Here is a 144,179-nt window from a genome sequence, read left to right as displayed (position 1 = left end):
CTCTTGCCAGTCTCAGTGCTTCAGTAACCGAGAGCAGGGCAGAGTCTCAGTTGAGTGGCCGCTTTTGAAGCCAGATTGGTTGTTGTCCAGGAGGTTGTTCTGTGCGAGAAACATGGAGAGTTGGTTAAACACAACTCGCTCAAGTAGGGTGACCATACGTCCTCTTTTTCCCGGACATGTCCTCTTTTTGGACCTAAAAAAATGCGTCCGGCCAGGATTTCTAGATCGCCCAAAAATTAGGCTTTTGCTTTCTACTGTCACCATTCATTATGTTTACATGCACACCTTTTGTTTCAATCGGATTGAATTCATTCAGATTGATGAATCTGAATGTACTGTTTACATGAACGATAAACAAGTGTTCGGGTTGATGTGCGTTATTGCATTGCTTTAGGTCCAGCCTTCTCGCACGGCACCATTGGTCAGTCGGTCAAAAGTTGAATGGAAAGGATATATTACTTTACGTATTAAAGTTCAATAACATAGTTGCAAGGTTGTGAATGCATTTGTCAAGCATTTGTTGATGCATTCAACCCCACCCCATGATGGGGTGGTGTGGTGAATTGGCCGCTTATGGTTGTTGTTTTGTTTATGAAGAATGTTGCAAAGTCATCAGCTGTAAGAGTAGATGAAGAAGGGGTGGGAGGAGGACAAAGAAGCAAATAGAAGGTTTTGAAAAGTGTGCGAGAGTCAGAACAATTGCTAATTTTGTTGTGGTAGAATGTCATTTTAGCAGTGTGTTAACCATGTAACCTTGGTAACCTTGCTTTGTAACTATGGTTAATGCTGCATGGTTTGATCAACCAGCATGGGTTTTCTTGAGAAGCTGGTTGTCCAAAATAGTTCTACCAGAAAGACTCGGGAGGCAAAATGACTTAACAAGCATTAATTTATTAACAGCCCAGCAAGCAAGTATTGTGTTATCTTTGGCGTAAGCCCCGTCTGTAGCTCGCAATCCGAGGGTAACGGAATCTGCATTTCCTGCCTGAACACGAAGGCAGGGGCGCAGCCGACCTGGGAGGTATGGGCAGGGACCATCCTGGTGGTGGTGGAGAGGATGGAGGTGAATGTTGGCGTCAGCATCTGCGAACTCAGACATGTTTAAGTACCGATCTTTTATATACAAGTATTAGAACACAATTGGTTAGATGTGAAGGTAAGTGACGTAACAATTGAGTCTTCCTGGCAGAACTTACGCTAAACCTTTCATTTTTTGGGGTTAAAGATGCTGTTTGTTTGTTTTTTTGCTCTAATCTGTGGCAGAAGAATGAAGGATGGCCTTTGTGTTGCTGTTTGTAAATATCACATTTGAAATACTTGCACCAGATAGGGACTGTGATGGATCTTTCTGCAGTGGCATCAACTCGACAGATCACTGCTCTTTATTCTGTGTCACTTATAGTAGATGGGAGAGCATGAGGAGAATTATTGCCATTGAACCCCACACTTTGGACCACCACACTCATTCCCAGACAGCATGGTAACAATGATTCAATGTTGAGTTTTGATCCAAACCATCATTTTGGTTGACATCAAAATTTCAATGTTTAAAGTGTGTTGGATCAGCATTGAAATGTTGATGAAAGGGAACAGCACACATGGGTGAAGACAGTGACATTGAACTAACAGTGAGTCTTAGTTTATGAGCACAAGATCTTGCAGGCATGTATCTGTGCAAAACACTACTGGGTGTTTCCCAATCAGTGGGGCATTTCAGTTCATGATGGGCACTTTCAATGGTGTTACCTCATTTGCTCTAATACACTGGGGGTTTGGTTTAGGGGTGAGCAAGTCTTTTGAAAAATGGTTGAAAAACACCAATTGTAGTTTGAAAATTGGCACTAATTGGTATACGCCCATTTTGGTTATGCATGTGGGCTTCTCAGTAGTTAATTGATGCCTCCTTATTAGAGAGAAAACACAAGGTGCGTCCTATACGGAAGTCTTTTGTGTTTGACATGCATGAACTCTCTGAGTTTCAAACAATGGTGCATATTATGTATTTCTGTTTTTAGCATGCTTTTTACTTGCATTTTTTTTTATTGTTACTAAATCTGCTAACATACATTAATTTTCAAAGTAAGTAAAGTGTTGAAATAAATCGCACAGATAGCATGGGGACATTGATACAATGTTGAGTTTTGATCAAACCATAATTTTGGTTGAGATTGACATTTCAGTGTTTAAAGTGTGTTGGATCAGCATTGAAATTTTGATGAAAGCCAACAGCACACATGGGTGGAGACAGTGACATTGAACTAACAGTGATTTGTAGTTTATGAGCACAAGATCATTCAGGCATGTATCTCTGCAGAACACTAGTGGGTGTTTCTCTATCAGTGGGGTGTTTTCAAACCACAATGGGCATTTTCAACCACTTTACCTGATTTGCTCTAATCCACTGGGGGCTTGGTTTAGCAAGTCTGTTGAAAAATGGTTGAAAAACATTAGGCTTGTTCGACTTCAAGCAGCTCTGCGCAGACCGATCGGTGGCTGACTTGAAGCAGTGCATGCCGGTTAGAAATTTTGTCCGACTTGATACAGCGCCGACGCCACGTGACTGTGACTTATGCCATCAAAGTACCGCGAGAGCGATTTGAGAGTAGCCGGAGAACTCAGCCAGCGCAGCTTCTCAAGAGCGGCTGCACTGGGCTGCACGAGGGCTGATGACGACACAGCTGTTTCACGATTGGCCGGATTCACCGCATGACAACGATCACGTGTGTTTCGTGTTTATTCCATAGACAGTATATAAACTGGACACAGCGACCCCATTGGATTCAACGGAGACAAGTGAAGTCAATTAGAAGCTCTTACTTCCTGGGGGTCGAGCGTACTGCACAGACTCAAACTGAGCTTGACGACGTAGATGTGACGTGAGCAACCCGTCTGTCTTCTAGTAGCTGTGCCAAGAGAAATCTAAATTATTCCCTTCCGAAACTTGCAGAGATGGAGAATGTGAGTAGGAGGTGTCCATGAGCTAGGAGCAGGAGAAACTTTTGCTATGTATTCTGATTAATTATTTTGTCACTTTGCCTCCATGTCCCCCCGATTGCCCGCTAGCTTCTCCTCCTGTCCATACGGTAATTTCTCTACTGTGCGACAGAGAGTTGCGTGGTTATGACGCAATCGTTAGCCTATTTTTACAAAAATTGCTTCTACGGGGCCACAAGGTAATGGAGCCTTTTATACATTTTCATGTTTCTTTAGAAAGAAATAATGGACAAATAGAGTCTTTAAACGCCTCAGATGTAAAGTTATTTGCTGTCAAAGTGATGCCCAAATGAATGGGAGTCAATGGGATGCTAACAGCAGGTGGGGGTCCGCTAGCCAATGGCAGCGCCCGGGGAAACTTCAAAATAATATGAAACCCTGCCCCCCTGGTTTATTCGAACCAAGCGTGCCGCACAAGCCATGAAAAGTGAAACCAAAAAGTCTCGATCGCCCCCCGGTGACTGGTCCTAGTATAGGTCATAAACCCCGCCTCCCCGTGTTATTCAACGGGACTTGAGACCAACTAAACAATTTAATTACACTTCAAATATCTTTTTTCCAAAGGTGGTTTCTGTCATTTTACTGTAGTTTTTATCACGCTGATGTAAATTCAAGTGTTTGTTTTTTAAATAAGTTTGTTTTTAGTTAGTTATTTGATGCTATAAAAACGGTGGTGTGACGTCATGATTGACAGCTGTGATTGACAGGTTCTCTGAGCGAAGTAGTCACTGAAGCACCAACAGACTTTTTTTCGGGATCTTCTGAGGACTGAGGAGATTGGAGCTTTAAATTTAATATTTAAATTTCTATAATTAATTATTTCACACCAAGAGTGAGGGCGGGGCCTTGATTTTGCGGCTTTACTTCCTGCTACTGCGCAGGTCTGGTCCCGAAATCGCTACACCCCAAGATGTCAGCGCCATATCGGGTGACTGGCGGCTTCAGTTCTCACCAATGGAAGAGAGCGAAGGGGCATCGTCCATATTTTTTTACAGTCTATGATTCGAACACCTTTAGTTCCTCTAAAGCTCACAAATCATTTTTTTATAACAGTAAACACTCTTTTCATGTCGTTGCGATGTTATATTGTGTCATGTTTATCAAATTAAACCTGATTAAAAAACGTAGACTCCACTTCATTGATATAGCTTATGTTGAACTTTATTCTTGTTCAAACAGACGCTGTATGAAGTAGTACATAAAGTATTGAATGAAAATATCTCTGAAACATCTGTGTATTATTTGGCAAATATTGCATTTATTTCACTTCAGCTGTGGTAAAGTATGCAAACACCACGTGAGCGGTCACTACGGGAACCAGAAAGTGTCCGACTTCACGTCTCCGTTTGCAGCTCCTCCCCACCTGCACGCGGCTACATCTATACAGAAGTCTTGTTTGTTGAAGCACCTGACATACTTACATGACTTCTCTAGCACAGTTTCAAACAATGGTGCATCTACATTCTTAAAAAATGCACATTTCTTTAGTAAAGTTTATTACGAATTTCCTGAATAAAGTTCTAACGTCATTTAAAGGGTTAGTTCACCCAAAAATGAAAAATTCTGTCAGTAATTACTCACCCTCATGTTGTTCCAACCCCGTAAGACCTTCGTTCATCTTCGGAACACAAATTAAGATATTTTTGATTAAATCTGAGAGCTGGATCACTCTTCCATAGGCTTCTAAGGGACTGAAACTTGCTGGCCCAGAAAATGTATTAAAGACATTGTTAATATAGTCCAAGTGACTCCAGTGGCTCAATCTTAAGTTTATAAAGCGACGAGAATACTTTTTGTGCGCAAAAACAAACAAAAATAATGACTTCATTCCACTTTTCATTTCCTTCTCTCTGGGCCTCGAGTCTTTTCACGTAGTGTTTAAGCGTAGCGCTTCTGTGTTGCACGTCACCACGTATCACACACATGACCAGCGTCGGCCAATAGTGAGCCTACGTGGTGACGTGCAACACAGAAGCGCTACGCTTAAACACTATGTGAAAAGACTCAAGGCCTGGAAGTTTTCATTGATCCTAATGACCTTGATTAGCTGCCTCAGGTGTGTTTAATTAGGGCTGGAGATAAAATTGGACACCCCTGCCATAGTGCTTTCTTTTGATATTGAAGCATTAATAGATTTTAGAAAAATAAATTAAATAAACAGAATGTAACGATAATTTAATCGTAGTTATAATATTTTGTGTTCAGCAATTTTTTTAAAAGTGAATCATATTGTGTTTAGTATATTAACATTCTTGAATTTCTTGAATGTGGCAACTGAACTGACTTGTTCTTGAGTAACATCATGCTTTCTTTTTCAGATTTCAGAGAACCCAAAGGAAAAGAGGCAGTAGTCTGATGTAAGACAGATTTTTAAAAACCTGAACCGTTGGACCACCTGTAGTTATGACATCAGACTTGTAGCGTCTGGACCAATCGGACACACAAATTATTCATTTATTTAATGAATAATCCAGCAAACTCACTGTGAAACTTTCCCCCAAAAAACTATCATCCCAAATGAAGCTAACACACTGGCAGGACGCGGTGTCTTGTTACAGAACACACAGAGAGTTTTACGATCCAAAGGAATGTGGCCACATGCACGAGAGAGACAATGGGAAGACAGAAACGATCTTACATGCAGACTTTGCTGCATTAATCAGAGACGAACTGATCTAGAAATGAACGTGCATCCCAGAAACTGTTTGAATGATTGTGATGTTTTGTGTCCTATTATGTATACACCATGGTATGTATTTTATTATACAACCAACGGTCAATGTAACCTTACCTGTATCATGTCTCCAATCTAATTAATCCTCATTTAATGACTCACGCTTTGATGTACATCACCTTCTCTTAGAATGCAGTGCGGATTTGTTATATCTATCTGAGTATTAATGAACAGAAAAGAGGTAAGGTAGATTTGAGATAGCGTCATAAATCTTCCCCACAGAGGAAACTCCCGCCAGACAGTCCACCCTTCTCATTGGTCCAGCAAACCCAGAGAGGGGTGGCCATTCTCAGGCTTTATTAGAGACAGACCACAGTGACCGCCCTCTCTCTCTTAGCTCGTCTCATCCGGCTACAGCACTGCGTCTGCTGATACTGGGGGGGGACCCCTCCCCCACTGGGGCCCAGGGCCCTGGGCCCAGCAGGCCTGAGCACCACCTGCCATGCTCTTCTTCAATCCAGAAAAACTGCAACTTTACCATCACTGAATGGGCAACGATCAACTCCTGGTCTTCTCGGCACTTCAGGATGCCCGGCTGTCCAGCGTGCCCTCAGCAGGCCAGGGCAGCAGGTTTCGACTCACAACAGCCATGTGCTCGAAGCCACCATGCAAGCTCCGACCCACAACAGCGTCGAAACCACCATGCCAGTCATCATCATCTTCTCCATCAAGCAGAGAAGAAAACGATGGCAACTTACACCATGACTTTTGACACTCACGGACTCATCAACGAACTCAATTTTCAACCAATTGTCCACGATTGCAACTGACCATGAAAGTATCAATTTAATGAGGTGCTCTGAAATAAGCTGATGGTTCTTTTCATACTTAAATAGATCTTTTCCATAGTTTTATTACCTGCTTCTGGTTCCATAACAGTCACCACTTTACCCATGTATGTATGGATGTATGTTTGTTTGTTTGTTTGTTTAGTTTAGTTATGTTTGTGATTTAGTTAATAAAACTTGTGCACAATTATGCATTTGGTTTCTGATTCTCTGCTTGCATACAAAGTCCCTTTTACGATCTTGATCTTGTTACATGCTCTAAGCACTGTACATGCTAAGGAATAATTATTTTTCAGTGACCATGAAAGATACCCTTTTCTTAGAATAAATGAATAATCAAAGAGTTTGTTGGAACTGATTAGTTGATTGTAATATTAATTTGGCTTACCTCAAAGTTAATCTAATTAACTGACCCAACTATTAATAATTAATCATAATTGGTAATTATGGATTATTATTATTAATATTTCCCCTTTGAGCTAATATTGTTACAGACTTCTGAAGCCAATTTTATTTTTAATGGTTGAAATGCTTTTGTCCTATTTCTCCCCCTTTCTTTTTTTAAAGAATGATCTTTTAATATATTTTTGTCATGGATTGATTGAATAAAATAAATTGACTCAAATGCTGGAAAGGTGTCATTTATATTTTAAAAGGTTTTTGCCAAATTTTTAAATGGTCAGGAATTTGTTGATCCAGCATTGAAGTGTAGTTGAAATATTAATGTTGTTTCAACATTAACTTGGTACATCAGATGGCAACATTGTTTGACATTCCTTTTCAGTGTATTTTCAGTGTTTCAACAAAATGTATTTAGAATCATCACATTGTAACATTGATCAAACCATATTACCAAAGATTATTTCTGTTAATTTCAGAGTTGATTCAACAGCAGTGATGTAGATTCAACATCATAGTGTAACGTTGATTCAACAATATTACCATTGATTTATTTTAGTTAATTTCAGAGTTGATTCAACAGCCGTGATGTAGATTCAACATCATAGTGTAACGTTGATTCAACAATATTACTATTGATTATTGTAGTTAATTTCAGTGTTGATTCAACAGCAGTGATGTAGATTGAACATCTTAGTGTAACGTTGATTCAATATTACCATTGATTATTTTTGTTAATTTCAGTATTGATTCAGCATCAGTGATGTAGAATCAATCATAGTGTAATGTTGATTCAGTAGCATTTCTATTGATTTTTTGTTCAACAGTTTCAACATTAACTGAGGGTGCAAAAGTGATGTTGATAAAATATCACTTTGTAATGTTTAATCAATAATATTACTGTTGATTTTTGGTTGAAATCTCAACATAGCTTCACCATTAACTGAGGGTGCAAGAGTGCTGCAAAAACAACATCACTTTGTAATGTTGAAGCAATATTAACACTATTGATTTGTGGTTGAAATCTGAACATTATTTCAATATTAACCGAGGGTGCAAGAGTGATGCTAAAGCAACATCACTTTCTAATGTCATTTCAATGTAATCAGCGTTGACGCATCAACACTGACTCAACATTGTTTCAATGGTTACATGCTATCTGGGTCTGGAGATATTACAACAACTTCATCAGGCTGTCATGCTGGAGGGTTATCTCTGTGTTGGTTATGAAAAGTAATATTGCATACAAAAAGTGAATACACAAGAAAGTTAGATTAATAACAGATGTTCATTTTCACAGTTCTTATGATATTTCTGTTGTCATGTGTTTACAAATATGTTTATGATTTTATTTATTACTTTAGGACTGTAGGATGTAAAGAGAGGGAACGCAAACAACAGCCTAAATTAATCTTTTCCTTCACTGAAAAGCTAATGTCCGTGGTTGTTTGTGATCGCAATGCATGCTTGCCAGAGTTTTTGTGATTGCTTTGCAAAATTTGTTGTGGGTGGATTCATGACATTCTATCTCCAGGGCAACGTACATTAAGTCAGCTACATGTGACAGAACCCTAACAGAACAGAAGAAATCCATTATTACAGTACAAAAGGCAATGTTTTTGTTAGTTTGTCTCTTATTTGTATTTGCCACAGATTTAGTAAAATGCATTCATCATAGTCATGATTGAATGAAAAAGTGTACCTTGGATATGGTAGATTCAATATAGATTTGAAATAAAAAATTGTATCATTCATAATGATAATGTCAGACTTTTGCAAATAATCTCTATAATAAAACTCCATCCCCCTGATATAGTACCTACATTATTAATGTTATTATTTTTTCACGTTGAACGCAACATATGCCTGGCCCAGCCATTAATGCACACCTTAAATAACTTTTTGTATGTGTGTTTACATATCAGTTAAAGGTTTTGCTCATCTCTTTTTCCATAAAAAGTGCTCTTTTGTACTGTTCAGTATGATGTCAAGTTTCAAGACACAATAGAGAGAGAGAGACAGAGAAAATGGATGAATTATAGGAGTGACTCCTTTTTCCTTAGCATCTTATAGGCTAGCTCAATAACATTTAAATTATTTAATGCAAGTAAGATAAGTTATTATTATGTTCAATATGTAGGGTTTCTGTTTATAAAGGATTAGTTTGTCTACAGATTCAAATTAATTAAACCTTTTCTTTGAGAGCAACTTTTGCAGAAATATTCTATGCTCAGTCTTTTCATTAGACCCTAAAAGGATTACAACATCAAGCAACATCTCATTCAACGTTTGTAGAGTAAGATATATTGCAGTCATTAGTAATCTGAGTTAGCCTCAGTCTGTCATGGGCAAGTGAATAAAATGGTTAACCTCGCTGTGTACTGGCTCAAGCAAAGGTCCTGGATATAAGTTTTGCTCAATAGTGATGACAGTAAATGCTGTTTACCACTCATCTCAAAAAGTCTCATCTAAAAAAAGTCTTATTTCTTCTTTCTTTTCAGAGTGAAATGATTCAACAGTTCTATGAAACTCTGTAAAACTGTGGAGAAAATGCCAGAAACACATTGATGATTCACCTTTATGCAGACATAAGAGCACAAAAATCTTCTCTGTGGATAGTGGCATTTTATATCCCTCATAAATATCACAACACATCTCCAGTCTAGCCAGTCCTAGACTTCTCGGGGCCCTCAGCAAAACTTGGTCAGGGGGCCGCGGTCAGTGCGTTCATAAAAACCTAAAGTGACCCCCAACCCCACAATCTGTTCTTTTAGAGCAGTTTCACTGTCAACAACCTTTTAAACAAGTTGAAACATTCGATATACAAAAAAATTAACCATTTCGCCTATAATATAGCCTACTATAAATTGAAGTAATCAAATGTAAAAAAATAAATAAAAAAAGGAAGCTTTGCATAGTCTTCATTGTCTGAATTAAATATACATTGATTCTTATTAAAGTTACTAATGCAGTAAATGATTCTCTCATTTTCTTTTGTTCTTCACATGTACCTGGCCATGTGCCAGCATTTTGCTAACACAGGGCCAGGCCACAGTACATATTGGTATTATAATATCATAGGAGAGTATGTGAATAGCAATTAAAGAGACCAATTAAAAAGACCACTCACCATTTCCCCAGTGTAACAATTCCCACGCTGAGTCCAGAACTGTCACGGTGTGTTGCAGACAAACACACGAAGATGACGAAGAGTTCAAACACTGAGTTTAATAATAATTCACAATTCCAAAGTAAAAGTAGATAGCTTGCTCACAATGTAAACTTGACTGATGACATCCGTGGGACGACCGACGGAGATGGAACCGATGTCAGGGGATCCCAGGGAGCAGACGAACAGCCGATGGACTTGAGCGACACCGCTGGCACAGGGGATCGAGGCACAGACACAGCGAAAAATGTCCAAGGTGAAGCCAGTGTGCCTGAGGCAGAGCCGGAGCGACCGACAACCCTGGTGAAGCCGAAGGGAGGGCGGATCCCGCTGGAGCCGAAGGGGTGGAGAGATGGAGCACAGCGGGTGGCTCATAAGTCTGCGGTGAAGGTAAGGTGATGGCTATCCGAAGTCGAGCCAGACAGACGAGGGAGTCTAGTGGAGCTGCAAGGCCGAGGGTCTCTGGTGGATCCGAGGGTGGGAGGAAGAAGCTTTGGCGAAGCTGGTGATTGCACGATCTTAGGCTTCACAACAGCACAAGGCGTCACAGGGGAAGACCAAGGGCTGCAGGCATCCAGCTGAGGTGGGGCTGGAGGACTGGCTGAGCTCTGTGGTGAGAGGGAGAGATAGGGATATTGGACGGGATGAATGACAGTAATTCAAAGTCCATACAGTTTGACATCTTAAAGCTGGACTGTACCAGTGGTGATGATGAAGAAACAGAAGATTGAGGGTGGGATAGAGTGGGAGGCAGTGTCCCATTCTATCAGCCAGTCCTCTTTGTCCAAGTCCACCAATATTTCCTCTGCCACAAATGTCGCTGATTCACACCCTGGTCAGACTCACTCTGGGGCGATGGTTGGCGCTGTCCTCACTCGGTTGGCTCACTCATCGCAGCGGGCAGATGCTCTCCATCTGCGGGGGGTCATGCGAATTATCCGCGGTGCTGGGTGATGTTTGGCTGGGCTCTGTAGTCTGGATCAGGGGTAGATGCTCTCTGAACACCTGATGATGGCCTCCCTCCATTCAAGTCCGTGGGTGTCTTGGAGGTCTACTGGATGTAATTTACCCTGATCCAATACAACGACTTGATTGTCTCATCGTCAAAAAGAAGCTCTGACGGCGAGACGGCAAAATTCCACTTTAAAGTCCATTAAATCAAGGCCTCTCTAACAGTAAACCTTGCTGCATAATCCATATCTAGTCTGGTCTCCTGTCACTGTGTGTTGCAGACAAACATACAAAGATGAAGAAGAATTCAAACACTGTTTAATAATAATTCCAAATTCCGAAGTAATAGAAGAAAGCTTGCTAACACACTCTAACTCAGACGAGACCGGACACTGAACAAAGGAAACGGAGGAACTTACAGTAAGTAGTAGTACAAACAATGTTAATTAAAGGAGAACTCCGGTCAATTTTAACACTGAGCTCATTTTTTTGTAAATTTGGAGTGCTGTCAGTACAGAGAACAACGACAAAAATCGGTGTTGCCTACACTGTGTTATCCTCTTTTTAAAATTTGCACCCTGTTGACTTCAATGCGGCAAGTTTTAAACCTGCTTTTAGGCTCTTAACATCCTTGATGTGTCATTACAAGTGCCCAGCCATGTTGAGTGATTCCTTCAGAGTGAACACGGTGAATCTGACTGCAGTAGATGTGAAAGATATTAATAAAAGTGATGTTAATTCAGCCAGCGCACATACCTGTATTTACTTCCTGTTTTCGGTCGAAGTCCACAGTAGTCGATTGTCGAGTTCACGCGCATAGGTTTAGTTACCTATGATCACGCGCGTGAACTCGACAATCGACTACTGTGGACATGGTGCGGGGAGAGAGTATAGAGATGGGAAGTTAGGAGTGCCGTCGCTACTGTGCTGAATGCTGATGCTATTGAACTGCAAAAGCCCGGCTGGACTTTGCCCTTTTGGAACTGACCTATGGTGGGATTTCCCCTTTTGTGACTGAGACTGTCAGAAGTCAACGTGAGTGCTGAAGTGATGACACACCGTGACGACACTGCTCACATTTCCCTTCACGGAACGGTGTGGAATCTCTATATCTCTCTTTAATCTCCTACATGATTGAAAAGACAGGCATTTAAATTCTGCATTGAAAAGGCTTTAGTGTGGTTGGCTAATTAGAATGTTAATCCTTGGGATAAATTAGCTGGTGTGAACATTACAATGTACAATCTAATTGAAATGTCTTATACAGTATATTGTACCTTAGCCTATGCAGCGTTTAGCATGGCAAGGTTTTCCATTTATAACTCTGAAAGGATTGTGCCTAGTGGACGGACCTCTAGCCTCCATTATGGTATTTAGGACTGCTTCTGGGAGGTCCTGGGGTACCCGTTGAGGGGCCATGCATGGAGGGCCCACAAGTCGGGACGGGGGTGCCAGATTGTCCTGTTCGCCTGCGTGAGGAGGTCGGTCCTCAGAGGGATCGGCCACGGAGCTGTGGTAGACAGCTGCATCAGCTCTGGGAACCAAATCTGGGTTCGCCAGAGGGGGGCTACAAGGAGGACTGCGCACTTGGTGCTCCTGATCCGTTCGATGACCTGAGGGAACATTGAGACTGGAGGGAAGGCGTAAATGGGAAGGCTGGGCCATTCGTGAGCTAGAAAAACCGCTCTCATCTCGAGGCAGCTGATATGTAGGCGTTTCTCTGAGCTCGACCAGAGGCCGGAGGCAGGCCTGCCCTCGTACAGGGCTCCCCAACCTAGGTTGGAAGCGTCTGTTGAGATAACCCTCCTCTCCGAAACCAAACCCATGCTCACACCCTGCTGGTACCAGCTGGTGTCCTTCCAGGGGGCCAGAGCTTTGGTACAGCGCTGGTTTACCCTGATGCGTAAGAGGCCCGAGCGCCACGCATGGGCTGGAACCTGAGGCTTTAGCCCCAGCTGAAGGGGGCGCATACGCAGTAGGCTTAGTCGGAGTACTGACAATGCCGAAGCCATAAGGCCTAGAACCCTTTGAAATGCTCTGAGGGGCATACGGGAGCCCACCTTGAACGACGCGGCGAGCCCATAGACTGTAAAAAAATATGGACGTAGTATCCGTGACGTCACCCGTAAGTTTCTGAAGACCGTTTTTGAAGCCTAAAGTGGGCGGAGCCGGCCGTCGCCATCTTGGCCTCGCGTCACCTCGCGTCACTCCCAGATAACAGAAAATGGGCAAAGAGGCGGGGCGTGAGTGGAGCTCAGGAGCCTGTCTATCTGAAATCACCACCTAGCTCGACGTGATCGAGTTAGCTCATAAACTGTCTATGGTTAGCTCAGGCTGGGGAGGTAATGCTATAACGTTATGCTGCTTACAGTACCAAGTCGCGACTGCACAGGGCCTCGCGCTAAAGTGACAGTTGATGATGTAAAGCCAATTAAAAGTTCCTATTTTTGCCCTTCGAAATATTATAGTAGTTAAAAGACATGGCTACAAGTGAGACTGTGTATCGTGATTCTGTACTGCTAGTTGAAAATGTATTATGCAGTAACTTAAGTTAATATTACTCTTGAGTGTGTGTGACAGTGATTTGTGCATACATGTCAGTCACTTTTTTTATAGTCTATGGTCCGTCAGCGCGGCGTCGCTCGTCAAGTTCGTAGAGAGCTTATTCAGTACATTTTAAATTCTGATTTTGGCCGCCTCTCAAATGGGTTAAACCATAGATATATTATTGCCTATGAAGATCAAGTAAATGCGCTAGAAAATCCGCGCTCATTCAAGGATGTGCATTTATTGCATGGACGGAGAAAGCGCCGACGCCTGCATGATTTCATCTGACGGTACATAAGCATATTATAATCTATCTGTTCCGGGAGAGCAGAACGAACGAGCCTTTATTGACGTTTTTAAATATGAAAACTCCAAAAACCAACGAAATTGTCAGACATCCATTAGTGCATGTTCACAGGGGAAAACAGAAATACAGCGCTGGTTGTTCTCTCGAACGATACTCGACGACAACGACGGAATCCTAAACCGTGGGCGAAGTAACTTAATGGGTGTATTAAATTGTATGAAATAATCCCGAAAAGAAGCACAAACACTGCAGAGATGGCAAGTTCAGCAGCTAACATTTGCTGAGGTGAAGTGACGGCTGACAGCAGACAAACGGCTAGCATTGACATCAGCGGCAATCCACCTGTCACTCAAGTGGCCACGCCACACCCTTAATTATGCAGAACTTTAAATATTAATCAACTAAACAGATGAGTTATAAAAAAATTCACCCCCCTCACAGTTGTCATGAAGGGCAAACTTAGCTGTATAGACCAAAGCCACATACAGACACCAGGCTGTAAATACGTTTTTTTCTGCTGTAAAATTTGGCATTTTAACATGGGGGAGATACAGATTTGACTCCCTTTTGACAACAGCCTCAAGCGGCTAGTCAATGAATTGCAGTTTAACTCACTTCCGTGTTGGTTTCAAGAGAGAGACGGGGAGGTTGCCGCTTGGGCGAGCCGCTGGATTGATAGAGCTCGGTCCGGCGTGGGCCATGCTCTCATATGAACGGAGTCGAGAACTGTTCCCAGGAACGTGATTCGTTGGCTGGGGGATAGCATACTCTTGGAAAAGTTTACCCTGAGCCCAAGGCGTTCTAGATGGCCGAGGAGCCAGGCTTTGTGAGTCTGTCTCAGGGGGGAGAGAGCCGCATCCATGCACTTCATGAATGTACAAGGCGCTAGAGACAGTCCGAATGGTAGGACTGTGTATTGATATGTTTGCCCCTCGAAGGCGAATCTCAAGAATGGCCTGTGACGGGGGTTCACTTGGATGTGAAAGTAAGCATCTTTTAGATCTACTGAGAAGAACCAGTCTCCTGGGCGAATCTGTGCCAGGATGTGCCTAGTCGTGAGCATCCTGAATGGCCATACCATGAGGGCCCTGTTCAGGTGTCTGAGATCTAAAATGGGTCTCAGGCTGCCGTCTTTCTTCGGAACGGGAAAATAACGGCTGTAGAAGCCCGTCTTGCTTTGTGATGCAGGAACTATCTCGATAGCCCCTTTTGCTAGCAGACTCGACACTTCGGAGTGGAGGACATGAGCTATAGTGCTCCTTACCGAGGTGTAAATTATAGCGCGAAAGCGTGGAGGTCTGCGGGCGAACTGAAGAGAGTAACCCTGCATTACAATATATTTTAAACGATGATGCCCATCCTTTGCATAGTGAATTTCAACTTCTTCCATCCAGACGAAGGTATAGAGTTCCAAAGAGCAGAACTAAGCGGTATAAAAATACCTTTGTTCCAGCAGCCATTAATCAGAGGAACAAAATACATAGATGACACAGAAGCTATGCTAGTTATTCTTTATAACTATTTATATATTTTTCATTTTATGTTTCATTTTTTGTATCGTCAAATGTTTATTGTTTGTGTTTTGTTTAAATGTATGGATGACACTCTGACACTGCAAACCAAATCTACCTACGGGAACCTGAACCTGAACCTAGGCTCGTGATCCAGCGTGAGCTTCGGCCAAGGGCCCTGGCATTTGGGGAGCGGGTACCGTTTCGCTGGCTTGAAGCGTTGACTGGTCTCAGCCACTGGGCGGGGCTGATAGACCTGAGGCACTGGTTTCTCTGGCTGCGGCGTGCTCTTGGTGCGCCGTGAAGCAGAACTGGAGTGCTTAGGAAGGAAGTGCTTCATCGCACTGGATGCCTTCTGAGCTTCGGTGAAACGTTCCGCAAACCCATTAACGGAGGGGCCGAAGAGACCTGTAGTGGAGACCGGCGAGTCGAGGAAGGCAGTCCTGTCCGCTTCCCTGATCTCAGTCAGGTTAAGCCACAAGTGGTGCTCCAATACCACCAAGCTGGCCATGTTGCGGCCAATAGCCTGAGCAGTGGTTTTAGTGGCCCGCAGTGCCAGGTCCGTGGCGATGCGGAGGTCTCTGAAGGCGTCCAGATCAGGTCCCGACTCATCCATAGCGTGGAGGAGCTTAGCTTGGAACACCTGAAGGATCGCCATGGTGTGCAGTGCAGAGGCGGCTTGACCAGCGGCGGCGTAAGTAGTTCTGCACGGTTTGGATGGGTGCACTGCTTTTGTTCTCCAACTGCCTGCAGTGGGAGGGCACAAATGAGCGGCGACCGCTTCCTCTAGTGGTGGGAGCTTCACATAACCCTTCTCCTCGGCGCCGTCAACTGATGAGAGCGAGGCAGTAGAGCGTGTTCGCGCTGAAAAGGGCGCGCGCCAGGATTTAGTGAGCTCGTCGTGGACCTCAGGGAAAAATGTAGCGGCACGCTGGCGAGGGGCCTGTTGGCGGCCCGGCAGGAACCACTCATCGAGGCGGCTTCTAGCGGGCTCTTCTGGAGAAAGCCAGTCGAGACCCAGCTCGTCGACAGTGTGAGTAATGACACGGAGAAGCTCGGCGTCAATATTCGCTCTGGTGTCGATTCGTTCAGACTGAGAGGGAGGAGCGGGGTCCGCGGAGCCCGACCAATCCTCACACTCAGATGCCGCCACAGAAACTGCGTCATCCAGCTCCTCTGCAGATCCGCCGAAAGAGACGAGTCCAGCCGCTTCGAGAGAGGGGCATTGATCGTTCTTGACAAGAAGCACAGGAGAAGTGTCAGATCCTGGTGTGGGCGAGGCACGCGGGGACGGACCCGGTGTGCACTCGCTTGAATCACTGCGCTCGTGGATCATCTGAAGGTGGACGGGCTCGCTTTTTACGTAGCGTGAGCGAGCCTGGATCGGAGCGCTGAGACAGGCATACTGTCGCAGGAACGACAGCCGCATTTAGTGAGCGCTGCCTCGGCGTGCTCAGGGCCGAGGCAGACAGCACACTGGGTGTGTCTGTCAGACACATGCAGGGGAATCCCGCAGGTCTCACAGACAGGGAGCGGCATTTGCAACAACGCGCTCTGCTCTTTTAGAAAGAAGCGATAAAGGATATGCTCGTCGGATGCCACAGGGAAACGCGATCAGCTGGGGCGAAGAAAATGCCAGGCGCTGAAGCAGTTCCGCTGAAGAGGCTGATTCGACGACGAGATGGCTTTCTATCCGGAGAAGGTCAGCGACGAGGTGAGTCTCTGAGCTGAAGGAGATTAAATCTGTCCTATGACGAATTTCCTCTGAATTTATACCCTTCAGCCACGCCCATTTTGGCGCGCTCAAGGCTGGCAAGGCGGCAAGCGCTCCGATTGGGCCGCGCGCCTTTGCTGATTTGCCATAGGTTCCAATCAGTACGCTTCATTCAGCTATGATGTGCTCGCTGTGCAGCTGCACTGCGTTTTAAAATAAAGGCTTCAATATTTTCGAGAAAAGGAGTTTTCTCATAGCGTTTGCAACACTATATTAAAACAGCTCCAGACTATATTAAAATGTTATTTACACTAAAATATAGTTTTTTTAAGAACCCTGAAAGGTTCATTCTGGAACCCAAAATGGTTCTTCTATAATGGTATTGCTGTGAAACCCCCTGTTTGGAACACTTATTTTAAAGAGCGCACATATTTTTGTAATATTGTAATATTGTATTGTACTCTCTTTCTTTGTTTTTATATGTGCATGTTAGAGTTTCTTTGTTAGCACGTGTCCAAACAATTGCAAATATGTATTATACCCACTCTGGTCTATCTAATGACCCCCCCCCCCCTCTCTCTCTCTCTCTCTCTCTCTCCCTCTCCCTCGCTCCCTCTTCCAGTTTGTACTGTGTTGCTCTCATTCCCTTAATTAACTCCTAATTCTTTGTCTTTATGAAATAAACTAGGAAAGGGCTTTTAAATACATTGGTTACCATGACATTATCTCTGTTCTTTCTCTCTCTTTCCTAATATCTTTAGTAAAGGGTTGTACTCTTCATAATAAATCTGTTTACTTTTCTTGGCTCTTAAATGGTTCAATAGATCCTGTGTTGAGCATGGGGTCAGAGCTATTTTTCTATCACTGAATGATTTTTACAGGAAAGAGTCTGAACAAATCAAATTGTACATCATACTGATTTTTTGTGAGTGAGTGCCTTGTGGAGTTAAACCACAAGGGGCTGATGGGGAATTCATATCTTTATGCAGTTTATTGGTGTAATTGAATGTCTGGATAAAGTTTAAGCTCCTTAAAATGACAAATCTCTGGGTTTAAAAGAAAAAGCCTAATACTTTCTTTCACAATGTACTATAACTTAATGCAATGAAAGCCACAAATCATTGAAAAAAAAATAGGACCTTGTTCACTCTAAATAAAGATGGTTCTTTAAAAGTTGTTTAAACGTAGTAACAGTTCTATTTAGAACCATACCAGTCTAAAGAACCCAATTTTTTTTCAAATCTTTTAACTGTCAAAGCCCACCTCCTCATTGATTTTCTGAAGCTCAACCATCCTGGTTTCCTACCAGTCATGTCAGCACACATATTTAGAGAACAACTTTAGCTTTAAATCTACAAATAAATGTACATAAATTAACTTAGACAACACTTTTTTTTGTTCAAAAATTAACAAAGATTAAATAATGATGTTTTTGTCTTACCCTGATTCACTGTAGTAAGCCTATTGCAGGTATTTAGATTTAAGAGGGGGTAGGACAGTTTTGGCGAGAAATTGTGTACATACGTCACTAACCCGTGTGTGTCTCATCATATCTGTAAATAGATGGTATCCATTGTCACTCTCCCGCCGAAACACGCCCCTTTACTCTTTGCCTGTAAAAGCTTTATATAAATACAATATAGTTAGGTCTAAATCCGGGTGATCACTTATATCAATGTTATAATTATATATCATCATATCGTCCAGCCCTAAAACTTGTAGTTTTTTGTCAGTGTTTATTTAAAAACATCCAGTTATGCAAAATATATGATGGTATTTAAATGACAAGTTGTCAATACAATATATAACAATACAATATAGGGTATGATTTTACCCCAAAATTCAGCATATTGACACATAATGATAACTGCAAATCCACGTTTTGCTGCCTGGAGTCCAGTTGTTTCTGTGAATTACAGCAATCCATTTGCTTCTCTGTTCTGTAGCTTTCGGCAGTGTGTAAAAATATACCTCAGATTTCTTGTCAAAGCTATTTATACAATCAGTCTCAAAGCTCTTTCCCGGTTTTAAATGTGTTTTGTATGTTTTTCGCGGCATTCATGCTGCTCAGTCTTTCTGCCACTCAGTTGGCGTAACTGCAGTCACTCGGCCGATGGTGTCGTCACGCGCATAACCTCTATAGAGAAAAAGTTGCTACAGTGTCATGAATGATCTCCACCCAGGATCGAGTCTACATCAGGACCCAGAGTGATCCCATTGGTTCAAAGAACTTTTAATGAGTACTATTTTTAGCCTGATTACAATTCCTGCAAAATCATGTAATGATTTGTGTCATTTGAAATGCGTTAAAATTACCATTAATGTCTTTTAAATTAAATGTTTCAAATACTAGTATATAGGCTAACCAAAGCTATGTGTAGGTTGGAAAATCAAGCATTTCTCATTCATACTGTTTTAGCTTATGTACTAGCACTATTAACTGAAAGTAATCAAATGTGCAGACATAACCAACCTGTCTGCATGGGTTGCTTTGGGAATGATGTAGGCTTACCTATGTGTGTGAGGAGGCTGAAGGGTGGATTCTGGAATCCACTGCTGCTTCAGTGTATTATATAATGAGGGATTATAATCAAGGTATTAATCAATATTTTTCCTTCTAAACATCACATGAGTTGAATGACTTCTCTAGGCTTATGAGATTTTACTTTGTTATAGAAGTGTTGTGTTATGTGTAATGCAGAAACAGTGCTTGCTCATTTAGCCCGGCTTCCAGAAATGAATTATGGAATTCTTTAACATGTGTCAATACATCCATCTGCTTTTCGGTACTCTGACAGCTATGGTCACAGGGGTCATTGAAGTCTATAGTTTAAGGGACCCTTTCTTTGTTAAAGCCTTACTTTCCAGTTAGACTAAAGTGTCCTCGCCTTTAGAGAAAGAACGTATTATCTTGATGATTTGAGAAGACTTCCCTGTTAGTTAGAACCTGGCCAAATCCAACCTTGAAAAAGCTGTGTGTCGGTGTGTGTGTTAGTCTTCTCAGTTGCAGGTTAAGGAACCAGTGGCATTATCGGAGATGGACTTGTTTTCTTTGACATGCTGGCGCCTAGACACACAGGACCCTATTTTAACGATCTGAAACACAAGTATCAAATGCGAAACGCAAGTAACTTTGTGGGCGGATCTCGGATCTCCGACGCAAATCTAAAATGGGTTGGTCTGAAGTAGCTACATTACTCATAGGTGTGGTTTGAGCGTAACGTGCAATAAACCAATCAGAGCGTCATCTCACATTCCCTTTAAAAGCAGGCGCGCTTGTTCCATGGCGGATTGCTATTATAACAGTGGATTTGCCAGGCGCACGCCAGGAGCGGTTCACAGCCGAGGAGACCGACGTTCTCGTCAGGGCCGTAAATGACAGAGAAGTGACATTGTATGGGGATGGGAGAAACCCACACAAATTAGCTTCGGCTAAACAGGCGTATAATAATTTGGGTAAATGTGTAAGCTAGATTTATGCCTATTTTTTCACATCTTCATGGACACCACAATGATTTCCCTCGTGTGGAATATTTTTCCTTGTAATTATGTATGGTTTGCAAAAATGGCAACTGCTGCGTCTGTGTAGATGAGATAAGCAAAGTGTATGCACACGCCACATTATGGCCAAGTATGCACCCTTAAAATAGCATCTGAATAGGTGCTTTAGACTAGGTTTTTCCTGGTGGAATTGTTTTCTGGAACTGCAAAATAGCACCAGGGAACGGTTGCGCTGGAACACGCCTCCTCTTTTCGCTGAACCGCCCCCGGGAGTGCAAGTTCATTCCCTAATTTACCGACGTGCGTCTGTGGAGGGAAAAGTCCGCTGTGTGTCGGGTGCAAAATAGGAATGAACTTGTGTCGATGTACAAAGTCAATTGCGCTGGGTGCAAGATAGGGCCCAGCACAGTCTTGTTACCTTGGAGGACCACTGGTACCTAATTCAGTGTCCTGGTGGAAGCCGTACAGATTATGGAGAGATGCTTCAGTCTATCTGTTTATATGTGGAAAATTACTATGTTTATCTATTTCCTAGCCAATCAGAAGCATTCAACCTGAAGCAAGGACATAGCTTAGACCTTGGTGTAGGGTATAATTGCTGTGATCTTTGTAACTGTAAGCGGGGCAGCCAACAAACTCCTTGTGAGTCTTGAAGCTGACTTCTGCTGATGAAACTGCAAACTATCTTCAGAAAAACTGTTCTTCAATTTATTATAATCATGTATTCATTCATCATATCTGGTTCTGGGTCTTTGACTGTAAATTCCCTTACAAGGCTTTCAAAACTGATGCAGGAAAAATGGAGGTGCATCATCTTGCTGTCCAAAGACATGCCCTGTCAAGTTGTGGTGCAAAACTCCTCCTTCGCACAGAAAAATGCCATTATTGACATTTTGACATTATTGTTGTGTGTCATGTTAAGAGTGAAGCAAAAGACAGTTTGAAATCTGATTTGTGCAGCCAGAGTGTCGAAACTGAAATGCATCTGTAAAAATCTGTTTGGAATCACATTTCAAGCCACCTCCATATGTGGTTTGAATCAGATCTGTCCAATTTAATGTGTTTTTTTGCTGTCCAGACTTTCAAGAACCCATTTGGGTCAAATCTGAATGCAAAATAAAGCAATAAGCCCCACAAAGCCGTGATTTACATTGAATTTAGAACAGCTAAGGGGGCGTTGTTAGGCATGACGTGGAGCGGAAAATTAAATTATTCATTTTAATATTTATTTATAAAATAAACACCAACAACAAAAAATATAACGTTATAGCACATTTATTCCTCCGCCAAGCAATGTAGTTCCAAAGAGGTTGCCAAGCAACACATGCAGCAACAAGGAATCACAAACGGCAGGTGCGCAGTAATACTAATGTAATGCGGTCTCAGGTGTATGTTTGTTGAGTAATTTACAATGGCTTCGAATGCGGCTCAACCAATCAGAATCAAGGACCGGAACTATCCGTTTTATAAAATCTGATTTTTAGAGGGAGTGGCATTGGTTAGTTTTCACAATGAGATGACATGTAGCAGATAAGTCTCAAACCTCCGGGGAACAAACTCTGAACAGAGGAGTGTCTGCTGGCAAAAAGAAAATGTGACAGAGCTCGTAATAAAATGAGAATTAACATTGCATTGGCTTTTCAGAGGTAGCGAGAACTGAGGAATTTGAAATACTGTAAAAACGACAGAGATATGGCGACATTACGACATTTATAACAACATTTTTATTATTGAGGAAGGTATTTTATTGATCAGATTAATTGCCATATGTACCTCTCTAACAGAATTCATTGTAAAGCATTATGTGAAAGGTAATTTTATTATGGTTGTTGTGCTGGAATTTATAGATCATTTCAGATCCTTTCCATCTAAACTGGTTATATCTCTTAAGCCTAGTAATGAATGTTTTATGAGCAGTGGAATCTCTCAAATTTTTAGCAGCCACTGGAGTGAAACTCGCCTCTCTACGTTAATTTCATTGACTTTGAGAAGGTGTCTGACAGTGTGGATAGACAGGCCCTCTGAAAGCTACAGAGACACCATGGAGTGGCAGAAAAGATCAGAAAACATCATCAAAAAGAAGGGATGACCTGTAGGATAGTTCATGGCAGACAACTCACAACGCCTTTCTAGTATGAAATGGAGTGAGGCAAGGCTGTTTAATTGGCCTTGTTCCTTCTGGCAATAGAATGAGTTATGAAGATATTTACAGTCCAGAAGCGAAAAGGCATCCAGTGGACATTATGGACACAATTGGATGGCGCTTCTCTCTCACACCCAACAACAGATGCAGGAAAGTATCATTACGGATACCTCAGCAAGTCTGGGCATCAACAGAAAGAAGAGCAAGGTACTAAAGATCAAAACAGCCAGTGCAACGCCCATCATGCTTGGAGAGTAGGCGCTAGAGGAAATGAACAGCTTCCCTTACCTTGGCAGCATAATTGACAAGCATGGGGGGACAGATGCAGATGTGAGAACAAGAATCAGCATAGCGAGAGCAGCTTTCCTCTTAACTGAAGAACGCCTGGCGATCCTCTGAGATCGATATGAACACCAAGACCAGGGTCTTCAACACCATTGTGAAGCCTGTCTTGTTGTATGGAGCTAAGACCTGGAGAAAAACCACCACCACTACCATGAAGAGAATCCAGGTTTTCATCATTGGCCAGACAAGATCAACAATGAAGAACTATGTCAACAAACGAAATAGCAACCCGTGGAAGATGACATCCTCCAAAGACGCTGGAGGTGGATTTGACATACTGTCCAAAGGCCTGACAGTATCACAAAGCAAGCCCTCACCTGGGACACCCAAGGGAGGAGGAAGAGAGGCGGACCAAGAAACACCTGGCACCGTGATCTGGAGGCAGACCTGAGGATAATGGGCCACACGTGGGGGCAGCTGGAACGATTGGCCCAGGCCCGAGACGTCTGGAGAAAGCTTGTTGGTGGCTTATGCCCCTGACGGGGCCACAGGCTGAAACAGAAACAAACCAGTGGTTTATTAACCTCAAGGTTATGAAGCGACGCAAGTGCTTTGTTTGCACACAAAAAATATTATTCATTTATATATACATATACTTTATTTACAAAATATGAATCTCCAACACGTGTTCACGTAACAACATCCACTGACATGTCAACACAACGCATGTGGCGTGGTGCTCTCGTGAACATATGTTGGAGATTACTATTTTGTAAATAAAGTGGTAAACTGTGGGGTTTTTTTTCTCTATTGGTCAATGTCGATAAAGCATTAATTGTTGGAGATTTTAACACACAAGTAGATAACACAAATGATGCGTTAGGGGCTGCGTTTACAGATTTATTAAACTCTTTTGGGGTCAAGCAAAATGTCACTGGTCCCACTCATCGTCTTAATCATACACTAGATTTAATTATATCACATGGAACCAATCCAACCGATATAGATATTATACCGCAAAGTGATGATGTCACTGACCATTACATGGTAACTTGCATACTACGTACTGCTGAAATTTGTCATGTTGCGTCACGTTATCGACCAGGCAGAACAATCCTTCCAACCAGATAGATTCTCAAATAGCTTACCTGATCTATCTCAGCTGCTCAGTGAATCCAAACAAACAGATGAACTAGAGGAAATGACTAGCACTATGAGCACCATTTTCTCTAGTACATTTGAAATTGTTGCACCAATTAGATTAAAGAAGGTTAGAGAGAAAACTAAAGCACCATGGTACAACACTGCTACGCATGTTATCAAGAGAGAAACCCATAATTTAGAGCGTAAATGGAAACAAACTAATTTAGAGGTCTTTAGACTTGCGTGGAAAGACAGTATGTCACGTTATAAAAAGGCCCTAAAAGCAGCCAGGGCTGAGCATCTCCGCAAATAACCAAAATAATCCAAGGTTTTTATTTAATACCGTGGTTAGACTAACAAATAAACAGACATCACCTGAGCAAAATATTCCGTTACAGTTTAGTAGTAATGATTTTATGCATTTCTTCACTGAGAAAATAGAAAGCATCAGAAACACAATTGTAAATGTACAATCTTTAATGGTGTCTTATGATTCAGCCTCAATTATCGCCTCTCAAGAACAACTACAGCGCTTTACAACTATAGGACAGGAAAAGCTAAATAAACTTATCATTGCATCTAAACCAACAACATGTTTATTAGATCCAATACCCACTAAACTACTGAAAGAAGTGTTACCTGTAGTGGAAGAGCCTCTTCTCAATATTATTAACTCGTCTTTATCTTTAGGTAATGTTCCAAGAATATTCAAGTTGGCAGTTATAAAACCTCTCATTAAGAAACCACAATTAGATCATAATAACCTAGCAAATTACAGACCGATTTCAAATCTTCCATTTATGTCTAAAATACTAGAAAAAGTTGTGTCCACTCAACTGTGCTCTTTCTTGCAAGAAAATGATATCTATGAAAAATTTCAGTCAGGATTCAGGCCGCATCATAGCACAGAAACTGTGCTCGTTAAAATTACAAATGATTTACTTCTACATAGCTTCTGACCAAGGCTGTATCTCAATACTAGTTTTACTCGATCTTAGCGCTGTGTTCGACACTATAGATCATAAAATACTCCTAGATCGACTACAAAACTACACTGGTGTTCATGGACAGGCATTAAACTGGTTTAGATCGTACTTATCAGACCGTTAACATTTTGTCTGTTTAAATGGGGAAAAATCGAAGATAACGTCAGTAAACTATGGAGTGCCGCAAGGATCTGTGTTAGGCCCTCTGCTATTCTCAATATATATGCTGCCACTTGGTAATATTATAACAAAACATGGAATTAGTTTCCACTGTTATGCTGATGACACTCAATTATATATTTCATCACGACCAGATGAAAACGCTAAATTATCTAAATTGACAGAGTGTGTTAAAGATATAAAATACTGGATGACGTGTAATTTTCTGCTATTAAATTCAGATAAAACGGAGGTATTACTTATTGGTCCAAAAAACTGCCCACAAAACCTCTTACAATACAACTTTAATTTAGAAGGATGTCCTGTTACTTTATCCGCTACAGTAAAAGACCTGGGTGTTATACTAGACCGCAACTTGTCTTTCGAAAATCATATTTCATATGTTACAAGAACAGCCTTTTTCCACCTCAGAAACAATGCTAAGCTACGTAACATGCTATCTGTTTCTGATGCAGAAAAGTTAGTTCATGCATTCATGACCTCGAGACTAGATTACTGTAATGCTTTATTAGCAGGTTGTCCTGCATCCTCAATAAACAAGCTACAGTTAGTCCAAAATGCAGCTGCTAGAGTTCTTACTAGGTCAAGAAAATATGATCATATAACACCAATTCTATCATCTCTACACTGGCTACCTATTAAGTTCCGTATCAATTACAAAGTATTACTGACCTATAAAGCCCTAAATGGTTTAGCTCCAGTGTATTTAACGGATCTTCTATCGCCCTACAATCCATCGCGCTCTTTAAGATCACTAAATTCGAGGCTTCTGGTCATACCTAGGATATCTAAGTCCAGTAAAGGAGGGAGGGCTTTTTCACATTTAGCTCCTAAACTCTGGAATGGCCTTCCTGATATTGTTCGAGGCTCAGTCCCAGTTTAAAACTAGATTAAAGACACATCTCTTTAGCCAAGCATTCACATAATGATTACCTTTTATACTACAGATACATCGGATCAAATGCATTAATATTATGAACAGCAGCTATGCTAATTATTTCCCATCTGCTTTTCTGTTGTTACCTCGGGACGCTAGAATTTTTTGCGGAAATAAAGCACTCGCGTCACTTCATAGACCTAAGGTTAAACCATTGGAAACACATGGATTACTTTAATGATGTCTTTACTGCCTTTGTGGGGCTTGAAAGTAGTTGCGTAGGCTGTCAATGGAGGGACAGAAAGCTCACAGATTTCATTAAAAAGATTTTGTGTTCCGAAGATGAACGAAAGTCTTACGGGGAACGACATGAAGGTGAGTAATTAATGACAAAATTTTCATTTTTGGGTGAACTAACCCTTTAAGTTGAAATATTTAATCGGTGTAACCCATAAACCATGCAAAATTTGCACATAAATATATTTCAGAATATGCAAAAAAAGGCCAAAGAATTGCTAATATAGATTTTAAAATATATTTACATTAATATATATTTTCTTTTTATATTTATATTCTTTTCTAACTTTTTGTTTTCACCACTTTAAGTAAATTGTATAATATATTTAGGCATTTAAAGGTTTAAATTAAATATTTTTTTCAAATTCGAAAATGTCCTTTATCTGTACTATTTGCAACATATATTTATCATATACTTTATTCAACTGTTATCTGCCCTGTTTATTGTCCCCTTTTGCCTCAGGAAAAAAGAACAAAAAACATTCTGATTCTGGTGAGAGCTCTGTTCCTGCTTTTATTAAACCTGATAAGCAGAACTGGCTATCATTTACTACTGCTTGTGAAGACAGGGGTCAGATGAAGCAAACAGTCTCTGCAAACCTGTTACACAGAGACTACAGAGCATGGGTAAGTGTGTGTGTGTGTGTGTGTGTGTGTGTGTGTGTGTGTGTGTGTGTGTGTGTGTGTGTGTGTGTGTGTGTGTGTGTGTGTGTGTGTGTGTGTGTGTGTGTGTGTGTGTGTGTGTGTGTGTTGGGGGATTTGTATTGATCCTCTGACATCACTCCCAAATGTTGCATCGATCAGCCATCTGATTGAAGTTCTCTCCATGCAGTGCAGCACATAATGACCGAGTCACGTTGCTCACCAACACACATTTAAACAAAGAACCAGATGCAATGAGGGAGTGCATTGTTCTATTCTTTTAGATTATTTTGGATTTGACAGAATCCACACTTTTTCTTACATCGTAGTGTTCTCTGGTCAATCTCACAGATGTTTTTTTTTTTTTTTTTGGTACTCACACATATAAGGATTGAATTCGATCAATAAATCAAAACATTTGCTACTGTAAAATTCACTTGTCTAAATGATCCCCATTTTAATTCCCTGACAAAAATGAATTCAGTAATATCAAAACACTGCAAACATTTCAAGAGCAACTGACATGGACAAAGAACTAAAACATCAGTTTCTGCCTATATAAACCTAATGCATACAAAACTTTCTACTCTCACACAAATCCGGTTCAAAACTAGTTTTCTTTTCAAGGATTGGTGTTTTGGTAATGTGTTTTCTGCTTGTCATGTGCAAATAAGCATTGTTTCAAAATCACTGGAAAAACAAAAGCATGCATTAGGTTTGAAGTCCCAAATAAGATTTATTAAATAAGTTTTGATTTGTTTAATTTCTTTGCACATTAGTTTTTATTCTCCAATGGAAAATATAATTTAATATATAATTTAATAAGCTTTATTTCCAAATAGCATATATTTTAAGTATAAAAGTAGGCCTATATTTCAATACCAAAGAGTTTATATTTTCTGAACATACTATTTAGCTTAGTTCTTATTTTCATCCCAGATGGACACATTTTGTTGAATCTGATTTAGAGAGCAAACTATCTGACTAAAATAAAAATAAAACATAAAAAAACTGTAATATCTCGAAACCATTAGCCTAATAATCAGTCTATTTGGACACATGAATTATGGTAACAGTTGCAACGGCTGTTTATTTAAATCACTGGGGCACATTTTTTACTTATCTACCATAGTAACGGTTGAATAGTCTTTTATAAGTGTCAGCTGTGTATTATAAAGAGTAAAAGCATTCTGTTGTAGTGTAGCCTATACTGAATGGCAGTGACTGGTGACTTTTTTTTTCTTGACTCATTAACCCCCCCTGTTGGCAAATATCCATACACCTGAAAGGACGCTTTATTACGTACAACTGAAAGGAGGACGCTTTAACTAGTATTATGACATTTATTTGTATTATTAATTCAAAGCTTATTTTAAACTGAAGTTTTTCCATTAAGATATATTAATTTGAACATCACATAGGACAATATTAATACATTTGGTAGGTGTTTTGAATGTGTAGTGTAATATAATTTCATTTGTAATTGCATTTACAATCTTAGAAGATTCCTGGAAGTGCACAAACATTAACCAGGTCACTAAGATAAGAATCGTGCTGTAGGCCTTCCGAGTAAATGGTAGAAAAATAATACAAGAAACCTTTAGCATTTGTGAATCCATTGTTGATATGGTTGAACTGCTTGATTAGAGCACTAGTTTAGTTCCTAAAAATTGTGGAAAAACCCAACACAGATCGTTAATATTGGCCTATGGGTGAACAACACATGCTGTGTAATATAGTCAAACCATCATGTAATATTCGAAATACCTGACTTATTAGGCCTATTCATTTAAATATTCCAGAGAGCACAGTGTGTTTATGATTCACATTTTAGCCATATTTCTTTTTTATACAGAATAGTCCAACAGAGGGCAGCATGCATCAGTTGAAGATAGTGTTTCAAGATCAAAGGCTTTGTTCAGGACACTGTATTTCATTAACTTTGTACTGTACTTATTTGAAGTCTACTTTAAAAGAAATGGTTTCGAGAGATTACAGTTTTTTTATTGTATTTTTTTTATTTTGGTCAGATAGTTTGCTCTCTAAATCAGATTCAACAAAATGTGTCCATCTGGGATGAAAATAAGAGCTAAATAGTATGTTCAGAAAATATAAACTCTTTGGTATTGAAATATAGGCCTACTTTTATACTTTAAATATATGCTATTTGGAAATAAAGCTTATTAAATTATATATTAAATTATATTTTCCAATGGAGAATAAAAACTAATGTGCAAAGAAATTAAACAAATCAAAACTTATTTAATAAATCTTATTTGGGACTTCAAACCTAATGCATGCTTTTGTTTTTCCAGTGATTTTGAAACGATGCTTATTTGCACATGACAAGCAGAAAACACATTACCAAAACACCAATCCTTGAAAAGAAAACTAGTTTTGAACCGGATTTGTGTGAGAGTAGAAAGTTTTCTTTCTTCTTAACTGTCTTTACGAGAACACAGTATCAAAAACCACATCGTCCCCCTCCTACACAATCCACGGATACCGTGTTCTCTATCTTCCTCCCACAAAGGTCATCAGAGACGAAGAAAAACACAGGTATTCTGAATAGTAAACAATGAGTTTGGCAGGATCATTTCAACAGTGTGAGTATGTGTTCAGGCCAATGCCCTTATATACAATGTCTGTGTTCATCTCTGAAATTTTATTTAACAATGAAATAAATGAAAGTCAGATGAATCATGATATGCAGCGTTATTCATTCTCATTGAGGCTTCTTTGAATATAAAACAACTATCCAGGACTGGGTCCCTTTATTGTTATTTTTCAATAACATAACATTTAACATTTAATAACATTTATTATTATTCTCATTCAAATTTTCAGAATTGTGCAGTTTGCAAAAATGTGAGTAGGTTTGTACAGTTTTTGCAAAAGAAAATCGATATTCTGGTTGATTTAGTTTAGCTTGAAGTTCATAATTACATTAAAAGATAAAAAGTCTAGTAAACGCTATGTATTTACCACCTGAGACCAGGTTAAGAGCAAAGTGGCTCTGCAACTGATTCTGCAACTGCCGCCTGTTAATAACAGCCTAACTGATCAAACATATACTAACTGATCGAGTATTCAATGAAAGTTCTGCATTTAATTTGTAGATTAGTTGACATCAAGTAAATAAAGACCACAGGAAATGTGAAATGTGAACATGGCTGTTGATATGGTTTATACGCCCACATGCGTCAAAGAAAACATTCTTGTTTGGCGGTGTGAATTCCCTGTCACTGATATAAAACTGCTTTGTCCACACTTTTATGTTTTGTACTTTTTTCCTTTTCTCGAAATTGTCTGATATTGTGTTTTTCTCTTAGCCGTAACACAGCACCCTGCTGACTACAGTGCAAAATACAACTCAAGTTATGAGAGGAAAACAAATGATCAACAAATGATGATGTTTATCATTTTGTTTGTGTGTGTGTGTGTATATATATATATATTTATATATATATATATATATATTTATCCTTAATTTTCCTGTTAGATATAGTTTGTGTAAATATATATATATATATATCAAATATAAAAAAAATCTCTCGTATGAGACAGTGCTCCTCCTGAATGTACTTCAACATTAAACTTCATGCCACTTTAGAAGACTTCAGTGACTCAAACAAAAAAGTCATCATAGGATAATGAGGTAAACAAACACTCCACGACGTCGAGTAATCTGGTTAAGTATTTTTGCTGATGACTTGTGTCATAACACTTTTCCTGTGTTGCATTAAATTAGGTAGCTATTGAGGACTGAAGTTTGCACTGTGCATTATTGTTTGTGTGAGTGTGATGACAGATTAAAGTTAGTTTTGTGTGTGTGTGTGTGTGTGTGTGTGTGTGTGTGTGTGTGTGTGTGTGTGTGTGTGTGTGTGTGTGTGTGTGTGTGTGTGTGTTAAGGCATATTTTATTTACATAAATTATAATGTCATCACTACTGTCATCATAATTTAAAGATTAGGAAAATAATAAGCTATCTCTATCTGTGGTAACCAAACAGTGTACATGAGTATTGAAATTAAATTCTTTAACAAAACACAAATCTTAAAGAATATATGCTGGCATATAGTTGGGTATAAATGTCTGACACCACATTGATAATCTGGGGTTTAAAATAAATTTAAATGTGGAAATAAACTGATTTCTAATTATTTTGAGAATATTAAAACAATGAACTTTATGATGTAAATATGAAATATTTCATTTCTGCAATATTTAGATGACAAATGTGTGACATTGGACATGTTAACTCCTCTAAATAAATAGCCAAATGTTCTGGCTTTCAGTGATGCACAACTTTGGTCCAGCTCACATGATCATCACGTTTTTCATAAACTTGTGCAGTTCATGCAGCTTGAGTTCTGCTGTCATTAAAGCAAGGGAGAACAAATATTGAAAAATTCTCTGAAATTCAACTTTTGACTCAATTTGTAATGCTGATATTATAATTTGTAATGTTTTTTTTTAATTATTATTATTAAATTAGAAAATGCTATCCAGAGTTATTTATAAACCAGACTGAAGAGCAAAGATATATGGTTTATATAAAGGGGACCTATGCCCCTTTTTACAAGACGTAATATAAGTCCCAGGTGTCCCCACAATGTGTCTGTGAAGTTTCAGATTAAAATACCCCACAGATCATTTTTGAGTGGAAGGAAAAACATGCTGTTTTCGTGCATGTATCTTTAAAGTCAACATTAAATCAAAATTGGCCCTATTTACTTTGTTAGCGCATGTTACTAGTCTTGTGGTGAACAATTAATCCGTGCAAGTAAATACACAGAAAAAAAATTGTTTGCCGTCGTAATCTTTAATCAAAATCTGAAAAGTTACTTCCGCTCTGGAATGGCGTTCCTTCTCTGATGATGTAGGTTTGACGGCTTGGGTTGGGAAACACTTAACCACTCCCCTCAAACCGTTAGTCTGCTATGAGTGAGAGATGGTGAGGAGGAGCGCTAGAGTAAAACCCTCAAAACCCTGCACTCTGTTCAATATTCCTTTTCACTGGGAAATACGTCACAACACTGCAGAAAAGTCGTTTGCAACTTCCGGTTCACGGGGACTTTAAATGCAAATGAGCTGCTGGTCACCACCCAGTTTTCCAGAAGAGGGCGGAGCCTGTACCTCTTTGTGCCTGGCATACTCTGCCAAAAACTAAAACATCCATTTGATTTTGATTATTTTTTTATCATAATGAAAGTTTTTATTATCTGCATACGTTTTTAAGCCATATAAGTCTAAACTTCTGATATATGGTTTTCTGAGCGCACACATCCGAAGCACGTGCACAGAACGCTGACTGTCAGATAGCGCGTCCCGTGAGTATTAAACTAAGTGCATGTGTATATTATATTTGTATTAAAGTGAAAGCAGCGTAATATACAGTACCTACTGCTATATATGCTTTTAATATGAATCAAACCACGAAAAAAAAAAAAAAAAAAACACAGAAAATCATTCACTGCTCTTGCTAACTTTTGTTGCTTTAATAAGATTTATATTTCTTACTTGAATGCTGCTGTTAATTGTTCTGGCGAGGAGATAAACATGGCTAACTGTGTACAGCTCACTCAGGTGAGGAGCAAAGCTGGCAGAGTCCATCAGCAGTCATGGGCAGGGCCTGTGCAATGTGAGGTCACACTGCTAGAATCTGCAAACAGCTTGTTCTAAGACACTGCTTATGATTTATGGCGATTAAAAAAAAGGAGTGGTTGTGTACACACACTGCCGGCACACATTTATATTCAAAATGAATAGAATACATAGAGTGGAATACAACAATCTGAGACCATGAAAATTTGGAATTCAAAATCTAATATAAACCTGGCAAAAACAAAGTTATAAAATGTATAAATTATGTAAATGATGAAACTTTATGGTATAAAATAAGTAAGCAATAAGGTACGAGATGCTTTGCTGTATTGTGAAAAAGGCACGGATGAAGGGCACGACGCAAAGCAGAATTAATTATAAATATTATAATATAATTTATATGAATTATTAAATATAACAATGTTACATTTTATTCCGTTATATTCAATATTAGAGTTTATATTAATGTCATGTGTATAGTTTATTGCTTTTACAATAAAATGCACTGAAACACGTGGTCTTTGAAAGAGGACGGGTGATTCAACTGCAGCCGTCACAGAAACTACAAGACCCATAAGCCCACTAAGTTTATGTATGTGCGTGAGTGAGAGATCGAGTGCTTGTATGTGCGCGTGTGCGCGCGCTTGTGTTGTCTGCCGACTCGCCTGACGTCACCACTGGAACTGCCCTGTCACGCGCTGTTAGTAAAAGTTGGGATAGGAGCTCGAGCCTCGAAACGGAGAGCAGAAGCGAATTTACGGACGAACTCGACCAACGGTCGCGCTGACGCACAACGCTCACCCCCCTTCACGCCACGGGCAAAAAGTTGAAGCCGCTGCGAGTTCGCTGAATCTCCGCAGAAGGTCGAGCTGTTTGGATTATTCTGAGGGAGAAGCAATGACATTTTCTGCACGGACTTAGAGAAATACAGCACGGAGGAAAAGTTACAAAGTTTTGCCTTCAATATTTGTCAATGTAGTGAGTTTATTAAAGAGTCGGCGTACATAGACGGGGTGAGCCCGAGCTGTCAAACCCGATGACTACTGCAAACTGCCCCGGGAATGAAGAGCTGGACTTCAGACTGATCTTCGGGGAGGACGGGCAGCAGCCGCCGTTAGGCCCCGCAGGTCAGTACCTTTTCTTCGGGATACTCTCTCACACTCCTTTAGTATAGATTAGCTCATGAATCATGCATCAAAAAAGTGAGGAGGTCGATTGCACATTGAAAACACGCTATCAAAAGCAGCGGAGCCGCGCCGTTAGAACGACAGCACTCGCCGGCTTTTCGCTTTACACCAGCAGCTGCAGTTTTGTTTAGTTTTTTGTGTGGTTGTAAATTCAGCCAATGAAAACGAGAAGCGGCAAGTTTAGGCGGGTGAATGAACTAAAATATAACCAACAAGCACCTGTATACTCTTTCCTGAAGACTTTAAGCCGGTCAAAAAAAACAAAAACAAAAAACAAAAAAAACTAGTTAGCCGACTAAGTTACCTAGACAGCCTTTTTGGGACAACATAGGCGCGTTGAGGTGATTTGAGACAGAGCCACCACGAATCTGACAGCTGCTGCACAGTGAAATGCTATAAAAGTTTCTGTTATCACTTGCTCCTGCCTTCGGTTAGAGCACATGGAAAAAGTTTCAACCCATAAGTTTCCACTAATACTGAACTTACACTGTTCCATCTCGCCATACTTACATCAATACAAACAGTATCTAGTTTTGTCACCGACTTTGCAGGTGATACAAATTTATTAAAATTAATGATTATATAAATGAATCCCCATCACAGTTCAGTTCAGGGAGGTGTATCTGTTTTTCCTTTTTCCAGAATAGGAACATATTTTGTGTGTAGTCCATCTGATGTCAATTATTGTGTTCATCCCTAAAGTCATAAAACTGCTCAGTTTGATATTGACTACTCTTTGTTGAAGTATCCTTGCTTTTGTCATTAACATAATCTACATAGCTATTCAAATATTTCATTAAGCAATATTACATGCCAATCACATTATAAGATTAGAACTAAGTGTTGCTGTAATAAATGTGAATATTTTCCTGGAAGGATAGTTATCATGCTTTTGCATTATCAAAGTTTTAAGAGTTGTTAAATATCTCAGCAAGTGTTTTCACTTAGCAGCTAATGTGGAAATTTAATTGATATCGGGGTTTTGATTATTTGATAATCACTTTTTTTGTTCCTGCCCTCATTATTTTGTATAATAATAATGTATAATCAGCAGCAATGCAGATTGTCTCTAGTTTGCTACCACCAGACATGACATATATGTGTGTCTGTTTGTGTAATTGCCTAATGAAAAAAAGTGTGTGAGAAGCAGCAACCCTATCAGCCTCTGTCAGTGTGCTCGAGTGTGTCGTGAAGGAAAAAGATTTGGGTATAGTGAAAGCAGAATGCCTGTGTGTGGGTGGACCCCTGTGTCTGTTGTTTTTTTTATTTTTTTTAAGTATTGCATGATGATATATTTTATATTTCATATATATATATATTTCATACATTGCCAAGGCAAAAGAGGACGGAGCATTTTATCGTATTTTAAAAGAGCAATCACCATGTTTTGTTATTAGGTAAAATACTGCATTATTGTGGTGTGAACAGTAACTTTGCTACTTCAAAAACTACAGGAATCAGTGGAAACATCACTGTTGCTTTTGTTAATGCACAGAGATTTTACCTCACACACGACTGCCTGATGGTCTGTATGGAAATTGACAGAAGAAAAGAGAAAACCTTTAATTTGAGACAGAAGTTGGGAGGATGTATTTGGACTAAATGTTGGAAATAAGGGGGTTTAAGTTAGTTGCTCTGTATAATTTGGCCTGTATGTAGGATTTGTAAATTAGAATTGGTAGCAAACTGTGTTTTATTTTTTTCAGCTACCGTATAGTCCCACTTTATCCCTAAGAAGTATGGAGGATTAAGAAGAATTTCAAACTAATTTTGCAGAGAATACAGTTGTTTAGGAACTTAAATTTCTATCTTGCCCGTTGTTTTGCATAGCCTAATTGGCAGCTATTGACTATAGGAAGAATGTAATGGTTAAATTCGGTAGAAAATGCAATCGAAAATGCATCCCCCCCCCCCCATATCTGTGTATCTATATGCACTCAGTGTCATATCTGAATAAAACACTTAAAACACAATTTTTTTTATTTTATAAATATAAAATAATGTATAAATATAAAATTCAATGTTGTTGAACAGGTTTTATCCCAAGGTATGTAGGTGTCCGCTCATGCAAGAAGTCATCAGGATTTTAATGTAGCTAAAGGACAGGGCTGTTGTTACTATACACAGTCACTCATCTGTGTGTTCTGTGCCTCTGGTTGTTTTTAGACAAAGATAACTGAATTGTTTAGTCTTGTATTTGTTATTAAGCTGAGACGGTTGAATTAGGTCAGGTCTCTCTTTGTAAGATGTCACAATATAATCACATCCTATTAAATTTTGATGACTATTTTTGTATTTATTTTTTGGCTGCCATGTTTTTTTTTTTTTATCGTTAACTCATTTTATTGACCAAAAAACGTAACTCTGAAACTTTATTAAACAGAATTGAGAACTTTCCAAGCATGACATTATGGCCTCTTGAAGGTGAAATGCTGATAATTGTAAGCATTTGCATTTTTATAGATTCACAGCAAGCTGTAATTTCTGCCGATTTATTTTAAAAATATAAATGTTAAAGCCAAGGTTTATGAATTTTAGCATGCCCATTTTCAAGCTTAATTACTGTAATTCACCTAAACACAATAGTTAGTATACAGTTAGAGGATAAAAAACTATAAATGAATGTAAAATGAATTAAACAACAAAGATGATAACATATCTGCGTATGCGTGATGTAACGGGAGTGCTGACATTCAGGCAGTGGGTGTAGCGTTAGAGACCGTTTAAGTGCACATGTACTGTATGCTCTCAGTCTCACTCAAAATCAGTCACACATCATAACGCTAGTCTCTAACAAATCTGATTTGTTGTTGGTTGTTGTGATAATTGCAGTAACAGCAATGCATCAACATATTTGTCAGAATCAACCATTCAACCCTGTTGAGAAAACTGGTACAAAATATTTAATGACCAACATGTAATCCCAAAATATTTTAATTTAGACTGTATCTGCCACCTTGTTACCCGTTCTGTCACATTTTTTTCTTTTTTTTCGCATGTAATCGATTTTGTCTATTTAGTTTATAAATAGAAAAAATATGCAATTTTCTTCTGGAAACAAACTTTGTTGCATTATTTTCCTGTTATCTCTGTAAAGCTGTTTTAAAACAATCTGTATTGTAAAAAGCACTATATACTGTAAATAAATGTGACTTGGCTTGACCTGACTATTATATTTATGTAATTTTTTTTGTTAAAAATAATCAGACAACTTAGTCAAATACAGTTCCCAAATTTTGTTAACAGGGTTAATCACACTAAATAAAACTAGTTCTGTTAGTTCTCACTGTTGTTTAGTCCAAAGTGAAATATCACAGGACTGTCTGCTCGTTTGGTTAATCTGTGAATATTTGCATAGTGGCCATCGTCACCTTGAATGACCCACCCCAGATGAATTTGAGTACATGAGGCAACTTTTAATTTGAACTTTTCTGCGCAGTTTTTCCAAACATAACTGGATGTGACTTGGCAATACATTTATTATTGTGAGCAGAAAAGTTGAAACAATTTTAACTGAATATTAAATTATTTATTTGTTATTTATTTGTTATTAATTATTATAAGTGACATTTTTTTTAAACAATTAAGTTTCATTGTAATAAAAAAATAAAAGATTTTGACTAAATGAACACCTTTTTCTTTTACAGCAATTTCATGTCATGTTACTGAATCCAAACCACAATTTCTTGATCAGGCTCTAGACTGCGACCAAATGGTTGCATTTTGCGACTTTTTTCTTGTACATTGCAAGTACATTTTGTTAGATGTCGCACTGATAAGAGCTGCCATTTCTGTTGCATATGAAAAATAAACAAACGAAACCACGCTTCTTGTTTGAGCTGCGCTGCTCGGACCTTTTATCAGCTAGGATCAATAACAGACAGGGCTGCGCAATCTCAGAACAGGTAGGCTACTCAGAACACGGAAAGCGTTTGAATACGCCACAGTATTAGCCTAATAATCAACTAATTGATCGGTTTTGTCGGCCAATAGTTTTTCCGGGTTGCGTCCATAGCTGGAGCTGCTGACAAGGGTCGCACTTTTGATGGATGGTAACCCACTGCAAACGTATTAAAACGGCCGTAACTCGGCCGAGGTGGGTCCTATCGACGCCAAATTTTTATCGAGAGCGGCCTCTAGAGGCAAAATAAAAACCACCACTGATGCTTCGTGGTGTTTGTTTTGACACATGAGGCTGCACGCTGCACAGAGCGGGACACTTCAGATACGGATTTAAAACATAGACAATGAAACAGTATATACTGCATGTTTATATATTATTATAAATAATACATTTTGTTGACTAGATGCTGCATTAGTAGAGAACAGCAGTTTTTTGCCGTCAAGGCTGAGAGGATGCTAACATTAGTAGCCTACCTCAAGCCGTTAAAATAATGTGACAAAAACACACGTAAGTCCAACCCAAATGTTTAGTGTCACGATTGTTATCTTCTATTTGCATTAGTTCATATCTAGCTGGTCGGTTTTATGCATTCGTGATACAGCGAAGTTGCATATTTCCAGCTGACATGAGAAAGCTAATTGATGTGTTCATTACAACTGAGAAAAACGCATAAACAAATCAGAAACACATCCTATTTCAGTTATTTTTTTATCGTCATTGTGATACAGATTTAGTTATTTTGATTAGATATTCATCAAGCAAATAAAGTGAGAGAGTATTACATACATATGTGTCTAATTTGTGTAGGCCTTTGTGTAGATATTTAAAGATCTTAAAATCTTTAAGCATGACTATTTGGATTTATATGAAATGCTAACAGTACAATAAGAGTCCATTTGTAACATTTACTAACTAAGGTTAATAAAAGTATTGTTCATTGTTAATTTCAACATTTAGGCTACTAATACATTTTTACATTTTATAGTTGCAATATTAGTTAATACACTATGAACTAATATAATAATATATTAATATATTACTAATAATAAATTAATATCTATATTTAAAAAGTATAGTACATTTTCATGGTTCAATGCTGTTTAAAAAAAAATTTAATTAAAAGTTCAACACTATTTAATGGGTTATGTTTGTTTCCTTTCAGTATCCATTTTAAAGACTATGGGTTGATTAATCGGTTATTGTCCAGCGTGGTCCAATCTAATTATCGCTATCGGCAAAATCTGTAAAAAAAACTCTAATAACATCACTGCGAGATCTAGTGAGAAGCATTCAAACTCGCCACAGAATTCTCTTGTTATAAACCATTTCAGATCAAAGAGCGCTGACATGGAAACCAGGAGAATCATTGTGCCATGAACGAACATTCACTGTTGATTTAATGTAGTAACACTGTAATCATGGTATTTTGGCAGAAATAGTCAAATGTTTAAATTCCTTTCAGGGTTCGTACAACCCTTTGAGAGCAAGGGTTCAAGCACTTTTCAAGGTCTTTTAAGTGCTTCATACAGCACTTCAAAGCTCTAAATATTATCCAATTTAAATGTTATTTTTAATGTGATGACCAAAATAAAATAAAAAAAATTACATTTCCCTATAAAAATTAGGTTTTTACTGTCGTTAATAAAAGTAACTTTTTTTACAAGCTCAGTGCTTAACTGTCAAATGTACATTTCCAAAAATTAAACATAGTATTATCAGTTACTATTAGTCCCTTATTAATGCAAAACAATTATAAAAATCCCCCCCCCCCCCCCCACACACACCCCAGTGCTACCAAATCAGGTGCTGGTGCCACCATCTGTAGAACTTAGTTCTAATGTTAGTCCATTAAACCAAATGTTAGTCTGGAGCCCTGTTGATGTTTGGTGAATCTCTAGTTTGGAGATTATAAAATATCAGAACACAAACCATCATATTTATGAAAACTGTCTCACTTGCTACTATTATGTTACGCTATCTCAAATTTTTAGTCTCAAAAATCTAAATTATTTTATTCCCTCAGAATGAAGGCTTTGTCCCTTGTTTCTAAGACAGAGGTTGAGTGTGCAGTAAAAGTGGCCTCATCCATTGTAGAGGTGGCAGTAGTAGGGCAGAAGGTGCTCTCTCAGGGCTGGGTAAAGTCAGATAGTGTGGAGCTGTCTGGCGTAGTGCCCAGGCACAGCATGTGGTCTTCAGATGGCAGTGGAATTCAAGGGGAGGGGCACGAGACCCTCCTGCCTAGACAGAAACAGAAAAGGGGGTTGAGTCTTTCTCTGTCTCTTCATCTTTTCCATTAGTAGTTGGCCCAAAATGCCACCTGTAAGTGTGTGTGTTTTCTTTTCTTTTATGATAGACCTTTATATCTTCTTACGGTCTTCAGGCTCTGAAAAAACAGGTTGACAGAGTGCATGAGTACCAGTCTGGAGGTATTTTTAGGAGTGGGTAGTTAAATGTCGGTGAAGAAAAAGCGGGGCGTGCAGTGTTTAGCGTCTGCTAGCATGCATGCTCATCTGGCTGGCTGGCTGTCTCAGTCGTGGGAAAGACTGAAATTACATCGCTCTCAGGGTGGGTTATTTTAAGCCACAGCAAAATTGGTAGAGGGCAAGACTGCAGGTTCGCTAGTCCCGTCAGAGGAGAACTCCCCCCTCGGCCAGCAAGTGCCACCGGACAAATCACCACACCTTTCAGCCCTGCACCGCCTCGCTCTGTGTGTGCCGAGCAGCAGAGAAGTGTTAAAATGCTGTGCGCTACGTCCCCAGGTGAGGCCGCAGACTCAGGTGTATCATTGACGCTTTTTGGTCAGGGGACGAGTAATGGGGTGTAGCTTAGCCTGGCAGTTTTATTTAGACCACAACAGTGTAACTGCAAGCCGCTAATATGGTAGGACGTTACCATGAAATCTATCGTGACATTAAAACAATTTTAAACATTGAGTGGGGAAAAAATTATTGAAAAATTGTTGTTGCTGCTTCCTAAAGTAAGCATCAATGTATTTGTTTCTCATAGATTTGTTTTTTTTTTTATAAACCATTACTCCTAACCTTAAGTGTTACTCTACAGTGCACAACTTGTCCCACATCATTGTGCTATGGACATGAATGATACCTAAAATGGTGCATCCTGTTTAGGAGATGTGCCATTACTTTTTCTAGACCATTGGGCTGAAGAATTTTGCCTGGCAAATGTTCAAATGTTGGGGAAAATACTCCTCTAGATTTGCATTGAAGGAGAGAATAACTTATGCAGGGGGTTGGCTCTTTCTGACTTAACCAGTAAGAAACCACCTAGTAGTAACCACCCTAGCAACTGCATAGCAATACCCTAGCAACTCGCAACACCATAACATCGTGGCAGTGAATATTCAGCAGAAATAGTTTATAAAACTCTCAACAGCATAAACATCATCTGCTCAAACATGCAAGTGTTTGAGTTAATGAAGTGCATTTAAAAAAAAAATTATATTCATATTCAATTCTGCCCAGGGTTTGAAGCAGGCTAACAGTGCTGACTCATTTTTGCCTCTGCAACACCGTGTTAACATGCAACATAAACGTGTGAATGATCTGCTTGCAGGCGATCCATCGCAGAGGAACCATGAGGAGATATTATGGATATTGTAGCTTCAGAAGGTTGCTAAACTCCAGCATGAAAGTCTACATGGAAGTTAACGATTTTTTTTTCACAAAATTTCAGTCATTATTAGCCTTATTATTCAATTGTTCACAGAAGTTGGTCTGTGCGACCTTGGTTGTCAACAGGTGAACTTCAACAGCCATGCCTGCTCACCTCTGCTGGGTTAAAGGCATCTAAAACACAAAATATGTTTTGCAGAATACCATTGACTTCCATGAACCAAAAACAAAACACTAAAACATTTCTCAAAATATTGTCACTTCATTAGTTCCACAGAAGAAAGAAAGTCATACAGGTTTAGAGCAACATGAGGTGGGCTCTCAAGGCCTTACCAGTGATCAATTAGTTTCCCATCTCCAATTCATTCTTTTATTTGCAGTCCAACAAATATGATCTGGTTAAAATGCTTCCTGTTCTTTCTATTTTCCTCTGGAAACGCAAAAGCATGTATTGCTAACGCTAAAGCAGGGAGCTGACCGTTGTCCGTGGTGGTTACATCCATGTGGCGCTGCTGTTCTTATTTTGGGCTTCATGTTGATTTGCTTCCAGAATGTGGTGGTGTAATACATGACAGTGAATCAGCTTTACACGCATTCAGGGGACTTGATACTAATCGTAAGGGCCATCAACATTTCAAGCTCATGTCCCACAAGTTGTTTCTAGAGCTATGTTTGGGGCAGTTTAGCTGTTAGCTTAGCTCCAGCAAGAGGACCATGTGTACCAGTGAATTGTCTGACTCATCGGGTGTCAGAGAAGGTGTGTTTTCAGAAAGAATCTGAACACTGTGTGAGAGGGGATCTGTAATGTGGTGGGTTTGAGGGACTTGTTTCCTGGGGCGAGGCACGAGCAGATATGTTTGGCATTTGTCTAGTTTAAATTTAGTGTAACTGAAACCAGCGACATTCATTGGATGCTAATGCACAGGGGACATTCTGAAGTCTCAGGGTTGGGCCATAGTAAGAGGTAGAGAGACGGGAGCTTGTTGGATCAGACACAGGTGCCAGCTGATTTTACATTTCAAATAGAATGCCTCATAGAAGCACCTTTGGCAACATCCTTTAGCTTTAAAAAAAACAAACAAAAAAAAACAGATAGCCTAAGATGACTCGTGTTTTACTTTACAAAGAATAATAGTTTTAACTCTTTAAAATTTCCTGCAAAAGTTCACTACTGTTCAGAAGTTTGGAGTTAGTAAGGTTTTACTTTTATTCTGCAAGGATGCATTAATTTGATAAAAAATGAGAGAGAGTAAAGGTTTTGACATTGTAACAAAAGATTTCTGTTTCAAATAAATGTTCTTTCTTTACTTTCTATTCATCATTTTATCACAGTTTCCACAAAAATATTAAGCAGCACAACTGTTTTCAACATTCATAATAATTATACATTTTTCTTGAGCAGCAAATCGGTATATTAGAATGATTTCTAAAGGATCATGTGACACTTAAGACTGGAGTAATGGCTGAAAATTCAGCTTTGTCTTAATGTTGGTTAAAAATCTTAATGTTCACGTTTGTTCAGTGCATTAACTAATGTTAACAGATTTTAATCAAGATTAGTATTAAATTCTGTAGAAATATTGTCCATTGTTAGTTCATGTTAACCAATACAGTGAACTGTTAACTGATGAACCCTTTTTGAACTGATGAAAAGTGTTATCAATTTTACATATATAAAATTATGAATATTTTCATTAATATATTTATATTATTCATTTATTTGATTAGTCAATTAAGAAATAACTTTGAATAATTATTGTAGTAACATTTGGAACTTAAAACAGCTTCAGTCTGAAGATAAAGCATTGTCAAAAAATGTGAACTATAAAGTGAAATTTTAAATATCTGCGGTTATAAATCTGTGTAATGAAGTCTGGTTGCTTTAAAGCTGCTGGATTTCATGTACTAATTATTGAATTAACTGCTCTAAAAATGACATTCATTGGCCCTTGGCAGTGTTTGGCAGAGGGGCAGTGTTGATTTCAGACCTTGTGTTCGCCATAGGGCATTACTGTAGTGTAGTGTATGTGGCGTCAAGTTGCGTGTTTATAAAACACTATTATTCTCTTGTCAATCATCTGCCAAATAGATGTACTGAGCTGGTAATATGGTTATTTTCTTAAGTAATCTCTGTGAAATCACAAATCATTATGAAATCCCAATAATTTTGTGACTTTATTGTTTTTTCTTTTCAATTTCACATTTGATCGGAATTTTCATAGCAACTTGTGAAACCCAAGCCTCATTTTAAATTTTGCAGTTGGTTACACCTAATTTTCAGAGAAAATTGCATCAACACACATGGTTTTCTACCCATGGCAGCTATCAACACTCTGGAAAGAATTAGGGGTTGTTCACACTCTTCTAGAGCGCAACTGAATGGATCAGAAGAGAATTTTTTTTATCATTTAAACAATTATTATTATTATTTTTTTATTACGTTTTTTTTATTTACTTGAGTATTATTTATCTCTTGTGTATTCAAATTATGGGTGTGCGATTTCACGATTTTTGATCGTGGATGATAAAAATGTCTCCACGATCTGCTTTTGATGAAATATCGTGCTACAGTGCATTCTATCAGTTGCAGTTCTGGCGCCTCCGTCTCAAAATACTGTAGAACGCGATGTATATTCACATCAAATGTTAACACAGAGGAACGGGTTTGGATTTTCTGTGCAATATGATGTCATATTGCTCATGCTCCGCCCACGACCACTGACGAACTGTCCCGTATTAACATTTTCCTGCCCTCAGCCATTTGTATACTGTCTGCCAAGGCAGCACTTTACGTGCCGACGTGCCCATGGAAGAGAGGGGTGAGCAGTTGCTCATTATCATTTAAAGAGACATGCACCTTAACGGGTTGCTGTGAACAGAGCTGTTTTTGAGGAGGTAAAAAGGGTGTTGTTTTATACAACCATTGAGGAATTCTAACCAAAGTATGTTACAAACTTTACATGAAGACCCTAAAGAATCAACTTCCAACTTCAGCCAACTTGTGGAAAATGGGCATCCGATGACCCCTTTAAAGCCTTGCCGGTTAAACATGTCATTCACATGCTGATGCGCTGTTCTAACATGCGCTTTTCTGAGTGCAAACACCCGAAGCGCAGGAACTAAAAGCCTGTCAAACAGTGCCTGGTTACTGGACTAAGTTATCTTTCGAGTCATATTGCGCTAATACTGTCAAATACACACAAGGTTTACGTAAGCAAAGTTGGTTATGTCTAAAGTGAAAGCAAACAAAGAAAATTGAGAGAAAATCTGCTTGTCAAATGTGTGTATATTAGACGCGTTGCGTGCAGGTCTTAAAGAGACATTAGCCTAGTAAACATGCTGCCGCTTGTCACTGAAGGGATAGAAGGGACCCACAAATAAAAATTCTATCATTATTTACTCACTCTAATGTTGTTCCAAACCTGTATTCATTTCTTTCTTGTGCTGAACACAAAAGAAGATATTTTGAAGAATGTGGCTATCCAAACAGTTGAAAAAATATATAGCCTATATACTATGGAAGTCACTGGGGACCAGCAACTGTTTGATTTCCCACATTCTTCCAAATAACTTTTAGTTTCAACAGAAGAAAGAAACTTATTCGGGTTTAAAACAACTTGAGAGAGTAAATGATGTAAGAAAGTAAGAAATTACTTTCTTCAAAGCTACTGTTAAATACACCTACTGTAGCTGAAAAAATAAAGCACTTTGCATATTAAGTTTTGTATGTGTAATGTGTATCTTTGTTCTTAATTTTTAATAACAAATAAAATAATGACAAAGATTTTTATCTTCGCCACTTTGGCCTAAATGTCTGCCATTCTTTTTTATTTTATATTTTGTTACCAAAGGCTTTGTTTTTTAAAATAGGGACATTAGTTTGGCTGTAATGCTCAGTCACTTGCAAAATAGTAAAACCAACGAGAAAAAGAATCGTGATAAAATCGTGAATTGTGATTTTCCTGAAAAAAATCGTGATATGATATTTTTGCCATATTGCTCACCCCTAACTCAAATTCACATTTATATCCAATGATCTTTTTGGACAAACTTGGATTTAAGATGAATGGGATTCTGAGGCTAGATTATTTAATCTTCTAGACCAGTCTTTCCTTCACTCACACTTGTTTGCGTTGTACCTAAGGTCCCTCGTTCTCCTCCGAGTCACCGCTTCACTTCCTTCCCCTTCTTTTGGTCCCAAAGGCACTGTTACACAATTTACCCTCGGGCCGTTGTGTGTGTGTGTGTGTGTGTGTGTGTGTGTGTGTGTGTGTGTGTGTGTGTGTGTGTGTGTGTGTGTGTGTGTGTGTGTGTGTGTGTGTGTGTGTGTGTGTGTGTGTGTGTGTGTGTGTGTGTGTCTTGTATGTGGTTGTGGCGTATCACAGATGAGGCTCTGAGACTTTTGGCGGCTAAGATGATGAGTGTATTTTGATTCACCTCAGCAAATATACTTTCAGTCATGTAAATGGCTGCATTGAACTTAATTGTCATTGCTCTGTGCAGCGCTATTTCTTAGTTTCCCATTCCTTTTTTCCTTTTACCTCTGTTTTTTTAATTTTTTTTTTTACTTTTTTTGGCTGCAGTGAAACCAAAAGTGTTCCTGAAATAGTGGACTGTCTGTCAACTCATCAAAATCTTTTAAATTCTTTTTGCTCTGGTAACCACTTTGAACTAAGAGGATATCATCCGTTCAGATACAGTACGAACAGGCAAAAAAGCACTGTTTATGATTCATAAAGAGAGGCATGAGGCCGTTATTTACATTTCTGGGTATTGTAAGCTATTGGCCAGACGTAAGATCTGAAACCAACTCTATTGCTTTGGCTATTTCGGCAGTGATTGACAAGGTTGGGACTAGATGAACCTGAGGCGTTCCCTCTGCCGGCTGAGCTTTGTTTATCCTGTAATGTTATCACAGCATGAGATGGTTTAATTAGGGAGCTTTATTTAGAAAGCAAACATACGTTCGTGTTGGCTTAGGCTTCCATCACCTAGCACAGCGGACATCCGCAGCTTGTTGGTGATGTAACTGGCTGTAGAACTGGGGCCACAGCAGTGACTCGCCTGCACGGGGAAGAGGATGCAAAAAGCTAGTGAATGTTGCTAAAACAAAGAAATGGATGTAATCCTCCTTGAAAGAAAAAAAAAAAAGACTTTTTTTATTCTGTTCAATTTCAGTTAAATAAGATTGCAGAATTTCTTTTTTGAAGATACAATATTATTAAGGAAAGAAAGGCCTCTGATTAAATGTAGAAATTCCTTAATATCATATTAAGTACACATTATTTAATAGGGTTGTCACTAACGATTATTTTGGTAATAGCGTAATCGTATAGCGTTTATATCAATAAAAAATGCATTCTATAAAACATTCGATAATGTATTTTTTTTCTTCGTCGGAAGAAACCAGAGGTTGCGAAGCAAGTTTGGTTGAATGAACAAAGGCGTTCTCTTTCTGGTAACCTAGCAACGTAGGGAGTGTCACGCTAACAGACAGACATGTAACAGTATCAAGATTGGTTGCGCCATATCGTTGTCTCGTGTTGGACTCTTCAGTAACAGAACCGGCGTGGAGTGATAAGTGGAAAATGAGTGCCGCAGCGAGCAAGGAAATTGTTGATAAAACAGGGAAAGTCAGCTTGCCAGTATGGCAGTTTTTTGGATTTTATAAGTCTGACTGTAGTCAGACCAATGTCGTCTGCAAATTATGCAAGACCGTCGTCGGTTTCTCTATGTTTGTATTTAACACTTTGCACTATTGTATTACACTTTATTAAGCATTTCTTAAGTATTATTTAATTTTGCACCTTAATGTTAAGAGATAATTGTTAAGTGTTCATTGTGATTTTAGACTTATGTTTACATTTTAATTATTCAAGTTTTCCATGGTTATGTTGACATTTCTGCCTTTTATAACTGAGGGGATTATAATCAGAGGAAGGTTAAGTTTAAAATAAAAATGTTTAAATATAATATATTTTTCTCCTGGTCATTATTTTAAATAGGTCATAAAAAATATCAATAATTATCGATATCAACCGATATGAAACGTGATACAGTTTTCAGCCATATCGCCCAGCCCTAAGTAATATACATAATGTAAAAAAATCAACTTATGTACATTATGTATTATAACAAATGCCTGCAGATGGCGCCAACGTGATTGTTGTTGTTACACTTTACAGCAGATCAAATCTTTGTTTCATATAGGCCAAACAACATTTAATCCAAATGTACACTTAATCTTAATTATTTGGTCACTTCTTTATGATTTTTTTTTTCTTTTCTTTTGTTAAATTTCTTGAACATGTGGACATCAAAACATGCAAATTCAGAGTAAGGGTTTAAACTTTTATTTTGAAATCACAATGAACAACAGTTCGCACATATTGATGTATTCTCCTGTGTTGGCTTAGGTTTATAAATGATTTACGTTACAAATATTGTGAAATGATGCACATTGTGTTCCCAGATGAATGCTATAAGAAACCCAAACTCGCAGCATATGCAGAGATGGAGTTTGAAATGCTCTCCATGCATGTAAATGATAACAATGCAACACTTCGCATGAAACACAAAACGTGTCAGACTTTATGGATTCCCAAATGCACGTTATTGGTACCCAAACAGAGAGCGCATGGGTTAATAAAGGCCTTCTAAAGCAGGGGTTTTCAAAGTCTAAGGCAGTGGGCCTCCCTTTTGACACAACTTACCCGATGGCAAAAAAAAAAAAAAACACACACACACAGCAATATGTAGAGTGATCATCAGTCTTGGGTCTGTTACAACTAAGCAGTATGTACTTGCTTCTTGGAATGACGACTAGTCATCTTTTTTCACTTCCTAAAGCTACGGTTTAATTTGTAAAAAAAAAAAAACCTAAAAAAAAAAAAAACCCTATTTGTTACTCTAAAAATCAGTTTGGGAAATTATGGGACCTATTTATAGAGCCTGCCCACAGATAACCTGTGTAGGGTTGCAACTAACAGTTATTTTTATTATAAATTCACCTATTGAATATTTTCAATGGACCAGATAATAGAAAAGTAATTTGTGTGAATTCATTACCACAAGCAAACCAAAAAAAAAAAAAAAAGCCTCTTACAACTCGGTCTGATTGAATAAGCATCCAACATCGACTATTAGACACACATATGTGCACACACTCGTATGCAAGCTTAGACAAAGGCAGAATCGCTCAGTTGTGTGCACACACTCCCGCTGTGGGTCTTATTGTGTTCTTAAGCGGCTCGTTGTGCGCTACAGAGATGTCGGTGCTACAGGTGTGGGCTGCTCTGTGCGGTTTGCGTCAGAGAACTCAGTGTTTAGAAGTGACGGCACTCTGCCAGCAGTTCTTAGAAGCAGGTTGTGTTAGGAGGCAGCTTGTTCGGTCAAGCGAAAGCTCTTATTTAAAGTCTTCATCATTCATTTTTATTTTATTTATAATGATTTGTTTGGGTTAAGGCCATTTGTACAATATAGGCTGATGTTTGATCTGTAAGAGAAACCTTTCGTTTATGCGAATGTGTTCTACATAGGGAATTCCGGATTAGGTTGCACCATTTGTCTATGCATGATACTCACAAGCACTCAGGTCAGGACGTTGTGTAAGCAGTTCAGGAATTTACCCTCTTTAAGGCAGGTACATGCATATCTTATAGGAGTTCACGCAGGCTGTTGGTTCAGTGGATAAATTCAAATTAAGGTATTTCATGTCGAAAATGTAAGTACAGTGTACTTGTGCTTATGACATTTTCACGGTGGCCTAAGGTTTAATTCTTGAGGTATTGCATGATTTTCACAAAGAATCAGCAAAACAAATGACTCTGGAGAGAAGCTAGGAAAGCAAAACATCATGTGCAAGTAGGAAAATTGCAGGACTTGAAAATGAAGCCAAAATGGAAAATCGAAGAAAGCAGGACGTTCTCAAATTAGGCTTGAGTGGTTAAAGGGATAGTTCACCCAAAAATGAAAATTTTGTCATCAGTTACTAACCCTCAAGTTGTTCCAAACCTGTATGAGTTTCTTTCTTCTGCTGAACACAAAAGAAGATATTTTGAAGAATGTCAGTAACCAAACAGTTGATGGGCCCCATTCACTTCCATAGTATTTATTTTTCCATAAAATGAAAGTCAGTGGGGCCTATCAACTGTCTGGCTACCAATATTCTTCAAAATATCTTCTTTTGTGTAGAAAGAAATTCATAAAGGTTTGGAACAACTTGAGGGTGAGTAAATGATGACAGAAATCAAGCGTATAGCGTCAGTTCTGGCAGGTCACGTGACTCTCAGCTGATCCATGTCTACCTATAGGAATACGACGCCTATCACTGTACATATAAGCTCCTTCAGTATTATCAGCAGCTATCGCGTTTCTCAGGAGCTCATTTCCCTCCTCCATCCACAGCTCCTCCTCTCGTCAGTCAGGATTTGGCACTCTGATTACCCCTGAATCAGACTAAAATTCTCTAATTATGTTGTGCATTAAAATTAATTAATGATATCTGCAATACATTCATGTTGGTTCTGTTCTGTTTACCCTAAGGGGTTATTGCTGCTCTCCCTGCTCTTATCCATGCTAGGCTGCATGGATGCACAGGGAGTTCTTGCCCAGAACAGAACCATACCGCCAATCCTAACTGCATGCTAATTGTCAATCGTATTTGACGATAGTGGTCCTGACAGAATTTTTATTTTTGGGTGAACTATGCCTTTAAATGTTGTTACACCCTTAAGTGATCTGTTTTCCTGCAGTAACTTCTCAATAAACCGAAATGAGTTCCTGAAGTAAGTGCATTCCTCAACCAATAAACTTCATCAAAGTCAAAGCACAGCACAGATATTGCAATTTAGGGCTTTTCACACTTTAAATACCTAACCCAGGGTCAATCTAAACCCTGGCTAAAAGGATTATTATAAAAAAAAAATGTTTTTTCATGTTTCACACATCATACTTTACTCTGGGTTAACAATTAATACTGGGTATTCATAAACGGACTTTTCACACTGTACATTCCTAAACTCTGGGTTAAGGTCCTTAGTTGCATATTTGCGATGTCATTGATTGGCGAGAACAACACGTGATCTGTAGTTAACATAAAGGCTCTAGCATTGCATATCCTCATATTATAGGCCTCGTTTACACTGTTAGTGAAATGTGACCCAATTCCGATTTTTTTGCTCATGTGACACAGATCGGAAGTGTGCTATGACAGTGTAAACAGGAAAAAAAACGCATGCATTCGGATATATTTCGAGATTGGTTTCAGGCCTCGTTCATATGTGGAAATAAATCAGATATAAATCAGATATGTGCCAATGCGACTGTCATGTAAACAGGCAGATCGGATTTTCTGAGGCATTAGGCTACTAATCCTACTTCTACTAAATTTGTGCTATAGATTTGGCCCGTTTCGTCCTCCTCTGCATCAAAATCTTTGTGATGTTTGGCGAACTTCGCATATATCGCAAAGATAGCATCAAGCATATTTCGCGTTTGTCCATCTGTGCTGTGTTCGATGTTTCAGATACTATGCCAAGTGTAAACGCATGAATCGGATATGGGTCACAATTGAAAGAACGGACGGTCCAAAAAACGGATATAGGCAACTAATCAGAATTGGGGGCAATTAATCAAGGGCATCAATTGGCCATATATTGCTGACTGTACTATCAAGTTTTTCCTGAATGGACTCTTTGGACTATGAAGGTATGAGTGAAACGTCTCTTCTTCTCTCCAACTGACTCAGATTACTGTTTATACAACACACGTTATTGTAGTGTTGTCAAAGTACCGGTACTTGAAAATGTGATGATACCAGCATTTCTGTAGTACCGGGTATATTCGGTACCCACTAATAGGCCGCTGCTTTAAAGGGATACTTCACCTCTGGGAAGATGAATGTGTATTTAAAATAGGTCATTTAAGTAGAAGAAATGTGAAGAAATTTTTGAATTTGGAGCTTTCTAGACTGAGAAAAGCCAGAAAATGTATTTTTGGCTTATGTGGATGAAAGACAACAACTCCCAGAATGCACTTGCTTCGCTGCCTTAGGAGGCCACGCCTACCGGTAAGAGTGCGCAGTTGTAAACAACAAAGCTAGCCTACGTGATGAGTTTGCGAGGGATTTAGAGATCGTACAAAATGTCCGGGATTCGGCTTTTGCGTTCTACAGTGGCCATTCATCATGCTTACTGTGGCGAGCAGGACGAGGCTGACGGCCGCGGGAGAACAGCGCGAGGGCGGTGGCGTCATTACTGAGACGCGCCGGGTCTCGCATCTCTCACGGAGGAGCGGGAATTTTTCTTAGCAATGGTAAAACGCACATCAACCCATCACTTGTTTAGCGTTCATGTAAACACTACATTCACATTCACCAATCGGAATGAATTCAGTTAGATTGAAAGGTGTGCATGTAAACAATGAATGGCGACCGCAGAAAGCAAAAGCTGAATCCCGGACATTTTGAACGATCTCGCCCGCCGGACAAGTCCGGGAAAAGGAGGATGGTTACTTACTCAGCTTTCTCCTACTATTCAGCTTTCTCCACAGAACAAGAGCCTGCTAGCTTAGCTTCCAAAGAAAGAGGCTGACAGTGACACTGTGTACATTCTGTGAGTGAGATCCCACCCTGTATGGGCGGGCTGAAAACATGCGGAACAACGCCATCTACTGGCTGTAGTCTTCAGCCTCTGTCCAGAAAATCCTCCGATGACGCAAAATGACGATTTTTGCGTCATCGGAGGATTTTTTCCAGACAAAAAATACATAAATCTCTTGTCTCAGGGGGATATGAGGGTGGAAAGCATGGTAATTCGAAAATACTACAGGTTTTCTACTAATACAAAGCTTAATGCTAAATCCTGAAGTAACCCTTTAAGTCGCTTCCATGTTTTTATCTAAGCACGGGGCTCCAGACTAACTTTTTTACTTGGAGCACTGTCTGTAGCCGATATATACCACAATATATATATATAGTGTCTGTGTATATTAAAGGAGCTGTATGTAAGATTGTGGCCAAAACTGGTACTGCAATCACTTTCAAATTACTGTAGAGCAGTGTATCCGCTCCCCCTTCCCCCCTGACTCGAGGTTGCCAGATATGCTGCAGGATCCAGCAGGAACGTAGGCTGCTACAAGGAGCTGCAGCTGTGGTAAGAGCAGCAGACCTGGCAACCCGGATGCCGAAACACTTCTGACTTTGTGATTGGTAGATAGGTGGAGGGTGGGGCTTCAGGCCAAAACACAAGATGACAACATCAACATCAGTTGAGGGCTGCAAGTTCACTTTTTAAATGACAATATCCTGGCCGTACTACTGTTGTCAGCGATATAAGTATTTGAAATGAACATGATTTCTTAATGTCTAGTGACATATCAGGGCCATTTTATGATTAATTGAAATACATTTCTTACATACAGCTCCTTTAAACTGCAAAAATACTATTTAAATATTAACCCAGCATGTTCTGCTTGTCTCTGTGTGAATGAATGGCACTGACGCGCGGTTTCATTTACCTCACACACACACACACACACACACTGAAGCACGAGTGACGCTCGCGCTGTTTTCAGTCTCTGCTGCCTCACGATATGAGGACATGATGAAATTCATCTCCAGAACCACTCTCACTTCATGAGCATTTTACCATTTAATTTGAGAAAAAACTATCGTCATATCATACACACACAGAAACTCAAAGGTCTTCACGGCAACCCATCAAAATAAAAGTTTGGTTTAACTTGAAGAAATTGACAGAAATAATTAGGCTACTGTACAGTAGATTTAGCTACGTCTCCATGGGATTTTTTTTATAAGCAATATTTATTTTTAAACAGCATGTAGCCTTTAATGCTTGTATGTATCATTTACTTATGATTACCGTCATAAATAAAGTCATTGAATTGAATTTAATATTTTTTCAAATAGTTAAATAAAATAGAAAAATAGTTCCAACAGATTTTGCTGAGGTACCGAAATTGGTACAGAGAACCGTACAATTTTAAGGGTATCGGTACTGACCAGTGATGCGCGGGTCAATGTATAAACAAACCGCACCCAACCGACGTTTTCAACTAACCCACCCGCAACTCGGACCGCAAAAAAGGAAAAAGAAAATATTGTACCCGACCCGCTTCCTGACCCGCATTTTTTAAAAGTAGTAAATGCTCATCGTAGCGTCGTAATATAACTTAATATATTCTAATTTTGTCAAGAATTATAAAAAATCGTCAATAAGCTCATAATTTGTACTAAAATAGTCTAAATGTTTAGTTTTAAAAACAATTTTAAAAAGCTGGCTATGCCTATTTTGATGTTTCTGCGCAAGTTCAGCAGACAGTGAGGTTCGGGTTTGTTCCGATCAGAGCTCGTGAGCGGAGAGCGCATTTCTGAATATTCCGCCCCGCTCACTCATTCCGTAGGGTCGCTCGATCAACCCAGAATGGCCTGCTGGTTCGAAAATATGTGAAATAAGGGCTGCCTCCGGCTAATTTTTTTTTTCTAGTCGACTAGTAGTTGTTCATTTAAGCCATTCGTGGACAAATCGCCCCTTTATATTAATTTAATTACTTAAATAGGCTATAGCCTACAGGATAATAAGCGTTATGACCGCACGCATAAAGCTTGCCACAAAGAACCAGTTAAAGTAATGATTATGAATGTGTCTAAATTAGCAAGGAGACATTTAATTGTTTAGTAATAAACTGGTGTTTTCTGTGTCGCTGCAAAGATGAAGTTGACGATGCGGAGATTGCGGACTCGCCATGAACTCCAGAGAGAAATGCACATTTCATATGGATTACATAATCAGAGAGTAGCCTATTTATTTTGGTTTGAATATTTTCCTTTAAAAGTAGACATTTCAAGCTTTCTGTAATATATAGCCTATATTTCTCAAATCTGTGAGGCACAAGCTGAGTTTCGGCGCCCTCCAGTTCACATGCAATGCAAGTGATCGTGCCGGCGCCTTATTACATTGTCTGCTATATATTTGCTTCTTATTTATTAAATATGGACAATTGATTGATAAAACATTGATCAAAATTAAGATACATTTTATACAAAACGAAAATATTTTAAAAAGAGTTTTCTATAAAACAAAACTTAATGAAGTTGTCAAAATCATGTTTTACCAAAAACAGCACCGTTGCTAGGAGGGTGCCAGCGCCTCAGCCTTTCAGCGCCTCAGCCTTTCAGCGCCTCTGCCTCGCGAGTGGATGATAGCCCTGAAGACGCCTAATGATATACCTTTAGTGGTAGTATACCTTTAGTTAAGTTATACCTTAAGAGTCTTCGTAGCGCGCTAAGAGACAATGTTATCGGAAAATGCAGCCCAGGTATGATGCGTATGATGCGTAATGGAGATTCGAAAGCGCTCTTCTTTTGTCAGAACCATGGAGAGCGATCGTGGATTTACTTTTAACAATGCAACAAAATATTTAAAGAGCATCAAGCTATTAAAATCTATATTATGTATACGCACAGATAATATAACAGTAGGCTATATTAGTCAACATTTTTTTATTAGGTTAAGCAGTGATTGGATAACGTTTTTTATTTTTTTATTTAACGTTTTTAATTTAAGGCCCACCCACAACTGGTCTGGCCCATCCAAAACTGGAATCCTGGCGCCGTGCCTGGTTGGTCGTGCCAGTTTTGTGGTTATCAAATGTTTAAATAGCATCGCAAGAAGTACACATGACAAAGCCAGCACTTTGGTCATCATCTTTCATTATTTCGGCAAATGTCTCCCACACTTTGCTCTTTCTTTTTGTGTATTTGGGGAGCTTCCACTCCCCAGTCTTCACCTTTTCTCTTGCCGCCTCCATCTCTACCTGCAGACTGAGCTCGTGCGTCATCTTCGTGCCAATTATTCAGCCAATAAAGTGTAGGCCTATGTATTTCATAGAAAATTGTGTCTAGTACTATATAAATTACAAAGGTTTAATTGGCATCTTTATTTCAAACGACCCGACCGACCGCGACCCAAATATCATTAAAAATATTTTTGGATGACTCGTAACCGTGGGTAACCGCGGGTGACCGCAGGCACCCGCTCATTTTGGATCAACCCGCGCATCACTGGTACCAACTACTGGAATTTTAGTACCGTGACTTCCCTATACTTGACATCGCACATCCTGCGATGTGACTATTGCGTATGTGCACATCGTGATATTGATGTTAAAACTATACATCGTGCAGCCCTACTTTTATGTGCTGACATGATTTCCCTTTCAATCCTGTTTCTGATATTGATGTCTTAAACCAGACAACATGCACACAAACACACTGCAGCAGGTAGGGACAGTTGGACTCACCTCTGGGTGACTTTATTGGTGAAAGCCTGTGTATTAGGAGTGTCACAGACTGGGCAAGGCATTGAGTGCTTCTCAGCGCACTGCAGCGATTTCCCACTATTATTAGCTTAGGAACAGCAAAGCCTCTTAGGGCTCTTTATTTAACCAGATAGCCAGTCTGATGTGGATCTGAACAGCAGGCAACACTGAGACTCCATATTAGCCATATTAGCCATATTAGTCATGATACTACACTTTTGCAGTTTCCCCCCATTTTGTGTGTGTGTGTGTGTGTGCGTGCAAGGCAACGATCATCTTCATGTATGCAATGTATTTGTACTGCACACAAATAAAATACGACAAAGTTTGGGGTCAGGAAGTTTTTTTTTTTTTAAAGATATTAATACTTTTATTCAGCAAGGATACACTAAATTGATTGAGAGGTTCTGTAAATACATTTAACAAAAGATTATACAACTTTTGTACAACATCTATTTCAAATAAATCGTGTTCTTTTGATTAACTTTCGATTCAGCAAATAATCCTGAAAAAAGGCATCATGGTTTTTACAGAAATATTAAGCGGCTGTTTGATAATAATTTATCATTTGCCATCACAGGAATAAATCCAGAGCACTTGCAGTAATCGCTGCTGGTTTTCCACACTTTTCCACTTTAGATGATGCAGATGTCACAATCACATTACAGTATTTATCTTTATCATGTGAGCTGAGGGCCAGTGGATGGCCATACTGCTTTCATCATGATATTCATTAGCTCCGCTAGGGAGTCTGAAAGGTCTTTTGGGGAACGAGCCGTTCTTGGAGAGGTAGTTGTGCAGGGTAGGGACCATCTCACCACTTGCACACTGGACATTTTCTGTTTCAGATCATATAGGTCATAAACGGGGACACTTCTGTCATCTGAAATTGGATGATTGTCATGTTTTTTAATGCATTATACTTTCTACAAAGGTGTTCAATTAATAGACTATTGTAATGTTTTGTAACTGTGGTTATAATTATTGCTGAGATCACACAATGTATTATAAGGTGCATTAAAAGGCATAATTGATGTATTAAAAATAAAAGTGTTAGTGAAGTGTTACCCTATTGTTGTTGTTGTTGTTGTTGTTGTTGTTGTTGTTGTTGTTGTTGTTGTTGTTGTTGTTGTTGTTGTCGTCGTCGTCGTCGTCGTCATTATTATTATTATTATTATTATTATTATTATTATTATTATTATTATTATTATTATTATTATTATTATTATTATTATTATTATTATTATTATTACAAAACCAAAATATTTTATACTGATTGGCTTGGCTATAGAAAGGATTGAATGACGACAAATTTCTGATGAAACAGGACCTGGTGAAAGCCAAATGATCCAGCACTCTGTGGGGCATTTTAGTGGCTGAATCACTTACAACTAAATAAAAATTTATTTCTATGTCCATTTTATATTGAAGCATACCCATAGCATTACAATACGTGTCTCAAGCATCTCTTTACATGTCCGAACTGAGCCTTATCAGACTCAAATCATCAGCCTGCTTTTCCACTGCTCCCAATACTCAAAGCTTTTAGTGCCTTTTTTCTTCTTTATTTTATCCCTCCATGACCATTGCATTTATTCATAGTGTTATGCTAATGAACTGGCAGCCAGCGTATGGTGGATTAATCAAAGCCTCCTTTCCAGCATTAATGAATTTCAGAGTGAAATTGTGGGTAAAAGAAAACATGGATTTTGCCTTTGCCGATTATCTCTTGGATTGGAAGATCGCTGTAGTAGAATGTTATTCTGAACATGTTTTAGTACTTATACCGCAGTGTGTGTGTCAGATTGAAAGACTGAACCCCCAGTGGTCTGTTTCCCGCGGGGTCAGAGTTCACAGTTGGATTGGCATGTTGAGTCTTGTGTGACACGTAGGTTTGTCCCCCTTCCTGTCTGTCTAGCTCTGTCATCACAAATAGGCATGTCTTATGACAGTGAGTGTGTGGAGCATCTATAAATAAATTGATCAGATGGTGAGGGGTAAAAATAGAGAGATGAGAAATGGGGTAGAAAAACATAAAAGAGAGAAAAATAAAACTGAGTCAGTCAAAAGAGAATAGAGAGAAAGAGTGAGAGAAAGGTCATGATGACTTAATTTACAGTCATTACATGCATGTATTAAGCTAATGCTTTTCTCCCAAAGCAGCATACCAGTGGGGAATCAAGATAATATTTAACAAGACCTGATTGCGTTGCATTGTGAAACCGCAACGCTGTTTCTTTGACTCTGTAGGGCTGAATGCTGCTTGTAGAAACACATCTCACTGACTGCTCACTGCTGTCTGGCCCTGTCAGGCTCCCTCTGCCCAGTCACTGGAAGCTCATCAATAACCTTTAATAGACCACAGGCACAATATGCTCTGTGGGTGTGTGTCTGTACAGTATTAGAGCATAATAGCCATCTGTGTGCGTGTGTGTGTGCGAGCTGGCGTTATTAATAAGGTCGGTCTCTATGTGGTGACAGGCCAAAGCATACGCCTATGTGCGAATTTGTTTCCCGTGTGTTTTTTGCGCACGTCCTGAGATAGATGACATGTGCATGGGTTATTCCTCTCTGGATTTGAGCCCATCTGTCACCCCACCCAAAATTCTCCCCATTGACTAACCCACTGGCTCTCTGTCTCATTATATCCGCTTCTAAATGGATCAGACTCAATGGATCAGACTCTATGGATCTCTCTCTCTCTCTCTCTCTCTCTCTCTCTCTCTCTCTCTCTCTCTCTCTCTCTCTCTCTCTCTCTCTCTCTCTCTCTCTCTCTCTCTCTCTCTCTCTCTCTCTCTCTCTCTCTCTCTCTCTCTCTCTCTCTCTGTTCTTCTTACCCCTTCCCCTTGCGCGGATACTGAGATATCAGTACCGTTTGTGCTATAACACTCTTATTGTTAACCTGTTGCTAGTGTTGTAGTGTCTGCAGATTCCCCAGTGGCTTGTTTGCAACTAGCCCAAGTCTTTCCTTTTCAAGGCTATCAGAACAGCAGTCCTATAAAGGAGAGAGAGAGAGAGAGGAGAGAAAATAGCCTGTTCTCTTTCATCTCCCTTATCAGCAGACAGACGCAGACCTTGAAGTGCCTCAATAGACAGTAATTATTTATGTGTTAGTTATGCAAGCAATTACACTGTAAACTTCGGTAAACGTTATGCAGTTTCTGTGAGTGACTTCTTTCATGCTCACTTCCTGTCTATGCTGGTACTGAGTACCATAGTTCTGGTTTTCAGGCCCTAATGTCCCTAAAACTGTAGAATTTGCTTGTGCTGTTTTTAATCATTTCAGAAATTTCCCCAAACAATTGTGTTTCTAATGCATCACCCGAAATGTTTGCTATCTCTTTTGTTTACTCACTCTAGTGATTGTGTATTGTGCAATATGGAAATGGGTTATTTATAAAAATGTTGGTTGTGGGGGGGGGGGGGTTTCTCTATCACTGCATTGCCACTAAAAAGGGGTGCAGGAAAACTACCTTAACTGTGATAGAAATGACAATTTTATACTGGTCGGCAATCATATCGCCCACCTCTTGTGTACATATAAGCCTTTTACTTTTTAATATTTAATATTTTGCATTTAATCTTTTATTATATTTATGTATGTCTGTATGTATGCGACAGTTAAGTATATGGCACATTAAAGGCCTGTTCACTGCAACTCAAATGTTCTGCACAAAAATTTGGTTTTGATTTTTGCATGCGATCTGTCTGTTTAGACTTATGCGACAAAAACATTTTTGCAGATGGACTGAAAGACAATGCAAATTCACTCTCTGACAGTAGGTAGCACATATAGAAAAGCAAAAATACAGCCCTTTAGGGCAGCAGTGCACAGCTTTATGTTTCTGACACCCGCTTGTCGTGAAGAAGAAAGGAAGTTAGTCAAACTGTATTTACATGTTTTTAACAGCTGTTCAGATTTTTGTATTCATTATGGTGTTGATGAAGCAATGGCAAATACAAGAGTACAAAGACAAACAAGCCGGTTCCAGACTCTTCCTCTGCTTTTTGTGAGCACCACCAAGTCGTAGTTTTTGCAACTGCAGCTTCTCTGGGCATGTTGCTTTTTCCACAGTCTGTAAAAAACTGTTGCATTGACGTCATGTATTGTTTTTGATTTGTGATGTTTTTGTTTTATTTTTAGATCTAGAAACGGATGATAACACCTCATTTTACATCCTGAATGTTGGCCAACCTCCTTTACTGGTGAACCAATCACACGGTCTCCAGCGGCATGGAGGCCCGCCCCCAGCCCAACTCATTGCCACCTCCCCCTCCCTGCAGGCCCACCAAAAGACCTATGAGCAAGGCTATGAGCATCAGGACTCTAAATACACGCCCACAGGGATGGGTGGAGGAGGGAACGGCCCACCAAAGGCCTTTGAATGTCCCAGCATCCAGATCACCTCCATTTCCCCAAGCTGCCAGCAGGAGATGGAGGCCAGCGACGATGAGATGAGAGCAAAGGGTCCGGATGGAGACTACCACGACAGACCTCTGTCTCGAGACCACCTATACCTGCCTCTAGATCACTCGTATCGAGATTCGTCCCTGAGCCCGAGTCCATGTAGCAGCCTTTCCTCACGAAGCTGGTTCTCAGACGCATCGTCCTGCGAATCCATCTCACATGTGTACGATGATGTGGATTCGGAACTAAATGAAGCAGCGGCGCGTTTTACCCTGGGCTCACCGCTCACTTCGCCTGGCTGCTCTCCACAGGCTGGACCACAGGAGGAAGTATGGCAACAGCAGCAGCAGCAGCAGCATCATCATCATCATCACCAGGCCTTCACTCACTCCCTTTCTCACTCACACGGCCATTCTCTCTCGCCCCGCCAGTCGCCCTGTCACTCGCCCCGTACCAGCGTCACAGATGAGAACTGGCTGAGCCCACGTTCACCTTCACGGCCCTCTTCGCGCCCGACATCGCCCTGTGGGAAGAGACGCCACTCCAGTGCTGATATATGCTGCCTGGGCTCTTTATCACCCCATCACTCCCCGACTGCCACTCCCGGCCCCTCGCCCAGGGGCAGCGTGACCGAAGACACCTGGATAGGAAGCCCATCCATGGGTATGTCTCCTTTCCAGTGTTGTCCCTCTGAGGCTGACATCCCCTCCAAGACCAGGAAGACCTCCCAGGACTGTACAGCAGCAATCCAGACAGGGAAGGGCGATATGAGCATGGATGATTCTGGGAATGTATCTCCTTTGCTTGACTCACCTGGTGAGGATGCCATGCATGGATTAAAGAAGGATGGATCTGGAGAGCAGTTTCTTTCTGTCCCATCTCACTTCACATGGAACAAACCCAAACCAGGACACACACCTATTTTCAGGTAAACCCCCTCCTCTGCTTTGAAGAGATGCAAGTAAGAGTAACCATTATAGAGTTCAGTGCTTCTTTCTTACAGGTGTTCATGTGTGTAGACATTAGCTCTTTTCTCAAAACTTAGAGAGCTGTATGCTACATTGTCAGTGGCCTTCTAGGGCAGCATCTAAACTGACAAAGAACATCATGTGACTGATTTGGCAGCAACTTTATTTTAATGGTCACTCACATGCAGCACACAAATAGTGCTCCTTACACGCATAGGAGACTCAAATTTCAGTTAGATATGGACGATACCAATAATTATTTTTATTTTATCTTATGTCTAATAAGCAATAAATAGCAGATATTAAAATCCTATTATATTTTGTCTAAATAAATAAAACAAAATAAAATAATCTGTCATTTTAAATGTTAAGCAAAAGTCATTTAAGGCATCACAACTTTATAAAATACAATAAGTATGGATAATCATAATGAGATTTGATTAACAGTGTTTTTAAATATTAAAGGAATACTCCACCGTCTTTTCATATTAAACTATGTTATTCCCTTAACTAAGACGAGTTGATACATACCTCTCTCGTCTCAGTGCGTGCACTCAATCGCTCTGGCGCGCGGCGAAACTTTGTTCACTCAGTTCATTCAATACGGGCCAAGCAGAGAAGCTACTAAACACCTCCACGTTTTCCCTATTTAAACACAGTTACTCGCGTAGTGTAACTCGACCTAGGACGGTGACACAAAACAAAACGTTGCGCTTTTCTAAGAGTGTAAAATGGATAACTATATTGTATGGCGGAATACCATAGCAAGTGCTTATGAGCACTTCGACTTGGCAGAGTAATATCTTCACTCGTGAAAAATCCTCTCACCGGCCCCCGCTCCCTCTGGTGAAGATATTACTCCGCCAAGACGAAGTGCTTACAAGCACTTGCTATGGTATTCCGCCATACAATATAGTTATCCATTTTACACGCTTAGAAAAGCGCAACGTTTTGTTTTGTGTCACCGTCCTAAGTCGAGTTACACTACGCGAGTAACTGTGTTTAAATAGGGAAAACGTGGAGGTGTTTAGTAGCTTCTCTGCTTGGCCCATATTGAATGAACTGAGTGAACAAAGTTTCGGCGCCCGCCAGAGCGATTGAGTGCACGCACTGAGACGAGAGAGGTATGTATCAACTCGTCTTAGTTAAGGGAATAACATAGTTTAATATGAAAAGACGGTGGAGTATTCCTTTAACTAAGTGAGTGTTTGATGATGGCAAAGGAAATCTAAATGTAAAAATATGGGGGATTTCGATACTGATAAATTTATATGAACTAAAAGAAAAATTAATAACGATTAATTTTTCTTTTATGAAAATGCTAAAGTCAGATATTTTAAATACTGTCTTTATGTTGTTTCCACAACAACATAGTGTGTTTTGTACTTATGATTCAACATTTTTGTATTTATGATTCCTGACTTTAGCATTTACTTCAGGGAGTGAAAATATGGATGTTAAACAGCAAATATTAATCTCAGAAACCAACTTGTTATTTTTCCTTCAGCCCTAATTAAAGTATTTTTAATATCAGCTGATAACTGGTATTGTACCTTTTATATTGTGCATCCTTACTCCAACAGAGTTTAGCTTGTTGCTAAGATAAAAATGCAATATTATAAGCACAAAAATCTTAAATATTAAGATTTTAATTTAAATTTTAAATAGAGCTACAGTTGTTTTTAGGACAAAAGAACATTAAGACATTCTTCAGTATATCATCTTTTATGTTCCACAGTAGAAAGTCAGAATGACATGAGGATGAGTAAATGATCTCTTTAAACGTGGAGAACATATGTGATGCTGCTTTCTAATTTGGCCAAAAACAATCTTAGAAGGCAGCATGATTATCCCTTTATTTCAGAAGCATGTCAGTGATGCCTTCCAATAATTTCTAGGTAGGTAGCGCACCACATTTAGAACAGAGCTAACCCTCTGGTGTTGTTCATTTGGGAGTCACGCTTGTGGTGTTCACGTTCGAAAGTGGCCGAACTGCTGAAATATAACTTTTTTTTTATTTTCAGTAAAATCAATATAATATAGGTTTGTTCAATAATATTTTCCTTTTTTTATTTTATATTTTAAGAGAATTTTGTTAATAATTAATATGTATGCAACAATTATGGACAGTTTTTTCCCATTGTAAATAATACAAAATTATTTAAAAATATATTTATTTTTTTCATGTTGAAATAGAGACAAGACCTTTAAAATCCAATTTTTGAAGGCAGATTAGTGTCATTTGGTGGTAGTAAAAAAAGAAAAAAATCCTATAGATTCCTATATAGCCTAGCTATGTATAAAGGTGCTTGTACATTCTATAGTTGTTTTAGACTTACTTTTATTAGGTTGAGGATTTTGCTATATATTTAGACATTTCTCAAATACTACTTTTTGTCAAGGTTTAGATATTTTTTGTTTGAAATGTTGATTTGAAGTGTCAGTTTTTCCATTAATTTTTTCACAGTTAAACCAGAACACAGAGAAAGAGATTTTGTTTCATATAACATCAAAATTCAATAAAAATTTAACCAATCAAAAAGGAAGTCTTTATCAGAGATTGTGTACGTGTGTGTAAGGGAGTGTGTGTGTTTTGTACTCTTGATGTTTTCGAGTGTAACCCCTTAATTGCTGTCTATTTTTTAGTTTTTTTTTTTACTGCATTGTGGCTAAATTATTGATTTTATTTCACACATTTGCAAAAACTTGCTTTGTGTTACAGTCACACCAGTTCATTTGGGGTTGGGGTGGGTGGAGTGAGTCTATTTTGCACTCTTGATATTTTAGAGTGTCACCCCTTCACTTCACTCCCCTGTACTTTTTTTTTGGCATTCGTGGCTGATTTGTAGATTGTACCCCTTTACCCCTTTTTTTTTCATAATTTTCTGTTTCCCATTAATAACACAAGTATGACTATTTTTTACAACCATTTAGCTTTTTCGAATCAAGTGTACTTTTTTTTTCTTTCCCAGTCCCATAGCGACTGCCACAAAAGTCACCGAGCTTCGTACCATTCCGTTGAAGTAGCTATTTTTAAAAATCCGAAATGTTTATATATATATATATATAAAAAATTAAAGAGCTACACCAGAGGGCTAAGATACATTTGAAGTAGCATGAGGTAGTTGAGTGAGCCAATGAACACCAAGAGTTATAATTGTGTCTGCTATCCATATCAGAGCATCAGATAATGGTTGTGTGTATGTGTGTGTGCTAGTCAGATGTAGACGCCTATGTGTGTGCCCTGGCCTCTGTCACCATAAATCAGTAAAGAGAGCGTGTGGCTGTGGATCACAAATGTGTCTCTACCCACAGTCATTCTGTTATCGACCGCACCAACACAACACACTTTTTAACTCAGTCAGGCCCCTTCATTAATAATCCACAATGTATAGTAAACACACTTGGTTCCACGTACAGCAAAACAGTCACATATGAAAAAGCACACAGTCACACAACCTCTTTCTCACAAACATGTCAAGAAACGTTCAGCAAAGCAACATGTAGGAGCAGTGTTGACTAACATCTTTATGGCGGTACCTTTATACAAAAGAGACATGATACTTGATCCCTGTTATATGAGCTCAGAGCTCTGCTGTCTGCCATTGGACCTGTGTGTGTGTGTGTGTGTGTGTGTGTGTGTGTGTGTGTGTGTGTGTGTGTGTGTGTGTGTGTGTGTGTGTGTGTGTGTGTGTGTGTGTGTGTGTGTGTGTGTGTGTGTGTGTGTGTGTGTGTGTGTGTGTGTGTGTGTGTGTGTGTGTGTGTGTGTGTGTGTGTGTGCTGACTGCTCTATCAGTCAGCAGCAATAGAAAGATCTAGAAGCTTGACTGGTTTAACAGATGGGAGTGCTATGGCAGAGTTGATGAAGTTGGCACAGCATTGAGCTTTAGTCTATTGTGGGTCTAGTTTAGGACAGCCAGCTAAACATAACTTACTTTCAGATGAAGACACACACCTGCCCACTCTTTGGACTGGCCAATGTATAAATGGACAATGGGTCTCATTCACTAATAATTGCATAGATTATTTGTATTTATTCGCACAGGAACTTCTCACAAAAAATTCCCACCTAATTCACAACACTTGCGTACGCACATGGATTTGTTCTTAACCTCGTTCGAATGTTAATTTGGAGTATTCTAAAAGAGTGACTACGTGCCCGAGGTTTGTAATTTACATAAAACACACCCACACCATGGTTATATAAGGGCTTTACGCACATCCTTTCCACAAGACACGCTCTCGCCTGATAGCACTTGCAGCAAGCTCCTCGAGCAATGCCAAGTGTGCCATCCTCAAAACAAGTTCAAACACAAGAAACACCTTAAATACAGACCCAGATATGTTATATTTTTTATATAATTTCTTCTTAACGCGTTTATAACGCCACCCAGGTTATGAGGATTGAAAAAATTAGTATTGGAAACGTTTAAGATATTTGCGTATCGATAACATATGTATCGAAATATTTATATTTTTGACAACACTCAATTTAATGGATCCATGCTGAATAAAAGTATTAATTTTATCCCCCAAAAAAGGGGGAAAAATAACTTATTGACCCCAACATTTTGAACGGTAGTGGTGCAGAAAAGTGTAAAGCAGGGGTGGGCAAACTTTTTTTCATGGAGTGCCATTTTTATGTATTAAACATATTTTAAATATTCATAATGAAATAGTGCAGAACCTATTTGGGCCTATTTACATCTGGTCATTCATGGCTTTTAACTGATCGGATAGCTATCCGTTTTGTTAAAACGGTTCCATTTACACTTGGCTGCATAAATGTGTCTCTGCATCTAATTTTCAAGTCCTGCACTATATGCAAATTTAACATCTTTTCACGATTGGATAGCTATCCGATCAGAGAAAACGCATGAAGTGACCAGGTGTGCATGAATGGAGTTTTCACATCCATCACAGTCATTTTGATGTTTGTGGAATGTTTAATAGGACTCAGTATACTTGTTTTGGATATCTCTGAAATGTATAGCATTGACTTTGTACAGCGGAACAAGCTGTAAGCTGTCAGTCAGTAACTTGTGTACGCGTGATGCGCAGTGGTCATGCTAATGGTTTGTTAGAGACCTAGAGCTGCGTGCTTTCATTGACTTGCACAGTGTAATTCTCACACTTTAACAGTATTTATAACTCCTACCTTAATAAAACAAGCTGTGTTACTATGAGGAGTGATTACCTCAAAATGTAGATCTGTATGCAAGTACGAGGTATTTTATCTGAATGACATATGAACCTCTCTCGTTTTTGCTCACATGCCAGCGATTACCCTACGTGCCAGTGTTGGCACATGTGCCATAGGTTACCAACCCCTGGTGTAAAGACAATAAGACATGCTTGAATAGTGTCTTTGATTTAAACTTCAAATTTACTAACTCCAATTTTTGCAATTGACGAATCTTCATGAATCAAAACTTCATAAATCATTCTGTTTGTTTCTTCAGTGTTAATCGATTCAAAATTCTGTTTCAGTGATTCGTCAACACTCATCAATGCTAATGAAAGTATCTATGTGGCATTTATATGTATTATATATTAAAATATGTTGTTTAATATGTAATATTTAAATGTGTAAGTTAATATTCCTGTTTATTGTCATATGTGTATACTGAGGATAAAGATTCATTATTTTTCCTGGTTTATTTTTGTGTACCGCAGTTGTGCATGTATAAGGCAAGTGTACATTTTCACCAAGTAAAGCTGTTTGGTTTCCTCAGGCCACTAGGCCACTATCGTTAGGTCACTACCGTCACACACTGCCTTCTCAAATTTCCCCTGACGATCCATCTCACGTTACCATGACAGCAGGGCATGTACATGTCATATTACAGGAGAGGGGTGATCTGGAAAGTAAGAGGATGTGTTAGAGAGCTAGACTAAGACAAATATCTGTGAAAACAAAATCAGTTAAAACATTTTTTGTTGATTTAGAAAATACATAGTTTTGCATATCCTTAAATGGATAGTTCACCCAAAAATAAAAATTTGGTCATCATTCTTTCACCTTCATTTTGATCCAACCCTATATTACTTTTTTCTTCTGTGGAACATTACAGAAGATATTTTTAGAAATGTCTTATTTATGTCAATGAACTATTGGTTTGGTTTCCAAAATATTCTTCTGTGTTTTGAACGACAGAAAAAAAAAAGACATTACTACTGTATGTTACTGAGTGTTAGCATATAACCTGCCCTTACAAAAGGTAATCATGGTCTTTGATCACAAGTCTTATTCCTAATTTTAAAACCATATTTTAACATCCAATTCACAGCTCAAAAGATCAAACACTCTTTTTTGTTTTTGTTTTTCTTTGAGAACTTTCTAATTTGTCCTGTATCTCAGTGGACAGGCATATGGTGAAAGACATTGTGGCACACGCACACCACAGCTGAACGATTTTATTGTAAAATATATCAGATGCAAGCTGTGCCAAGCCAGTTTTTCTGTTCCCGAATCACATAGCCTAGTCTTCCATAGCACTTTTTCATGGGGAGTGGGAACCGTTTCTGGCACCAGCACCAACCCTGGAAAAATAAGATTTGTTGAATTTCTGTGGTTGTGACAAGCAAAAGAACATGAAATCGATGCATCCTAAAATGTTGCATAGCTGCTCAATGATTAATCTTGTTTTGTAAGTCTTAATTTTTTACAATATCTATGACCCATCACTATGCATTGTGTAACTGCTCTGTTTATGTTGCTCTTGGTCTGTGTACAGGGCATCATCCCTGCCTCCCCTGGACTGGCCTTTGCCAAATCAGTATGGGCAGTATGAACTAAAGATTGAGGTTCACCCCAAAGCTCATCACAGAGCTCATTATGAGACCGAAGGCAGCCGAGGTGCTGTCAAAGCCGCGTCTGGGGGACACCCTATCGTCAAGGTGAGTCTCCACAACAGGACTTTTACTGATGATGTCATTTTCCCTGGCTATATTTCCTGGTTGAATACATTTGTTTGTTGATTACCACCAGTGGTTAAATTTGGTTTTGGATTTTCATACAAAGCCTTATAGCCTTGATTTTTTTAGAACTCATTACGCTGCCCACAAAAGTGGGAACAGAGCATGATGCCATCCGTTCCCTCACAGGAAGCAGAACTTGAGAAGCGAGACCACACAGAAAGTGTCTTCTATGTGGCCTAGTAACCTCATTACTGGTCATAAAATTCCTTTTACTGGGTAACAGCTAGTGCGGGACTGTGTTGGTTTCAGTTAGATCTAAGCAAGCAGTATAGCAGTCTGATTAGAGACTTTATTTAATACTGACTGCATTTGTGCTACTTGTACTAGCTGCTCACCGGTGGGAGTGTACTTCAGTAGAGGTGATGGCATCATTTATGTAAAATGAAGCCAAATTAGTAACCTGCTGTATCATGTGGTACTCCTGAACGGATAGGTAAACTTACCTGGCACTCTCTTGAGGCTTAGCTCAGAGAGAGAGAAGAGAGAGAGAGAGAGAGAGAGAGAGAGAGAGATTGTTGGTAAATATTTTATGGTCTTGGAGGCACTGGCCTCTTTTGTGGTAGCCTTAATGAAGCACATACAACTCAGGAACCAAGATCATTGAATGTGTGAGGGAAAAAAGTCCTTTCCCCTGAATCATAAACTCTGGCATTGAATGGTCCATTAAACAACCACAATAACAGACCTGCATTTCTGCCACGTCACACCTCTGTCTTGGGGGCCATTAATTGGCCGTCATTCCTTGTTTATGACCTTCGTTATGTTACCTGCATGATCATCTTTCATTATCAGACATCTCCCCTCTTTTATACTACAGGGCTGCCTTTACAATGCCCTTTGTTCCAATTCCTCTTGGTTAGTTTGAGCTGTTTCTTTGTACTTTTTCTGGACTATGCCTCGTGAAATTTGTAGATGTCAAATGCAAAAACAAAGCACAAAATTTTAGGGGATTTCCTATCTCTCTGGTGTTGTTTGTTGTCAGTTTGTGTGTATGGGTTGTTGATATGGCAGTTTTTTTGTGTCCAAAGTTTTATCCTGAAGATAGTATTGAATAATAAATTAGTAAAATATAAATAAAACTACTTTGAAGTAGTTATAATTATTTGAAGTCATAATTATATTGTTAATGTGGTAATTGAGTATACTACTTGAAACCTGAAGTTCAAACTGAGCATCAGAATAGGGACGAAAGGTGAGTCACTTTGAGCATGGCATGGCTAGTGCAAGATGGGCTGGTCTGAGTATTGTAGAAACTGCTGATCTACTTGGATTTTCACGCACAACCATCTCTAGGGTTTACAGAAAATGGTCTGAAAAAGAGAAAGTAGGCTATCCAGTGAGCTGCATTTCTGTAGGCGATACTGCCAGTGGTCAGAGGAGAACGGCCAGACTGGTTCACGCTGATAGAAATGCAGCAGTTTCTCAAATAACCACTCGTTAAAACCAAGGTCTGCAGAATAGTGTCTCTGAACGCACAACACGTCGAACCTTGAAGCAGATGGGCTACAGCTGCAGAAGATCACACCAGGTGCTACTCCTGTTAGCTAAGAAAAGGAAACTAAGACTATAATTCACAGAGACTCACCAAAATTGGGCAATAGAAGATTGGAAAAACATTGCCTGGTCTGATGAGTCTCTATTTCTGCTGCGACCTTCAGATTGTAGGGTCAGAATTTGGAGTAAACAACATGAAAGTAAACAACATCCATCATGTCTTGTATCAACGGTTCAGGCTGGTGGTGGTAGTGTAATGGTGTGGATGGTATTTTCTTGGCACACTTTGGGCTCCTTTGTACCAATTGAGCTTTAATTTAAACGTTACAACCTACCTGAGTATTGTTGCTGACCATGTCCATCCCTTTATGACCACAGTGACCATACCCATCTTCTGATACCTACTTCCAACAGGATAACGCACCATATCAAATAAGCTCAAACCATCTTAAACTGGCTTAGTGAACATGACAATCAGTTCACTATACAAATAAGGTTTTTAGAAACTCAAAAGGCCATGCATAATGTACAGGGTTTAACAGTTTAATTCATTTAATTTCAGAGAAATTAGTAATAGATAGTTTCACTATATTGTTAAGTTTGTATAAACAAAAATTTGGACTTCGATTTCAGTAGACTAATGACAATTAGTATGCAGATGTTTCCTTCAGAAAATATATGTTCCTTCTGCATTTGTAGAGAAGAAATGTGCTTTCATGATTGAGCCAGTAAAAATTTAACAAATTATGTTAAAGGGGTGATGAACTGAGAAATCAAATCAAAATCAAAACAGATTTTTGTCTTGTTTGTTGAGATTTATTTCCCACTTCCAGCCTTTCATGCTTAAACATCAACCACCTGTATGCACATGAGAATCAGTGTTGTGCGAGCGAGCGTGCCTTACTTACTATTTCAGGGTATTAATGACTAACTATTTAACATCATAGCCCCACTTCCCCTCACACTATGACTGAGGATGCATAATTACCTCACATTACTGAAGTCTGTTCAGTGGTAGACACACACTGATCCACCCACAGGGAAAAACTGCTAGAAAACCTGGCTAAATATCTGTTTGTTTGTTTGTTTTTTTTCAGGATATTTGATCATATTTTTACAGAAGGTGAATTAAATGAATAGGGAAACTACGTTCGTAGACAGATGCAAGCCTTAACATGTATAAAGCTATTATGGGTAATAATATTCTGAACAGATATACTTGAACAGAAGAAGGTTAACATGTTTAAGTGATTGGCATCTATACAGATATGCATTTACAAACTCTCCGAGAACTACTGCAAACAATCCGTATAGGAAGATCAGCTGACCAGCCTATGTATCTGCAGTAATTTTGATAAATCTTAGCAATCAAGTAATAAAAATGGTGGGTTTAGATTATTTAATAATTTCAGGTGATTAATATTAGTTAATGTATTAAAGGTTTAGCGGAGGATTTTCCCGAATTTTAGAAAAGAACCGCCCTCTCCACTTTTTGAAAAAATGCACATGCGCAACACTCTACCTGCTCCCGAGAGGGAACGCCTATTAAACGTGTGCACGAGAGAGCATGCACGAGCTAATCATAGCTTACATTAACTTTTACTAGCAGTGATTTTAAATGGATTTCTCCAAATAGCATGCCAAACTCTACCTGTCAAGAAACTTCGCGACTTGAGACATCAGTGGGAAGCCCAACCTGTGTTTTGAGCGCACGCCATCGTGTGAATCGTGCGCACGAGCACATACGACGGCCTTATGTAAACATATCACCAGAATGATTGACACTTAGGAGGACCAATAGTCTTGATGATCCACCCGGAAAAAGAAAATCCTCCGCTATACCTTTAAGTATTAATTAACAATAGTTTTACAGCATTTATTAATCTAAATTAATTTTCTTTTCTACATATAGTAATACGTTTTTGTATAACTTATGTGTTATTAAAAGTTGTTAATTATAAATGAGCAATTGTACATGTATAAATGAACATTTACCTTGAATTATAAAAACTGCTTTAAAAAATGTTTAGTTAATGGTACCTAATGCATTAACTAATGTTAACAAATTTAACCTTACTGCAAAGTGTTAACATCGTATTTTCACACTTGTCTTTGGTTTGTGTTTATTTTGACTCTTTTACATGCTGTTTGATTGTGGTTTTGAAACCCCTTGGTTCTGTTTGGGAAAATCTGCACATGGAAAATCTCCCATACCTTCAGACCTTTCAGCGAACAGCTGTTTGCGATAATGTTTCCCATGATGCTTTCTGGGGCATGCGCTGCTGGAGTCTTAGGCTGCTACTGTGGAGTATCTGTTGTTGTGACGTCAGCAGGTGACACCGCAGACTCCATCTGTCCCGTGAGTGAGCTTCTCTGCGGCGACTGAATCTTAGAGACGGTGAACAGACTCACTGAGCCATATTGCCGTCAGCAGCACTTGCGCTGCCAATTAGTCAGGACAGTTAGGACAGACCCATACACCTGTATGCCAGGTGTAAACTAACACAGACGCTGTCTGTTTGTTTTTATGTGTGCATCTGGGCGTTTGACAGAGAAGGCAAAGAAATAGTTAGAAAATAGTTATTACAGAAATAAATCAAAACAATAATGAAATCTGAGATGAAATAGTATGTGAATGGAACGATGTTGAAATTAACTTGAAATGTGATCTAATGACTACTTACACTTGCTGTGTTTACCGAGCATTTGTTGACTAATGAACCAAAAAGAAGGTGGCTATTACTAATAGGCGAACAAACAGCCTCTAGTATAGCCACTAATAAGAGCTACATAAAATATACTTGTTCTTCTAATGTTGTAGTTATTAATGCTGTTCCATATGCCTTTAATGCAGAAACCATGCAAAAATAAAATGGAATTGGAACATCGAATTATACTAGACAAAAACAAAATAAAATAAAAAAGAACGTGGTGTTGTTACCTGAAAAGAACAGAGTCAGTGTTGTAATTGTTCACAAAAATTGTTTTTTGTTTATAAAAGCTGAAATAAAATATAAATGTTAGATGAAGAACTTAGAATTTAGAAATGTTGCCTTTGCAAATATAACTGAAAAAGAAATTAAAGCGAAATAGAAAAAACAAAAACGAAAAAATTGACAAAAGCACAACAAAATTACAAAAAAAACATGAAAAAAGAAAGCTAAATATATCTGAAAATAAAAGCTAAATAAATACTATAATAGTATAGAAATAAATACTAAAATGTGTAAGTGAATGTTAATGAGTGTTCAGCTAGGGCTGCAACTAACGATTATTTTAATCTGCACAGAAAATTGACTATTTGAAAGTATTGTTGTTAAATAGTGCAGATATCGATCTGAGCAAACCTTGTAAAAACAGCTTAATAAAAGTTTAAATCATCTGAACACAGTAATTATATTACACTAATAGGTTATTCCAATAACAATCCCTTTACTGCTATTATAAAAATGATTACTTGTGTTGCATGTAGAATTTTAAATCTATACTTAATTTTTTTTACAACAAATATTTTAGGCAGAATTATTGCACTCCTGTTCTACTGCGCTCCGTCGCTTACGCACATACGCGCACTGACGCTTGGTTATTGAGAAGTCTACAGTTTAACGGAGACTCGCTTATTGTCAGAATATGCAAAATGGAAATACTCGCAGGACTTAGACTTAATTTACAGATAAGGATATAACAGTAAAATGTAAGTTATGTACTGAGGAAAAATTTTCTCAAAAGCATTAAACAGCACATGCGTTTCTCAAAGTACGACAGGGCAAGACGTGGCAAACGCTTATGGGTTTTTTTGAAGCGCATCATCAACTGTAACTGCCGATTTTCAACCCCCTTTACAGGATTGTTACAATGTCGGTACGGTAGAATATGAAATGAACCATGTATACTCATTCTCTGAGTTCTCTGGACTGAGAAATTCATGTTTATTTGTCAGCAAAAGTCCTGCATCCTAGTCCTGCTGCATAGACAGCCCAGTTTTACTGAAAGCCTATTTTGCCACTGGTAAGGCACCCCTAATATAAAGCATTCTCATGTTTCAGATAACTTGGGTCAGGCACCTTTCCCTGCAGCAGCTCGCTCTGTGTCCTCCGCTATTTTACATATGCGTTTTGTCCAAAGAAATGTGTTATTCACTACTATAAAGCTACAGTAAGTGACTGGTGGATGGTTTTCGTGCACAGCGTGCAGACGTGACTAATCGATAACCGGATTCATTGTCGATTATTTTTTATTAGCGATTGTAATAGATTTTATCGATTCAGTCCTTCTGTAGCTGCTCTCGGTCTCATGTAAACATGTACTACGACCCCAGTTATGTGGGTGGTAGACCGTACACAGGTCACAAGGTTAAGAGAAGGTCCTGAAATTAGCTTTACAGGGGCAAGAGCAGTCTAATGTTACAACCAGAAACACATACTTTACCACTCCAATTATTGTGTGAGAAATCAGAGACATGATTTCTGGTGAAATCGAGAAACATGTGTGAGTGTTTCTATCAGTTGTGTGTAAGTCAAGCTGCCATAACAGAAGGCTGCGGATTGCAGTGTACAGTAGCCAGACAAACACCAGCAAAACAAAGTGACAGTGTTTACTGCTAGTGTTTGCACTGGGCTAATTCACATTCAGAGATCTACAAGGAATGCTGTGTAATGCACTACAAACCTTGCTCGCGTCTCGCTGGGTTCGCTGTTAACCAAAATCAGCACACATGTTGGTGGAGACATAGAAGTTCTGAGCCCATCTGGATTAGACTTTCTTAAATGTAAGTATGAGTGAGTGAAAGATTACAATTGAACTGGTTAAACACACAGACGCTCACAAAGGGCAGCAGAGTTTACATATGCCGTAGGATCTGTTCATGTGTTTTATTCTCAGAGAAAGTCACTTGCACCTTTCACCCAGAGCTTTTATGTGGATAAAAAAGGCTAAGTGGAATCAACACAGATGGTGGAAATCAGCTTTATGAAAAATAAATTACCTTGTGTTTTTAAAAGGATGATGGTAAAGGAATATTCTAACTCTACTGAGAGCATCTGTTGCAGGCTGTCAATTACCACAAAGAAGATGTCTAATGGCAGTTGTGCTGGAGAGGTTAAAAGCAGAAATGCAAAGCCAATGTTTTTGTTGAGCACTTGTCTAAATGTTGCTTTTGAGTTGGGAGTACCATTCTGAACATGCCCATTGTAGAAAATTACCTGCTTCATGCCTGACAGGCAGAGGTGGCTCTAACTTTGCCCTTACAAGCCTGTAGGGATGATCAGTCTGTCAGGCACTAAGCAGGGAACTTTTCACCGTTCTGGTTATGGGTTACCAATGTAATTCCTGTTGGTGAAATTTTGCTTGTGCGAAAATCATGGAAACCGGGTTTATCAGGGCCCTAAATTGTTTATGAATTTCATTTACCATGTTTTTTTTTAAATAACTTATTTGTGAATCTTTTTTTTTTTTTTTTTTTTTGGAGGGGAAAAAAAAGTAAATCAAACATAAAATTTTAATTATGCATTTGGCAGACACTTTTATCCAAAGTGACTAAGATATTGCATTCAGGGTATACATTTCATTTGTTCATGCATTATCTGGGAATCAAACCCATGCAAAAACCATACTCTTCTGTTTGAGCTACAGGAACACTTTTTAGTTAATGAAAAAATAAATATTTCTAGCAATTTCGGCAGGGCAAGTAAAAGTCAGTAATAGTAAAGTTGCTAAAAGTAAAAAAAAAAAAAAAATCCTTTGTGAAAATTGTACACAAATGTATTCCACTGCTTTACAATCACTGTATAGACATCCATTATAAGTGGTTTAGATTTACATTTATTACTTTGTTTTTACAAACTTAAAATCATATCTCTGGTACAACAATTTAATCCTGAATAGTCTGTCAATTACTCTTTTCCAAGATATTAGCTTTAGTATCAGATAACAAAACAGATAACAGAAAAACAAAATGGCTGACCTTGGTGACACTCAGATCTCAAGGTGGGGGATTTTCTGTGCTGACCAGAGACATTTGTGGTGTTGTTTTTTTCCTGGGGAGCAACCCTGTTGTCTGTATACCCTCATGAGTGCAGTGCTTTTGTTGTACAGTAGCCTGAGGCTGTATCTGATGTGAACTGAAGAGTGAAGCATAGGACACAGCACAGTGCGAACGGAGGGAGTGAGAGAGGTACACACCATGGTAAATGCTGTACTCACTCTATACAAATGTTTATATCTTGATGTGTTTGTGTGGGAGTCCTAGTGTAGCCTTTTACACATACTGTGTGTGTGTGTGTGTGTGTGTGTGTGTGTGTGTGTGTGTGTGTGTGTGTGTGTGTGTGTGTGTGTGTGTGTGTGTGTGTGTGTGTGTGTGTGTGGGAGAGGGAGAGAGTATGTGTATTGACCTTATTTAAACAACAGGTTACCCAGGGTCTGAGTGCTCTCTGCGTGTATACCTCTATTTATCCTACTCTCTCTCTCTCTCTCTCTCTCTCTCTCTCTCTCTCTCTCTCTCTCTCTCTCTCTCTCTCTCTCTCTCTCTCTCTCTCTCTCTCTCTCTCTCTCTCTCTCTCTCTCTCTCTCTCTCTCTCTCTCTCACACACACACACACACACACACACACACACACACACACACACACACACACACACACACACACACACACACACACACACACACACACACACACACACACACACACACAGAGGCATATGTTGTGTAAACACTGCATCGGTGAACAGACTCTTACTGTGTCCAGTAAGCACAGAGAGTATGTCAGTGCTAATCCACGTTTTGGGGCAAGAGGTCACAGTGTGTGTGTTTGTGAGTGAGAGTGTTTTTGTGTGACCTTGAGTCTCCTCCCCACCCCCTTAGGCTCGGGTTTACACACACACACACACACACACACACACACACACACTCAATCATACTCGTGCATGCACACACACGCACCGGCTGGCCTTCACCATAGCAACCACAGAGCAACACAGGGAAACAACTTGCCAGCAGCGGGTAGGAAGGAGAAAGATAGATAGAGAGATGGAGAATGGGAGGAGTGGAGATAGAGATTGAAGAGAAATAGGGGAATGAGACATAAAACTTTAAGGGAAGTTCAAAGTGTAAAGGGTGTATGAAGGGAGTTAAGGCATGATGAAACATTCAGCCAACAGCTAAAAGTACAACAGCGCAAAACGTGCTACACCAAAACATGCGCTGCACGTGCTTTCGTGGTACGCTAGACTGTGTCTTCCTGCTGTTTTTAAGACCACCTGATTCTGTGTTTCAGCCTGGGAATGCAATGAGAAACAGTCAGAATGAGACATCTTTATTTAGTCCTCAATATGAAAGGCAACCCAGGGGGGGCTATTTTTGCCCCCGCTAGCTTTATTTCAGCAATGGGACATGTGACTTTTCTTAATGTCAGCAGTTTAATATAACCAGTGTCAGGGAAGGGAGGTTATAGCAGTGCAGGGACAGTCGTCTTGTGAAATCTCACACTAACACACACTGTGGATTTCTTCAGGCCTGAGGATGAATGAGAGGATGTTTTCTGTAGCTGCTTGTGTTTGGAGAGATGGCACATCAACTCAATACTCCAGGTTTTTAAGCTTGTTTTCTGTTGTCCCTTCCTGTTTTTTTTTTTGTTTTTTTTTCTCTCTCTCTCTAAGCTTTTCTTCAGGATTAAAAGAAGAAAAAAAAAGTGGGAATAGAGCATGAATGTAGCCACTTCACAAAGTGGTGTCGTACAAAACGCAAATGACTTCCCGTTCCTTGTAGTGTGAATCACAGTTGATCCACAAACTCTTAACACATGTACACTACCTTCAGAAAGTAGAAAACAATTGGGTTTCCACAAAAACATTTAGCAGCACAACTGTTTTCAACATGGATAATAAGAAATGTTTCTTGAGCAGCAAATCAGCATATTAGAACGATTTCTGAAGGATCATGTGACACTGAAGATTAGAGTAATGATGCTGAAAATTCAGCTTTGACATTACAGGAATAAATTACAAAAAACTATTAAAAATTATAAATGATTTCAAAATATGTTCAAACAGAAAACAGTTAAATTGTAATAATAATTTGCAATAATACTGTTTTAATTGTATTTTTTATTGATTAAATGTACCCTGGTGAGCATAAGAGACTTTTTTCAAAAACATTTAAAAAAATGTTATCAACCTCAAACTTTTAAACAATAGTGTATAAACACAATTAAACACACTGCAGGCAAATACAAAAGGAGATCAGCTGTAATTATTTTTGACTTAATGGAGGGAATGAGGGTGGTTGGCAATATCTTCTGAATGGAAATTACAGAACAAGAGAGAGAAAGAGTGCTGGGGTCGTGCTGAAGTCAGCAACAGAGGCTGAGCCGCAGGCCTTCAGAAACTCCTTGAGGATGTGGCGCCTTGTAGCTGCTCTAAATGTCTTGAAACTGAAGCAGCGCTCTGAAACTTTGCTGAGGCTGCAACATGTTCATGGAATTTCCAAAAGTCATAAATGTTCATGGACTGATATATCATAGTGTAAAGTGATTTTACATTATAATGCATCATACTGACCATTAGGGGTTTGGGATACTTCTTTTTATAGCATTCCAGATCAAAATTAATGAATTTGGTAAACTTAAAATAAACATGAAACCAAAACTGACACTGTTTACTTTAATAATACATGTTCTCAGTCCTATTGTGCATGATTCATCAGTGCACTTTATTTCTAACAGAAATGTTTGTCTTTACAATTTTTAATCAAAATGAAATCACTAGCTCCATTATGCTATGGAACATCCACTCTTCAGGATCAGTCAGTTCCTATTTGAGTATTGAATATTGAATATTTTGTTTTACTCAATCAGAAATAAATCATAATTTGGAAGTAAAATAAGTTGTGAATGTGGTTTCATGTTGATTTAAATCATATCATACCATCGTTAAATAGAAAATTCACTTTTTGATGTCTAGAGTCTGCAAAAGGTTTAGTTAATTGAGATGATGCACTATTTAAATCTATCTTGCACACTGTGCAAGACTAGAGAGCGGGTACAGTATATTTAAAATATATTCAAATAGAAAACCATTATTTTAAATTGTATATTGTTTCACAATATTACTGTTATTGTATTTTTGGTCAAATAAATGCAGCCTTTGTGAGCATGAGATGCTTCTTTCATTACATTAAACATTTTTACCGACCATCATATATTTTTGATTGGAGTGTTAGTTCATTAAACCTGGAAGCCAGTTTCAAGCACATTCGCACAAACAACACAGGCTTGTTTTGTTTTTCTTTGCATACACACAATGAAAATTAATTGTCCAGTTGGGTTTGGAGCTGGTACCGCGGGTGGTTCACTCTCACCACTGAAATAAATCTTACAAGCATGTGGTGTTGGCGGGGTCATGGTTCATTTCAGTTGAGCTCTTCACCTTTTTCAGGTCTTGGAGCATAAACATGGCCTCTGCTCCTGAATCTCCCATTGCCTGCAGGTCTCTGTCTGCCGGGGATTGTTCACCTCACAGAGTTCACTGCACTCACAGAAACAACATTGCTTGATGGAAAAGCATTTAAGAGAAGGACGAGGCAAAAGTTTCATGAAGAAAAGTGACCAATAATGTTTCATTCAACATTTTTTTTAGAAATTGTCTACTTTTACTACCATTTTTTTCTATAGTTCTGCCATGCCATCTAATTTTTTAAAATCTAGTATTGTTAATTAACCCTTTCATGCATGAATTATGATAACCTGAGTCAGGATTTTTTTTTTCCTATGTGTTTTTATTGCTCCTAGGGCATGAAAAACAAGATTTGAATTTATTTTTTGTTTTTGTTTTTGCACATTTTTCAAAGAGATTTTCAGATGTCCACTTGAGTGGACAGCATGCGTTTATGGTTTAAACTGAAAAGATACTGTATTAAACATAATACAATAATCAAAAATATAAAGTATGTGTATTTAACAAACTAATCAATAAAATTATATCAAATCATGTGAAAACTATAAAATATATATACAAAAAATATGGCAATTGAACTTCATGCAAGTTGCACTTCACGTATCTTTGATATCAGAACATGAGGATGTGATTCCATCAGAATTTTCTACAGCCTGTCAACTGTGGAAACCACTCAGATGCTCCCTCAAGTGTACCAGAGTATGTCAATTTACTCTTATTAGCTGATAATTCTGACCTTGCTGCGCACACACAGAAACATTCAACGCTGCCCTGCAACTTTTAGTAATAAAATTGATTTGATACTGAGTCGCTACATTATATTTCTCAGCAACGAGGGGGTTACATCGCTATTTTGAAGTAAGGTCATCCTTAAAAATATTCTTGTTTGCTGTAACCCAACAGACCCTGTCAATTTAGGACCGACCCAATTATTTTTTTATTTTTCCTTTTAGTCCGACTGACTTGCCGGTTGTAAACTTGCATTAAGACCGACCGAATTTTTTTTTACTCTTCAAACAACTAATACAAATGCAATAAAATAATATTTATTATATTTTAGTAAGTATGAATATAAATTGCCTAGGCCTACATACAAACGCAGGCTACGTTCTTTCTTTTAAATAAAAACCTGTCGCGTCATCTATGATTATTAGGGCGGCTGTAACGATATGCGATATGAAACCGAAATCGCGACACTCCAGATCCATGAACCTGTGTCGCGGTGTGAGAAGGCAGAATTCGAACTCCCAGAGTTATCCTTCCCGTCCAGATCCAATGCTACCACATCTTTAAATTACTATTGGGCAGTTCCAGCGTTATGGACGTGACATTTGCAGTCAAAACTTGAAATATAAATTCTCAGAAAATGCATTTAATACCAATAGCCTATATTGAAACGTCTGTTTATCTATCCATACTCCCTTAATAAAGGAGTCCAGACATTAGAAAAATATTAGTCTACACATGCGTTTTATATTTAATATGAGGGAAATACACATGCGTGTACACAAAAAATCTTTAACTTTTAGGTGGCAAAATATTTTTTAGTAATTCTTTGAATTACACTGCGCAAACCAAAAGTAATACTACCCACCGGATGAAGAAGGGTTGGCTCTCCACAGAACATAAAATATTCATTTTATTTTATTTTTCGTGTTCGCATTTATGAGGAAAAAACAATGTTACGGGCGTGACAGTTCTCCGTTATGGACGTGAGCACTCTGAAAGCGGCACTAAAAGACTGCTTTAAAACTTTCACAGAGACCTCAAACAGGCATTTAAAACACCAAATATTAAGGATTGGCATATCAAGCAAAATAATATTCGATGATTGTTCGAAAATCGTACCTCTCCCCCCACATACTCACCGGTAAGACGGCGTTCGCTCAAATCCTGCTCCGACATTAAATTTCTCTGTACTGTAGGCTAATAGGCCTATGTGTTGTAGCCTAGTCATTAAAGAAAACAATTTAGTTTCTTATTTATGTTTAAATAAAATGTATTTTTTTTAATTTCATCTATGTTGATTATATGAAAAGTGAAAAGCATGAGTAAGATCATAAGATGCGCAATATATCGGGAGACAAATGGAGTGGACAGACATGATTTTGACTATTTCATTAAGTTTGTTTTGTAGAAATCCTTTCTTTAACGTGAATTTCGTTTTGTATTAATTGTATCTTAATTTTAATCAATGTGTCATCAACCAATTGCCTGGATTTAATAAATAAGAAGTAAGGCAGTATAATCAGGTCATGGAGGCGCAGCCGACACTGACACAGAAAACACTTGTTTATTAATAAACAATTGAAATGTCTCCTTGCTATATTTGACATATTCATAATCATGACTTTTGCAGGTTCTTTGTGACAGCTTTTAGGTGCGTTATTGGCAGTGCCACCCTTACATGTTTCATGAACGTGTCACCACCGCTCAATAGTTAATTGTTCTTTGGTGTTCCGTTTATACAGGTTTTCAAATGTTATTTAATAAAAAAATATATCTCAAAATCTGCGACACCGCTTTAACTTGACACGAAGTTAGACATAGGCCATGGAATGGGAAAATAGCACAAGGTCTAGAGACTGTTTTTTAAAAGTTCAACTACTTTTAACTTGAGCGCCACGTTTTTAGAATGCCGTGCCATGATGAGATGCAAGATGGAAAAATGCATTCTTTGTGAAAAGCCCCTAATGTTGTTGCTGTGTTCATCTTCTTACACAGAAAATTGTTTTGTTCACTCACTGTAATAGTTTATTAGATAATAAACAAATAAACGGGTAAGATTTCAAAACCGTTGCATATTTATATGATGGGCCCTATCTTACACCCGGCGCAATGCAGCACCAAGCGTGATGCAAGTGTTTTTTGCTAGTTTCAGTCCGACGCAGTTATCATTTTCACGTCCTGCGCCACGTTGTTTAAATAGCAAATGCATTTGAGCCCATTTGTGGTCTGAAAACGAGGTGTGTTCTGGCACATTGTTGGCATGTTGCTATTCTGAGGCAACAGAAATAGACTGCGCCATTGACTTTAGACCAGGTTTCAGTTGGTCAATGGCGCAGTCTATTTCTGTTGCCTGGTCAATGGCGCAGTCTATTTCTGTTGCCTCAAAATAGCAACGCGCAATATTTTTTTTTGTTATTTAAAGAGCACGTTAGTAATGTGCGCCTATCGGTGGGTCCACAACGCGAACTTTTAGACCATGCGCCTGGCGCGCCGACCATTTTTCCTGTCATTAAACTAGCAAAAGTAGATTCGGAAACGTCCTAAGTGAACTTGCGCCCTGCGCTTCAGAAGACCATCGCTTAGATCGTTAACAACCAGCTGAATGTACTTTATACGTAATAAATGCTAAAGGGTTATTTTTTATTGTTATTTCAATGTAACTATTAATTTTAACATATAGAAACGTATTGTAAAAAGTTACCATAAATATTTTGAAACAAAGCATACCCTTTTGGTTTTATAATTTTCCTAGTTACGGATGTCTCCAAGTGTAATAAAACCAAGCTGTCCTGGGAACTACATTAACCAAATGCCACTACAATCCAAGTCTTCGTTGTTCCCTGATTCTCTTTTCCCAATGTCTATTTATTTTTCCTCTATCCACAAATGTCTGGCTCTGTTCTCAAGACCCGTCAGTTTAAATGTGAAGCATGTTTTTCTCATTATTGTGTTGCTGTGGTTGGCTTGGTCCTTCCGTTACCTGTGATGGGTCATCTCTCTCTCTCTCAATCTCTCTCTCTCTTTCTCTCTCTTTCTTCCTTCCTTTTTTCTCTCATTCCCAGTTTCTCTCTCTCTGTTTGCCAAGCATAACATTTCAACAGTAGAGAGATTGTTAGGAGCCTGTGTGCTCAACCTAAGTAACACCCACCCACACATGCATGTCAGTGGAAAAGCTCCCTTCTGTTTGTGAACTCCTCACCTGTCTGGGAAGCTTATTGGCAGGTCATACGTGTGTACAAACTGCTGGATGTGGCATTGCGCTGCCTCACTGGAGGTTTGTGTTGGACACCCTGGTATGCAGCACCAGGAGGAAAAACGCTTCTGTAAAAGCTTTTTGTTCTGTAACTTCAACGACCTCAGAATGATGTGTTACTTCTAATTAATCACATTTTAATGGGTTTTTCACTTCCCTATTTCCATAAGTCTTGTTTATACTATTTTAGCAGCAAAAGTAGAATGTCTTTCATGGTTTTGTTTTTCTTTTCTCACCTTTTCTACCCACTCAATTTTTTTTCCTTCAATTTGATTTTGGTGTTTTTTGTGGTTTGTGGCTCAAAAACATGTTTTTATGTTCATGTCTGGATTTTAATTAGTAGTTGCAGTGTGTTTTAGATTCGTCTTGGAAAAAGTGGGCTAACGTCTGATGTTAATGTGCATGGATGAGGATTTGGGAAGTAATTGCACATACACGGTCCTTCGGATGGAAATGCTTTTGGGGGAAATGATTGTGATACAAATGGAGAATATTTTCCAGTTTGACCTGGTTGAATGTCCAGTGCTTTTAGATGAATAAAGCCTGTCAAAAATATAAGAGTTCGGCTATAAAGGGCTCCAGGAATGATGTAATTTTGCAGGCCAACCCGGAAGTTACCATCGCCCTGATTCCCTCGACAAAAAGCCCATAGGATTTTTCCATTGTCTTTTTGGATTATTATAGAAAATATACTGACCAACAAAAGTTGATAAAAAATCACGATTGGGTTCATTTCATAATTTCTTCACTTTTTTAACAGCTCGTTGGCTTCAGTGAGAAGCCAGTGAACCTGCAGATGTTCATTGGGACAGCGGATGACCGTTATTTGAGGCCGCATGCATTCTACCAGGTTCACCGTATCACAGGAAAAACTGTTGCCACAGCAAGCCAGGAAATTGTCATCACCAGCACAAAGGTTCTCGAGATTCCTCTCCTTCCTGAAAACAATATGTCTGCCAGGTACCTGCCAGTAGTTCTTCACTTCAACATCAACCTTGATTTCTCTCTTAATCTCTCACACACACACATACACATGCACATTTGCTTTTCTATCGTGTTGGGGACTTTCCATTTGACTTCTTTTGCTTTTATTCTGGCCTAATAATATTGTTTTACCCCTAACCTACCTATCGCTAAACCTAAATCTCACAAAAACATTTTTGCATTTTTATATTTTCATTATTTAGTACAGAATGATAAAGTTATTGACCATTGACTGCACCCCACAATGTAGGTGATTTTAGGTTTTATTATCCTTTGAAATTTGATATTAACAATGTAGTGAAATGCACACAAACTCTAGAAGCCATATTCGCGATGACCTATGGTTTTCATACTGAAATAATATGTACTACAACTTTCTGCTTCTGACACTATTGGATTTGGTTTAAAACATAATTTGGCCGGTTTAGTCTTAAACCATTAGAAAACCTTCTCATGTCCTCACAAGTTAGTTTTCTATATAAGTGAAGACATTTTCAAATAGTTGTCCTTCACAAATAGAGTAAAACCTATACACACATATCAACACTCTCGTATACTACAGTTCAAAAGTTTGCGGTCAGTAAGATTTTCTCTTAGTCTCTTAAGCTCATCAAGAATATATATATATATTTAATCAGAAATACAGTAAAAACAGTAATATTGTAAAATATTATTACAATTAATTTCTTTCTTTTTAATAAAAAAATGTATATGACAAAGCTGAATTTTCAGCAACTATTACTCCAGACCTAAGTGTCATATGATCTTTCAGAAATCATTATAATATGCTGATTTGGTGCATAAGAAACTTTTAATATTATTATCAGTTGAAAACAGTTGTGATGCTTAATATTTTGTGTAAACCATGATCATTTATTTTCAGGATTCTTTGATGAATAGAAACTTCAAAAGCATGTATAACGTGATTTATGATTGAAAACACCAATAATCTCTTCCATTGTTTAATGAGTACAGCTTGAACTTTTATTTCTATGCCATCTTTTTATGTACAATTGAATTGGGTATGCAAATATACCCATTTGTTTGTTATCAGTCATTTATTAACTACATGAAAAGAGTATAAATGCAGAAAGTGACTTGGATTGATTAGAAGTCAAGCAACTTTGTTTGATACTATACATGGATACTCCTTCTTGACGTGCTACTTTTGCTGTGTTTTTCAGTATTGACTGTGCTGGAATCTTGAAGTTGAGGAACTCTGACATCGAGCTGAGAAAAGGAGAGACTGATATTGGACGAAAAAACACTCGGGTCCGCGTGGTGTTCCGGGTTCACATCCCACAACCTAATGGAAAAGTGGTCTCACTGCAGGCTGCTTCAATTCCAGTGGAGTGCTGTACGTTTTCTACACGAACATATATTTAAGAAAATATTTGTAAATTTACTCTGTAAAAAACCCCTGTAAATTTGACTGTTTATCTGTATTTGTGATTAAATAGCCCAACGCTCAGCACAGGAGTTACCTCAGGTGGAGAAGGCCAGTATTAGCAGCTTTCCAGTGAGTGGAGGAGAGGAAATGGTTATCACTGGCTCCAACTTCTTCCCTGAGTCAAAGGTCATTTTTCTGGAGAAAGGTCCAGGTAAGAATACTCCAAATGAGGTTCAAGTGCTATTTTAGATGGGAGTTTTAGCCACTTTTTCTTCTTCATGTAATGTTTTTGCTTATTATATGGCTCTCAGGAATACTTGATCAGTCATTTTTATTTTATATTTTGTATTAATTAAAAAAAATGCATTTCCTTATATTCCCTTATATATTAAATAATTGTCTCTAGTAAACAATTTACAGTTACATAGCTATGCCAGTTTCATACCTCTCGAGTCTCTCTCTTCTTGCATACTTTTTCCTCACTTTAGACATAATAATAATAATAATAATACATTTTATTTATAATGAGCTTTTCTAAAACCCAAAGCGCTACAGACAGTAAAAGCAAATAAAATACAGAAGTACAAGAATAATACAAAAATAATCATTAGAGTACAACACAGTAAAATACGAATCATGACAGTCTATATAAGCAATTTTAACAACTACTTGAAACTGGCTAATGTGGGAGCATCTCTAACAATAAGAGGAAGTGTATTCCATAACCTGGGTGCAGCAACAGAGAAAGCTCTCTCCCCATTGATTTTAATCTGCAGGGAGGCTGCTGAAGAGTATTTTTATTATTAGTTTATTATTAGTTTATTTGTCAGGGACAATGCAGCGCACATTATTACATACATAATTATCACATAATTTGCAACCCCAGTCCCTGGTCAGGCCTTTCTAAAAAGATAATCCAAATATAATTTTTAAAAGAACTACATAGTGTGAGTTACACAATCATGCAGCAGATACATTGTATGCTAATATATTACATGAACATTTCACAGAATCGTGACCACATTACACAAAACAGCACATCACGTAACAACACAAACCCCAAGCACCCAGCTGCTCGCTCCTGCTCACCTATACCCACCCCGATAGTGAGGGCCTGGGCCGCTACAAGTTTATTTCCCATACCCAGACCCCGCCCTGTGGGGTGAACCTTGCCAGCCATGCGCAAACAGCCTATCACTGAAAAACATGACTTGCCAAAAGTGGTTTTGCGCCCCTCTGCTATGCAGTTGCCACCCACTGCTCTCCTAGTGGCCACTCTCCTTATTTTTTTTATTTTTTTTGGTCACAAAAGGACAGAGTACGGCTGGAGCTAGATTATTTGCGCATTTAAAAGCCAGTTTGAGAAAAGAGAATAAAGCTATCAAAATGTAAAAGCTTGCGAATCAGTAGACTGAAGGGAACGGGAAGGCGCGTACTTGCTGACTAAGTCACAGATATAAGAAGGGGCTATTTCATGTATAGCTTTGTATGTTAGTGTGAGAGTTTTAAAAGCAATACGCGACTGAACAGTAAGCCAATGCAAGCTATAAAGCATGCCTGTAATGTGCTGACGTGGTGAAGTGTATGGAAGAACACGTGCTGCTGAATTCTGGATGTACTGCAGCCGTTTTATTGATTTAGCAGGTAAACCAACAAATAGTGCATTACAATAATCAATCCTGGAAGTAACAAATGCATGAATAAGCCTTTCAGCGAAAGGTAGAGTAATGTAGGGCCTAATTCTTGCAATGTTTCTGAGATGATGGAATGCAGATTTTGTAATAGGCTACTCTTAATATGTGAGTCTAGCCATAAGTTAAAGTCAAATCAATATTTCATACCCATTTATTTATTTATGTATGTATGTATGTATTTATTTATTTATTTATTTATTTATTTATTTATTTGGTAAGTAGCTGTGTACTAAGCTGGATAATGTTCAGTCAGCAGGTCATATCAAAATTAACACCTTTTAGAGTGATATTAGATCCCTCCACTTAGTATTGTTACTTGAGTTTGGCAAGTACTAATTCCTTTTTGCAGGTTGCTGCAAGCTCTGCAAGCACAGCTGAGTATGCACTATAAATGTCTTCATCATTCACTGTGAGCAAATATTACTCCTCACCCGTCTTATCCTCAAGGGTCACAGTTATACCTGCACTAATCTCTGTCTTAGAGAAGCTAAACCTGCCTTATTGTTAAAAACATCAAGATCAGGTGGTTTATAGTTAAAGTATGTATAGCTTTGGGAAACTGGAGCGACGGGTAAAATGTGAGGGAGTGTCAATTTCTCACTTCTCATTTGAGAGTGGAATTTTATTTTTGCTCGTCAACCCAGAGTGATTTATCTTCACTTTATCAGCATCTTGACCTCCCACGATTTCCCTTCTCCTCTGGGGACATTGTGTGTGTGTGTGTGTGTGTGTGTGTGTGTGTGTGTGTGTGTGTGTGTGTGTGTGTGTGTGTGTGTGTGTGTGTGTGTGTGTGTGTGTGTGTGTGTGTGTGTGTGTGTGAGAGAGAGTGCAGTTCAGCATGAACACACCTACACACACAAACACCACTGCACTCAAGCAAGCGCTCACTCTGTACACGCATAGACATAAACACAAATGCACTCTGCACACTCCTACATCCACACTGCACTCAGCCCATAAAAACACACACCATAGGTGGAAGAGCATTGTGCGCACAAATACATACCCTCATTACCTTATGCTTACAAACTTGCCTGTTTTTCCCTCCTTACTTTCTGTCTCTCTGTCCACACACACACATGGAGTCTATATTTATGGTTGGCGGTATAGTGGCATGTCACTGATGTTCTGGAGCTCACCTGTAGTCCTCAGCATCTGCTGTAAGGATGATTCAGAGGTCAGCATGGTTGCTCTGGCTGCTGGCACACTGCTGATCGCTCGCTGGATCCAAGACAAAGCAACTAATAGCTAACTGAATGCCAGACAAACTCTGTGTTTTGTACCATAAGGATCTTTTTGTTTCATTATCTATAACTATTTATTGATTGCACTAAAGTCTGTGCATACAGTATAATGTATTTAAAACATATTCTTACATTGTGTATAATGTGTATAATAATATACACTCATTGTTTCTTAAGTAGGTACAACCAAAGCTGTACATTTAAAAAGCTTACCTTTATATTGTTACACCTTTAAGGAGTGTAATACGTATATTGTGTTACAATGCCATCTGCACACAATTAACATAATACAGAATTTACCACTTTAATATTTTTGTAAGGCTGCAGTCAGCTACTAATCAACTACCTAATTTGATTAATTAATCTGTTTCGTTAAAATTTTATTCGAATGACTGTACTAGTTTTAATTCACTATAACAGAGGTAACCAAAGTGTTTTACTAAGAAGAGCCAAAAATCGAACTTTATCGAGGGCCATGGGATGAAAGCAAAAGCTGCATTATATACAACTATATTGTTATTGTTATTATTAAAATGTACATTTCTCTTATATTCCGTACATTTCAATGCATAATAAATGTTAAAATGAAAAGTTAAATTAGAAATGAAGATATGCTTTAATGGCATGTTTTTTGTTTTTTGTTTTCAAAAATTTTCCACCCTCTTGTGACATTTCATGGTGGACCGAATAAAAGGTCATCATGGGCCAGCTTTTGCCATCTCTGCACAATATGCTTTAAAGTTGTAACCATGACAATCTAACACTCACATTTAATCACACAATGCTCCGGTGTAGTTTTATCCAGTGTAGTTTATTTTTATATATTTACTATTCATAACTGTCACGCATACAACATGCTTTTATTAAAAGGTCTATTATAAGGTGTCATTTATGCATTAAGAATATTTTTATAATGTCTGTACCAATAGCTGTTCAATATTAAGGTGACCTGAGTTTGAGTCCCAGCTTGCGGACATTTCCCGATTCTGTCCCCCCCTCTCTCCCGCTTCGCTTCCTGTCAGTTCACTGTACTGTCCTATCGCAATAAAGGCAAAAACGTCAAAAATAAATCTATTAAGAAAAGAATACCTTTTAAAGTGTTACCACAAATTGTCCATCTGTTTTTAAAACTTTGTGAAATACAATGTGAACACCGGCAGAAAATGCATTCGGGGTCAGATTAACCTGAAACCATCCTAATTTTTCATGGTTTACTAAGGACTGATTAGTCGACTAGTCATTCAGGCAAACCACCGGAGTAGCAGTATATTTCAATATATTTAGTTTTGAATCACTTGGTACGTCTGCCTGATAAGTGACTAAAGCTCATTTGTTGTATGTTGCTCTTTCTCTTTCTCTCCCATTTGACACATAGGCCAACCATGTGGCCATCAGTCTGAATTCTCAGCTTTTAGTCACTGTGCTTTCAAGAGGCTTTATTAGACAGACTTTTTGGGGTTAGACTGTGTCATAAGCCTCAGCAGTGCTCTGTCTGTATGGATTTTTGTTGAAGTAGACTTTTTACACATTCAACAGAGCCCTCAGAGACTGTCTGTCTTCTCTCACACTCTATTACTCTTTATAACTAGCATAGTAGAACATAATCTTTCCTTGACTCTTTCCTGCATCACTTGTGTGCTCTTTTTTAAAAAAATTCTTTGATAAGCAACACTTCTCTTTTTCCATTTCCATCACTCATGGACACACTCGTTTGTAAGTAATTAAACGCAAGTTAGGACCTGCCTCAGATGAAGGCAATGAATGAAAGGCATTCTGGGAATACAAGTCTTGGCCTGCCTTGAGTGTGTGTGTGTTTCTAGTTTGAGACAATGACACACTGACTCAATCAATAGGAGTTTACACATAAACACACAGGGCTGTACTAACCCAACAAACTGACTCAGAGAGACACCCTTTGGAACTTACCTCTCATCTAATTGGCTCCCTGTGAAGTGGCAACCCCTCTAGGCAATCTATATGGTGATTACCCATGCTTTTGTTGCATTGTATAAAAATGGAAAGTCCTGGGTTGCTTTAACAAGTAGGATGGAAATTTTGCTCTCACATCTGGCCTTGAGCAGCTCCGGGGGAAAAGTTCATATCTTTTTGAGCAGGAGCTCATCAAGTAGTATCTGTGTGATTTGCAAGAATGTGTTCTATAGTTGTGTTTGAAATCGTATATGTTGTTAAAGGAGCACTCACTAATATGACACTGGTCTTGGACTTTATACTGACCTGGCAGCAAACTGTTGGTTACTGATGTCTAATACTGAAGCTCTATTTGCAATAAGCCATTAAAAATATAACAAGTGAGATAAAATGAGTAGTATTGAGCTAGTCATGTTTTGTTAACATGGATTTGTCATCTAATGTGTGTGTACATAATTTTTAACTAAATTTTTTTTTAAGTATTATTCTGTTTTGTGTGTGTGTGTGTGTGTGTGTGTGTGTGTGTGTGTGTGTGTGTGTGTGTGTGTGTGTGTGTGTGTGTGTGTGTGTGTGTGTGTGTGTGTGTGTGTGTGTGTGTGTGTGTGTGTGTGTGTGTGTGTGTGTGTGTGTGTAAAACTTTTTAATAAGGAATTTACTCTGTGCACCCTTAAAATAATTGAGGATAGAGTGAAGTTTTTGTATTCATGATAACATGCCACACATTGATGCAGTATTATAATCTTTAGAGCCGACTGGTTAAGACTGAGACTTATTTCGTTGCTCCAATAATAACCCATGCTGAATCTATAAGCAAAATGTTGTCTAAGATCTCTGGATAATAGTTGACAGAGTCTGGAATTCATACAATTATATCAACAATTCACTCCAAAATATAGGGAGAAGTCTTTTTGTTGACTGACACGGAGCCATCCATCTGAGAGACATTGGTCCCTAGGGGCCACTCTAGCAGTAGGGAACAAAGCAGGATATATGAGAGGAAGAGGACTGATAATTTTAGGTCTAAATTTGACACATTGGATCTAATCTAATTGAATGATTATTGGATCTACAGGAATTAGATGGGTAGTTTGGGTAGCCCATGTGGTGGTTCTGAGACTTTGTAACTCATTTTTGATTTGCTGAATGCAAGGGTGTAACTTTGGTTTGAGAAGTGGGGGGGACACAAAACGGGGGAACATTTTTTCTATTTGAATCCCATTTCCTGCATTTACATACATTTAGGGACTATGGTGATACAAAATAATTAATAATAATAATTTTGAAAATAATTAAGTTGATTATAATGATAAATTCTGCCAAAAAGAATAGTAGGCTACTAAACTATGTATAACAAAAAGATGTCTTACTTTTTTATTGTTCAATAGGGGCCGATTGCCAAGACGTGAGAGAATCATTTTATAAAGTCAAAAATGTTCACTATTAATGTTTTGTGTGTAAATAAAATTGAAATAAAGTGAGACTCAATTTCCACTGTAATGTAGAAACAACATAAAGACAGTATATTTTAAATAATTGTTTAATAGCATATTTTTATGAATGAAGGCCTGTATCACTGATATTAATATAGCTACCGATGTCTCGATGAAAATTATTTTTTCCCCCAAATTTTAAATATTTATTAGGCTTCAAAAATATAACAACTTAATTTAAGTGAACTTTAAACAATCCTCACTTAAACCCATAATAAATGTCATATTTACCCAGGGCCAGATTAACATTTTCCTGTGCCCTGGGCATCAAGACTCAAGGCCCCCATAGTTAGGGGGGTTCGGGGGCATGCTCCCCTGAGAAAATTTGGATTTCTTTGACCTACATATGTGTAATTTAGGACTTTTGAAGGCCAAAAAAATTATAAGAAATAGGCTATTTAAAACCTTGTCATTAGATTATTTGTCAATACCTGCTCTCTCCTCATCTTCATATTTCTTATTCTCTCAGTATTCTTATCCTGGCCTATTTCTTCCCCTCCTAAAGCTGAACTTAGACTGATAGTCTTTTCATTTCCGTCTGTGTCAGTGACGAAAGTAAACATAGGCTCAACTGATATTTATACGTTTTATGAATCATTTTCTTAGTTAATTTACTCAAGGCTACCTGTAGCCTAAGTCAGTATTGCCATTAGGAACCTTCTGCAAGCTTTGGAATTTGAAAACATCTGTTTTTAAATGTTAAAAGTAATTTTAAATAATACAAATTATAGGCTACGTTTAACGCAGTTGGTGGAATTGGCAGACATTCCCTTAAGCATTGTGTGCTGTGGAAACGCGTCAAAGCATTATCAATTATGCAGCATTAATGCACGAATGATTTTGAATGAATATTTTCATCATGTCGATATACAATGGTCACATAATGTTAAAACTAATCTTGCTATTGATATCTTTGTTAGACTACCGACCCTGTAGAACAAATGTCCTGCTAATATCGAACCCAAAACGAACTTTACCGCGCTCAACCAGCGGGAGTGCATTTCACGAATTACGCCCCTGCGTGAACCCGCGTAGATGCACCTTATGCAGTAATTCGATTCTGGCGCGCTGTCTGTGCGTCATGTGCGTGCGTCAGGAGCGCTCCCTGCTCATTAGAACTTTCATTGAGCTATTTTTAGAGTGTGGACGCGACGTTCCTGGACGCGGCAGCTCACATCGGCACAGGCTTTCTTTGTCCTGCTCCTCCGTGGCGATGACGGTGTGCGAAAAAAAAAAAAAAAAAAATCATCATAACGAATTGGAAAGTGGGGGGGACACAAACGGGATTTTGAAAAGTGGGGGGGACATGTCCCCCCTGTCCCCATAGGAAATTACGCCCGTGGCTGAATGGATAGAAAAGTAGAGAAGTAAACCAACCACACAACTGGATAGCAGAAATTGTATTGCCCTCGTATTGAGGAAAAAAAAAGAAACTTTAAAGCTACACTGTGTGATTTTTACCCCCATCTAGCGGTGAAATTGTATATGACTACCCAATGAATTTTAGTTTCTGTTCCTCTCAATTCCGAGGGCGTTTTAACTCCTACGGTGGCCGTATTATTCCAAGATTAACATGGCTTCCAGTTATCGACTTCGTCCATGACAATAATAAACAATAAACGTAAATAATAAAGGTAAACGTCACCCTTGGAATCGGCTATCCCAGCATAATCAGATTAGGCTAATGTTACAATGTGTACACAGTAAAAGCAATTAAAAATAACTAAAATTTACAGTGTCCTTTTTTATATATAGCTTAAAAAATTGCGCCTTTAAAACTATTCATTACCTGTGATCCGTCGCAGCACAGATTTATGTTACAAGGTAAACAATACTTTTTCACCATTGACGCGAGGATGAAGTTATACTAGAGGTCGTTCTGGCGTTATGCACAACCATGCTATGGTTAGACAAGCAACTATAAAACTTCGAATTTACACAAATGAATTACAACAGGCTGAATTACCTGTCGAGAAGAAAGCAGGCAACCTCGGCGTCCGTTTTAAAATCTTTTCTCCTCATGAGCTCTTTCCATCTGGGAAAAGTTACTCCAATATTGACTTTGGTCTTGCTGATTTGTCTGTCGCGTTGACGTTTTAATTCTCTCTTTCAAATGTGAGTACACACGCGCACACACACACACACACACACACCACACTATCTTTCAAATCTGCCAGCACTCGCGAGCTCGCGAGTAATCTCCCCCTCGCATTCGTCACGGTGTCACTGAGTGAAAAACGCAAAAGGCGAAGCTTGAATTTACAGGCATGTCCCTCTTTGGCTAATGTAGTTTCAAGATGGAGGGGCAACATGGCGACCGGCATTCGAACCCCTTACCCGTATGTACTTTCAATGGCAGATTATAAACTTAAGAGAATACTTTATTACTTGAAAGAAGTAAATATACATTAATGAGCACATATATTTTTGAAAGAACTAAGTGTTTTTTTGCTAAGAATCAACTAAAAAAGTTACACAGTGTAGCTTTAAAGGATAGTTCACCCTTAGTCTACAGTGGGTAGTCTCGGCCTTGATAAAAGTGTTTGTTTGTTTTTTTTCTTCCTAGAGTATGAGCTACATATTTTGCTCTATCATAATATATATATATATATATATATATATATATATATATTATTATTTTTTATTTATTTATTTTTTTTTTTTTTTTTTTTTTTTTTAGAATAAAGGTTCAATAAACTGTTGATTTTTATTATAATTATTATTATTATTATTTCAGATGTCAGGCTTTACAAGGTTAAAACCCTTTTCCCCCTATAGTCCTCAAACATTAATTCATTTGTTTTGGTTACAGTGACATAATATACAGTGAGGAAAATAAGTATTTGAACACCCTGCTATTTTGCAAGTTCTCCCACTTAGAAATCATGGAGAGGTCTGAAATTGTCATCGTAGGTGCATGTCCACTGTGAGAGACATAATCTAAAAAAAGAAATCCAGAAATCACAATGTATGATTTTTTTACTATTTATTTGTATGATACAGCTGCAAATAAGTATTTGAACACCTGAGAAAATCAATGTTAATATTTGGTACAGTAGCCTTTGTTTGCAATTACAGAGGTCAAACGTTTCCTGTAATTTTTCACCAGGTTTGCACACACTGCAGGAGGGATTTTGGCCCACTCCTCCACACAGATCTTCTCTAGATCAGTCAGGTTTCTGGGCTGTCACTGAGAAACACGGAGTTTGAGCTCCCTCCAAAGATTCTCTATTGGGTTTAGGTCTGGAGACTGGCTAGGCCACGCCAGAACCTTGATATGCTTCTTACAGAGCCACTCCTTGGTTATCCTGGCTGTGTGCTTCGGGTCATTGTCATGTTGGAAGACCCAGCCTCGACCCATCTTCAATGCTCTAACTGAGGGAAGGAGGTTGTTCCCCAAAATCTCGCAATACATGGCCCTGGTCATCCTCTCCTTAATACAGTGCAGTCGCCCTGTCCCATGTGCAGAAAAACACCCCCAAAGCATGATGCTACCACCACCATGCTTCACAGTAGGGATGGTGTTCTTGGGATGGTACTCATCATTCTTCTTCCTCCAAACACGTTTAGTGGAATTATGACCAAAAAGTTCTATTTTGGTCTCATCTGACCACATGACTTTCTCCCATGACTCCTCTGGATCATCCAAATGGTCATTGGCAAACTTAAGACGGGCCTTGACATGTGCTGGTTTAAGCAGGGGAACCCTCCGTGCCATGCATGATTTCAAACCATGACGTCTTAGTGTATTACCAACTGTAACCTTGGAAACGGTGGTCCCAGCTCTTTTCAGGTCATTGACCAGCTCCTCCCGTGTAGTTCTGGGCTGATTTCTCACCTTTCTTAGGATCATTGAGACCCCACGAGGTGAGATCTTGCATGGAGCCCCAGTCCGAGGGAGATTGACAGTCATGTTTAGCTTCTTCCATTTTCTAATGATTGCTCCAACAGTGGACCTTTTTTCACCAAGATGCTTGGCAATTTCCCCGTAGCCCTTTCCAGCCTTGTGGAGGTGTACAATTTTGTCTCTAGTGTCTTTGGACAGCTCTTTGGTCTTGGCCATGTTAGTAGTTGGATTCTTACTGATTGTATGGGGTGGACAGGTGTCTTTATGCAGCTAACGACCTCAATCGTTAGGTGCATCTAATTTAGGATAATAAATGGAGTGGAGGTGGACATTTTAAAGGCAGACTAACAGGTCTTTGAGGGTCAGAATTCTAGCTGATAGACAGGTGTTCAAATACTTATTTGCAGCTGTATCATACAAATAAATAGTTAAAAAATCATATAATGTGATTTCTGGATTTTTTTTTTTAGATTATGTCTCTCACAGTGGACATGCACCTACGATGACAATTTCAGATCCCTCCATGATTTCCAAGTGGGAGAACTTGCAAAATAGCAGGGTGTTCAAATACTTATTTTCCTCACTGTATATGGCAGATAAGAAATAGTAAGTGCAATTGAGTGTTTACTATGGAAAAAAAATCTGACCCAGGAAAGCTAACAAAAAAATGTTTTTATAATTAATGATTCAGGAAATTATTAGTGAAGAGTTACATTAACCATCTGTTTCAATTGAGTCTAGTTTTCGCTTGCCAGCAGGACATTTAATTCCACATAATGACACATAAAGGCTTTGTATGATTGTGCCAGAATTGTTTTTTTTTTTTTCATGAGTTTGTTTATCACACAATTAATAACAGAACAGCAGTGTTTCTGAGCTGAAGAATTAGGACAGCGAGTATGTGTGCGTGGAGTCTCGTTCCTGTTTGAACCTGCCCTCATGTGGGGCTCTCTCCGGTGTCCAGTGATTGTCAACATGTGCTGCTGTACTACTACTGCTGAAGTTACAGGCGTCCAAGGTCATTCTCATATTAACAAAATGCCTTTTGACACAGAGGGGAGTTGAGACTCTACACAGTAACCTTGTGTAAACAGCAGTCTCTGGAGTGTAATGCACCAGGTGATAATGAAACTTCTCACAGTGGTATCTTCAGTTTGATAGCAGTCCTCAAACAGTGCCCACTACACTATCCCTTTGAAAGGGGGTTATGTATTCCCACATTTTCAGACATTCTTGGGAGTATACTGCTGTTTGTCCCATGTTAGACTCGTGTCAAGCACAAACTTCAAAGCTGGAAATGTGTTTAAGAGTGTAAATCAGACCTGTGCCATGCAGTTAATGTAATTTATGATCCATGAAGTGACTGTTTTCCCTTCCAGGATCAGTCTTAACCAGTCGGCTGGTCCCTTGGCTTTTATTTCTGTCTGTAAGACATCTGCGCAGTTGATTAGCTTCATGTCAAAGGAAAAATGAGATGACAGCATGTTTCCGAGAGATCCTGCGCCTCTCCGCGGGAAGCACGTGGAGGTGTTGTGCAATGAATACATTTATTCCACGCATCTTGCCATGATTCAACAATAAATAAAGTTATTCCGCACATCTCTCTAAGACTCTAACGGCCTTATAAATGACATAATTACCTGTTAGGGGCCTAAGAGTCTTCTCTGTTCCTGTCAGCAAAGGGCAAACAGAGTGAGACTGATCTGAGTTTTATTAAAGAGCCTCTTGAGTAGCCCGCTGTGAAAAACTCACTCTGCTAATAAAGCTCCAGCATTTCTAGGCCTCTTTCTTGGGAGTATTTAATATAACATTTGTTTTCATGGTCAGGTCATTGCTGTACGCAGTTCCTGCATAAAGCTGACATTTTGATCTATTCGAGCAATTGAGTCTCTTTCCCTTTGTGGAAAAAGGCTTATCGTTTGCAAGCAAATTCAATTAATCTTTTTATTATTCTAAAGGTGAGGCACAATTTTTCAAGCTTCTCTCTGGATTCGGTGCAGGAACACCTGTAGATACATGCAGGAGTAAAGCTCCCTATTACTTAATAGCTATTTGTAACCTAGATCTTGAAAGTTTCAGAGGAATGCTGGAAGACATGATGATGGTTGGGCAGTAATGATGAGAGGGTCAAGTTACCTAAATTTGAGGGGCAAATATTGGCACACAGAGTTCTTGTGAATGCTAGCTGACCTAATATGTTGTTCCTGCGTATGCAGCTAACGATTTTCTTTCTTCAGATGGAAGACCGCAGTGGGAGGTGGAGGCGAAGATCATCAGAGAAAAGAGTCAAGGAGTAAGTGAATGCTTTCCTATTTACATGTCTCATGCCAACAAATGCACAGACATAAAAATGTATACATACCCTTTTTCAGTCTTTTTTTCTGTCTTTAACTGAACTAAAAGCTGAAATTCCCCTCAGTCTTCTGAATGTTTAACACATGATAGATTTGAGGACACTGTAATATGTTTTGACTATTTTTGAACTTTGTATTCTTCTGTGGATCAACTTTGAGAGGTTTGCCTCAGACATCCATGATGTGTTGTTTAGTAAAGTTATGTTTCATGTCTCCATCTGCAGTCAAGCATTGTGGTGGAGGTGCCTCCTTATCACAGTAAGACGGTCACTTCAGCTGTGCAGGTGCAGTTCTACATGTGCAATGGCAAACGGAAAAGGAGTCAATCACACCGCTTTACCTATCTGCCAGGTTTGTATTAGACAGCACATTACAACATTAGCTCAGAATATTACTCAACTATTTGCTGCTCTTAACTAAGCAATGTCATGTACTCATAGGCCTCATAGAAAAGTATAGACTGCTGTTTTAAAGTTTGGGGATGGGAAGATTTTTTAAAGGTTTTTTTTTTAAAGACATCTCTTATGCTCACAAAGGCTGCATATATTTTATAAAACATACAGGAAAAAGTATTATTATGACATAATATATACATACAAAATAATATCAATCAATTATTGATACGTCATAATATAAACAAGAAAATGCAATATAAAGTATATTGAATCATGTAATGTATTATGTAATTTATGACAAATGCGACTTAATGTCCACATTACATCAAGAATTGCATTATGTCTGAGGCTGGCCTTCATGCAAAATAGTTTTCTTGCTAACTTCACCTAACAGTAACAAGAATGGCACACATGTGGGTTTTCACAACATAGTCACCCATTTGATCATGCCAGCGTTCCTCTGCACTGTGCACCAGTGTGGTTAGGGATGAGGTTGTTCCAGTAACAGTTGAGCACCTGGTAACCGCTCATGTAAAACACATAAAGAAAGAATCAGCATGATTTACATGTGGCAGGAGGCATGCAAATTCGGGGTACTCAAGGACTGGACCCCTTCAATGTCTTTGTCTTTCTGTTTTTCTCGTTCTCATTAAATGCTCTCGTTCTGTTTCCATCTCCTGTTGGCTTCATCTGTCTTAAGAGTCATATTCTGCTGAACTGTTTTGCATTTTGGAAGATTTTCCCTATGATAAGTCTGTTGAATCATGAGCTTGATGATTCACATGGCAATGATAATGTGTCTCACATGTTGAATTGACATGCATTACATCAGCACATTATTAGCTTTGTTTTTTAAATTGGTATTTATACGTCTGATGGAATAGACCGACATCCAGGGTGCAGTAAAAGGCGAAATCTAATTATGGCTTATAGAGTTTCTAATGAAGTGTAATTGTGTGTGGTTCACATAGCTATAAGCTGGTTTGGTATTAATTTCCCAAAGTGAGTCAAACCGAAAAACAGCGTTGGCGTAATTGAATCACACGTGAGCAACTTTTTTTCTTTGTCTCTATCTCCGAGTTGCATGCTAACCTGTAAAAGAGATCGAGAAAGACAAAAAGAGAGGGAGAGTGAGAGAGCGAGATAGGCCCAGCCTCCCGCCCACCCTCTCCGCTCCACAAAGCACCCACTCAAATTAGGGTTTCCTGTTTTCCACACTAACCCGTCGGGTTTCAGCCAATCAGATGACAGCACAGGCAGCCAATATTATGAACAGGCCACGGCGACTGTGGTTGCCATGGCATCAGCCCACTGAGAAAGTGGCATAGCTGGGGGAAGGGCTGAGGTGCTGTGTTGTTAGTGTAGAGCCAGACTTTTCATGGGTAATGAATAAGACGTCTGATGCGATGAGCAGAGATCTTAATCCAGATTTAAACTAAATACAGTGTGAATGCTGTTGGGCCTGCGAGGAAGTAGTTTGTAATCCACCTAATTGAATATCTGAGGCTTCTTTGTTGGTCACAGACAAATCCACCAGCTTTGGTCCAAAATTCACCTTGAAATGAATGCTATTAGTTGTATTTATCAACTGAAACTAAGCTTTTTTTAAAGTGCATTGTAAATACACAGTGAGTAACACCAGACTCAAATGCATTCACACTCTCTCCCACACATGGTCACCACTTGCGCTTCATATCAGGAAACTATAGTTTTACTGCAGTAATGGCCTTGCAGCAGCGTATGGGCTGTGAACTGGATTTTGGTTCCCATTTGAAGCTATGCTGGAGGGCAGACAGCATTCTTCAGTTCCCAAATTCAGCACTGGTTTACATGGCACTCAAGCAGGCAACATATGCTCTCTCAGAGTCCACAGCAAGTAAAAATATCCCCCACTCATGCGGGCCAGGGAAATGGCAGATCGGGAAATGGGTTACTGAACACTATGTGTTACTATTACTCATTGTGTGCACATGGAGGAGAGGAGAGGAGAGGAGAGGAGAGGAGAGGAGAGGAGAGGAGAGGAGAGGAGAGGAGAGGAGAGGAGAGGAGAGGAGAGGAGAGGAGAGGAGAGGAGAGGAGAGGAGAGGAGAGTTTGATGGAAATATTGGATCATAATGAAATATGTGCAATTTTTATACTGAGCATAGTTCTTGAACATATGTTAGTCATATAATGTTGCTGTCAGTTTTATCTGAGATGGGAAATGGGACAGGAGTTCATTAGTGCTGTGAATCTATTCAACTTTAAAAGAAATTGCCAAACCAGTATGGTTAATCAGTTTGATATGCTAATGTAATAGCATCATGAGATCTCAATAACTCTCAGTATGATCACAATAAAAGTATAAATAAAAATACTTAAAGAGGTATTACTGATATTACTGAAAAGTTTCAAACTAGTGAAACAGATAATAACTGTTCAGACTAATTCAGTGACATTTTATAGCTAAAGACATTTCAAATGTTAAGATTATCAATTAAAGTTTTTCCTCTTTCTTCATTTTTTTTTAACCATCTCTCTCTCTCTCTCTCTCTCTCTCTCTCTCTCTCTCTCTCTCTCTCTCTCTCTCTCTCTCTCTCTCTCTCTCTCTCTCTCTCTCTCTCTCTCTCTCTCTCCATCCTTCCAGTCCTGGTCAAGCAGGAACATAGGGATGATCTGGACTCCCCTGCCGTGCCGCCCATGTCTATGCCTCTGGTCCATGCTGCCAGTTTGGTCTGCGCTCAGCCGCTGTCCTCCCCAGAGCACTCCCACCCACCAGACGGCCTTATGTCTAGCTCCCCACGTGGCCTGGCTGCAGGCCTGCACCCACTCCAGGCCCCCTGCGCCCCAATGGGCTCCCCAACTCTTCCCCACCTGCCCCATCTTCAGGCTCAAGGGCTGAATGCGCCTCCCGAATGCCAGATGCCCTTCCACCCAGGCCCTTCTGCCACTGCCAGGCCATCTTACCCACCCATACAGCACAACATGCCCTTCAACGGCCAGCACAGTCTTCCTATGACTGCGGGCTCCGCACAGGGCTACGAGAGGATGCCCTTCCAGGCCGATCCATCCGGGTGTCACAACCTGGGTTTGGGGATGGTGTATGGCCCGGCTTCTTCAACACCCACCTCTGGAGTGCCGCCGGGGTCTGGCCCCAACCTCAGCCATGCAGCCTGTACAGGTAGCAACCAGGTCATGGCCCACTCTGCCCCTCACCTTCACTCTCTAGGCTATCACTGCCCCACTCCAGGGCAGGTCCCATCACCCACCCACACGCTGGGACAGCAGGTCCCACAGCTGCAGCGTCCACTGGTTTACCATCCAGCTGGGCAGCGGTCTGCCTCCTGCCCAACACCCTCCAGTGCTCCCTCTCGTATGGTGCCATCTCCCCACTCTGGGCCCTCGTCCCCCCAGATCCATTCCCTCCCCTACCATTCACCTACCTCCCCGTCTCCTACTTCCAGCAGCCCCTTGGGGCCCATGGCACTCTCTGGACAGCCTTCCCCACAGGCTAGCAGCCCTGTTTTGGCTGGGTTGTCCCCTTCAGGTCCTTTGGTACACCCCCTGACCCAACAGGAAGAGGGGCTGAACATCAAACAGGAGCCAGAAGATAGAGAGCCCACTTTCCGTACCATTGGCTTGCAGGACATTACGCTTGACGATGGTGAGTCTTTGCACTTTGTTAAACAGTGTCTTTTCATCTTATGACACTTGATAACATTTGAATGTGCCTGCTCACTTCCACATTTAGCCCCAGTGGCCACCACAACTTCAGGTGCAGCACAGTGTTTGGAAATTGTGAGAAAATTAAGCACAAAATTAAACCTTCAGGAATAGTCCCACAACAGGGCAAAGCAATATTGATATGATATCATCACTTTTAGACTAAAGACATTTAAAGCTTCTAAAACTCATTACCAAAATGTGGTTTTATTATAATATAATTCATTGTGATTGACATGTAAATAAAATATAGGCCATAAAAATATGACAGAAAGAGTTCAATATTACCACAGTTTGCTGGGGGAGAATACTATACCGGAAGATTGCGTAGCTCTGAGATTTTAGTGGAAATATGTAGACAGTTGGCATGTATAGTGTCCATTGACTTTTGACTGGGTCACTCCAGGTTGCATTTGATTTAGCTATGATGACCAAGGGCCCTATTTTAAAGATCTGAAACGCAAGTATTAAGCGCGAAACGCAAGTAACTTTGTGGGCGGGTCTTGGGCGCTGTTGCTATTATACCGGCGGGATAAATGACTCTTGCGCCCAACGCAAATCTAAAATGGGTTGGTCTGAAGTAGCTTCATTATTCATAGGTGTGGTTTGGGCATAACGTGAAATAAACCAATCAGAGCGACATCCCTTTAAGAGCAGGCACGCTTGTTCCAGGGCGGATTGCTATTATAACGGCGGATTTGCCAGGCACACGCCAGGAGCGGTTCACAGCCGAGGAGACGGACGTTCTCGTCAGGGCCGTAAAAGACAGAGAAGTGACATTGTATGGGGATGGGAGAAACCCACCCAAATTAGCTTTGGTTAAACAGGCGTATAAAAATTTGGGTAAATGTGTAAGCTAGATCTATGCCTATTTTTTCACATCTTCATGGACACAACAATGATTTCCCTCGTGTGTTAATATTTTTCCTTGTAATAATGTATGGTTTTCTAAAAATGAGAACTGCTGCGTCTGTGTGTAGATGAGATAAGCAAAGTGCATGTGCGTTGTGCACACGCTACATTGATTATGGCCAAGCATGCGCCCTTAAAATAGCATATGAATAACATGCGCAACGGAATTGTTTTCTAAACCTGCAAAATAGCACCAGGGAACGTTTGCGCCGGAACACGCCTCCTCTTTGCGCTGAACCGCCCCCGGGAGCGCAAGTTAATTTCCTAATTTATCGACGTGCGTCTGTGGAAGGAAAAGTCCGCTGTGCACGGGTGCAAAATAGGAATGAGACGTGTCGGTGTACAAAGTCAATTGCGCTGGGTGCAAGATAGGGCCCCAAAACTACAGGCATGTCTGTTTTCCTCCCTTCGTTATAGTTTCTGTAGTACTCACTGAAATAATTACCCTTTTATTCACTTTATTCATATATATTTATGGATATATTAGAGAATGACAGGTACTTGCAATAATTTAATCAGTCGACTAGTGTGTGAATAATACATTAAGATTAATACGTGTGAATCTGTGCAGTAGTAGCTTATTCATAACAGGAACTAGTAGAGTTAATGCTTCATTTACTAAAATGAATTTGCATGCACACGTTGCCTGGGACGTTAGTGATGATAGGTAGCAGGTCCCAGATCTTAAGAGTGTCATGGCATAGGGCGGATTCATTACACTGTTAATCCTTCTTAGCAAGAACTATGAGACCTAGTAAAGTTAGTAGTGTGGGGGAGGGAAACAGAGAGGCTGTGTTTGGAGTCGCTTACTAGTTACTCTCGCTCTTTCTGCAGTATATACTATAGTATGTAAAAAAAAAAAAATTATTATTATTATTTCCAGACAAGTGAATGACCCGTTTATTTGTTTAAAGGACAAGCACATGACAGGCCTAAATGTTGAGCCCTGCTGTATACAATAGTGCATGCTCCCACAATGCAATGCACTCAATATGACCTTCCATTTTTTAAAAATATGTGTGAAATATACTTTGTGAAACATTATTCCAATTTAAAATAACTTTTATATTTTAATATATTTTAAATTAAATTTATTCCTGTGAGGGCAAAGCTGAGTTTTAGCAGCAATTACTCCAGTCTTCAGTGTCACATGATCCTTCAAAAATCATTCTATGCTGATTTGGTACTCACTAAAAATGTCTTATTATCAGTGCTGCTAAATATTTTTGTGAAAACTGTGATACATTTTTTCAGGATTAATTGATCAGTTCAAACGAGCAGCATGTTTTGTTTTGTAACAATATAAATGTCTTTGCTGTCACTTTTGATCTATTTAATGTGTCCTTGCTGTATTAATTTCTTTTGAAAATATTAAATCATACTGACCCCAAACTTTTGCATGGTAGTGTATATAACCAATTTTATTTATTTTTTATCATTTATCAGTCACAATTACATGCACATAATGAGGTAATGACAGCATGAACAATAGAACACTACTAGTTAAAATGTTTATTGTTTTTGTGACTTTTAAAATAGTTAGTTTTCAGTGTGTACTGTGCGGAATACAGTGGCTACGTCCGGAATGGTATACTATGGTTCGGCTTAGAGCGAGAGAGCTTGACCTCAGCTTCTGTGTTTATATGGATAATTTTTTTGCTGATGGTGTGTTTATTTGAGAAGTACAGACAACAGACCACAATGGATTCCTTATTCAAAACTCAGCAATTTACTACTGAAAATGTGTTTGCTCTGTATGCTGTATTACACTAAAACCTGGTGCATCAATCATAGTAGATTGTTTTTTTTTTCATGGATTACTGATGAGAGTTCAGGCTAATGCTGTTTATTAGCACAGATTCCAGCAATGTCGTCATGTTTGTAAGATAGATACCATTCCTGGACCAGAATTTGATCACGGGGAGTCACTTCTGCTTTCTGGCATTCTTCAGTTACATATTCAAATGTGCAGTCAGACAGAGTTAATAAACAGCTTGAGTCACTCAAATTAGACGTGTGTGTGTGTGTGTGTGTGTGTGTGTGTGTGTGTGTGTGTGTGTGTGTGTCCGTGTGTGTGTGTCCGTGTGTGTGTGTCCGTGTGTGTGTGTGTGTGTGTCCCCAGAAGGATCCAACATCTGTAATTAAAACACACACAGTTCACACACTTGGCCAGCCACATACTAATTCACAAATGTGCACTCATACACGCTCAGTTTTTCAAAGTAGGCATGCTCAGCCATACAAATACTCACTGCCAACATGTTGCTCACGTATACTGTAACATTAGATGTCCTCATGCAGTCAGTGTGCGAGATGAGATGAAGTTGAGCCTTTTTTAAAGTGAAATTTTGAACTGATTCCACCAGAGACTGTATCCTCCCTAAAGCACACACTATAAATAGGGTCTGTGTCATTCTGACTGAAGCTCTTGAGCACTGTCGAGTTGTTAAGGAGGTCAGAAATGAACTGCAAATAGAACAGAACACAGCTCCAGTCACTGACATGAACCTTCTACATGAACATACAGCTACCACTGTTATTGAAATGTACAGCATGTTTTGCTAAAGCATTACGCTTGACCTATTTGAATAAACTGCAAATTTATAAACACTATTTAGAAAAATGCAAATAAATTTGAAAAAATCTCAAATGGCATTTATGTATTTGCCATATCCCATATATTAATATGTATCATGTCATAATTATGATTGTTTATTGCATTCAAGTATAAACTCAATGTTTAAATTTTTCTTGCCGTCTTGTCTCGTGTCTGTTCATAAGAGTCATGCATCACTTTTTATGGTTAACTGTAAGCGTTCTGCAGCTGGCTGAGAGTTTCACTAGATTTAAATGTAAGTTTATGTATCAGTCAGACTCTGCAGTTCTTAATCACACTTTCCTGGCACTTTTATGGCCCCAGAAACTTTAGTTCCATTTGATGAATCACTTTTCAGCAGAATTCAGTGGCTGTCACTCTGTCAGTGGCAGTGCATTCTGGGAGTTGTGTGATTTCTGTGATCGTTTAAAACCTGGTGTTTATTTACAAATTGCACCGGCTTTCATTTCCAAAGCAGTTTTGATACTGGTTAAACTGGTTTTAATAGTGCTTACTAGCAGATTGTGGTAGGCAGGAATCGCACCTGATATTCCGGTCCTATTGTTTTTATTCCAGGTCTGCATGGAGCCAGTGCTACAACTGGATGGATTAAAGTTTATTTATATAGAAAGCTAATATTAAAGGGCTGAAACTGTTTGGGGTTTTTCATAGACAAATTAGAATCGTTCGTACGGCGGTGTGTGTTTGTGTGTGTGTGAACAGATGGCACAGGTGATGTCAGACTCTTTGCAGGTGGTGTTGGGGAGGGGCTACAGACAGACTGACAGATGGATGACAAAAAAGCAGGGAATTGACACAAACACACACACTCCCAAACAGAAAGGTCATAGAAGGAATAGAATATAGTTATTAAAAGAGTATTGTAATTTGAGCAGTCTACTATTAGTACCGCTGCATTTATCTCTCAACATGATATCCGTGATTAAATGTAGACTGCTTATGTGCTGAGGAGGCCAGGCCGTATGTGTGTGTGTGTGTGTCCGTGTTAGGCGAGCATAAGGAGTTCGGTGCCATATTTTCCCTGATGAGTTTGGATTAGTTCCCTCATGCTGAACAGGAGGAGCAGTGTGTGTCAGTACTTACTCTAGCCTTAGTCACTTCTCTTTTCTCTTGCCTCATCTCTTCTCTCCTCTCCTCTCTTTTTTTAATGGCAATTGTATTTAATTAATGTCCTCCCAGAGGTCTGTGTTTCAGATGTGTACGCAGGAGTGTGCTTGTGCTGCTTTGTTCTTGTGGACGTCTGTGTGCAGCTGCCACCCCGGCATGAGTGCACTGATCTGGGTTAATAATAGGCAAAGGCCTGCTGTCTTCGGTCCCGTATCTCTGTCATACTGTATACACACACACAAACCCAGAGCTAATATCTCAGTGTCAGTCTGTTCCGCCATTGGATGAGAGTTAGTTTTAACGTGGAATTTCTAAAGTAACAATAATCAGTTGTTCTGAACTGCTCCTTATAACGTATATCCTCATATTATGTGCTGCCCTCATCTGTTACTTGTGTCTGTTTCCCTCTTTCCGTTTGTGGGTACGGAAACTTCATTGTGCAACATATCCCAGGTCTGTAGTCTTTAGCCAGTGGTAAATGACTGTCAAATTAATAACACAACTCCTCTCATCTCTGGGGGAAAAAGAGAGTGTGGAAGGGAAAAAACAGAGCTCTGGGCCCAATACAGCTCGTTAAACACAATCAGAGAACTCTTCTGAATCCAGTGGAAACCTGGTTTTGTGTCATCTTTCCGTACAATTACAGTTTCAGGAGCATAATTTTGAGGTCTTGGCGGAGGCGTGCAGCAGCATTGTGGTCGGTCCAGTTTGCAATGCTGTGGTGTTTGGCTGCAGAGATGTGGCATGGTGCAAAGATCCTTGGGAATTGATGTGACAAGGGTGTGCTCCCTGACTAGGAAACTCCAACTCAGACTTATTCATTCTCTTGCATGACTTTTTCACCTTATTTAGTGCACTACGATTTCCGCGATGCGGAAAACACGGACGGAATTGCGGAATCCAGTCTTAATAACTGAATTTACTGTATAATGCGGATTTTAATGGAATTTGTCACATTTTTGATGAATTAATAAAAATCAGGGCAATACACTTAAATCAAATTGCAATATAAACTAGTGTCTGTGAATATTAAACCAAAAAAAGTCACATGAGCATTTTACTGTTTCATTTGATAAAACTATCATCATATATCATAAACACAAACTCAAAGGTCTTCATGGCAACCCATCAAAATAAAAGTTCGGTTTAGCTTGAAATTGTGACAGAAATATATTAAAGTTGTACAGTAGAATTTAGCTACGTCCCAATGTAATAATAATACTAACACTGATAATAATAATAATAAATTATGATTAAAGATTCTTTTAAGGGATAATTTTTCTTGTTTTAATTTTAAGAGTAAAGCTCTGTTGTGCAGCACTTTGTGTTACAAAAAAGTTTGTTTAATTTCATATGATTAAAAGATAAATTAAATGTTTCATGCCAATATTTGATAGAAGAAAATGTAAAATAATAATAATATTTATTATAATATTTGTTATTAATAGGTTGTTGTTTTTTTATTCAATTAGTTAGGAAATTTGGGGGGAAATAAAACTGATTTCATAGGGCCCTACTTATTATGTGTATATTTTGAGTGGGTAATAAAACGTTCTTTCTGTTTTATCTTTTTTTTTTTTTTTTTTTGTCTGTACTATTGTTTTGTTCACCCAAACTGAAAATTAATTTAATTCATTTTCTGTCTTCTGTGTAGCAAAAAGATATTTTGAAGAATGTTTGTAACCTAACAGGTTTAAAAAAGCAAAAAAAATTCAAGACATTTTTCAAAAATCTTCTTTTATGTCCCACAGAAGAAAGAACAGGTAAATAAATATTGGATATTAAATATTGGATACAGGTTTTGAAATGACACGAGGGTGAGAAAATTGTGAATTTAAATGTTTGAGTCTTTAAAGTTAAGTTCGATATTGTTACACTGCTAATATTGTTCTTTGATAAATTGCTTTATTTTTTCTCATTTGTAAGTTGATTTGGATAAGTGTCTGCTAAATGGTTAAATGTACTAGATAATTCTGTTTCAAATGGCATAATTTGAATTTTGCATTTATTTGTTTTGTTGGCAACTTTGCTCCAGTCTATATCTAAATTACTGATTCAGAGTTCCTTTATGAATCTAGTTATAGAAAGAAAGTGTGTATTTGGGCAGAGGAGGGAGGCCAGAATAATTAAGGAGTGCAGCATGTGGCTGTGTATGCACTTTGTGCTTTGATTTTATCATCTTAGTTATAAGGACGTGCTCCTCCCGAACTTTCATTAGGAAAATTTTGTTTTATTCACCTGGGCTAATCTACTCACTTGAAGAGCTCCTTCTATTCTAAGTATTTGTTTATTTATTTTCCATAATTGAAAAACACATTAAAATGCAAAAATCGGCTTGAGTTTTTTACGGCACCTACACTGCTATGCAGTTTTTCTATGCTGTACTGATCGTTAAAGCGAGTGAGTAATCATGTAAAACATGTTAAAGAGGTTGCTGAAGCCTCTGGTCAAAGAAAATGGGGGTGAATCACTGGCTGACTCTTTAGATGGGGAATCCACAATATGATTCACAGATCAAACTAACTGCTCCCTTGTGCTCTCTCAGCCACCATTTGCCTCTTACTTACACTCTCTTTTTTAGTTGTGTAGTAGTTGTGTAGTTTACATTTTTGCAGAGGTCATAAGGTGATGTAAAAAATACAAAATAAATAAAAAAAATAGCACCCTGTCATCAAACACAGTCTAGATTTCACATTTCACACTCTAATTTTGAAGCTACAGATCAGTTCATTTAAACATCTGACTTGGGTTTCTTTTTTCTTTTTTTTCCTAAATGGAAATGGATGTTCTCTATCAGTTGCTCTGGCTGGTGAGGTCAGTCTTACCTAGTATAATACTTTCCATCATAACACAACACAGTCACTGCTTTGAAAATGGAACAAATATATATATATATATATATCATCAGGATAATTTCAAAGTTCCTGTTTTAGGAAATGGGTTCATTTTTTATTTTATTTTTACTTTTGCAATTTTGCAATTTCTAAATAAATACAGTTTAAAATGTTAGTTTATTTGATTTGTTATTTTCTAGCAATATACAAGTAAAATGCACAACATTTTTAAAACTATCCCAGAATTGGTAAAAGGGTTGCAAAGTTAGCTTAAATTAAGCTGTCACTCAGTAGGGCAGGCTTGTGTGGGACCAAATGTTTGTATTTCCCTTAAGTTAAAAGAAAAAAATAAATATTAGTTTGATCCAGTAACCAGCTAGTCATTATTATTGTCAGGTTTCCCATTTGTGGTCATTCAGAATGTGACAGCCCATCTGAATTGATGTCTTGGTTAACGGTCAGCCAGTGCAGCGGCTAGTCCAGTGATTCACAGTCTTGGGGCAGCACCGTCAAACAATATCATTTACCCCAGCTCAGAGTTTTGCTGTTGGCGAGCTCTCAGACTCAGACCCTGTATATTATATGTTAATAAGGGATGGCCCCTTCCACTCATCCACAGAGGATCCCCTGTTTAAAGACTCTACGCTGAGACTCTCAAGCGCTATGCGAAAGAGTTCGAGATGAATCATGCTTTCTTACATGTGGGGAAAGACGATGTTGAAACCTCTCAAGTCAGTTGCTGCTATATTGCGATATATTGCACAGTAACTTCCCGTATTTCACTGAGTCAGATGCATCGCTAATATCGACAGAGCTCAGGTCTCAGTTTAGACATTTACTCCCTCAATATGTTGTTGAGATTTGTACTTTGTGCTGTGTTATATTATTCACAGTAAGCAACTGTAATGGGAATGGAATAACTTGTGAGTCCAGAGTTTTGGATGCTCTGTCGTGAGGTGACTTGCTCTCCAAACTGGTCCAAACATTGAACAAAGAGAGCACGCATTGAAACTGCAGCGTGTATGTGTGTGTTTGAATGAATATGAGAAACTACAGTGTGCTTTTGTGTCACACAAAATGGAAAAAGTGAGAAAAGAAAGCTTTTGATCTGGGAGGAGACAGGAAAATAACGTTTTAAAATAGGAAAGTCCTCTTCAAAGTAGAGTAAATACCGTGGCAGATGACATATTAGACTTCTCTAAAAAAACGGTACCCTTATAAATCTGCCAATACCACTGGCACACCACAGACGCTGATTAAATAGCTGTCTGGATTTATTGACTGACTGTGTACTGACATACATTTTTTTATTTGTTATTTTTCTCTTTACCAGATGTTTAAGTGTGCGTGTTTAATGCTCCATGGCAATAGCTAAATTAAACCATATTGTGCCATTAGCCAAATAATTTTTTTCTTCATTTTTTTATTTCATTATTGCTTTTAAAGGTATCTTCAAAAGTTAGTGGTTTATGGCACATTTAGTGGAATTTGCGCTATAATTCATTTATTTTGTTTAATGTCTTAAACACCAAGTCTCAAACACCATTTGTGAGAGTTGCAAATTATTGGATAAAGTGTGCAGAAGATGCTGACATTTACATTTACTCAGTATGTTTCAATTGTATCAGTCTTCTACAATGTGTGTGTGTGTGTGTGTGTGTGTAAGATTGTTAGATTGTTTATGCGGCGTGAGAGGCAGACAGCACGTCGAGTGGCTTTTAAAGCAGAACTCACAATCAGCCCAGTGCAGGTCTGCATGTGTGAAGTGTGTTCATGCAAGAGGAAGAGCCGCCTACGCCAACAGGATGATCTGTGACAGCGGCTGGGCATTTGAAACACAACACACACACACACTCAGACATGCAACTTTCACACAAAACCATCACAAAATAATAACATCAACCACATGAGAAATGTACCAAAACAGCGCTAAACTTCGAACACACAAAATAACTGTGAACAGCATAAACCTAATCAACATGAATAAAAACTGCGCACAAAGCAACAAAAGATATAATCTTCAGTAAACACAAATAACTAACAATACTTATGCAAATGTGACACACTTAACCTGAACGATACTAACGTGACGGCGCTATAGTTAGTTCTCGTGACATTTCGATTTTTTTTAAACACAAAAGAGTCGTAAGCAATCTCAAACATCAGTAGCGTTACATACTAAAGCACACTACACAACTGCTTTAAATATTCACCCTACATAAGGACTATTATAGTAGATGCTCATTGTTTTGATTTACTGAGCCAGATCAGCACAGTCCCTTATATGGTGTTCTGCCACTTTTTTGTAACACCCTCTGCCATATTTAACATTTAAACGCATTTATTCTTTCATTTACCTTTTAATGCTATTTTTAGCACCAAGCCCAGCTCTCTGCCTTTTGATGTCTTTTTACCAAATGACTGTTTATGCCGTTATATACGTCTACTTGAGCTTGGCTCTAATCCTGTGTAGGCAATAGAGCAGCGTATTTGTTCACTATGACTGAGCTCACCTTTTTTTTTTTAGTTCTGTTGGAAAATGTGGTGAAACATGGTCCATCCCAGTCAGTCATGGTTTGTCTGGATAAGGAATGCAGGGATTATTAACTCGCTTGCAGAGACAGGCTCCCAAATGAATGATACCTGAGGCCCCCTTCAACAGTCAAACCTGTTTATCTGATCCTCGGCTTTTTCCTCAGATTTGTCATCGCCTTTTATAGATGTGTTTTTTACTCCGATGACAAGCTTGGAAATCTGGTGATTGAATGTTGTGGTGAGTGTGTCAAAACTCGCCATCTCTCCTAAGGAACAATCATTTTTTCCACAAAGTAATGAACCGTCTTTGCCCTAGTTTTCTCTCTCTCTCGGTTTTTTTTTTTTTCTCTTCATATATATATATAGGATGAATTTTTGTATTATGATTGTCGTTGACTAATTTTGTCATGTCAGCAATATCGTCGTGCTTGCTAAAACAAGACATGTTATGTGCTATATGAGAAAATCCACTATCCAGTAGAGCATGGGGTTGCATTAATCTAAACCGTGCTGGGACAAACTGCTGCTTGCTTAACATCAGCCTGCTAAAGTAATTACCACACTTGCTCCACTGTCTTCTGGGATGGAACATGTGTTTTAACAATGGATCAATTTTATACAGGCATTTCATAGTGCTCTAAAAGCCCAAGCCAACAGGCGAGAGGAAACGTAATCAAAGGTCATTAAACTCATAATGAACTGATGCAACTGCCTGCACTAAAGCCTAGTAGTAAAAGACACGGAGGATGGTTTTATAGCCTGTGTTGTGGTCATCATAATAAGACGCTGCTGTCAGAACTTACATACTCACGCACACAGACCCACATTTGCACACAACTGTTTTCTGAGTAGTCACATACCAAAGGTCTTTTTTTTTTTTCGACCCCCTTTTATTTGTCTTTTATTTCTATCAGCCCTCAAGGATGGTGCCTGTACTCGACTTTACATAGCTCAACACTGCCCTTCAGTGGTTAGATGCAGAAATGGTTTTTAAAATCCTCAGTATGAACTTTAAAAAGCTCATACTACCGTTCAAAAGTTTGGGGTTGTAAGATTTATTTATTTATTTTTAATTTGAAAGAAATGAATGCTTCTATTTCAAATAAGTTCCTTTGAACTTTGTTTATCAAAGAATCCTGAAAAAATGTATCACAGTTTCCTCGAAAATATTAAGAAATGTTTCTTGAGCAGCACCAAATCAGCATATTAGAATGATTTATCATTTGACACTGAAGACTGGAGTAATGATGCTGAAAATTCAGCTTTGACATCACATAAATAAATGACATTAAAAGTTCAAATGAAAAGTTTACATTGTAATAATATTTTACAGCCTTAGTGAGCATAGTGAGACTTCTTTCAAAAACGAAACAAAATAAAAATCTTGCCGACCCCAAACTTTTGCACGCTAGTGTACCTCCTGCCATATCAGTCTTTGAAATGTTGTCTTTTTCACTTTTGGATTCCTCCTAAATGTAAATAATGTCTCTTTTTGTGTCTTTCAGTGAATGAGATCATAGGCAGAGACATGTCTCAGGCCCCAGGGGCTCATGGGGGCTCTCCATCTGCACATAGTCAGTCCTAGCCCACAACACACCACGTCAGACTCGACACAGAGACTCTTCGCAGGACTCCAGAGCTGGTCGACGAGGTTTCACCCAGTTTTTACCCAATAGGCTAAAAACCACCTTCCCCAGCGTGGATCCAGAAGCAATTTAAACAACAGTTATTACTTACTCTTGATTCATGAACACAGCTATATACTGTATGCAAAATCAGGTGTACTTTACACATGTGCAGACATGGTTGAGTGGGAGTAAACTTGGATTCATTCTCTTGGAAATAAAACCAATAATTCAGGGCTCTCTGACAGCATGATGTATTATTATTATTTGCGGCTTGCAGATTCACCCCTCAGATTGGCTAACTATGCAGTCGAGCACCCTCATCCCTGACCGGAATATGCAGCAATTCTACAGTCACTTTAGTGGGATAGCCGAGGGCTGCTCGAACCGTGATAGATGCCCACGTTTCGCCTTCTTACCAGCGGAAACGCCGCCTTTTTCAGTACACATTCTCCCAGTGCTGCCCTCTAGTGGACGGGCCCTCAGGCGCTGCACTGAGTCTGTAGTAATAATATGCAACATTCCACATGTCTAGTGACCTTTCTGAGCTGTAGATAATGTTTAATGATTGGCCCATTTCCTCTTCAGGTTGAACAAATGCCTTATATAGTAGCTGTGATCGTTAACAGGTTTTCTGCTGAGAATTTATATGAGTTTTTTTCTTTCTTTTTTTGAATGAGGACATGGTTAAATCCAGTGTGTGTATTTTATACTTAGAAGTAGCTGAGCTTCATCTTGTGTTCTGGAGTGCTGTGAATTGTGTTAGTGCAATCTTACTTTCACAGTGCTGTGCTTTAAAAGTCAAAGGAATTGTTCTCAGACTCTAGAGATAACATGTTTGGAAAGTTGCATGGAAAGATGAACTCATGACCATAGACCAAAAGGTCTGAAGAGAATTAAGTCCATACATATATATATATATATATATATATATATATATATATATATATATATATATATATATATATATATATATATATATATATATTTGTTGATTATGCTGAGACTTGCTTTGTGCCTTCGATTAGAGAAAAAATTATGCATAAACATGCTTTGGACAATTAAAAAAAAAAAAAAAAAAAAAACATTTGCAGGTTTGATGTCAGGGAATGACTTTTTTTTTTTTTTTTTTTTTTTGACAAAAAATAAAAGGTTGCATCCTGACAATCAACAAGTGAATTATCTGTTACTATAGAGTGACTTGCAAGCTGCTCTCAGTTTGTGTCCCTTCTGTATTCTTGGACTTTTCATAAAGGTTGAAAATCAAACAAGCGTCCAAACCTATCAGCCCATCTTAGACAATTATAGCGCTCATATTTGCTCACAATTTGCTCTCATGTGGACAAAATCAATTTAGGCAGGTTTACTCTGTACTTCACTCTTTGGGTCAGACACAGACGACGGACACTGCCAGAGCAGATGCCGTTTGATGCTAACAAATCTATGAATTTGTATTGGTTTCTTGCCTTAAAATTTTAATTTGGAGATTACAGTTGTTTTTGCAACTGTTTTTTTTGTTGTTTGTTTTCTTTGGCACAATTCAATTAAGATTTTTTTTCTTATCTTTTTCAGTCTTTGTGAGACACACAGCTGTATCCATGACTGTTAATTATGTTTGAAAGAGAAAAAAAACTGCTATGCACTATAAACCTGCCTTCTGCCTATAAGAAAAAAAAGGAAAAAAGAAAACCTTGATGCCTCTAGACTAGATGCTGTAGAGATGCTTCTTCATAGAGTAGTATGCCAGACAAGAGTTCTGTGTGTCAAGATGTGTCTGTTCATGCACAGAGCAAGCGTCTTAACGGTTTTGTGTGTGTGCGCTTCTGTCAGTTTGTATCCAATGAATTGTAAATATTTGTTTTTGTATCTTTAAAAACCTTTGAATTTAAATGGTGTAAAAGCACACTGATAAATTAGGCTATGCAAGGATGGACAATATGATGGTGTGACATTTTCAAACATACAAATAGCAGGTTCGTTTGTTACTCTTGCATCTATACTGTATGTAAGTATATATATTTTGTTGTATGTAAACCCTTACATATATTGACAGGTGTTTTTAATGCCACTTTTGACTATTTAATTTAAACTATCAAATATACATAGGAAAGCCTTAACTTGTGTTAAAATTCAGTTTTAGAGAATGTGTGTCATATGGTTTGAGTTTGATTTAGGAATAGTGTTTTTTGAGAATCAAGACAGAAAAACAATCAAACAAACTGATGGGGAGTTCTGGGATGAAGCAGGGTCCCACGATTTGCACCTATTTTCACTCTTTAGAAACCAAAGATGGAACAATGTGTTCCCATTTTACATGCAGATGACAACGCAGACACCAGAACTCTATTTTTGATACTTTGAAATGGATGTCATTCCTAAAGTTTGGGTAGCTTGGATGGTTTGTAAAATAAAAGTACAGGTTCAGTTGATGTTTACGGAGCCTTGTATTGTTGTTTCATGTACATTTTGTATTTAACATTTTGTAATTTTTAAGACTGCAGTGCTTTTTGAAATTATTCAAAGGGAACACCGTGCGGCATAGGCTCTTCTGAGGTAGTGTATCAATAAAAAGAATAAATGCCCAAATGTCTATTGTGTCAGTCTGTCATTGTGACCTGAATTCTGCATGCATCAAAAATGAAATTTCTAAAATGAGTGAATAGGCTGCACACAATGGTCTTTCATCAGAATTTACTTCACCACATTTTCATCACTTTTAACATTAGAGCGGGCGCAGCCTTTGTAACTTGATTGTAGTGTCGAGGTTTCCGGTCTCATATCCGCTTCCAGACAGTTATTTTAGCTATACAAAAATTTTCCGTTTTGCAGCTTGATATTGCAAATTGTTATGATAATATTTTACTTTATTATCGTAATCAAAACACGCTAGTTTGTAGCGCATACAAAATACCCTATGTTCAATGTAGTCAGAATACAAATTAGAAAAGAAGAGCTGAAAAGCTGAAAAAAAAGATAGAGAAAAAGAACATGAGGGTAAGATATTAACGATACATCAGTTACATTGTACACATTTTGTCATGTTATGTTTAAATAAGTTTCATACGAAATGTTAGGTAATGCAGGGTCCAAATATGAGATGGCAAGTTTTAAAGTTGAGACACACACAGATATAACGCATATTTTAAAAAACTTTTTTGTATAAAATGTATATTTATTTGCAACAGTTACAGCAATAATACGACATTTCTGTCGTAAGAAGAACAGCTATTCAGCTGATGGACGCTGTGCTGCGTTGTCATGGGAACATCCCAGGTGAAAATAATGAGGAAATGACGTTGTCTTTCTTTGCTCCCTTCACCAGTGCGTTCCAAACATACAGTACAAGAAACGGCTACGTAATGGCACAAAAGTGCTCTGCTCACTCCAAAGTCCCCACTTCAAAGGCTAGACCAGCATAACGGTTAAACTAGTCTTACAAGTAAAAAAAAAAAAATTCAAGACGGTTCATAATTTTTTTTAAGCTATTTAAATAAAAAAAGGTAGATTGGTCTCATTTGAATCCAAAAAGTAAGACCGATTAGCGCGATTAGAATTGCTAGCGGGTCAGACTAGTTCTTAAGAACTTAGTGGCTATATGTTTTTGCAACCGGCCACAAACTGAAACAAATCTAGAGTAGCTGCTATTGCATGACTATCTGCTTATAGTTTTGTTTAGTTTTTTTGTTTTTGTTTTCACTTTGGTACTATTTTCACAAGTAAGGTGTACATTTTCAAAACTCTAAGTGCTAATATCACAACAGATCATCAAAAGTGCATTTCATCATGTTTTCAATTGTGTTCAATTCTGTTTCATCTATATGTTTAATTTACAGTAGCTGCCTTTCATAATGCCATTATTATCAAACTTTTGATTTGCATCTCATCTCCTCTTGGTCAGTTTAATACAGTTGTCTATTATTTAATCCAACTGATCTTAATGGTTAATCAATGAATCATTTGGTACACTATAGTTCTCTTTTGTGGTCACTACGAGTTACGTCAGTGATGACGAAATGGGGGTTTCGCATAGAAAGCCTATCATCTTCGAGATATTGAAAACGAGCCAATGGCAATGGAAATGCCTTGGGTCTGCGGGATTTGCATGCGTAACTCCGCCCTACCTCGTGGGTATATAAGGAAGTATGCCGGCATAGCGCAGTATGTTTTCGCTTCGGAGCCAAGATCATCTCTTCACTCCACAAGCCATTTCTGAGTTTTCATCACTCTTTCTCATCCTCTTCGAGACGAGCAACTCTCCGGTGTTGGTGTGACGGCGATTTCAGCGAGTTCACATTGCCTGCTGATCTGTGCAGTGATCTGCCAGTGAGTGTGTTCTCCCTGTGTGCTTCAACATCTGCTGAGTTTTCCTCTCACAGGTTCCTGAGGGTGACGGTGTGGACTAATACGCCGACAATTTGTCCTCGGCCCACATCCCCCTCTCCAGTGTCGCAACCCGTGAGCGCTCCGACTGAGCTCGGTGGTCCCTCTTCGGAGGCGCCCCGCGTTTCTTTCGGCGCTCCAGAGGAAGATGCTATGTCGATCACAGCATCACAAGGTGGGTGTGAGTCCTCAGGAAGTGAGGATTCGGCTGTGCTGCCGCCCTTGGGTCGGTTCACCCGCTTCAGGGGAGTCCGCTTCACTATGGTAGGTGGCAATGCCCCTATCATGAGAGCGGAGGTTGCTACCCTACTGGCGAAGGGTGCGATCAAGACTGTCCCTCCAGGCGAATTGAGGTCCGGGTTCTACAGCCCCTACTTCATTGTCCCGAAGAAATCCGGTGGGTTACGGCCAATCCTGGACCTGCGCGTCTTGAACCGCTCCCTTCACAGGCTGCCGTTCAAGATGCTCACGGCCAAATGCATTTTCGAATGTGTGCAGCCACAGGATTGGTTTGCAGCGATCGACCTGAAGGACGCCTACTTCCATGTCTCCATTCTACCTCGACACAGACCGTTCCTACGGTTTGCTTTCGAGGGGCAGGCATGCCAGTACGCGGTTCTCCCATTCAGGCTAGCCCTGTCTCCTCGTGTCTTTACGGAGGTCGTCGAGGCAGCCCTTGTTCTTCTACGGGAACACGTGGTTCGCATCCTGAACTATCTCGACGACTGGCTGAACCTAGCTCACTCTCGAGACCAGGTTTGCGAACACAGGGACCTAGTGCTCCGGCACCTAGCTCGTCTGGGCCTTCGGGTCAACTGGGAGAAGAGCAAACTCTGCCCCGTGCAGAGGATCTCTTTTCTCGGTATGGAAATCGACTCGGTCGCCATGTGCGCACAGCTTACGAGCGAGAGCACGCAGTCACTGCTGACTTGCCTCCGCCAATTCGAGGGCAAGAGTGCGGTTCCACTGAAACTATTTCAGAGGCTCCTGGGGCATATGGCATCCGCAGCTGCAGCAAGTTTGCTTCATATGAGACCGCTTCAGCACTGGCTTCGCGATCGAGTCCCAAGGTGGGCATGGCAACACGGCACGCTCCGAGTCCCAGTGACTCCAGCCTGCCGTCAGACCTTCACCCCGTCGTCGAACCTCAGTTTTCTACAGGCCAGAGTGCCCTTAGAACGAGTTTCCAGGCATGTTGTTGTATCGACAGTTGCCTCCACCACGGGCTGGGGCGCCATGTACAATGGACATGCTGCCGTGGGCTCCTGGACAGGACTCCAGCGCCTTTGGCATGTCAATTGCCTCGAGTTGCTGGCTGTACGTCTCGCTCTGCACCGCTTCCATGCATTGCTCAGAGGTCAGCACGTACTAGTCCAAACAGACAATACCGTGACAGTAGCGTACATCAACAGACAAGGTGGTCTACGCTCCCACCGTATGTCGCAACTCGCCCGCCACCTCCTTCTATGGAGTCAGAAGCATCTGAGGTTGCTTCGAGCCATTTACATTCCGGGAGACCTGAACTGTGCAGCCGACGAGCTCTCAAGGCTTCGGCCTCTCCCCGGAGAATGGAGACTCCATCCCCGGTCGGTTCAGCTGATTTGGGATCAGTTCGGAGATGCACAGGTAGATCTGTTTGCCTCCCACGACTCGTCCCACTGTGACCTGTTCTATTCCCTGACTGAGGGCACGCTCGGCACGGATGCACTGGCGCACAGCTGGCCGTGGGGCCTACGCAAATATGCATTTCCCCCAGTGAGCCTTCTTGCACAGACCCTGTGCAAGATCAGGGAGGACGAGGAGCAGGTCATCTTGGTCACGCCACACTGGCCCACCCCGACCTGGTTCTCCGAACTTGTACTCCTCGCAACAGCACCTCCCTGGCCAATTCCCCTGAGGAAGGACTTAATTTCTCAGGGACGGGGCACCCTATGGCACCCTCGTCCCGATCTTTGGAACCTCCACATGTGGCTCCTGGACGGGACGAGGCAGCTTTGAGTACCCTACCACCAGCGGTGGTGGCTACCATCACTTCCGCTAGAGCATCGTCCACGAGACATGCCTATGCGTTGAAGTGGAACCTCTTCGTCAACTGGTGTTCTTCTCACCATGAAGACCTCCAGAGATGCCCGATCAGTGTCGTGCTTTCCTTCCTGCAAGAAGGGCTGGAGCGAAGGCTGTCTCCCTCCACCCTGAAAGTGTATGTTGCCGCCATTGCCGCACATCATGATGCAGTCGAAGGTAAGTCCGTTGGAAAGCACGACCTGGTCATCAGGTTCCTGAGAGGAGCAAGGAGACTGAATCCTCCTCGCCCTCCTCTCGTACCCTCTTGGGACCTCTCAGTGGTGCTAACTGCCCTGCAGAGTGCTCCCTTTGAACCTCTGCAATCAGTGGAGCTTAAGTTCCTGTCAATGAAGAACAATTCTGGAAGAAGACATCCTGGTTGGATTGGCCTCCATCAAGAGGGTAGGGGACCTGCAGGCATTCTCCGTTGACGAAGCGTGCCTGGAATTCGGGCCTGCTAATTCTCACGTGATCCTGAGACCCCGGCCTGGATATGTGCCCAAGGTTCCCACCACACCCTTTCGTGACCAGGTGGTGAACCTGCAAGCGCTGCCATTGGAGGAGGCAGACCCAGCCTTGGCACTGCTTTGTCCAGTACGCGCCCTCCGTGCTTATGTAGACAGAACGCAGTGTTTCAGGACCTCAGACCAGCTCTTTGTCTGTCATGGTGGGAAGCTGAAAGGAAAGGCTCTCTCCAAGCAAAGGTTGTCTCACTGGATAGTGGACGCCATTGCTTTGGCATACTAGCAGCAAGGTCGACCGTGCCCCCTTGGTGTGACGGCCCACTCCACCCGGAGTGTGGCCTCCTCTTGGGCTCTAGCACATGGCACCTCGCTGGCAGACATCTGCAGAGCTACAGGCTGGGCGACACCTAACACATTCGCGAGATTCTACAATCTCAGAGTGGAGCCAGTTTCTTCTCATGTACTCGCTTCAACCAGCCGGTACTAGATTCTGCTCAGGTGTCTTCGCTTGCTCGCCATTCCTCTCCACGGACGGGATACATATGATATATTCCTCAGGTGAGCCTAATAAGCCCTGTGTTTCCTCCAGCACTGTTGACGTCAACGCCAGAGTTATGCCACCGGCAGCTTTCGCGTTGGCCAGGTGCCTCCATGTGCATGGTTCCCCCGTTGGGTGACCCCCACATGTGTATTTCCACTGTAAGCCTCTCTGAGGATGTGTCTTTCCCTTGGCAAGCCACCTTGCCACCCCTGGGGTTGAAATATTCCACCTGCGGCTGGATACCCCAGTGATTCTCCATATGCAGCCCCTCCGGGTCATATGTGTATTCTGTAAGTCCCCCCCCTTCGGGCTGGCACTGATTGCATATTTCCACTGAGATATGCTTCCCAGTGTACCTTGGTATTCCTGTGTTAAGTAGGAGTCCTTCGTCCGTGCCAGTCTCACGACAGGGATCTCAGACTTAGGCAGGGCACTGGAAGACAAACGAGAGGTGGCGTGATTAGACTGGGAACCCCCATTTCGTCGCCACTGACGTAACTCGTAGTGACCACGAAAGGGAACGTCTCATATGTAACCCTCGTTCCCTGAGTGGGAACGGAGACGTTACGTCTCCCTGCTACTTCCGCTGTACCGCTGGAAACGCCTGAGTTCAGTCTCGGCTCTTCAGCAAGAAAACATACTGCACTATGCCGACGTACTTCCTTATATACCCACGAGGTAGGGCGGAGTTACGCATGCAAATCCCGCAGACCGCTTTGCAATTTGTGAACATAAAGCAGGATAGAGTACAAAGGAGAGGAAACAGGCAATGACTGTATAACATCAGATTGATCAGAGATGCATCAGAAGGGAGTCAGATGGCATAAATATAGTACATTACAGTATGTATGCCATGTGATACTGTAAACTGATTACCATGGTAGAGACTGCCACATTACTGTAACTCACTCTTCATCTGTAAAGGTCAACTACAGTATACAGTTATATGGCACAGTGACAACATTTACTGTATTGCCAGCAAACTCTGTTCTAGCACCAAACCTCATGGCAGTTTCATAACTTCATCACACCTTTTGATAACACACGACTAGATAGATACTATTACAAACATTATGGTTTCAATTTCATAAGTTATGTAAAGTAAATGTATTGTCTAATGTGGCAACTGTAGCCTGTAATTATTTAAGCAACAATGGTGAATTGAAACATGTATATTGCATTGTTTGCTGTTGAATTAATTGATTGTTAAAAGTACTAAACTGAAAAAGATCATACTGTTGTGTTTCGGTGATTAAACCAAATGTTCTCATTACATATTACAATAATCTTGTGTTTGAAACAATGATCAGGTGGACTGAAATATAACTGTAATTAAAGCATGGGATCAGGTTTTGAAAGAATGACTAACTGTGTTACAAGTGTGATCAGTTTGAATTTTTGTACTAAGAGTTTTGAAAATGTACACCTTACCTGTGAAAATAGAACCAAAGCGAATAAATCAAACTGTAAGTAGTGATGTAAGGAATACTGTTTCTTGGTCCAAGCCTCTACTCGTTTTAACTGAAAATTATACCTTGACAGTAATTTATGAGCACTATTTATTCATATCACATTTAAACAAAGCTTTTAAAAACCCTCCATTCCGGAAACCAATATTGTTACAATTCGTAAAAGATGAATCATTGTCAGTCCATCTGAAATTTGAATATGGAGATTAAGGTTAGGATCATGTTATTTTCAGTAGTGTTACAGCACACCATGAGTGTATATTAGCACCATTTATTCTTTGCTTTTAGCATCTGATTGATAGAACATGTTTGAGCAATTTGATTGCTCAGTCTAAACGCTTCAACCACATGGCATCAAAGATGAATAGTTAAGATAAAAAAATAAAAACCCAAAATTACAAAAATCAATCCATTTCTTATTTCAATTCACCCCTTCAACATTTTTCCCGTAAAGAACAGGATATATGGTTGCCAGATTTTAAAAGTGTGATTTCTAGGCCTGGAAACGTCAAGCAAATTAAACTTCACAGGCATTTTTTTACTGAATATAAATTGTTCTAATTATGCCATGGAATTGTGAATAAATAAAAATATTTCTTTAAAATCCATAACCCTTATTCAGTAAAACTGGAAAAGTCATGTGCCTTTGTTGTGGACAGTGGGGGAATCTTGGTGTTAAAAAGGTTGAAAACTACTGATCTAAACAATCACTCAAAGCTGGTCCAAAACATTTCACGTTACCACTTTGACATGCTGATGGTCAGAGCAATATCAATTTATTTGTTGCATATAAGAATCACATTTACACATACATACACATTTCATACATTTTAAGGAAAAATGCCCCTTCTTTCACTAGAGAGGTGTGACATTTTGTTCAGCCTGTATTGCACTCCGGGTAATGTAGTCATGAAATACATATAAAAAAAAAAATTCATGATTCAAGCAGCCTACCATCAGTAGAAAAAAAAAACTGACGTAGACAACAATTCCAAAACATTGCAAAGTCCAAAACAAGGTGAGACCACAGCATAGTTCAATCTGCACATAATCTCTCATGGGGTCAGACTGGGGGCAACAGAATACACACCTCTATCAATTCAATTCCTTTAAAGAATGAGCAGTGAAGCATGTAGATCACACAAACAACTCATCTTTAACTTTAAATAAAAATTTCACTTTTCGAATGGATTAAACTAAAAATCAGTTCATGCAAGTCTATGGAGTACATACTTGGTCTGATCTCTATTAAATAAGGAATAAGTCTGAAGGCTGTGTCAGTCCAATAGTGCAGAGGTACACTGGGAAAACCATCATGCTTTTTATGGTCTTACAGTATTTTAAAGAACATATTTGGCTTTTTACATAACATTCCATAATGGCAATAAGTATTGCATTGCATTTTGTCTCTCTAATGCCTAACTGGACTGCCCAACAGGAAGATCTCTTGTTCCATAAACTGATGGCTTGCAAGGCTTATAAGTTTGCTTTAAGGTCTTGAGTTAGGATAGAAGAGCTGTTGACATCAAAAGACAGGAAGAGTTTAGCATGCATGCCATTGATCTCAATTTTCCTCACACACATACACAAGCAGTGAAGCAGTGCTACTGAGATGTTTAGCTTGTGTGTATATAAACATATACAGTGCTTCTGCGTCAGGTCCCCTCCTAAACTACTACTTTGTGTCAGGAACAACGGGACAACTGTCTGAAAAGCCAAAAGACAGGCAATGATGGAGAAAGGGGTAAGACAGGTGAAGTGCGGTCCTCCCTTAGTGGGTGTAGCGGTCACTCGCAGCAAACCAGGCGGATGGGATGTCCGGAGAAGGGAAGATTGGAGCATTCGGCTACAGCATGTCTCGCTGCTTTCTCACTGGGGAAGGTCACCAGTGCCTCCCCACTACGCTGACCACTCCAGTTATACAGCACGAGCACCGAGTCCGCCTGGAGCTACACCAAAACAACATTTAAAAACCAAGTCAATATTTACATGCATATATAGATATAGATATATACATATACAGTGCCGGTCAAAAGTTTGGAAGCATTACTATTTTTAATGTTTTTTTTTTAAAGTCTCTTATGCTCTTAAGCCTTCATTTATTTGATAAAAAATACAGAAAAAAAATCTTTCTATTTCAAATAAATGTTCTTTTTTAACTTTTTATTCAAAGAATCCTGAAAAAAAATTATATTAGCAGCATATTAGAATGATTTCTGAAGGATCATGAGGCACTGTAGATTGGATGATGAAAATTCACCTTTGCATCACAGAAATAAATTATATTTTAAAGTATATTCAAATAGAAATCCATTATGTTAAATTGTAATAATATTTTACAATATTACTGTTTGTACTGTATTTTTGATCAAATAAATGCAGGTTTGATGAGCAAAAGAGACTTCTTTCAAAAACATTAAACATAGTAATGTTTCCAAACCATTTCCAGACACACACACACACACACACACACACACACACAGTAGTAGTCAAAAGTGATGCCCGGAGGGGATAATCATTTTAATGACTCTACAAGTCGAAATGAGGATTTTTTTTTTTATGCCAAACTGTGCGGACATAATATTGCAGTTTCATTGCGTTATCACAAAATTGATTCCAAGCACAACTTAACTTACAAATGAACAGTTTTTAATAATATTTGAATAAAGGGAGATTTTGAATAAAGATCACTTTTGGCCACTATTGTACATATTCCAGTGGTGGCATTTATAAATAAATATATAGAAGGGCAAGATCCCTCCACATGCACATACAGCACACAGAGTTCTATAGAGAGAAACAGGATTTGAGTTTGGATTAAACACCATTTAAGCATTTTTGCATAAACCCTCCACACACAGAATCTGTCATCTTACAGTCAATCAAATCAGCAGAAAAGATGTGAAAGTATATATACTTAGCCATTCATTAGGAATCCCTTAGGAAAAGGCTGGAGCAAGTTAAGAACAATGATGACAATCAAACCCCAAACCAATAAGTCACATCGGAGAAAAAGAGCATTATTACAACAAGCTTCTTAAAACAGCAGCACACAGATCATTTAAGCATACTGGGAGTAAATTATGCATGAAGCAGAGAGTGAAGATTAATTTACACATATTCAAAAACAGAAGAGCATTACTGGACTGCAGTACCGATTGGAGGTTACCCCGGAGGTTAAAAAGTTAGCGTATTAGTCCATGCAGAAGCGAGGGGTTCGGGTCACGGGGCATGATGGGAGCTTACCTGGAGGGGCTGCCCTTACAGACAAAGCCACTCTTTAGGCTGAATCAGGCTCCGGCCCTGCTCACTCACTCCAACCAAGCTGCTGTAGTCTTCAGGAGCGTACTACAGCACAACGAGCCACAGTCAGTGCCACAGGCCTCACGTTACACTCACAACAATCAGCACTTCAGCTACAGGTCACGCTAGAGTAGTATGCATTTCTACTAAGGGTGTCAAAAGATGTGCATTGACATGGCAGTGAAAAAACTTAAATTACAGTGTTGAATTGATCATCATATAAAAAAAATAAGATGCACTAAATTGATCAAAGATTTCCATTTTTAAATAAATTATTTTGACCTTTCTATTCAAAGTATCCTGAAAGATAAGCAGCAAAACCGTTTTTAACATTGATAATAAGAAATGTTTCTTGAGAATCAAATCAGCATTATTTCTGGAGGATCATGTGATACTAAAGTAATAGAGAATAAGTATAAGTATAGAGTAATGATGCTGAACATTCAGCTTTGCCACCATAGAAATAAATTACATTTTAAAATATATTCAAATAGAAAACAATATTTTTAAAATTGTAATAACATTTCACAATATTACTGTTTGTACTGTATTTTTGGTCTAATAAATGCAGCCTATATTTTGGCTGTATGTGTATGTGTGTGTGTGTGTGTGTGTGTGTGTGTGTGTGTGTGTGTGTGTGTGTGTGTGTGTGTGTGTGTGTGTGTGTGTGTGTGTGTGTGTGTGTACTTGTACAACTGTCTTTGTGAGGACCAGTTTGAGTCTTAGACCGTTGGAGTGAGGACAAAGAGAGCAAAGTGAGGACATTTTGGCCGGTCCTCACTTTCTGAGACCCCTTTAAAGGCCTGTTTGAGGGTCAAGACTTGGTTTTAGGGATAAGGTTACAGGTTAAGGGTAGGTTTAGGGTCAGGGTTCGGGTTAGGCACTTAGTTGTGATGGGTAAGGTTAGGGTAAGCGGCTAGAGACTGCATTGTGTCAATGAATGTCCTCATAAAGATAGATGTACAAGAGAGTGTGTGTGTGGTTTATCGGTTATAATGTTTGGAGATTTTTTTTTTTTAAAGAAATATCTTCAATATTAAGAATGGTTTTTGCTGCTTAATATATTTGTGGAAGCTGTTAATACTTTTTTTTTTTTCTAAAGGAATCTTTGATGAATATAAAGTTCAAAAGAACAGAATCTGGGATGGAAATGTTTTGTAAAATAAATGTCTCATTTAAAAAATATATTATTTTACATTTTATTTATGCATTTAATTGTATATAAGAATTAATGTATCGAGAATGTGGGAACTTTAGTGGTATTCAGACAGACTACCGTAATCTTGGTATAAGTGTAATTCAATTCCAAATTCCTGATTTCATTTATTAAGAATCAAATCATTGTCAGAGCACATATTCAGACCCCTAAGTCTACAGTATGTTTGAAAATGTAAAAACTAAAATGTAAACAAAGTACTGGGCATACTGAAGTATTCGTTAAAGACTAATTCTTCAAGTATTACAGTTCATTTAAAAGGTTCAAACACAGGTCTGAAGCGTAGTGCCTTTTATCATTCAGAACCAAAGTAGTGACACCAGTGTATGCCCAGACATTCAACACACCACCAAAATTCACTGCACTGCAGGAAAAAAAAAAAAAAGGTAGAACAGTAAGCATCGTACAGGGTTGCATATAAGATGTTTAAGCATGAATGCACTATATAGAAAGAAAGAGGGGGCCTGCAGACCACCTGCCAAAAAGAAACACTTCCCACACACAGAGTCCATAGTGTGCATTTTGTATCAGAGGTTAAAAGCACACTTGGAGGGTGGACTGGGCTCGGATCCATTTCATTGGTTCAGCCAGGAGTCAAACCTGAACTCAGCATTTCACACACGCGCACTGTGCTACGCTTTGTGAACAGTGTAACACGCACACCGCTCAGGTAAACGCACACCGCTCAGGTAAACGCACGCCTTAGAGGAGAGTGCAGGTACTCTGCATGCCGAAGACAGTTGTACTACCATCCCCACCACACATCTGGAAAATCTCCATGGCTAGACATTAATATACATACACAGAGAGAGAGAGAGAGAGAGAGAGAGAGAGAGAGAGAGAGAGAGAGAGAGAGAGAGAGAGAGAGAGAGAGAGAGAGAGAGAGAGAGAGAGAGAGAGAGAGAGAGAGAGAGAGAGAGAGAGAGAGAGAGAGAGAGAGAGAGAGAGAGAGAGAGAGAGAGAGAGAGAGAGAGAGAGAGAGAGAGAGAGAGAGAGAGAGAGAGAGAGAGAGAGAGAGAGAGAGAGAGCACACAGACCCGTGCCCAAAACAAAGCAGCACTCTTTTCCACCTAACCATCCCTCTGTCTGTTATAACCCCCCTTCCCTCCTTCTCTGAGTGCAGGTGTCATACCGTCCTCTGAAGTCTCCGCCTAATCGGCTGTCAGCTAATGAGAGGACAAAATGTACACAATGATTCATCATAAAACACTATGCTATAAAACACTACAATACAAACGAAACTTCAAGATGTCTGCTGCTTATCCAACAGAAGCAGGGTCCTGATAAAGTCTCAGGTGAGAGGTGCACTGCTTGGGAAACCCTAGTTTTTTTACTTGTTTTTGAACTTGAGAACCTTAATGAATGAGTGAGTAGTGGAATGAAGAGTCACCTGATATCCCTGAAAGAAGCTGAGGATGTCTTTGACCCCGGCGTTGTACGGCAGGCCCTGCATTCGCACCAGTGCTCCGGGCTGAGGGGGGAGGAGGGCAGGGGCAGACTGGGCCGCCACAGCTGCCGCTACTGAACCCGGCGGGGCCGCAAAATAACTCATCGTGGAGGGAGAGACCGGTGGACTATTCAACAGTGGGAAAAAAGGTTTTAATCATGGAAAATAGATTTATGAAGTGATAAAACAAATTACATTATAAAATGGACAGTTTAGAATTTAAATTCTGATTGGAGAAGCTACATTTGAAGCTGTTGTAAAACAGCTGACTGATGTATACGTGACCACACATTTGATGTTAATGTGTGAAGTTGATAAGTAGCTTGGCAACTGTTAAATGGCACAGTTAGACAAATAAACTACACTACCATTCAAAGGTTTGGGGTCACTTATGCTCTCAAAGGCTGCATTTATTTGATCAAAAAATGCCATAAAACAGTAATGTTGTGAAATATTACAATAATAATAAAAAAAAAGTTTTCTATTTTAATATATTTATTCCTGTGATGGTAAAGCTGAATTTTGAGCATCGTTACTCCGGTCTTCAGTGTCACATGATCCTTCAGAAATCATTCTAATATGCTGATTTGCTGTTAACACCATGTCTACACCGGACGCAACAAAGCATTTGTCCTTTGTGTCAGTTTGCAATTACAAGGTTAACAGGTGTTTTTGGAATAAGATCAATTTCTCTTTCGTGAGATTACTTCCTCTTCTTGGCCAGGTTACGTTTCTCCATTTTGTAAATCCTAGGGGCAAGGCTTCTAAACTGTACATTTTTAGGGGCATGATATTTAAATGATGATTGTTTTCAGCCGCCACATTTATCAACGTACAATCATTTGTACAATGGGATTGGTGGCACACATAGTAATTTTTTAGTTTTGTTTCATAAATCACATGTGAACCCTGTTGTAAAATGATTTCTGTGCTTGGATCTACGTCAGATTGATAAATGAGGCCCATTGTTTGAAGTCGCGTCACGCCGCTCGCATCCTGTGTAGACAAGGTGATAAGAAACTTTTATTTTATTTTATTTCTTACAGTTATCAATGTTGAAAAAAGTTGTGCTGCTTAATGGTTTTGCGAAAACTGTGATGCATTTATTTTTCTGAATTTTTTGATGAATAGAAAGTTCAAAAGAACAGGATTTATTTGAAATATATTGAAATATTTTGATATTTTCCTACAACAGTAGTGTATTTTTCTTGCTGAAAGTAAAGTTAGTGATTATTATTACAACAAATACATTCCACACACATTCATAATTTTTTCTAAAAAGGTGATATGATACATGACACTGTTTAATAAATAAAATAGTCAATTTTTCTTTCACCATATGCCAACCCTTTAACCAGGTGGAATGAAAACTGGTAAAATCTTTGCACAGATTTTTGTCTTGTACCTTGGGTAGTAGGTGGTGTAGCTCATGTTCATGTTCATGTAAAGCTGTGGAGAATAGTAGGCTAAAGCATGTGCAGGGCTGTGTGTTGGGGGCTGTGGAGTTCTTGGAGTGGCCAGCAGGGGGGACTGATACAACGCAGCCTCAGTGGGAATCATAGTTGGAGTCGCATGAAATGCAGTGTATGTTGGTGGAGATAGACCTGAGTGGGACAAGATAAAGTGCTTTATATTAAAATAAACAAATACATTTGTTTTCACCAAAACAGGCAATGTGTAAATCTCTCTCATACACACACACACAGCTGACCTTGCACAAGTATGTGAATGTCATGTATACTTAGCTCATATGGCACAGGAACAACTACAGTGTCCTCTGATGTGGCGTGAGCACATACGGCCCATTCTCAAGCCAAGGTCAAACAACCAGATCGAATCACTCAGTAAACAGCCCTTCCTTTAGTGCCGCTACAGGCTTGCTCTTTCTAAATGCCAAAATGTTGCACCTTTAGATCCATGAAAGAGGTGATCACACTGCTTTCTTGCAGATAAGCTGAAATCTAATCTCAAACAGACTGGAACACTGCACACAGATCAGTGTCTTTAAAACAGGAACTGATTACAGCTGCTGGCTCAGGCTAAATACTAACTCAAATGAACAGAGCAGTTCCATCTACAAGCATTTGAAATAAAATAAAAAAAAATCTCCATAAAATGAAAAATTCCATTCAGACAGTTTCTTACAAGGTAGTTTGCAAGGAGGCGGCGACAGGCCGCTGCGATTAAGCGTTCCCCCCATCAGCACAAAGCTCATCTCCTCAGTGGAGCACTGGAACACCTCCACATAACGATCCTTCATCATCTTCTTGTGGCACTTCTGAGACACCATAAATGCACGGTCAGATGACTTCATCTGAATGAAGGCATCACCAGAGGGTCGACCCTAGAAAGATGGACAGAGAAAAGACAAAAAAGGGTAGGTCAAAGTGTCATTCTAATAAGGCCTGATGATTTTTGTTTCATTAGGTTCCTAATTAAGTCACCTGCTGGTTAAGGACCATATGCACTCCATGTGGTTTGATATCAATGGTGTGTTCCCCCATAAACTCTAGGATGTCCTCGATGGCGGCGGTGTATGGCAGACCTCTCAGTCGGATGCAGTCTCGTGTGTTTCCGGTAGTGATGAAGGGTGGCGTGGCTAACACAGGCATAGATACCATCGGAGGAGGAGGAGGAAGTGTAGAGATCAGTGGAGTGGACATGTAGCGATTCAGCACCTAGTTACAAGATACAAGAGGTCAAGGAAATGGCAATAAAGAACTGTTGGTTTCCTAAAAAATTTACACAAAAGTCAATTTGTTGGTTTTTTTGTTCCGATTAATCCTCAGCGTAGCAGAATTGCAATAATACAAATTTTCACTAAATGTGGGTAAAAACATAACTGCTGTAATACATGTCAGTGTGTCAGCTACTTGTTAGGGAGAAATACATATTAACTGCCACAGCTTATATCCTCTACCAAGCAAGCATTTGACATCAATTTCTTTAATTAAATCTCTGTGCGTCTACTGACGGGAAAAGGTTTACATGCCTTGAAATTTTAAAAGTACATAACTTTGAGACCATTAGCAAAACATGCACAGAGGGCATTAGGGGTCAAAACATTTCTATTGTTCTTACACAATGGAGCCTGAAAGTCAAAATAAAGGGTACACAATTATTCCTTGTTTTTAGCCGTTTCCTGTGCCGTTTCGTCATTTTCTCATAAATTATTTTTTATTAAACGGTATTAAAATACATACATTAGTTAAAAAATTATTTTTTTTGCATTTTAAGATAATGACTTCCTAAAGACATGTTAAAAGGTAAAAAAGTAATGCACCATGAAAAGCAATGCTTGGGTCACTAAGGGTTAAATAAAATGCATCAGTACCTGCTGGACCTCAGCTGCAGTGCTGCGGAACAGCTCGATGTATCTCTTGCCCAGGACCTGTTTGTGCTTCTTCAGGGAATTCTGGGCATATTCCTCACAAGCAAAGAGAACAAATGCATCGCCTGTGGGACGTCCATCTGGGTACTTCACAAACAGAAGCCCCTCCATCCCGTCCGTGACCGGGCTCTCTGGGCCCAGGAAGCCCAGAACATCCTGAGGAGTAGCAGTGAATGGAAGCCCGCGCATTCGGATTATCACCTGGTTTTCCTTAGAAAGGAACTGAGCTACCTCATTGGACGTGCCTGTCAAAAGAGGGGGAATTTTACATTTAAAATGGTGAGTAGTTACAGAATGTCAGAGACACTCTCAGCTGCTCTAAAAGCTTTCAGCAGACACATCCACACGCACTGTAATGATATCTCGGCAGGCCGCTGCACTTTTACACCTGCTGTGTGTGAGGGAAGTGTGAGGCTTTTGAGAGGCTGCTGACCCATCTTCCTCCCTGAGGGAACGGCTCCCTTTCTCTGTGGCCTGGCCAGATCAGGGGGGCAGGAGAGGGGGGGGGGGGGTAGTTTCCCCATCTACCTGCCCAACATGAGTCAGCAAAGGAAAAAGACTCACAAAGAGCCTTTCATTCCCACAGGGGGGGTGAACACACACAAACACACACACCAGGGAATAACGGACCGAGATTTACTCTACAAATGCTAAGAGTCTACTCCTATTACAACTGAAGACTTCATGTAAATGTCTCACCTCCTGCAATCTTCAGAAATTCCTCCCCAGTCGCTTTATACACCTGTAACAAAATAAATGCAGAATGTCAACCATGATGCTTATTGTATATAGCCATTTATACATGGTCTGTCTGAATACTCGATTTTGATTGACTGGAAGGTGTGCATTAAAAATTGTTTAATGCACAGGTAGTTCCAAATCAGTTTAATCACTTTTCTATATTAATGTACTGCTTTCATTGAAGCACATACACACTTTACTCGCACACAAAGATCAGAGATCGCTCTGCGCACACACAAAGATTCAGGAGCACAGAAACTGCTGGTCAACGCTGCCCCAGTTAAAGACATGGGTGTTATTAGACAGCAACATGTCAAAAATCATATTACAAAAGCAGCCTTTATCCACCTCAGAAAAATCACTTAGCTATGGAACATGTTAACGGTTTCTTATGCAGAAAAGTTAGTTCATGCATTCATGACCTCTGGACTGGATTACTGTATTGCATATGTGGTTGTTCTGCATCCTCAAACTAGCAGCAGCATTTTGGACTAAATTGTAGCTTGAGTTCTTACCAGGTCAAAAAAATATATATGATCACATAACATCAATTTTATCATCTCTACACTGGTTACCTATTAAGTTCCATATAGGTTACAAAGCATTGCTACTGAACTATAAGGTCCTAAACAGTTTAGCTCCTGTGTATTTAAACCATCTTCTATCGCCTTACAATCCATCACACTCTTTAAGATTACAAAACACTACAAAAAACTTTTGGTAGTACCTACGATTTCTAAGTCCACTAAAGGAGGGACAGCGTTTTCACATTTAGCTCCTAAACTCTGGAATAGCTTACCTGATAATGTTTGGGGCTATGACTCACTCTCCCAGTTTAAATCTAGATTAAAGATGCATCCCTTTAGCCTAGCATTCACATAATGCATATCATAACCTTGCTTTCCAGAGGGCATATGTCAGATCAGAAGCATATACCTCCTATTTACATTGCCTTAAATTTGTATATAACACACACATATTGTCAATTGTCTATTTTGTATATTGTGTATTTTTATTATCTGCATCTCATCACTGTCATTCTGTCTGTGCTGTGGAAGCCTCAGTCACCAAGACAAATTCCTTGTATGTGTAAACATACTTGGCATAAAGCTCATTCGGATATGACCATGTATTGTTTGAAACGTTATGAACAGCAGCTACACTAATTATTTTCCATTTGCTTTTGGTATCAACCTCGGGATGCCCGTAACTAGAGATTACACCATCAGTTAGAATCTAGCCTCTTATGAAGACTTCAGATGACAAAACACCTGTGAAGAGATGATGGCAACCCCTACGAGCTCTTCAGATGACACACAATGTTCTATGTATTGTAATCATTACGATCACAACTTGTAATAATTGCTTTAATGAGCTCATATTCTCTGTCTAAATGAATACATGATATTAGTATTATCTTATCTTTCCATTAATGTTGTTCTGACAACATTAAATTGTAATGTAGAAAGTGTAAAGTTGCGTTGAAATGATATGTATAGTGAAAAACGCTATAGAAATAAATGTGAACTGAAAATGTGAATCAAGATGGAAAATGTAATCAAGATGGTTGATTTGACAATGAGGCTGACTGTTTTTTTCTTATTTTAGCAACAAAGCTTTAAAAGGAATTAATTTAGATATGCAGCTTCTTTGGTGTGCTGTGCTTTAGCATGCTGTTAGACTGTCATGGTAAACTCTCCAAAAAACTCTCTAAATTCATCCTCAACTCAGACTAGTCGGTTATGAGAAAATTTAGTTTCTCACATGCCTAATGTAAATTTAATATAGAAGAATTAGGATTATCTCAGACTAAAGTGAGTATTGGGACTATGCATATTATTAGAACAGCTGATGAGAGTAAAACAAAACAAGCTCATGGTTAAGATGCTGTAAAGAGGTGAACTCACTTCAATGTATCTGTTGCCCATGTGGTGTTTATGTCGATCCAGTGCCATGTCTCTGTGCTCAGAGTTTATGAAGCGAACCAGAGCTTCCCCGTTCCTCCGGCCCTGAGCATTTAAACACAGCGCAACGCCGCCTCTGATACACACACAAATCAAAGAAAGATAGAGATGCAACATTTAAAAACTAGCTTGTAACCTTGAACAATTTGCTCGTTATGATACATCAGCTTTGACATTCCACACAGCAAAAAAATGCTTTTCTTACTTAGTATTTTTGCCTTGTTTCCAGTCCAAATATCAAAAAAATTCTTAAATCAAGATGCATTTACTAAAGTAGTAAAATGCCATAGTATATTTTGGTAACACTTTACTTGAAGGGGTGTGCATAAGACTGACATGATACCTTCATAATCATGACATGACACGACACATGTCATGAATATGAAGGAGGATTTATGCATGTTTATGACAACTGTCATTAAGTGTCATTCTCTCAATTATGAATTTTTTTATGCAAATATGACATTGTTTCAGATGCCTTTGTTATGACAACTTGACAAACCAATACATCATAATCTGTCATAAATGTGTCATAAACATGACATAGCAGATTAATTATCAAACTTAAGAAACTACTTAGCATTATGGGTTAACATTACATTCAACTGTCATGTGGTTGGTTTTGACATTGGCTGTCATGATACCATTATAACTGTGTCATGAATATATTTCTGACCACTTTTTTTTTCCAGTATTCCAGTATTAATTATAAAATAATTTGACAGTATTAACACTTATTGACATTTTAATGACAAATTCAATTTGTACCACTGGAAAAAAAAAGTGGTCAGTAATATAATGAAATGTTAACCCATAAAGCTAAGTAGTTTCTTAAGTCTGATGATTAATCTGCTTGTTTATGAAATATTTATGACAGGTTATGTTGTCTTGGTAATGTCAAGTTGTCATGACAAAGACACTGACAGGTTATGATGTATTGGTTTATGTCAAGTTGTCATAACAAAGACATCTCAAACAATGTCATCTTTGCATTAAAAATGACATTATTGAGCGAATGACACTTAATGACAGTTGTCATTAACATGCATAAAACCTCCTTCATATTCATGAAATGTGCCATGTAATGATTATGAAGGTGTCATGTCAGTCTTATGCACACCCCTTCAAGTAAAGTGTTACCTATCTTATCTAATTTGACTTATTTAGTAAATGCATCTTGATTTAAGAATTTTTAGATATTTGGACTGGAAACCAGACAAAAATACTAAGTAAGCAAAGCATTTTTTGCAGTGCAAATAAACCTTTTCCACTAGTGAAAGTCCTGATGTGACATTTGGCTGGATTTGCTTTTGAGGTCTTACAGAGTTTTGCATTACACTGTTAATGTGTCCTAAATGGTCTTTTCTGAGTGCATGCTCAGTGTCATTGTGAGTGTGTGTTTCAGTGTTATGCTGAGATGTAATCTTACTTGGCAATGTTGAGGCCCTTGAAGAAGCGAGCAATGTCCTGATCAGACGACTGCCATGGCAACCCACGAGCTCTGATGACCGTCTCGCTGTCCACAGCTTCTGTCTTACTGCTGGAAACAGTGCACATATGCAGACATACAGATAAACCTCATGCTCAGAAGCATTCATATGGGTATTATAATGAGAAAACTCCACAGATGTATTTTGAAACCTATGGTCAAAATCAACAACTCTCAACAAATTACTTTTTGGCCAGCAGCAGTAAAAGGGAAACTTCTCACTGCTTACACAAACAAAATACACTGTTTGTTTACAACATCAAAAATCAGACCACAGCAAATGTGACTGAGTACATACCACGCTCCAGATTCGAACTTGTAGTTTACAGTTTCAAAAGTTGAGAATTTGTGATCTACAAAGGAAAAAGTTGAATTATGAGATCACAAGCAACCTGGTCAGTTGTGCACATCAAAAGTGAAATACGTAACATGTTTTCTCAATACATAAACGGTACAGATCAATCCACAACGCTGCATGACTCACTGTAAGGCTCAGCCAGGAGATGCAGCATTACCAGAACCATGTTCTCCACTTCCCTCAGTCCGGCCTCCTGCTCCACCACCGCTGGAATACACACGTCTGACAGCAGCGTCAAGGCACATACATGACATATGCACACACATGAATGCACATATTCCTATTAAAACAGCTGAACATGCTTTTGAAAAGAACTAGTACATGGCAAAAAAAACAACAAATGTATATGTATGTATGTATGTATGTATGTATGTATGTATGTATGTATGTATGTATGTATGTATGTATATTTATTTATTTATATATATATATATATATATATATATATATATATATATATATATATTATATATATATATATATATGTATATATGTATGTATGTATTTATGTATGCATGTATATATATATAAAAAAACAAGTCACAAAAAACAATAAAAAGTCACACACACACACACACACACACACACACACACACAAAGAGTAAAATCAAAAGCATATGCAGGATACAGTCCAGCATGGAGGACATAGTGAGATCTTTCATGGGGCCTGCGTTGGGGCAGCATTTGTGAAACTCTTTCTTCAAGTCCACAAACGTGTAGAAGCATTCTGGCAGAACCAGATTCTACAACAAAACACACAAAGGCAAATTAGGTGGATGCAGGTAGGAAAATGTTTAGGCGGAGCCTGAGGGAAGGGCAGAAGAGAGAGAACAGTAAAGAAAGAGGAAAAGGTATAAGGCAGAATGGATTGAGAGCGCTTTAATGTCCTCTGGATGACATAACATTCCTGTGAAGATTATAACATGTTGCTGCTAAACAGATTATACCTCAAACTGACAGCTAATTTAGAAATGTCAGAAAAACACACACACTTTTTCCATTTCAGTTAAAGCATACACTCAAGGATGAAGGTGTGTTTTTGCGGATTACCTTTTTGGAGGCCTCGGGGTGCAGCACCTGTCGGATAAGAAGTGGTCCGTCCACACAAAGTGTGTAGGAACTTCTGCCCAGAGACTTTAGTTCAGCTGACACCGACTGATGAAACTGGAGACAGAAATAAAAGCATTTAAAGAGAGAAGGAATGGAGAAGAAGAAGAAGAAGAAAAAAAAAGATTATTTCTAATCTAAAACACCACAGCATTAGACCATAGGCATTAGATTCACTTCCCTTTATATCTACACTGTTCAAAGGTTTGGGGTCAGTAAGTTTTGTTTTTGTTTTTAATGAATAAAAAGTGTTTTCAACATTGATAATATAAGAAATGTTACTTGAGCAGCAAATCAGTCTATTAGAATGATTTCTGAAGGATCATGTGACATTGTAGACTGGAGAAATTATGCTGACAATTCAGCTTTGCATCACAGGAATAAATTACTTTTTTTTTTAATTCCTTTAAAAATATAGTCAAATCATATTTCACAATAATACTGTATTTACAGTATTTTTGTTCAAATTAATGCCGCATTGGAGAGCATACGGGCTCGGAAAGGGAAGCCATCTATAAGATAGATCTGTGAGCAACAAAATCCCCTACGAAAGGTTGTTACTTAAAGCGTCAGTTCACCAAAAAAAATCTAATTCTCCATTTAATTCTCCAGCTACACAACTGACATTTTGACGCTTCAAAAACATTTATAGAGAGATTGTAAAACGAATCCATATGAATTGAGCGGTTAAGTCCAAATTTTCTGAACAGACATGATCGCTTTATACGCTGAACAGATTTAATTTAGGCTTTTATTCACATGCAAACATTTATCAACTCACACATCAGTTATATGATAAACTGTGGCTCAAGCAAGCTCACTTGACGGGCGAGAACCAATGAGATTCATTCTCATGTTACGCAGCACGTTTGAGTTTCAACAAAAACCAATGAGGTTCGTTCTCGCACACCAAACATGTTGGGTTGTTGAGCTGCTGTTTATGTTCGCTGATCAATGTTTACATGTGAATAAAAGCCTAAATTTAGTCTGTTCATCACAAAGTGATCGGGTCTCTTCAGTAAATTTTGGACTAAACCGCTCAATTCAAATGGATTAGTTTTACGATCTCTTTATGAACATTTTGAAGCCTCAAAGTGGTAGTTGTGTAGATGTCTATGGAGAGTACAGAATGGGCTCATATTTTATTAAAAATATCTTAATTTGCGTTCCAAAGATGAATGAAAGTCTTACGGGTTTGGAATGACATGAAGGCGAGTAATTAATGACAGCATTTTCATTTTTGGGTGACCTAACCCTTTAAGGCTGTTAGTAAAATGCACTTATGCACTTTCATACACCCATAAAATCTTACCAACCCCAAACCTTTGAATAGTAGTGTGTGTATATTCTTAAATTAACAGCTTTAAAAAAAAAAAAAAAAAAAGAATTATTCCCTGCAAACCTGTAAAAGCAAAAGACCTCACACAAACCACAGATACAGGCAATCAGAGGAGACACTAAAAGATTTATTATTAGTTTATCATTATTAGTAGCTTGTAAAATAAACTGCAGTAGGAAGTTCAGGAGTTTCAGTTTAAAAACAAGCAATGTCAAGGGCAGCACAGAGGACACCCACATTATGTTGTAATATGTGCACATGCTGCTTCGTGTACAAGCGCATGCGTGTGCTTGTTATTAAGCAACTGGTCAGACTGGTTTGGTGAAAATACAGGAAGTTAGCCATGGCAGTCATTTCGGATGAAGTATTTCACATGACAGAGAGCGTTAGATGACAAAACAAACGCAGAGCGTTTGTCCTACTCTTAAAACACAGCAACTGTTCATTCCCAGCTATAGGGGCTCCCACATTCACCTGTGTTTAACAAAAACATTGAGTCTTTAATGAACCATTATAGATGTTTAGTAAACGTATCCATCTCTGCATCAGTCAAGAGCAGTCCAGGCAAACCACCAACTATGACTTGACAATTGATTTGAGTACTTCATGTTATTCAAGTTACAGCAACGAAAAAAACATGTCAAAACAAAGAAGAATGTGTTATAAAGGGCTGTTCTTAGGCTCTGAATGAAGCAAAGTTTAGTTGTTTGTGGTTGCCAAGCAACTTGCCTTATTAAAATACACAATTTTACAAAGACTCTGAATAAGAGTTGGAACGATCAGTTTTATAATATTAGTTTTATTGTTTTGTGTGTTCTATTTTTAACTCAAGTGTTAACTAATGTAAAGCTAGACTCATCTTTTGGTTTGCCTTCATAAGTTGAAAATACTTGAAAATATGCTGTATAAACAAATTAATTATTATGTGTCAACATTTGTTTTAAAAGCATTTTATTCATTGGATTGTCCAAAAAAAAAAAAAAAAAGGTTCTAAAAAGGATTTTATATATTAGATAAATATATAAAATATATTATGATATACAATTTCTCTGTGATATTAAAACCACACACACACAAAGGGGCTTTTTGATCAAACAAGACTCCAGTGGCGATGCTACATAAGGTCCAGGGTGGCACCGGCCCACTGGATCTAAAAGCAATCAGAAGCAGCAGCAGGCAGTGGTTCGAGTAAGAAAATTCGAGTCTCTGTTCCGTGGCCAGGAGAAGGCTAATCCTTGCCCAGCCTCAGTGGCACCTTTTATTTTTCTTCTGTTCAGTGGTTATTTTTTTTTTATAAATGGATTTAGTTGTTTTCAATAAAACACTGGCTAATAAAACACATTATTACACGGCTCTTTGGAATCCTTAATTGTAATTGGTGAAATCGCGCCATCAAGCGGTATGTTATTCCCCGACAACAACCGCTGAAAACAGATAACACAGGCTCACCCGGGTAACTGAAGTCAGCAGCGCTATACGCTTGCTAGGAAAGTTTTTTCCTCGTGGAAGTTTTGCGTTTGGTGAGCTAATAAAATATTAAGACTCAGTCAATTCAATACATTGAGTACAGTTATTTAATTACGTGTTCCAGTATTTTGGACTAACTCTCTCGTTTCATACAAACGCAGCTGTTGCCATTTTGGGACGATTGTTTTGTCCACTGTTGGATTATAAGATAACAATCAGGTGCGATTTTAAAACCGTTTAATATAAAATCAATATCTCTTTTCCCCATAATTATTTATGTGGCGAAATGCTGTGAAGTTGTATGACTGTACAGTGTCCCTTAAATGTCCGTCTAATTTGAACTGCTCTCTCCGAGGATGCTTTGCGTTTAAAGAGCTAATAAAATATTTATAGTCTAATTATTTACTTATGTGGCAGTAGTCGTGTAATAAGCGGGATAATGTACATCCAGCCGGTTGTTATCTCAGATCACCCTGTCGGGGGTTTATTCTGAGATAACAACCAGCTGGATGTACATTATCCCTCACTTAATTTAACTATTCCTAACTGTCAAATTATTTTTATCCCATGTATTGTAAATAATGTAATTTAAGAGTAGCCATAGAGGTCCATCCTATTTTACCAAGGTCCACTCACTTAAAAATGTCTGGCCTCACCACTGCTCCGAACAGTTGGGGAAAGGAATCATTGAACATTTCAAAGATATAAGCCAATCTGCAATGAATTACAACAGAGAGCGGATGAACCATTACAGTGTTAGTTAGACTCTAGCATGCAATAAGAGAACAGATAGAACCTTTGTGGCCTAATTTTCATATCATTTAGGCCAGCACTGATAACAGAAGCCAACGTCGCCTTTACCCAGAGCAAAAAAGTAAAAGCAGCCAAGGCACATTGACAAAAGTTGAAAAGATCGTTTAACCTTACAAATCTACAAGCTGGGAATTTCAGAAAATCCTAGAGCAGTTTAAAGCTCTCAACCAAATGAAAGCATCTGAAGGTAGAACTGCAGCTCATTTAGCTAGTGTACATTCCCGTCATGCTCTTGGATTATGACGTGCTGTTTTTCTACATAACCTGTCCATCTTCATACCTCATCCTAATATGAGGCTTCAGTTAGTCATTAAGAGCTTAACTAACAAGACTTTTGTAAATACCCGACAATTCCAAAAGTATAATTCAAGAGCTTTACATCTCAAGGAAAGCTTTAGTGGTATACAGTGAATGTATTATTTTGCATGCGTGCGCTTTTGTATTGTGTTCATGACTGTTTTTACTGCACAACCCCACCTTGCACAAATTAACAACTGCAATAATTAAGTGCAAACCTAATTTCTACTACACAAACATTGAGCTGAAACACAGACACACCCTGTGCCTACAAATGATTAGAGCAGATCAAACTCCAGATATGAAGCAAGATATGAAGGGTATCATTTCACTGGCCAAATGTTTTTATTTTCCTTCTTTATATGAAATACAAAAATGCAATCAAAACAATGATGATTCATTTGATTAATTTGTATATTAAGCAAAAAGACAGAATGAGCAAACTAGCCTGTCCAGTACTGAGAAAAAAAAGTGTTTGTGTGATTAAAATGTGATAAAAAAGGTAGTTAAACTTGATCTGAGTTTCAGTTTCACATTCTCCTCTACCATGATGTCATTGAGAGCGAGAAATAAATCTGATCTTTAGCATGACAATCAATCAGGTTGTCTTGTTAAGCCATGTTTGCTCAGTGTGTGTGTGCATGTATAAAGACGCCAAATGGTCCTATTTAAGGTCGATCAAAAAGCAAGTGAGCAACAAAATCCCTGAAAGGTTGTTCCTTAAGACTATTAGTAAAGTGCACTTATGATGGTCATTTACGGAAATTTTGCCACTTATGACCACATGATTTTGAAACCTGTGGATTTTTAAATCCATCAATCGCTCGCGTACACACAAGGGCTATCAGCAGAAAATATTTCTTACATACACTACTGTTCAAAGGTTTTGGCATCAGTAAGATTTTTTTAATGCTTTTTAAAGAAGTCTCTTCTGCTCACTAAGGCTACATTTATTTGATCAAAAAAGTAAAAGCTGTAATTTTCTGAAATGTTATAACAGTTTAAAAGAACTGTTTTCTATTTTAGTAAATTATAAAATGCTATTTATTCCTGTGATGACAAAGCTGAATTTTCAGCATCATTACTCCAGTCTTCAATGTCACATGATCCTTCAGAAATCATTCTAATATGATGATTTGCTGCTCAAGAAACATTTCTTATCATCATAAACATTGAAAACCGCTGTGCTGCCTAAACATGTTTTGTGAAACATTATCATTTATCATTTAGAATACTTTCTTCAGAATAACTGACCCCAAACTTTTGAGGGGTGGTATGATTTCATGTTTATCAAACACTGAGCATGCAATTTAATAAAATAATTTGAAAATCTGATTAAATAATTCTGAAATGAAGATATAGAGAAGCAATATCAAACAATCTTAATAGCTATAAACATGAAATGTTCTGGCATGTAATTAAGGTAATATTAGGAAACAAAATAAAATGTTAGTGAAGTTTTTTTTGTGAAGGGTGTAACAAATTATGAGATCGTGAGACACAGTAATGCCCTGTACTCACTTTAGGTATTCTGCCCTTCAAAGTTTATAGGACATATAGTGATGCTTACTTTTGAGTGAAACTCACCTGGAGTGTGCAGGATAAAGTAAAGTGGGAGTGTTGTAAGATAAGGTAACAGGATGTACCGGGGAACTAGCAGGATGTTTAAGCAACAATCACATACAACCGGTTTTCACTTAATCCATCTATTCTGTACTTACTTTACACAATACTGCAAATGAGACTCAAAACCCATCTAATTCGTGTCTATAAATGACCATTTCACTGATGGGAAGTCTGTGCTTTCCACTCTAAGGCTGAATGAAAGAATGGATGAATGTGTCACTCATCCTTTCATAGAGGCATTTCTTAGAATCCTCCATGAGCATTGACAGTCTGTAGAGTAATAAAGCTCTCTGCTCATCACACAGGTACTGACATGCTCCTGCCAGCCTGATGTGCTTTCTCAGCAAGCTCAGAGAACAACACACACACACACACTTTCTCTAACACACCCTCTGTCTCTTAAACACACCCAAGATCCTTTTCTCCCACAAACACACTCTTGGGCTCATAGTAACAATTTTATTCTGCTTAAAGTCTTTTCTCCCTCACACCCACACAGATGTGTTAACACCACACCATTCCCACAGCGTTAGCGTCTAAAGGCAGGTGCAAAGCCAAAGCGAGTCATCCAGAGAGTGCCAGCAGCTATAAATGCACAGCACGGATCAACCACTAAAGCTCAGAAAAACAGGTTTGACTTTGACTCAAGTGTGTTAGTAAGATAGAATGAGCCACATTAAAAGCCTTCCAAATACCTGCTTCCTAACCCAGACACACGGGTGAGAACCTATTTTATCAACCATTGAGTCACAACAGTGAGAAAATGGATGTTAAGTTGTGTTACAATTCAATAAATATGGGATCTTTCTTGAAAGAATCTTTCACTGAAGAAAACAGGCCAAGTTCCTCATCGGACCGCCGTACCAGAGTGAGACCGTCAGCCCTTCCTCAAAACTCCTCACTGTTCATTATAGGGCTGAGTATGGC

The 144,179-nt window shown here is 39.0% G+C and overlaps 2 protein-coding genes across 5 annotated transcripts in view; one reads left to right on the top strand and one right to left on the bottom strand.

Moving 5' to 3' along the window:
* The first annotated feature begins 33,367 nt into the window (after window positions 1-33,367).
* nfatc3a (nuclear factor of activated T cells 3a) lies at window positions 33,368-114,690 on the top strand. 2 transcript variants are annotated; one of them, XM_079867865.1, is made up of 10 exons: window positions 33,368-33,902; window positions 59,983-61,174; window positions 67,952-68,114; window positions 83,878-84,077; window positions 85,286-85,458; window positions 85,562-85,702; window positions 97,933-97,988; window positions 98,274-98,400; window positions 101,071-102,087; window positions 113,657-114,690. In XM_079867865.1, exons 1-10 carry the CDS (start codon window positions 33,812-33,814, stop codon window positions 113,734-113,736), a joined length of 3,240 nt encoding a protein of 1,079 aa, XP_079723991.1. In that variant the 5' UTR covers window positions 33,368-33,811; the 3' UTR covers window positions 113,737-114,690. The 2 variants fall into 2 exon arrangements, with proteins under 2 accessions (XP_079723991.1, XP_079723992.1); XM_079867866.1 differs by lacking the exon at window positions 33,368-33,902 and adding an exon at window positions 40,460-40,625.
* An 8,764-nt stretch (window positions 114,691-123,454) lies between these two features.
* Window positions 123,455-144,179, bottom strand: part of esrp2 (epithelial splicing regulatory protein 2) — a 23,769-nt gene continuing 3,044 nt past the window's right edge. For 2 of the 3 annotated variants that reach the window (XM_079867008.1, XM_079867009.1), the window contains 13 exons: window positions 137,654-137,767; window positions 137,232-137,346; window positions 136,730-136,825; window positions 136,544-136,598; window positions 136,186-136,296; window positions 134,700-134,832; window positions 132,751-132,793; window positions 131,995-132,296; window positions 131,105-131,338; window positions 130,806-131,004; window positions 130,066-130,264; window positions 128,604-128,787; window positions 123,455-124,643 (listed from right to left, as the gene is read on the bottom strand). In XM_079867008.1, coding sequence (XP_079723134.1) covers window positions 124,482-124,643; window positions 128,604-128,787; window positions 130,066-130,264; window positions 130,806-131,004; window positions 131,105-131,338; window positions 131,995-132,296; window positions 132,751-132,793; window positions 134,700-134,832; window positions 136,186-136,296; window positions 136,544-136,598; window positions 136,730-136,825; window positions 137,232-137,346; window positions 137,654-137,767 — 1,947 coding nt within the window. In that variant the 3' untranslated portion in view covers window positions 123,455-124,481. Of the gene's footprint in view, window positions 124,644-125,940; window positions 126,043-128,603; window positions 128,788-130,065; window positions 130,265-130,805; window positions 131,005-131,104; window positions 131,339-131,994; window positions 132,297-132,750; window positions 132,794-134,699; window positions 134,833-136,185; window positions 136,297-136,543; window positions 136,599-136,729; window positions 136,826-137,231; window positions 137,347-137,653; window positions 137,768-144,179 lie in introns of all 3 variants that reach the window. The other variant, XM_079867010.1, reaches the window with a different exon arrangement.

The sequence above is a fragment of the Squalius cephalus genome (assembly GCF_949319135.1).
Source record: "Squalius cephalus genome assembly, chromosome: 3".
Lineage (NCBI taxonomy): Eukaryota > Metazoa > Chordata > Actinopteri > Cypriniformes > Leuciscidae > Squalius > Squalius cephalus.
Note: the sequence above shows the minus strand (reverse complement) of the source record. Positions and strands in the feature narration are given on the sequence as shown.

Excerpts from the sequence above, each read along its gene's own strand:
- nfatc3a (XM_079867865.1), top strand. The coding sequence starts at position 33,812 with ATGACTACTGCAAACTGCCCCGGGAATGAAGAGCTGGACTTCAGACTG. Across the intron at positions 68,115-83,877 it reads GGGGACACCCTATCGTCAAG|CTCGTTGGCTTCAGTGAGAA; the intron begins GTGAGTCTCCAC and ends CTTTTTTAACAG. Across the intron at positions 97,989-98,273 it reads TCAGAGAAAAGAGTCAAGGA|TCAAGCATTGTGGTGGAGGT; the intron begins GTAAGTGAATGC and ends CTCCATCTGCAG.